At 39.4% G+C, this 129,722-nt stretch overlaps 3 protein-coding genes and 1 long non-coding RNA gene across 4 annotated transcripts; 1 reads left to right on the forward strand and 3 right to left on the reverse strand.

Annotated features, from left to right (window-relative positions):
• Window positions 1-1,043: 1,043 nt before the first annotated feature.
• Window positions 1,044-72,111, reverse strand: LOC131972070 (uncharacterized). The gene is made up of 3 exons (XR_009394429.1): window positions 71,785-72,111; window positions 30,113-30,212; window positions 1,044-1,254 (listed from the first exon to the last, which is right to left on the reverse strand). It is a non-coding gene; the product is annotated as an uncharacterized LOC131972070 (long non-coding RNA).
• Window positions 72,112-102,418: 30,307 nt separating this feature from the next.
• On the forward strand, window positions 102,419-106,625 carry LOC131972071 (transmembrane and death domain protein 1-like). The gene is made up of 5 exons (XM_059333823.1): window positions 102,419-102,539; window positions 102,934-103,125; window positions 104,563-104,682; window positions 105,530-105,682; window positions 106,268-106,625. The coding sequence occupies exons 1-5, from the start codon at window positions 102,470-102,472 to the stop codon at window positions 106,453-106,455; spliced, it is 723 nt and encodes a 240-aa protein (XP_059189806.1). The 5' UTR covers window positions 102,419-102,469; the 3' UTR covers window positions 106,456-106,625.
• Window positions 106,626-115,878: 9,253 nt separating this feature from the next.
• LOC131972027 (solute carrier family 26 member 9-like) lies at window positions 115,879-123,678 on the reverse strand. Its single transcript, XM_059333758.1, has 20 exons — window positions 123,554-123,678; window positions 123,198-123,337; window positions 122,140-122,250; window positions 121,812-121,987; window positions 121,544-121,708; window positions 121,305-121,457; window positions 121,116-121,198; window positions 120,862-121,009; window positions 120,678-120,791; window positions 120,465-120,542; window positions 119,133-119,228; window positions 118,935-119,041; window positions 118,760-118,829; window positions 118,587-118,679; window positions 118,358-118,498; window positions 117,981-118,223; window positions 117,286-117,340; window positions 116,863-116,999; window positions 116,049-116,108; window positions 115,879-115,941 (listed from the first exon to the last, which is right to left on the reverse strand). Exons 1-20 carry the CDS (start codon window positions 123,676-123,678, stop codon window positions 115,930-115,932), a joined length of 2,307 nt encoding a protein of 768 aa, XP_059189741.1. The 3' UTR covers window positions 115,879-115,929.
• Window positions 123,679-124,759: 1,081 nt separating this feature from the next.
• On the reverse strand, window positions 124,760-128,343 carry slc48a1a (solute carrier family 48 member 1a). The gene is made up of 3 exons (XM_059334177.1): window positions 127,683-128,343; window positions 126,500-126,667; window positions 124,760-126,377 (listed from the first exon to the last, which is right to left on the reverse strand). Exons 1-3 carry the CDS (start codon window positions 127,810-127,812, stop codon window positions 126,241-126,243), a joined length of 435 nt encoding a protein of 144 aa, XP_059190160.1. The 5' UTR covers window positions 127,813-128,343; the 3' UTR covers window positions 124,760-126,240.
• Window positions 128,344-129,722: the final 1,379 nt, after the last annotated feature.

Consider the following 129,722-nt stretch of genomic DNA (forward strand, 5'->3'; position numbering starts at 1 on the left):
AAAGAGCAGTTTACACTTACATTTTTTTTGAGTTATTCAAATTGATGCTGTTTAATGCGCACATACTGTTAATCCCATTTTTCCAAGGCTACAGGCTTGTGCCACACCATTACCATATTTCCTGCCAGACAGAGCTTCAATGCAGATCTCATCGCTCTACTATCCAGATACACTTCATGCTATAGCAGGATGAAAAATGTCCACACACAGTCTATTTCACCATAGGCTCAGAGAGAGCGAGAGAGCTAGGAACTGCATAAAGGGAGAGAAGCTGTACTAAACATGCCTTTTTATTTGCCTTAAAAGAGAATTATTAAAGTTCAGCTTTTGGCGAGATTTGGTCCGTCCATTGGTCTGTCAGAACTGTGTTCTCTCTTCTCCCGCATCTCCTGTGGGTTCGGACCCACCTGATGTTTGAATTAGCCGGTTTAAATGACAGGGCCGCCTCAGAGAGACGCCCACAGGCCCTGCTCTCCCAGGGTTTCAAAGGCCCAGCGACCCGGTTGCTGTCGGCTGTCAGGGAGGAGATGGGAACGTGTGGCGGCGAGATAACCTGTACAGGACAGAGCCCAGAGTCGTGTGCCTCTTTGACAGGCTTATTAACGGGAGACCGCCGAGGAAAAAGCCCCTATCGGCTGAGGGATCAGGGGAGAAGAAACCTTCCCTTATCACCAGGACACCAGGGATTAAAGCCTGGCCTGCTCTGATAAATTAATTATTCTCTCTTATCTGTCATGTTTAAAGACTGTCAGACAAACCCACCTAGAGCCACAGCGCTGGACAACCTATGCTGCAATGAGACAGAAAGAAACATGAGGCAATCAGACTATGCTATATGTGCACATCTAGTTCTCTCTAGATACTCCTTTGTCCAGTCTGCGAGCTAAGTGAGAAGAAAAGGCAAAGAAAAGATGCTTTTAACATGCTTTTTAATACGATTTTTTAAGCAAAAAACAGTAAAGATGAAAACTTAAGGAGGCACAAAACATTTGATGGACCTCTTATTCATCAAAATGTCATGTCCATTTGTGTGGTTCAACACACTCCTTTCTTTGAAGATGAATTCATAGATACTGAGGAGCGTCCGGGCTGACCATCAGGAGCAACGGGAGAAATGAATCAAAACAAAAACAACACTCATCACTCAGAACTGTAGCCAGCCCCTCCACCCTCTTCAAACCTGATGGTCAGTGGATCAGCACGCACATACACATCAACCCATGTCCAGTCAGTGCATGCAGTGGCAAGACAAAGCTGTGTGGAGAAAAAATGGACAGAAAAAAAGGTAGAGCTAAAAGGTGCAGCTAAATGTTGCAAAATTAGAATAAGTTCATGAACAAGGCACATGGCTAGTGTTTGAAATAAAACATGCTGGTGTGGCCCTCATCACATCATAATACCACAAATACTCTTCACAAACTGAACCTGTTAATGCATTACCACTGTGTCAAGTTGGAAAGCAGGAGATTCATACGTATAGAAATAATATTGAAAATAAACACTTATATACTCTTTCCTGTCAAGTGGAAGTACATTTATTTATGGTGTGACCTCGAATAGGCAACTATTCATCTATTGGAGCTAAGGAGCCTGATTCACCTGTCAATCTTAGAGCAGAATCATGACAGGGGTGAAAAATGTGGTTATGAAACAATGGATCATTCCATTCAGGTTATATGGGGCAGCTGAATGTCTGATTTGGGATAAAAGTGCTTTGTTTTTCACAAAAAAAAAAAGATGTATATAGTGTATTTATTTCTTTTGGTAAAAAAGAAATTCAGCCTTTTAATTCTAGTGTTAATACAAATTTGAAAATAACTTTCCTTTCCTTTCCTTTTAACTTTTCCTTTCAAACAGTCTCCTTAGTGTGTGTGGATCAATCACCATCATAGACTAAATTGCAATATTAAAATCTGCAGGAGCATCTGAGCCTCAGAAATGCAAAATAACAACAGAATAGGAATTAATTTATTAATTACAATACTCACATAAAACATAGCAAGAAATATAATTTGCTGTAATTTATGAATGATTCTCTGTTAAAATCAGCAGAGTGAGCTGCATAGAAACAGCTAAGAGAAACCATCCACTATCTGTATGTCTATCACTGTGTCAGTACAAAGGACAGCGCCACACACACGCACACACACACGCACACGCACACACACACACACACACACACACACACACACACACACACACACACACACCTCTAACAGGCTGCCCATTCTGCAAAACAAGGATCAGAGGCATTTCAAACAAACCATCAAAGACAAAAATGACTAATTAAAATGAGTCCTCTGAACACAGTTTACCGTAAAACAAAGAGGTCCTGAATGCAGATATATGCACTGCCTATGTCATAACCTGCCCTTCAATGCCCTTGAGGGAGCTGCTTGAAGTCTGTCAGCGGCGCTCACCTCCAGCCTGACTGGGGCAGAGAGGCAGCAGCGTACCTGCAGGGTGATTGACAGGCTGGGCGAGTCAGGGGCTTCACCAGCACCGCTGCAATAATAGCGAAATGTGAATGCCGGGAATATTAATGTCCTTCATATTTTATTAATTCGGAATCTGTGGGATATCAGCTTGGCGCTTTATGAAAAGAAAACATTAATCCTACAGGGGTAATGAGTGCAGGAGCAATTTGGGGGTAAGGGAGGTAGACGGGGAGGAGGAGGGAGTCTGAACCCCTGTAGTTATGTACTGAGGGAGATGGGGAAAACTAATATTTGGTCGTCCGCTGTTGGGTATCGTCCATTAAATGACTGCCGCAGGGAAGGAACACTGCACAGTGGCTATTGCCGAGGTGTCTCATCTAGCTAAATGTGAAAATTTTCGTCGGACACCCCTCCCCTCTCTATTTTTACACATCCTGTGTGTCTGCACATGATTGCGAGACTTGGATTCCTGCTTGCGTGTGTGCGCGTGTGTGCCTTTCTGTATGTGTGTGTGTTTTATTTCCTTGATTGAAGTGTGGGGGCTTTGTTGTTCTCAAAGCTTGTCACATATTTTAAAGCGTCAAATTGACACGACGGCGCACCGACGGCATAAAGAGTGACACGTGGGTTTTTATAAAAGCATGCATATGGAACAGGAGCAAAACGCTGTCAAGGTCAAGACAAATAAAACAGCGATGCAGCCTGTCGGAGAATTAAAAAGTCACAGACGTGTGTCGAGCCATTTCAGACCAGCTGGCTCAAAGATCCAGTAAGTCGGAGCGCAGGTTTGATGAATTACAAAGGACTTGTCATTATTTGTTTGCATTGTAATGGAGCATCACTTATAAGCCGATCCCAAGTGTGATGGATGTGCTGTTGCTTGATTCAAGGGAAACAATGGAGCTCCTCTCTTTACGCTGAAATTATAAAACTTCTCCACCACTAAAAGCCTCTAGTGTTAGTGTGAGCAGGTGGTTGTCTGTGTGTTATTGTTAGAGGACCGGGCAATTGATGTGATTATTTGATGTGAACAGATGGATGAAAGAATAATGACGGCTGCCATCTACCACTACCATTTACTGTCATTTACTTATGTTCAGGATTTCAGAAAGACTTGATTTTACATATGGCGTGCAGGCCCCCCTAATTACATGATAGATGTTTAGTATTCTCCGGGGCAGTACATTGTTCTCAAATGGGTGCAAATAGACAGTTTAATAGTTTCTGGCTAAAGCCTCTGTTGCCATTTCAAGAAGGCCATTATGCCTAATCATAAAACATCTGGAACATATCAGAATCCGTCTCTCTGCCGCAGCCATTAGGGGTCCAATCGCTCCGACTTCCTCTGTGTTTATTTGGATGGCTCGAGGCTGAATAGCAAACCAAATACTTGAGACTAATAAAAGTGATAAATGATTTTTCGGCGATTCAATGAAAGTTTCAGCTCTTTTTTCTCTGCAATAATAAATCATATTCTGAGATGATGCCACTAGCCCATTCACAGTCATCCGCTGTCCCCCACCAATGACATTTCATCCTCTTTCATCCTAATAAAAAAAAACAAAAAACTCCTTATTGGTATTCTCCTTGCATCTGAAATACTTCCACATGTGAGACATTTGAATACATTTTTAAAAAAAGCTCGACTGTCCGTTAGTGGCTCTGACCCTCACCTGCTTTAAGCTCGACTATCAGCTTTGCTGTTATATTTTACAAGCTAACTGACATGGGGCACCTCAGGATAACAGCAGCACAGACACAGTGCTGGAGCCTGGAAATGACGCTGTGATGATTATGGCGCGTCTTAAAAGGTCACTGTGATATAGGGATTTAAGCCCTTGTCTTCTAACTGAAGATTATGACAATGGTGTGTGTAAAGGTGCCATCTGCCCTCTAGTGATGTCATCATGTGACCCTCAAAGAAAGTTTCAGGTATATTAGCAAACTCAAAGGATGCTAATAGTAACTATATGCTTGTTTTTGGAAATGTCAAAACTTTTTAGGGAGTGAATAATATTAAGCCTTAAAGCTAGAGTAAGGATATTGGGTATCATAGACGACCAAAGGGATTCATTGGGACCAATGTCTAGTTTGTCGCAAAGGAGGCTAAATAGTTCAGCTGGCAACAAGATCTCTAACCTAAACAACAGGATAGGCCGTTTGTTAATACCACCCATAACGGCACATATTATCGTTTGTCAAAAGCAACTTGCGGTATAGTGGACTGTTTGTTAAAAAATGTATTTATTATTATATTTCTATAGCACCTTTCAAAACCAGGGTTACAAGGTGCTTTACAAAGTACATTATCACGGAGGCAATACAACAGTTAAAACAAAAATAACAGAATATCATCTGTACAAGTGGGTTTTTAAAAGTTTAAAATAGCACACACATAATTATATATATACATATACAACCATGTAGGGTTCTCGGTTATAAAAAAAAAGCTGCCGTTTCAGTAAATTTATGCTACAAAACCACTGACCTAGGTTCAGGGCAAAAAACTTCCTAGTTAGGTGTTATAAAAACAGTTTAAGCAGTAAATAAATGTACGCGACTACTGGAAGTTACGTAAAAAACGTAAGTTTGCTTGGTATACTAGTTTAAACGTTTATTTTTGTTTTCACCGGGGACATGAACGCCGTTCTCCTGGGTGAAAGTCCACCGTGTGTTCGACCTGTCCACCTCTCCTCCTGCCCCAAATTTTCACGATCGTCATTTAAACTCTGCATCGCCGTCACTCTTTATACTACGTCAGCAAGATGGCGACAGAGGACAGTCTAAAAACATAAATAGGAGTCATATTTTGCTGCCTGTACATACACATTATATTACGTTTTTGGAGGGGAGACCAGTCTGCAGCTGGTGAGGGGAAAACTGACGCGAGTCCCTGGAACTCTCAGCTTAAGATATCTGAATGGTAATGGGTTTATGAGTACCTATAAGTCTCCCCTTTACAGACATGCCCACTTTATGCCAATCCCCTGCAGTTTTTGGTAAAGACAGTTATGGAGTGATTTTCTTAAAAATTCTGTATTTGTATAATTTTTGGCATACTGTGCCATAATTGCATAAGTTTGGTTTGACTCGAAGGCGGAGACTTGTTAGTCGCAGTAGTCATTTATTGTCGTGAGGCCTTTTTTTAAAACCTGACCTCACTGTATTAATCAACCTATTGTGACCTCTAGGATAATCACAGCCTAGTGAAACTTTACAACCACAATCTAGAGACCAGGCATTCAGTAGATGTATGGCTTTTGTAGGTACAGTAGTGTTCAATGTAATAGCAGTCCAATGTGACTGACCAGATGAATCCAGGTTTTTAGTGTATTTTTTATTGCTACATGGCAAACAAGGTACCAGTAGGTGCAGTAGATTCTCAGAAAACCAACAAGACCCATCATTCGTGATATGCACGCTGTTAAGGCTGTGCAATTGGGTAATTAGTTGAGAGGGGCGTGTGTATTGAACACTACTGTATGTTGACAATTGGAGGGTTTCTCAGCAGTTTATGAAACAGGAGTCCAAACACAGAAAAATGTAATTTCTTGCAGTTATCTCCAAATGCTACAGTTTAAACTCTTCTTATAATCTTCACTCTATATGATCTATAAATTATAGTATATAGCACAGCAGTACTTGACAATACATACCTTTAAACTAGTCTCATGATTAACCTAACCTATAAATACAAATATATGTGTGTGTGTGTGTGTGTGTGTGTGTGTGTGTGTAAAAATGCTAGAGCTATGTATTTATTTCACTCTAGGCTATCAATTTACAATAAATCAGTCTACAATAGCACAATATTTCTGTTGTAATTATGTTTATTATTATCAGTATAATAAAAAAGTAAGGAGAATGTCCTTACAATGGAATCAGCCTTTAACTAAAATCGTGTATTCGTACCATTTAACACACCTTGGAGTTAAGCCAGACCCTTATTTCTCCATGATATATATTTATATGGAGGGAGTCATTTGGAGCCAGGGAATGGTTCAAATGGGCTAAACTGCCCGTTGAATAATTTAAGATTCTATTAACATTCAAATTTGACATTGATCTGACACCGTCAGGCCTCTGCTAAGTGACAAGAAATAGCAAGATTGTGGAGGGAAAGAAGCCATGCTGTGTTAATCGTCCAGATGGCTTTTTATGTAATTGTTTATTTAGATTAATAGTTTTTCCTCCAGTTTGTTTTTTTACCTGTAAAGACATTGATACACAAAGTCTGATTTCATGTTTCATCTTCCTGAAATAACCTTTTAGGAGGCCAGTGAGGAGGAAGAGTGAATCAAATCGAGTAGGAGTGTGTGTGTGTGTGTGTGTGTGTGTGTGTGTGTGTGTGTGTGTGTGTGTGTGTGTGTGTGTGTGTGTGTGTGTGTGTGTGTTTGTTTGTGTGTTCATATGAGGAATCACAAATCAATAGCTTGGGTCATCTTCTCCAGACAATCGTAACTTTGCAGATAAAGCAGCACAGGCCAGGCAACCTCATCGCCTTTTAAAGATCTGTTTACACAGAGACAAAGACAGGGAGGAGAGACCTTTTAATAGGACAGACCTGCCACTTGCATTGAGGTCATTGAATTTAGAACTTGCATTTACTGGACAGATGCCCGGTTAGTTCAGGACTGTTCACTTTTTGTACTTCCATGTGAACCAGCTCCGTTGTGTCTGGATATTATAATGAAAAAATGTTTTCTAATCTCACTGCCTCAGTAGATTCTGTATAGGAGCCATGATTAAAACAGATATCCAAAGCTGCAGTCATTAGCATTCAGACACTGGCATTTACCCAGAAAAGATATTTGTTCAGGAGTTTATACAATACTCCAGTTCTGTGTTTTTCTGCAGAATAAAACTTTTTTTTTTTTTTTTTAAAAAGCAGTTTTGGCTTCACGTTTCTAATAACTGGTGTCATTCTCCTCCTGTTTTATTGCTTCAAGTCAGAAGGCCAGTTGGATAATTGTATCAGTGGAGAAAGCCTGCAGTGCTATCACTGGCGAGGGGAAGTTTCATCAAAAGCAGATGAAATAACTTGTTTTTTTTTCTGGGTTATGAACAATGAACTATGTTTATCAGACTTGACCAACAATATGGTCTGTCTGTCAGATAGCTCGGGGACTTGACTTGCAGACTTTTTGGGGGGGAAAGCAAAGAAAAAGAAAACGGTAAAAGCTTCAAAACTGTATCGGAAAATATAAATCAATAAAAAGGCCAGGAGTAAACGTGAATGTTAACAAAGTATCTCTATTCTATACCCCAAAACAGTTATAGCTTGAGATGGGAAGGTATATCATGCTAATTATATATATTTCACAATTTCAACGCTGCTCTTCAAGCACAGCTACACCAGTAGTATGTTTGAATACGGCAATAAAGAACCCAAAAGACTTGATACAATCAGCTATAGACGAGACAAAGCCCTTTTAAACAAAATGATGATATAATTTAAAAGATGTATTGAATAATTCTGGGAGCTCACCCAAGTGTGAAATACATTTCTGCAGTGAAAGTATCTTATATCTCCCCATCTCAATCTCTCCCTCCGTACCTTTAATAAGCTGCTGGCAAAAAGGGTCAAAATTGAAGTCAAACTTTGAGTGTGTGTGGTGGTACGTTTGAGCCGAGCACACTGGGAGCAACGCTGGGGAGAAGTGGGTGCTGCTGCTGCTGCCACTGAAAAACAATGGAACAACCAGTGATGCAGGTTATTGGCTCTTGTTGTGAGTGAGCAGCTTTGAGTTTACATAATGAGATGATGGACCCCTGGTCACAGACATGCACCCCACCACCTCTCCTACAGAGGAGAGAGACTCTGTGGTGGTTTTGGCTCTTTGGTTTTTGGTTTCAATGTCTTTGAGTGTCAAGCAAAGCATCTTTTCGTGTTTTTGTGTCTCTTTGTAGTCTTTCTATGTATCTTTGTAGTCATTTTGCGTCTCTTTTTAGTCATTTTTTGTTTGTTTTTGGCCATGTTGTGTATCTTCATAGTCGATTTGCATCTCTTTGTAGTCTTTCTATGTATCTTTGTAGTCATTTTGCGTCTCTTTGTAGTCATTTTTTGTTTGTTTTTGGCCATGTTGTGTATCTTCATAGTCATTTTGTGTCTCTTTGTAGTCTTTCTTTGTATCTTTGTAGTCATTTTGTGTCTTTATGTAATCACTGTGTGTCTCTTTTTAGCAATTTTGTGGCTCTTTGAAGTTGTTTTGGCCATTCTGTGTATTTGTAGACATTTTGTGTATCTTTTTAGTCATTTTGTGTCTCTTTTTAGTCTTTCTGTGTCTTGCTTTGGCTATTTTGTGTCTCTTTCTAGTCATTTTGTGTCTCTTTGTAGTTGTTTTGTGTTTCTTTGTCGTCATTGTGTCCCGACAGTCTTCTTGTACATGGTACATGTCTCTTTGACTGAAACGTGACAGGCGGCTATGGGGGTCCTTGGGCCTGTGCCCAGTATACCTGTTCAGTCGTGAATTATCCTTTAAGGAAACAAAACATTTAGGTTCAATTTGTATTGTATTATTGAAAAACATCCAAAAAATCAGTTTTGTCTTTATTTAAGTCGTCCACACATAATTGAAGTCAGGGTCAAGTAAATCACGAATCACATTAACTGCCACATTGCATTGCCTCATTCGATAACACTACCCACTAGTGCAAATGTTCTCATCTACTCCATTCCTTTGTTATTATTCTTACCTTACTCTTCTAACATGTTGTAATAAGTCCACTTAAAAGTCATTTGCAGGGGATCATTACCTGTAGTCCTTCAGTGCTTATGGAGAAAAGGGGATGGTAATGAAATGCCATTGACAGTCTTATGTTAGCAGTCTTCTTTTGAACATTACCAAACTTCTAATGGCTAACAGCAGAATCAACGATTAAAACAGTCGTTAGCTGCGGGCCTAGTTACAACCATGGCGCTCTAACGCAGATGGTGCAGACATGTTCCTGTAATTATGCTCAATTCTGCAGTGATATTGTGTCAGGGTGGTGTGGAGAGCCAGCAGAAGATGTCCTCTCTCTCCGAGGACCCAAGTGGCCAGGCTCATTACAGAGACTCACACGTAGTGAAGAAAGAGCAGGCAGAAATACCTTTATCCTGCTAAGGTGGGTCCCTGGTGGGACTCAGCAGCTGTCATTTACCATCAACTCCAGCTGTGTTAATTCCATATAAACCTCTGATTGCAGCAGACTGCAGTGTCTCCTGAGGACCTGGGGTGTGACAATCATCAGTCAGGCCTTAAAATGGGGCATATTACAGATAGGGTTAATCCACCATAGCCCGAGGATGTGCCAAGATCCCTGTTGTCATAGATACTGTGGGGCCTTGCAGCACAATCTCCACACAGTATTGAACTACGTAGTAAAAAAAACTGATTTTAGGCATCCCAATAATCCGGCCTGTTGTGGTAACCCAATCAGTATACAGTGTAGTGGAAATATGTGGCGTATTAAACTTAAATTCAGGTTGAGGAACAGCTTAGCTGGCTTATCCAGGAGTTGTGATTGTGTTATTGCTAAAATCTGATTCTCTCTTCCATGAGCCACAGCAATGTTAAAAGATAAATCAATGACAGTTCACAGAATAGGCTCTAACTTTCTTGCTTATCTCAAAGTCTCTCGGAACAAGTTACAACAGAAGGCATTACAATGAGAGAGTGGAGTGCAAGTTAACGGTTTCACGCGATGACCTCTGTTGCACTGGAGTGATAAAATGTCATGGCTTCTGTGCCTTTAATCCATCAAACAACCCCCCACTTCCTCAAAAAGAAGAAAAACATCAACCATGACGTGACCATAGTGGCTCATCATAATGTGCCCTAAAATGAAGATGACATTATACAAGCAACAGCAGAGGGAACAAGCTGCATATATCCATCAGAACGGAGCTCATTTTTTGGCATCAAACCATAATATGGGCAACATATGTTAACAAGAAAATATAGGCAACGCTGTGAAACTCTACTGTGAATACATTATGAGGTGACGACCAAATAAAATCACAATTTGCCCCCTGTCACTTTTATGAGGTTGCTATGTATATATGCAGTCATCCAGCAGATGAAAGCGATTTTATGCATTCATGTCCAGAAATGACGCTGTCTGCAGGTCTCGACTCAGGGCTAAAAATAGAAAGATATACAGCATCCTGAGAGAAGTGAATGCTGTTATGTGCGTAAGGGGCATAGGAAGCAAATAAAACAGTACATTTCAGTGCACCGTGGTGAGAGAAAAAATACAGTCGCTCCTGAATTAGATTTGTCAATTCACATATTACAATCACTTAGTCAGAGCAGGCAAACTGGGAGAAAATAAAAAAAAAGATGGATGGCCTGACACATTGCATAGATAGTTCTATATCGTAAAAATACCACAGGCCTCATTTAGCATTTCTGTCTAAATGAAGGTTTTATTGTATTCTTTCATGCTGACTAATTCATTATTGGAGTGACTTTTTACAAGGAAAAATGTATAACCATTTTTTATCTCAATATTTCCATACAAATATTCGCTCTGGTTAATATCTGCTGCAAGCAACATGAGCGAGTGCACACACACACACACACACACACAGACACACAGACACACAGGTTTTAAGAATCCAGGGCTGCAGATTCACCTGGGACCCGGCTTCACCTACCAGAGTTGTCTATTAGACAGGTGACAGGGTGTCTGTAATCACCACCTCAGCAAAGTTCAGACAGACTATTACCTACACACACACACACTCACGCCCTCCTATAATCAGTGTGGCTGGCCAGACTTCCCTCATCATTACCCCTGGAGACAGGAGATAGAAAAATCCCACCAATACCATATCTCCCTGCTCCGACGGATGGCTAATGGTGGAAATATGGTGAGTTTTTTTTTTCTTTTTCCCATTTTGCACAAGGTTGGTAACCGATATTGCACTCCATCACTGTTAGTTACCCCCACCGCTCCAAAAACCTGCCCTGGAGGATGAATAATTTTGCATATCAGGTAGTGAAAATGATCAGCGAATGAATCATTGTAAAGCTAATGTCATTTGTCACTGTACAGATAGTGGACAACTGTGTGTGATGGATGAAACAGGGGGTCAAATCTGTGACTAGAAAAGCAGCGGGAGAAGGATGGAAGGGGCAAGGAGGGATGGAGGGGTGGTGAAGGGATGGAAGTCTGTGTTAATGATATGGTCATATGTACACAGTGGAGCTCAGATGTGATTAAGGCAATGATATGATGGGTGGTGTCACTGCCGAGCTTAATGACTAATGCAATGAGATGGAATTGGAAGAGACACTGGTGTCAGGCTGAAGTGGAATAATGCCTGGAGCCTGTGCAGCAGCAGACACATGGAACTGCCACAATGAGCAGCCTCATAAGCACAAATCGTTATGGTAGCTGGAGACTTAGACATGCATAATTAGCCTTACTGCGGAACAATACAAAATTGAAATTCAGTGCTTTTGACATTCTGTCAGGCAAATGATAAATAACCAGAAAAAAATAACGATGATGATTATTTCACTGATTTGTCATGAATCAGTATGCTCTAAATGGATGCACACTGAAAAAAAATAGTAAAATTAAAAAGGGGAAAAAAAGAGAAATGTTTCAACAATAGGACAATGACTCGCTGGAATAATGAGCACCCCAACCATCATGTACACAAGTATTCATAACACTGTGAACCCGAGCATCCTCGGTGTGGAAAACGAGTAGCCTGAAAGATCTTGACACACGGAGATGCATTTCCTGTGTTCAACAGCTCAGGCCACTGGCTGGGACAGATCTCCAACACCAGGACTCATGGTAAAAAAACATATGTTCATCTTGCTTCCTTATAAATTATTACTGTTCTTATACAGTATATATGTTTACTTAAACAAATAGTTTCAACAAAACTACTTGTGACATGTCATATTTGGCTTCAACTTTGACTAGGGCTGCACCATAAATCGTAAAAAAAAACGCAATCTCAATTCGCACATACACGTGATCTCATTTCTACACACATCAATTCTGAAGCATTTTATATCTCAAGCTGCATCAGAAACAAATGCTCCCATTTCCTCACAGATTTTTTCAAGCGCCCCCAAATGCAGCACTGCCGCTGCCTCTGTCTCTGTCTATGTCTCAATTTTTATTTTTGTTAAAATTATTTCTCTTCCAATGATATAACTACTATTATGCCCTTGCCAAAGCACTGTTTTTTGTTTCGTCAAAGTTCGTCAGTGCAATAAACATTTTGTGAAAGAAATCGTGCCAGAGAATCGTGATCTCAATTCTAAGCAAAAAAATTCACATTTTTTCCAGAATCATGCAGCCCTTACTTTGACTGAACATTTTCCGTAACTTTGCTATAAAAATATCGGGATAAATATCGTTTATCGATATTCAGCCTAAATATATAGGGATATAACTTTTGGTCCATATTGACCAACCATAGCACAGTGTATTCTTTAATAGCATTTATTGCTAACAAATAAAGTACCCGACTGAGCGCACATTTAACATATTGTATGACATCCAGGCCACTGTATAAAAAGACCTATTATAATTTGGTCACATTTGGTTTGTCATGTTTTTATTTTGCTTATCATGTACAAATAAGTGTGTTATATATTTTTATGGGGCTGTATTATTGGCTACAAAGATGATCATCCGGATACAGTAGCATGCCTTTGTTTGAACAACTCCTCCACCAATAACACAAAGATACATACAACTTTAATATTTCGATATAGCTGTCACCCAGGAAGTCTACCCGACTAGCTTGTACAAATTAATGAACTCACGATATTATATCCAGAGCCCAACCGATATGGCATTTTTGAGAGCAATGCCGATACTGATTTTAGAGGGGGAGAGTTCATCCAATAACCAATACATTGGCCAATATCGTCATTTTTACAGTAGATTGTGTATAGATTTTTTACCACCCTGCAAATTAACCTAGAGAGCTACTTTATTAAATTTTATTAAAGAAAGAAATGTATTAAAAATAAGAAAAGAAAGAATAAATAGGAAAGAAAAAGAGCTAAATAAACTATTTCTGTTCAGTTGCAAAAAAAAAAGTTTTTATAACGGCACATATCGGACAGCATAAACACTGATACCGATATCGGCCGATAACATCTGTCAACCGATAAAGCTGTCAGGCTCTAATTATATCCTCATGATCGTCTCTGGTGCAAACATTTTCAGCTATCATTTCTCCGTGCCTGGGACCGTAAAGGGCCTGAGCCCGGAGCTCTGCAGCTAGACCACTGTTCCTGTGTTAGCCTAGAATAAAGTGTGTTTTTGTCACCAAAACTCTCCTTCAGCCTGTTAAGTGTAAGAAATGAACAAGATTCACATCACAGTAAAAAAAAAAAAAAAAGGCAGGATAGACTAAAAAAGGTCTAAAAACCATCTCCATCAGGATGACCAGGGACATGGCCTCGTTCCACTTTACTGCTGCTTGGCCTTTCAGGAAAGAGAACTGCTTGGCATTGCACATCTCCAATAATATCTCTCTGCATACATAAAAAGGAGGATGGGGAGGCTCACAGGAAAGCCCGGATTGTTTATGGTTGCAATATAGATTTTATACAGCTCCCAGGAAAAGGGAATTACGTCTTAAATTACAAAGATGTCTCTGTGAGTTGTCAGCAGCAGGAGTTATATGGGCCCGGCGGCTAGTGTGGCTGCCTGGCTGCGGGGGACACTGGGGAGCTGAAGGATCCAGAATGGGGCTCAGCAGAGGCAGCTGACCTACAGTACGCAGAGTCAGCTCAAAATAACAAAGTTACTCAAACCCCCTGATGAAACAATGGCCCAGATGAGGCCAGCGTGTGAAGTACAACAAAGCAGAGGAAGGTAGAAAAACACAACACGATATAGGCACAAGCACACACGCTGCTTTGTTCAAGTGTTGGATGTATAGGAAGCCAAGCGCTAAAGCCACAGCTGTCTTTTAAGCTCTTCCAACTGAGACAAATATATGTGAAAAGCAAGCAGACACATAATGCAAATCATTGATTTAGTTTAGCAAACAACAATAGTAAAGACATCATTAGGATGGCTCTTTACAGGAATTATTGTAGGCACTTTCTATTGTCTTGTCAATTGTACAGGACAAAAACAGGACTTTTTCAAGGCTTTAAAGTGTTTGGAACAACAAATAAAATGTAATAAGAGTTGCTAACAGGATAAGTGCTCTATTAGGTAGGAGCCTTGGGATAGACACAATGCACAATTGGTGAATAGGGCTTAAAAAACAGCAACAAAGGGAATCTCACTGAACAGAAAAGCAAAGCAATTTTTAAAAAGTGATAGTTATTTTCGCAATAAACACTGAATATGTCAAATGTGGATAAATCAAGAGCTTTGAATACATTCTTGAAATAAAACACAGCAAAAAAGTTATTAAAATGTGAAAAACACTAACTGTGCTCAGCAATTCACTAAAAAAGGATGAAGCAAGGAGCGTGGTGTTTACTGTCCGCAGGTTATTCAGTTCTCTTATAGCTTACAGAGCAGATCTGGCAGCAGGGACCGCCTTTATTGATGATCAGCTGATGTCTTTACATCAGTAACTGCCCACTGTGGCTGTTCTGACATGTCAAGGAAAAAAGATTTGCTTACTGAAATAATATAGTTTACAGTGCTGGATTGTCACTCAGCCCCAACAAACAAAACTAATTGACAACAATGCATAGCTAAAACCAAATCAGTCCAATGTAAAAGCCTTAAAATTAGTATAATATGTAGTATAAAAACTGGAAGCAGGAGGAAACAGCAAGTCTGGTTCTGTCTAAGGGGAAGAAATGTGAGTACCAGCACCTCACTCATTAACATCATATGTTTCACTTACTTAATCTATATAAAAAAAACAACAAATTGCATGCAGTTGCATCATGTAAAAAGCATTGATGCAGAGTTAAATATGAAATAATTACAATAGGATACTGGGCTAGCCACTCCTGTCTGTCTACACTATGAACTTGCATGTGATGCATCCAGATTCACAATTTTAGACCCCTGAATGAAATTGTTACATATTGCAATTACTTTATGGTAAACCTTGCAGGCTGTGAGGACTCAGAGGTACATATCCACGAGGGAAAGCAGTGGTAGGAAAGTTTCTCTACTGCTACTGTACAGGACTGTTTCTCTATGTTTAGCCTTATCCCATAGCATTACAGTGCCAGGGTCCTGATCCTCAGACAGGAGAACATTTATCACAGAGGCGGCCCATTTATAAAATGGCATTGCTAACTGTCCCCGCTTCCTACTAGCAGAACCAAACACTGGCTTTACGGAGCACTGCGGCTGCCAGGATCTAAGCTGAAGAGGCAAAAGAAGTGTCAAAAGGTGAAACACATCCTTCCACATCCTCTGGATCCTTTGCTTAAAGGTTACAGAGGAGAACAGTGTACAGTTCCCTGAAACAAAAGGAAAGCTTCTTGAAGAATACTGCTCAATAACAATCCAATCACTTTCACTCCTGATTACTAGGGGTGTAACGATACATGTATTTGTATTAGGGTTGTCAAAAGTATCGATACTCAAAAAAGTATGGATACTAAAAGTTTGTATCCGGATACGATACTCATTTTCAAAAGTATCAAGTATCTGAAGCTTGTTATAGTTGCAGTTTCTTTTTGCACAACTGTTTTTATTATAAATATTTAACCTGTGGTTCTGTTCATTTTTACATGTTGCATTTTTCTTGTTAATAAAAATATTTCTGTAAAATTTTGGGGTCTTTGTTTTTATCCTTGCGGTATCGAAAATGGTATCGAGTATCGAATATTTTCGTATTTTAGTATCGGTATCGAGTTGAAAATTTTAGTATCGTGACAACCCTAATTTGTATTGAACCGTTTCGGTACGGGACGTTCGGTTCGGTACATCGCTGTGCATGGGTGAGTTCCTGAACCCGGAAGTTGCATGTGTTTATGTTCCGCCGGCAACTACACATGCAGCTCGTGTGCGTCATGGCTACCGCTAGCGGTAAGCCGGAGCTTGAGGACCCTCCACTGTCGCTAAAGTCTCCTGCTTGGGAGCACTTTGGCTGCCTGGTGAAGTATTGTGACGGACAAAGACACGTGGATAAAACGAGGGCAGTGCGCCGACATTGTTCAGGAGAGATCGGGTATATTTCTGGAAACACAACGAACATGCTAACGCACCTTAAATGGCACTACCCGAGTGTAAACATCACCACAACAAGAAAAAAACCCACTTTAGTTCAAACGCAGCTGACTTCGGCATTCAGGCAGACTCTCCTTGGGCATTCAGATCGGGCCAAAGCAATTACAACTGCCGTCTGCGTTTTTATCGCAGACTATATTCATATTCAGTGGTTGAAAACGCCGGCTTTAAACATATGCTAAAGGTGATTGAGCCCTGCTATGAAGTACCCTCGCTTCCGCACTTCAGCCAAAAAATAATTCCAGACCTGTATGAGCAAGTTAAATCTATTGTTATCCAAGACTTGTCAAAGGAATGTGCAGTAGCACTCACGACAGAAGGAAAGACATCCAGAGCTAACGAGAGCTACATAACTGTGACTACCCATCACATCACCCCTGAGTGCTGCTGCACTTTACTTGCTCAAATGTTTTGTTAAAAGCTGTTAAGCTGTGAGGAATCTATTTTTTTTATTTTGAGTTTGAGTTTGAGTTTATTTATTTAAAACAGGGACAATACATATTAATGAACATATACATGTAAATATGCAAGATTATAGCCAATAGCTAATTTCCATCTTTAGTCCCTTTGGCAGGTTGATGTCAATACCATAACCATAACAATAAAATCAATAAAACATCGATAACAACAAGTTGGCAGTTGGCCTTCATGGCTGGAATGAGCAGGAGGAGAGAAGACGTGTCCTTGAGCACAATAGAACAGAAAACAAAAAGAGAAGCAAGAACAATGAAAAGTATAGTGGATCATGGAACATACAGGCCAGGGGTCAAAGGTCAGGGGTCAGGGGACCAAACGTAATTCACTAGTGTTAAACGCTATGTTTATTATATCAAAGGGTTGATTAAAGTGCAGAGTGCTGAAGTGTTAAAGTGTTAGGTGCGTAATTATATTGCAGATTGCCCGATTGCACAGTAAATATAAAGTGCTAGCGCTCATGTTTTTTTTAATATCTGACAGTGATGGTACGTTTTTGTTTTTTTATCTAATACTTTCAGAGCTTGTTTAAAAACAGTTTCAATTGGCTTTAGTTTTAGTTTTATAATATTTAATGTATTTTTTGTATATTTGAGAATATTTTATTTATTGGAAAGCTTATTTTATCTATATTTTGTTTACCTGAGAACATTTTATTTAAATTTTTACCAGGCAGAACTTTGCAATTGTGTTTTATTTTTTATTTTATTTTCATATTTGTGTAATGTCACATTAACTTGTTGGTTTGCAAGCAAAATATATTTGTTGTTTGTAATTATTAGCATGCAAATAGATAACATGCATATTTAGGTTTTGCATTTTGTTTCCATACTGTACCGAAAATGAACCGAACCGTGACCTCAAAACCGAGGTACGTATCGAACCGTGATTTTTGTGAATCGTTACACCCTTACTGATTACACAGCATGTCTCTTTGCTGAAGCCTTTACTCAGGATGCTGCATCAAATTCTGATCAAATGCACAGTGTGACATTTACATTGTCATTTACCGAGACAGTGGAATATGCATTATTAATTCAAAGCACGCTGAATTATTAAATATACAGTATGTTATCTGAGATCATAGCGTTGAAAAGTGTTGAGTCAAGTAAATAAATCAGATTTCCTTCCCCTGCTGGAGGGGAGCGCTTAGAATGGCAGCTAAAGTGGAAAAGGGAGGAATATAAATATTATGTTATATTAAATATTTTTATACATTGTAAAGCTTCTCCTGCAGGTTTGCAAAAATAATAGTAGCCAGGCCTCTTAATGCGAGCACTAATTATATCCACACACTCATTACATTCATTTGCACTGGACTTAGTTTAATGGTGTTGAGTGTAATCTGTGTGATGAGAGTCAAAAAGTGTCTCTGAAGATGATAAAACATGTACACGTGTGTTCACGGGGCTGAAGGACTTGCCTTAGACCTCCAAATGCATCAGACAGGACGATCCGGCGTCGTATATCTATTAAGGTTAATAATTCACAGGGCAATTAGGGTGTGTGTGAAATGTTCTCGTTTATAGGAGGGGAATGCAGGACCAGTGTGATGATGAGAAACCCTCCTCTCCCCATCTCCCCTCGGTTCCTCTCCACCCTTCATGTCCTTGATCTCACGGCAGAGATCGACAACGTGACAGTGACATTAACAAGCCTCCGCCGTGGGGGCCAACTTAGTGGCCCTTAACAGCCTCTCGTTAGCCCTATTAAAGGACATATGGTTTAAATCACAGCTCGAGGAGATGGATGTCTGCTTTCTTTTTGCCAGTAGATCTTTGCTGCCCCAAAACAAACAAGGGTTCAAATGTCTCAGCACGATTCATGATCAAACATAAATTAACATACGTCGGACGAGAAATACAAATTCCTAAGATATGAAATACACATTTGAATATGTTGACCTAAGATAACTGACTCAACATGAGGGGTCATTTACTGTTAGCGGCTAGAGACAAAGTGCAAATTTTGCTCAGTATGATCACATTCCGGTTAATTTGTTACAGCTCTGTAATGTAGAAGTTCTCAGGATTTTTACATCTCTATCCTTCCATCTACATCTGAAAGCCAAAAATGTCACCCTCGGGGGTGGACTGACCCACAGACCAACATTATCATCTCACAGCCATGCCGTGAGCAAGCCATGAATATTACTAAGCTATTTCTGGAATTTATTGCTCACTGGAATAAAAGTGGTTGAGCGCCAAATCATTAGCTTTAATATTCAAGCGTCAGTTTAACATTAAAAATTAAAAGAGAAAACTGAAGTTTAACAAAGTCATGGCTCACTGGCAAGTTTCAGGGATATTTAGTCTGACACATTGTTTATTGGAGTTTGCTGGAAACAACTCTTAAAAGCATGATGCAAAACTTTTAACTGAACATACCTGTATGACAAAATAGGAGGTCAGTAACTTCTATTGTTAGAGTTACCTTATTTCTGGTTTCTCACACAGTTTTACTAACAACTAAAGAGAAACCCTAAAAACTGTGAGTCTGTGTGTTTGCATGTAGGACTGGATGATAAATCGATTTTATTGATTAATTCAAATTTGTAGTTAAACACGATTTATTTTTAGTTAAAATCGGTTTCTCTTAACCCATTGAAGCCTGGAAAGCGGATAAGTCGTTTTGTAGTATTTGTATAAGCTCTCAAATACTTTTTGAATTTCATTTCTATTTGCTACAGAGGCTGAAAAATTTATTATTTAGTAGAAGCGTTGACACTTCTGTTGAATTTCCAGAAAAACTTCAGGTTTAAGGGGCTTATTTTAAAATCGCCCAGAGGTTTTACAGGCGTTTTAGGCGTCAATGGGTTAAACTTCCACAACACTGCTGCTCCTTTTGGGCTTCCGTAGGTCAGAGTGCACTGACCCCTCCCCCCGCCTCTCCACAGATACACACCACATGGCAGCAAGCCAGGATGAGCGTCGGACAGCAAATAAACAACAATCCACTGCAAAGTTTGTTTGAAAGCTGTTGTAACAAATGTATTCCAGCACATCAAGCAGAGGCATGCAGCTGAGTGGGAGAAATGTTGCTCTCTGCAACATATACAGGTCCGCAGCCCACAAACACACTAAAACAGTCTACATTAGTGGATTCATTTTCATATTGTGTCCCGTGTGATAAGAAAGGGACGCGGTGGAAAACTATTACTGATGCAGTCGCGTTGCATATTGCTAAAGATATCATTCCCATTTACACAGTGGAAAAGCCAGGGTTTATCCACATGTTGAAAACTTTCGACTCCAGGTATGTGCTACCAAGCCGCAAGTATTTTGCCGGAGTTGCCTTGCCTCACCTGTACAACTGCACACGGGAACGTATCACTAGACAGCTGGAGGAGGTCTGTTTTTTTAACAGACCTATGGTCGAGCCGAACCATGCAGCCTGACAATAAGTGGCCCAACCTCCAATGCTTCGGACAAAGACTGCACAACGCCGTAGGTTAAAGTCTAATGGCCAATGAGGCATTCAAGTGGTGGTAAAAATTGTGGACACAAAAACATAATAAATTCCAAATGATGTAATGAGGGATTACATTATCAGTAAAAAAAATTTTAATTAAATGAATTTATTACATTATCAGGAAATTATTACTATTATTGTGTTTGTGTGTGTGTGTGTGTGTGTGTGTGTGTGTGTGTGTGTGTGTGTGTGTAAAATGTTGAAACGTGTAAAAAGACACATTGTTGTGACACATTGACAAATATGAGTGTGAATAGTTCATGCCGTAAGAATTGTCTTGTTTGTGTTTTCTTTCTTTCTTTCTTTCTTTCTTTATTATACAGAGAACGGTGTGAAGGACCCACGGATCGAACGTGCCATTGGGGTTGTTAAAAGGCTGTTGCTGCCTTTTCCTATAGCTGGAAAAGAAGAAGAGAGATGGGTGAAGTACAGGCTAAGCTTGTTGCACTTGTTCCCTAAGGAGAAATTTTGTTCAAATCACAGAAGATAAAAGCAAAACTTGTTTTGAATAATTTCTTTGTCATTTGTAGTGTGTTTTTTAAGAAGGAAAAAAAATTGTGAATCAGGTTTGCTGTGAAAAAATCTGAGATTTTATTTTTAAGCCATATCGCCCAGCCCTAGTCAAAGTATTGTGACTATTTAAGGCTAAGCAATATGCAGTGTTTGTAATTAAAAAAGTATGCAATTATGCAATAACATTGGGATCTGCAAGAATCTTTGCATGCAATAAACAAATAATTAAAAATCAATAGTGTTTTTGAGAATCAATACAATATAGTATCACAAAACATAATATTGTGATACCCAAGTGTATGTGTAATTTCTTACATCCCTAGTCAGTACTGCTGTGGATGTACTACACAAATGCCATGAAAGACAGGGAGATGAAAAAACTGAACTACAATATTTGCGGACAGACTCCTGTGTCAGTCAGAGAAGAGGTCAAAAGATGTAATGGAGTTCAAGCCTTGTCCACTTCATGCAACACTGAATAGAAGAGACTACTTGACTAATTGGTCCTCTAATTTGTGCATTCCAGACAAAGCTATTTACAGAGACGGGGGGACTTAAGCAGCAAACAGAACACGTTGTACAGCGGAGCAGGCCAGAAAAGCTGAGTCATCACTTAAATGTCCAACTCTTCCAGACGAAATTGTGACATTTTTTAGAAGCTTAGCTCACCTAAGCCCACACATCATATAGCACTGCTCCATACTTAGACAGAGGTGCGGAACACAATCCCACTTTACTCGCAGGGGTTTTAATCTATTTTCACATTAACCCTTTGCTCCAATACTTGACCTGCCAGGTTTCCAACATAACACCACGGTATCAACGGACAAGATTCATGTGTCAGCTGGCATCAGTGAAGCGTAGCGGGGCAATATTGTGCTGTTTGTCGATGTGATGTGACTCCTGTGGCCTGGGGAGATGGGCACAGCCAGGCCATAGGGCTCCAGGCTGGGTAATAAATCACTGGGATGACAGGAATAGTGGCCTTTACATTATGACAGTCACAAAACACAAAGTGCATGTGCAGACAACTCAACAACCAGTCATACACTACATTACACAAACACACAATGTCACCTTGCACTTAACACTTTGCCACCAATGGACACGTGGAGGTTCCTTTATTGAGATCATCATGACTAATGCCTTATCACCATCATTTATCATCTTCATTTTTTAATGTGTATGATATAGTTTCATCTGTTTTGTCAATTAAAAGACAATAGCCTGGTAGTTTATAAGAATCTCATCAGCCCGACATTACTAATGTTGCAATATGTGGTTGGTGTCATGATTGATATCACACACACAACACAAATCAATAAGCCTAAGCATCACATTCCCTAAGATACCCCATCTAATCAAAACTATCAATCTTGCATGTCTCGCCTGGTCTGTAGTCATTACCTGCCTGCAGAGCCCGGGGCTATTAGCGCTGGAGCTACCTAGTGAGCTGAGCAGAGTACCTTGAACATTAGTGTGGTCAAACACCCTCAGCACAGCAGGATGAATGAATGCCAGGGTTGTGGAGCCAGCAAAGCATGATCACACTAATGGGCCATGGTAAATGGACCAGCTATGGGTAGTGTGGGCTGACTGGCCCTGCTCTTTGATCCAGAGCCGTGCCCATTTCACGGTGTCTGCCTGGGACCTGGCTGCACTTACTCACCGAGATGGAGAGCTTCATGTAGGAGCCCAAATTTCGAGAAGGGTTTGTCTGAGGTGGCGGGACAATCATTGGAGACAAAAAGGAAGCTGTCTGTACCTGTTAAGTTATGGGACAACTGACACGGCTTTGTAAGGGGAAATCTGTCTTCACCGAGCCTTGAACACTTTGAGCCATCTCAGCTCGGGCTATAGATAGCTCCACAGCCACCATCCATTTCACCCATTATTCGCCAAATTTCATTACAACAAATGTAAAAAGGATTATTAAATGCAATTGCAATCCATTTGTTTTTAATTGTTTTTGGGAAATAATGAAGTTCTATGGCACAGATTGATAAGCTACTATATCAGAATGGAACTGTTCTGACAATACTGTAGAATAATTGTTGTTTTTTTTAATTCAATTTGTTACTTATAATAAAAAATAAAAAATAATATCCTTATCCTCAATCTTTTTTTGTCATTCTATATTAGTGAATTAATAATCAAACCAGATTTAATGCTGTAATCAGCTAGTGTTATGTCATAAATTATAATCTCAAAAGTAAAATTGTTAAGATTATTTTTGCGTCCATTAATCATTTAATAGACAAATTATTTCATTTGTTTTTTTACTAAAATAAAGTTTACAGTTCTACTACAAGTGTATAAAATGTTGTGTTAACTGCTGCCTCTTCCATCAGAGTCAGATATTCCGTGCAGAAAGAGTTGTTTTTTCTTCCTTCATATCCCACTGAAAATACAAGAAAATAATGGGTGTAAATCAAGCAATGTCTCATTGTTGCCTGAAGCAGTGCCTGTGATCCTAACAAACTCATGACACTAACCACAGCCGACAAGTGCAGAAAGCTGAGCAAGCCTTCTTCTTCTGTTAATGGCCGATAGAAAGACTCAGCTGAAGGAGAGAGAGGTCAGACGTCAGTGGCGGTCGAGTTGATCATGTTGTGAGAGATGCCTCATATTAGAACACAATGCTGCCGATTTAGTTTTCAACTCAGGTTTCTTCTTGGAGATAAGTTCTTTCTCTGGAGTCAAGAATAGATAAACTGGCATGCTGAGAAAAAAAGATTTATCATCCTTTATGTAATGGCACACCAGAGGACAGAATGCTTCATTAATAACTTCCTTGTGTAAATGTCACTGCAAAATAAATTATAACATGGAGGGAAAAAATGATAGAAGTCGTTATTATTAAGTCAGTGACTCACAGTGCGATCATCTCTTCTGATGAACTATTGGACACTTGAATAACAAAATCGCATATTGTGTGATCACTCTTCTTAATGTGCGTTAATATGCGTTACGCCCCATCGTTGATGCTAAGAACAGCTTTCTGCCAGTATGGCAAACAGACCAGACAATTACTCTTAACTGCTCTCATTGTGATAAGTTTGAAGCCTTGCCATCTGGGGCCATGTTCTTAAAGCTTAAAGAGTTGCTCTTAGTGATAAAACACTAAGAAAATTGAGTTTCCCCTCAGAGTTAAGACACCACGGAGAGTATTCTCAAAATACGGTCCCTGATATTCACTTCTTGCTACAGCGAAACACTGCCCACTACCATACCCGGTAATTCAAATCACAACACAGATTACCTAATGTAAAGAGTCAGAGAGTAATGTAGGGAGTAATCAAATCACAAATGGGACTAAGTAACAGCTAACCACGTATAATAACAGCGTCAGCTGTCTCACCAGGATATTTCGAATTACTGCATTTTTATTGCCTGCCTACACAGAATCAAAATACCAGCGCCGATCAAATCAGTTGCTACCAATTTTAGGGGGCAGAAAAACAGAACAAAAGACAACCCATGATGCTGGATGAGTCCTACTGGCTCAAGTGTGTTGTAGTTCTGGGTGGGTTCCCTTTCTCAAAAGATAATAAGCATAACTTGAATGTCTAAGAAATTACTTTTCACACTAAAGTTATGCACCATGACGTATGTATTTTTCCCAGCAGCTTCTTCAACTTAGACGCACATGTGAAAAAGATACAAAGATGTACTATCAATGTCACATTCTCCACTAGAAAACTCTAAACGATCAGGAAGCTGATATGCCCAGCAGGTGCACATACATTGATTGGCCTAAAAATAAAGCAGTTTCTCACTTTCAGAATATGTAGGTATAAACCAAGCCGCATTGCACATCAGTGGCTCACACCATCTCATTAACAACATAGAACTGTGATGCATCTGTTGAGATGACACCAGACCACTTACACCTCCCAGTGAGCCTGAGGGACTGTGAGCCAATCAACTTAGGAAAGAAACAATTCATGTAGGAGGGAAAAGGCCAAACTCCGAACCCTGTAAATGACAAATATCAATGTAGGGAAAATGAATGCACAAGGAAACACTAAGTTATTGTACCGTGAAGTCCATAAATCCATCAGAAAGGTCAGAGGGGCTTTTAGCTGGCATTAATCACATGGAGAGGCAGATAAAAATACAAGGAGCAGCGTGACAGTAAGGAAAGCTTCCTCTTCTCCCTCTGCCCGTCTCCTGACTGAGTCTCTGAAATTGCACACATTTGTCCCTGTTACTCCCAAAAATACTTTTCAGAGGGATGTCTTTCACAGGGGTGTAGCTCTTGCTCACACGGTAAATCAAGGTGTTATTTTTCCATTTACTGTGTGGGAGCTTTGATTACTTTTCCCAGTGGATGTGCTTCTTGTTTGTGGCCAATTTTTGTCTTTTTCCCCCCCATGACATGTCGACCATTAAAGTGAAATTTAACTTGGTTTTGTTTGTCGTCCCTCAAACAAATGTATCCTCATATCTAGTTCCTTAAATAAATCTATTTCATACAGGGTTGTGCTCATATGCTTGTTGTTGGATTTCTCCCATTTCCCCAAATTGTGAACACATACAGAATCAAGGTAATATTGTACCAAATGCTTCTGTGTGTGTTTGATTTAACACTTGCTTCAACAAAGTTCTTACTGTCATAACCCTCTTCACATGATTCTGAATGAGAACACTGTTATATGATTCATAACTCCACACACATCCCCCCTTTCCTATTATTACTATTATTATCGTAACTAACCTTTTCTTAACAGCTCTCATACAAGCTTGGTGGGAGATGGAGCTTGTGTGTTTATCTTTGGTGAAGCCTTGTGTGTGTGGCTCAGATTGGCTCTTAAGGAGGAGTAAAAACCAAGCCAATTACAGCAGCACAAGTGTTGCAAAATGAGAATGGTGAGGGAGACTGGTAGATGCCAAGATTGAACTGAGAATTGGGAGGGACAAAAGAATCATAACAAAATTGGAAACCCAGCTGCACTCGAACAAGTCAGACACTGAATTATAAAGAGCTAAGTTCCCTCTTTATTACAGCATGCTTAAAGCATATCAGAAGTGTATACAGTAAGGTCATAAAACAATTTGTTTTTCTTCAAACATTGGACCATCCCAGAGTTGGCCCTCCTATCATTATTTATTAGTATTGTGCCTATGCCAGAGGAGGAATATGGCAGTATAAGGGCCGAGGGGGCGTCACGCTCAGGTAAAGGCCATGGTCTCCTATCAGAAATGCTATCAACAATTTATCAACCAAACAAATGATGCACCTTGGCTCCCCCATTGTTCTTGTGCCCTTATCTTTTCCTGGCTCCAAGGAGGTGGAACAACAGAGTCTGAACACAAAGCCAGCAGAGACAGAGGCCTAAGCAGACTGGATGATAATGATCCAGCCAATCTATAGAACTGTAGGTTTCTGCATACCAGCCACAAACCTATCTCTCTTACAATTACAATATTCATTACAGAATAAAAAAGCTTTCACAATATAATCAGAGACTCTCCCAAAAATCGACCCCTATGTCATTAATACAGCAGCTTACTACAGCCTGTATTTCCATTTATTGTTAGGCGGCTCTAGTGGTCGTAATAATTATGACAGAAGCAAAGGTGGAAGTGAGGATGAAGAATGAGAAGGTCAGCTTAGAGCAGGTATGGTGGATCGGTGGATTAATAAACACAGCACTTTGATCCAGGAGAGCGGGGTTCATGTCCCCAGTGAAACAAAAAGTCAATGCTGTAATTTCAAGTTACACATGTCATTTAATTTGTGTGTAACTACAATCACATTTTACAGTTCTGCATCATCTACCCTAATTGATCTACCTTGTTAGTTATTTTACGTAAAACTATATTTTATAAAGCCTAACCATGTAGTTTTTATGCCTAAAAATAACCAAAGTGTGACTGTGACAACGTTAAAAAGGACATCAGGTGAGTTTGCGGTAACAGTACATTAGCTTCCTTCTGTCTGATGATACGATTGGCAGGTGTATTTCAGGCCCCGTTTACACGAGGACGCTCGCGGGTAAAAACGACAAAATATTTTATCGGAAGTGCCTTTCGTTTAGACGGTGACGGCGTTTTGGGGGCTTAAAGACGCAAAAATCTGAAACCACCTTCCAAAGTGGAAAAGTTAAATAAGCTCCGCCGTAGCGTGTCCGTCTACACTGACAAGACGCAAAACTCTGCTCAGATCTGCTCACGTCACGTACGTGTTTACATCACATCCATGCTCCAGTACAGGAAAATAAACAAACATGTGGTATTATTTCCATGCGTCGGACCTTCAAGCTGCTCTGACAGCTCTAATAAACTTACAGGAGTCTTTCCACCAAATGTACAGGATCTGTACAGATAGTATGTGAACAAGACCTGGGAGATCTAGTGGATGGTGGATAACTTTGTGGAAGGAGTAGTTGATGAAAATGCGTGGCGTGAAAACTTCTGCATACCCAAAGATGCTCTTATCGCTTTAAGTGATGCCGCCTAGCATGCATACAATGGAATTTCACACACTTTTGCGTCACCGTATGCACGCAGATTTCCTCCCGAAAATGCTAATCTAAACGAGGAATAAAAAGTGAAGACGCGACGCCACTTTTGCGTCTTCTGTTCAGACCGTCCTCGTGTAAACATAGCCTCAGAGAGAAAATAGTTCCTAAATAAAACTGCTCAAGCAAGGTCTTTGGACTATTTGGAAAATGGTAAATGGGATGCACTTGTATGGTATTTGCGACCACTCAACGCACTTTAACACTACAGACAGCAATTCACTCATTCACACATATTCATACTGGTGGCCGAGGCTACCCTACTTGCCGCGTGCCACCATCAGGAATTCCTTTATATACTGGTGAACGCCCAAGGATACTTCGACATGAAGGCTGCCATGGTCAGGGATCGAACCACTGAGCCACAGCCGCCCCCCATTATTTGTCGTGTTATTTGTATTTTTATTTTTTTGGTGCTCTGAGCAACATAAGCCGTGTGCCAGCTTGTATTCAATATACCAGAAAGAAGGCAAACATCTCTTTGGCATAACAAAATAATAGATAAATAGAACAACAGGTAAGAGGAGAAATGTGCATGCATGTATAGGAAACACTCCTGTGGGTCGTATTAGACTGTAGGAACAAATGACATATAGACTTGTTGTAATCAGTATTTCCAATATTTTAGTGAAACCACAAAAGGTTAACTAATAAGTAACAACATGTGATGAATGCTTTTTGTATGTAAAACTGCTGTAGCCACAGGGTTCACCATGTGGTTCACCTCGTGCTTTCTCATGTTTCTGACACAGAAAATCTATTCATCAGGAGGCCGTGATCCATCTTGTGTTCCATTTAGCTTGGAGCAAATCTATATCCCAGCATGCATTTCCTATAATTATATATGGAGGAGTATTCATCTTTTCTTGCTACAGAGACTGGCTCGCCTCATTTGTAAGCCTATGTGATGTACGTGCTCTTTATCCGTGCTTTTTAATATTCCTATCAAGTTGCCGATGTGAATGGAACACCTGTTTTGCTGTCACATCCCTTTAGATTTTTTAATAGATTCTGAATTATTTCATCTTAAAAAAAGAAACAACAGGTTGCCAAAACATGACAGCTAAATTACAGTCTGCACTGTGTTTATAGACATTCACTGAGCTTCTATAATGCAAACCAAACAAAATCTGATATATACAGATGTGACCTTTGGAAAATGTTTTCTCTTTATTATTCATGCACCTCCTTCACAATCCAGTAACGCAGAATAGTGGACAGGGAAGGCTATAACTAGAATCCCACTACTCTGTGTCGAACAGTTATTTGCAATACCATAGCTAAATAAGATAAATAATTTAGCATCCTTGTGTTAGGCCGTGTAATAAAGCTGATGTCTTTATACAGCGGGGATCTGGCTAGCTGTGCAGTTTCTAAGTGAGATGGATGAGGCAAAGCCTAAACTGCTGAGGGGTGAAGTGAATTAGGCTCACATTAGGGCTCACACTTTACCATTACAATCAAAATGGAAGAGAGTGGGCAAACCTTAAAGCCTGCGCCATATAGCGCAGACTCAGCTCAATGAACAGGATTAAAACTCTGAATGAAACTAAGAGCAATTAAACACTCAGATAAGAATGTGAAGGGTTATCTCAAATATATGTTACCTGAAATGTGTGTGCCATTGTGTCGTACATTCTGTGTAATCTGGCATGAAATGTAGAAATAACTAATTATGATATTTAATGTGCTTACTGCACATATTTGACAATTCTGTTATCAACCTTAAAGTAGATTAAGCATTGTGTGAACATGGGAATTCATTTTGGAGCTTGAGGAAAAGGGTATTGTCTCTCCTGGTCTGTATAATTACCTCACAGTCAATTAGATCCATATCTATTAAATCTGTCAAATTAAAACATAAATTTAGAATACAAACAGAAGATGAATCTACATTATTTCTCTTGCGTGTGTATTCTAGTCGTCAAATGAGGTTCTCGTATTAAAACACCCTAAAATGCACTTGCAAATTAATTTTGAATAATCAAACACCAGGGATTATATGATACGTGATGAAGGACGGAGAGTGACAGAGAGTCTTCTCACCTTGGTTAGGAAATGTCAGCGTGTCAAGGCTTTCTATTTGGCACTACGTGTGGAAGCTTAATTTGATACCCAATAAATGTATGACAACATTTCAGCAGAGCAGTCAGGCAAAGGCCTGGGTCGCATTTTAAAAACATCCCCTGACCTTTCCACAGTGGCGGTAATTGCTAATGCCAGACAAGAAGTGAATGTAAGTTTCTCTGGAGACACAGCATTGAGAATAGACCCGGGTGACATTGGCGATGGGGGAGAGCTTTGGAAGGAAAAAGACAGCAAGTCATGATTCATAGGAGGAGGAAATCTACCTGCAGACTTCACCAGGCTTTTTAGTGCAACCTTACCACCTCCACACTCCAAAGATATACCTCAGCTGAAAATGAAACTAAACTCTGCATCATATCCTTTTGAAAAGACACAATACTTTAGGTCTCAGAGGGATCCCATTTTCATTTTCTTTACCTTACTCTCAGTGTCAAGGGGCTGAAAGGTGATGGCGGTGTGACAACAAATCCATTGCTCCCATCTCGCTCCTCCACCGCTTCTGCCCAATGCGCCAATGCTAAGGTAGAGACGGATCAGAAATGAAATTAGAGAGACATAAAGATGACTCAAGGAAAAAAAAATCAAAAAATCGACTTGAACAGACGAAACAGCTTCACTCCGGAGCACAGTCAGGAAACTTCCTCTCCTCCGCCAGTGAGCGTGTCAAGAGGAATTCATCACTGGGAGTAAAAATAAAGCTCCTTTCAAATTGAGTTATTAAGTCTTCCTGCTGCAGTTATTTTTGCTGATAAAATACAGTATCTAGTTCATATTGTATCTAAATAAGTAAAAGTCGAGGGCTCTTTCAAAGATAAATGTGTTTTTGATGTGATTGAAGCTCAGGGTAGAGTCTCATACATTCATAAGTAGCACATTAATTATTTGTAACAAAGAATGATGGCCCTGTTGTTGAACATCTAATTGAACACTATAAATTTCCCCAGCTGGGGTCAGTGAGAGCTAAATCACAGATATATAGTGATGGATGTACATTTAATAAGCAGCACTGTGTGTTATAACGGTGTTTCCTGTTGTGCTGTATGACTCCGCCCATGGACGCCACCAGTCTTGGGTTCTCATCGGCCCCTCTGGTCAACAAAGCAGAAGCATTAATCTCATCACCTGGGTCCATTGTTGATCACACTAATCACAACCGGAGGAGACATTAGATAGATGGAAATATATGTGTTTATGGGGCCTGGAACAGGACTTAGGCAGGTGTTTGGTTTCCGTGCCATCGCCGCCACCAGTGATGACTCACTGCCCATTTGTATTGTAGCCTTCAGCCAAAGAGACAGCTTGCGAGGCGCTGGCCCCTGATCCCAGCACATTAGTTTAATGCCTAGATCTGTGGAACTGTTCCTGACTCCCTCTCCAGCCCTGGCACAGCAGCCAGACAGACAGACAGACACACAGCCTGGCCTCATCATACTGCAGCTCAGAAATGCAAAGTAGCATTTTTAGAAAGCTGCTTGCTTCTACTTTCTGTAGCTTCTAACTGGCATCAAGTATGAACAGCTGTGTCGTGTGGCAGAGACGTAAGCATTCCAGCATGTTGCAAAAGTACAGCGCTAAAATGGCCAAAGAGTGTCTTTGTGTGCACGGACATCTCTTTTTATTTATTTTTCTCCAATACGTGTGCATCTTTGCACAAACAGGATTTATTTATTTGGCTCTTGCCTTTAGCACAGCATGTGCTCATGATTAGAAGTAATTTACCAAAAGTAAACAAGAGCTATGCAAGTGGATCACTGAGTAAATACACAGCAGGTTGTGAGATGACCAATTGTACTTTAAAAATAAGCCCATCCATCCTTGTAGACGCCACAAGAAGGAGACCAAGGGGGCAACTAGCAACCCATCTGTCTATGTGTCAGCACCTATGTGTCAGTGCTAAGGAGACACAATCTGTTCAAGATAACCTGCCAGAGGAAGAGAGCACATAAACATCTGCATGTACTATATTTATACAGTATATCCAGAGCCTCCACCCTAATGAGTGTTAGGCGCACTGGTTGAGGATCTGGATTTGATGCTGAGCCAGCATTAAAGCACATCATCTGCCGAGATGTTCTCGTCTGTCTTTTTCTCGGTTTCACCTGGACTCTGAGACATGGTGACAGCTCCAGAAGCCCCTGGAGTGGAGATCTAGGAGCAAACATATGGGCTGTCAGTAGAATGGGAGCGACCAACTCCTGTCAGAGACTTTCTCATTTTGCCCAACAGTTGGTGGGGATATTTTTTTATTTTTTTGCTGAAGGGGCTGTTTTGACACAAGGATGCATTCAATGAAAATAAGCTAAATGCAAATGTGTAAGACAATACAAATTAGCACTTACAATCCAGAAATGGACATGTTGATGCATATTTGATGGAATATACACAAATAAACTATTTATGTAAGGAAATTAAAACTTATGTCAGAATCCTGCAAGGCACATATCCCTCCCGTCACTGGAAAAATACAAGCTGTAGATATTAATTTATAATTACTCATTAAACACAACAAATAAGACATAATCACAGCAAACATGCTCTACACTTTGACAAGTTGTTTTTTTTCTGTTATCTCCGCACTGATGAAGATCCTCTTCAAAACTGGTGGCTATTTTAAATACAGAGAACAATAAGTCAGGTATATTGTCTTTGTGTCATATATTCAATTGTAAATTGTGCAGAGGATTTGTAAATAAATGCATTGGTTTTATTACATTTTTAATTAAATTTCAGCTCAAGTTTCTTGGTCAAATACTCAATTATACAAGTATAACCAGTAGTGAAATGGTACATGTGCATGGTTCCCCACATAAAACAATACCAGCATATAACACATAAAAACACATAATATAAATATAAATGTAAATGCCCTAATGCCATAAATATACCACATAAACTAATAGTGCTGTTACAAAAACAAAGTGGGAAGTGCAGTGGAACACCTTTTGTAACAGCATATCCAGATAATTTTATGAATCTCAACTTTTTGGGAATCAGGGCTGTAAAACTGAATTATTTCTTTCTTTCTCAGTCATCTCAGAGTTTTCCAGAAATAAGACTCCCTATATTGACTCAATAGACTCTTTCAATTATGTGAAAATAAAAAACACTAAAGACTCTGGCTCGAAGGAGATAGATTTTTGCAGCACATAAACACCCACTTACCCACCCACCAACCCACCCACACACACACACACACACACCTGTCGTCAAAGCTTTGTCAACACTGACCTCCATCACAGCCGCTTCCTGTGATGTCTGATGTGGCAAGAACATCAGCACATGTTTGAACGGCCCATCAATTAGAAGCTGCAAATGTTTGCACAGTTTAACCTTGTGGAGGTGATCGCTGATTGAGGAATAAAGAAACAGAAACATGTTTGCGAGTGTGTGTTAGTGACAGACTGGCTGGTCTCCTGAAATTTGTTGTTGTTACGTTTCTTTTTCTAAACATAAAAAAAAAAAAAACTCATCACAGTCCACGGTTGCCCACACATGGAGGAGATTGTGCGGGATTCCCATGTAAAACCAAGTCAACATTGACTTCATTATAACCCATTATCTTTTACTAAACCAAACCAAACCGCGACCATTCCAAAATGTTTACCATGTTATTTTCTTTCAAAATCACATTTTAAAAACATATTTAAAACTGCACCTGTAATCCGGGAGAAAATATATTTAATTTAAGGAAATGCGAAAAAGGGACGTTTCCACCAACTGGTTCAGCCGAATAAACAAAGCTGCAAACGTACTTTGGTCAGAAGATGGCAGTGTGATGTACTGCTGTAGTAGAGATTGCGCAAGACAGAAAAAATAAGAAAAAAGAGTTCATTGTGCAACTTATAATTGTTTTTTCATGTCAAATCGTCTTGACCTGCAAAGCGGAAACAGCTGACCAGTCATGTGAGTTAAATGAAAAAACATTTCCATCTCCTATTTAGCACGTTAACTGTTTTTCGAGACAAAAGACACCTAGAACAAGCGTAAAAACTTGTATGCCACATTTTCAAGTTCTATCAAATTTTGGTGTTGCCATCAAGCTTTTCTCATGCAAATCTTAGAAACGCGCAAAGAAATATATTGATGTAAACGTTGTTATTGTTGGACAGAAGGACTATGTATACAAGTGCATTTAGACTTTCTTACTTAGTTTGTTCTGACTTTTTCTTGCTGCTAGTGTTCCTATGCATTGCTATGTTAAGTATGTGGCGTAATGACATTAGCACTTAGAAAACTATGTATACTACATATAACACTATGCACCATCTGTTGTTGTGTCAGTTGAGTGATGTGTCTAAACTGTCCTGAAAATTATCCATATGTGAAATGTGTTTTTATTTCACCTGCTCGTGCTTATCAACAGTAAAGTGTTCACTGTACTTTATGAAGAGATGTATCACTACTGTATCACTCAACTGTTTTTCAATACCATCTGGATTTCTATAGCTTAAGCTTAAGACCATATACTTAAGTTTTCTCTAAACAGATTTTATATTTGTGTTCTTTTCATCAGCTCAGTTAGAAATATCTCCCCTGACCCATCACGCCACTCCTGCTTACAGTTGGAAATAAGTTGACAGGGTCTCTAGGCTTTCAGTTTAGTTTGAGAAGTTGCCTTCAGGGTCCTGACAAGGACAGCCGGCTTCACGCACCACCTGCCAATAATGTTAACAAGGACCCACAGCCCCCACGCTGATGTGGCCTGTTCCAACACTGGAGGGATTGCTGGCAGTAATGGCCATATCTTTCCCACATGGTGTCCAGCTCTCAGGAATCCTCCCTGCAGCTTGTAGTGCAGCACGGCCTCTATACAGCCGCAGGAAACGACACACATGTTGTGCATCCACGGCAACTCACCAGAATTACCAAAGCACCTGCAAAGATTCCGGATACGGTCATATCTCTCATGTTAACTGATGCTTTTATATGCTTATATTATTTCCAGAAAACTATCAAATGGGATGATTGTGTTTTTTAATACAATGAAAAAACAAAATCTTTTTTGTACACTTGTATTTACAAGGGTATATCATTAGTGTGTGTATGATTTAAAATTATCTTTTGTAACACTTCAATAATACATGGTAAATTGGTAGTTAATTTAACTTTAGTTAATAATTATTTTACTGTAAAGAAACAATGAAATTAATATTTACCATGTTTACTCATTATGAATAATATTTTAAGCCATCGCCTTTACTGTCTGCTACAGATCGCCAGTGAAAATGAAGACTCGATTTACAATGCAAGACAAATGCATATGAGTTGCATCTCTACTTCTAAAGGTAATAAAATAAAAGCACGGAGACTCCGAGTCTCAGCGAAGACGACACATTGTCAAGAGCAGCGCATTACAGCGCCACTACTTTCATTCTGTTCCTTCACAATGAAAGCTTCAAGCATTTTGTCAAGAAGCAACTCAACAAAATAGCTTTCAACCAAAAAAAAAAAAACCTTGCAACTCAATAAAATATAGCTTACAGAAGCTGTCACCAATTCATACGTTTCTTGCTTTGTTTCGTGCCAAGCAGCATGTTGCTGCTAATTTAGCTAACGCTAAAATGAACCAGGAGCTCCAAGTAAGCCATCTTATATTACCAGTTACAATGTCCTGAGTCCAGACAAATATCTTACACTAAAATGTCCTGGTTGCAAATGCATTCACTCACAAAATGTCCTGGTTTTCAGCACATGTCACTAATGATTTGCAGATCGACATCCAAAGAAAAAGAAAAACACTTCAAAGATGAAACGGCGTAGCTTAGCAGTAGCCTGCAGACTTTTCCAGACAGCATGGCCACTGCTGGATTCAGAGGTGAGAAACAGGAGACTTTATGGTGCATTCAGGTGCACCTTGTAAACTCTACTGGCTCTTTTTGGTTATTGGTTCTTTATGGTTATTTCCAAGTTGACCGGCCATCATTACAAATAGGCAAACTTTATATAATATGTATAGTATTAAAATGTGAGAAACAATAAACTGTAAAATAGCTAATAATGGCAATACATATAATTAGTAAAAATGATTAATAACAATTTCATTGAATAACTTTGTACAGGGGCTACACAGTGGTATAGTGGTTAGCGCTCTCGCCTCACAGCAAGAGGGTGTGCGGCTCTTCTGTGTGGAGTTTGTATGTTCTCCCTGTGTCAGCAAAAGTCCAAAAAACAAGCACTTAGGTTTAATTGGTGGCTCAAAATTGCCCGTATTAGTCTGGCGACCTGTCAAGGGTGTACCCTGCCTCTCGCCCAATATCAAGCCCTAAACGGCCATGCATTCATATATTTTTTTCCCTCCGTTTTCTCATGATAACGAGTTAATTTCATTTGTTTTCTCGAGATAATTATCTCGTTATCTCGTGAAAACGAAGTTTTGTAGACAAGGATATAACATAGCATAACATAGGCCTGCATAAGACAGAGTTCTCACATTAACGTGAGTTAATGTGTTTTTTTTCAGTAACCACGGACAACTCACGTATAACAGAAAATGCGCAGATCATAGCCTACGGCAACCAATTAGTGTGGAAACCAATAAGGACACAACACCGGCCTTTAGACTTTCTGTTGTCTGATGTCAGTGTTTACTGGAACTGTTTAAGGTTGAGCTGCCAGCCGTTGTGAGAAATAAAGCATGACGCGGTCCTAGCCGCAATATAACGAGCACCCGTGTCCGACTGGTCCCTCCTCCGCCCTTCATCATCATAAACAACACAACGCAGAGTTCCAGGGTGTGGAGAGGCTCATCCCACACGGGCCAGGTTACAAATACAATTATACATTTATTTCCTTTCTTACATACATCTTTATATTTTTTTGTAACAAAATATGTTTTATCATGGCTGAGTGGGTCAGTGAGTAAGCAGTGAGTAGGCCCATTACTGGCTACGCGTCTGGACTACAGATCTCGAGAAAATGATCTCGTTATCTCGAGAAAACGGAGGGAAAAATATATATGAATGCATGGCCGTTTAGGGCTTCCGTAACTTTGTCAATTTATTGACAACTATTTATTTATGATCTTTTGAAATAATTGCACCCTGCAAAACCTAAAAAAAAAATATAAAAAACTATGTTAAAAATATAGACTGGCCAAAATTATACAAGATACAAAGACGTTCAGAAGACAATAATATCTTAGAAACCACTGTGTATTCAAAACTGCCTTTACATTTACCATGAGAAAATATTAACTGGAGTCAAATTTTCAATTAGTGTTATCAATGTAAAAATATGTCTAATCAGTATTTTAGCTCACAACAACATTTCCGCCTGATTATTCACATTTAAAGATGTGTGATAGGGAGAAACAAACCATGCAACAAGCTCCAATAGAACATTTGCAAACCAGAACAACTAGCTTGTTGTATCATTTCACGGTGCTCAGGCGACTTAAACACAGTCACTTCTCTTCCCCAACTGTTATGGCATGCATAATAAAGAGGTGGTGAAATCATTTGTCAAGCTTTGATGGAAGCTGTTTACTACCCAGGGGACGGGTTATTTCACTTCCACAGACTGTAATGAGACAAAGGCTGTGTTTGTTCACTCGACTCAAAAGGCCCCAACATTTAATACTCAGAACAAAATTATTATCAAAGCATTTTGTGGACACGGGCTTTCCCCTCACATGAGAGCTAATCAGTTTTAATGGGTATGTGTGCTGTAATCGTGGTGCCAACACAGTCCCTAGGCTCAGGGCCTATTACACTCTCTAAAATATTAATGACTCTCCAGTAAAAAACATTTAAAGCAAGTCCCAGAAGACATAAGAGCCCAAACATCTTCCCCCCTGCTGAGCATGTTTAGACAGCTCAGCTATCTAAACGCGCCTCTCCTCCTCAGCTTTAAACACCGACCTTGGTGAGAGGACTGTTCTTAAAAACACAGGTATTGACAGATAAAAACTGTGAGTGTGTGAAGAAGATGAAGCCTGCAAGAAGTTCGGGAAATGTAATTTTATCAGGAGCCGTGCTGTCAAACTGCTGAATGGAAGTGTGCTTTCAACGTAATAGACTGAATTGCATCATTTGGGAATGAATTGGCTTCCACGTTGTCTTTGTTGTTCTGTTCAGTCTGCGAGCGCTCCAGCCAGCTGTGACGGAGCGTCGGCGTGGGCAGTTGAGAGAATCTGGACGGCTATTCTGGGGCTCGGGCTGGACAGTTAGCTTGGGCTACAGCCCAGACGCCGTGTTAACATCCTCCTTGCCCTTAACCACACAAAGGGAAATGAGTGTGATATCTTTCCACTAGTGCTCATTACACATCATCATGGCACAGCGGCCAATCCATTAGTACATCCAGCGGCTTCTCGGAACTCCTCCATCGTACGAGAAAAATGGCAAAATGACTGAACAAGGAGCAGATATGAGAGTGATAATAACTCAAAGGATGGAAAGATTGAGTCTGGGGGAGATGAGCTGTGGAAACATATTGTCTTGATAATCAAAAGTACACTGTAAAAAAGGTTTGTAGAAATAACAGTAAAACTCTGTCAAATACATCAGAAATAAGGCATAAAATGAAAAATTGTATATCACCGTATTAGACACTTTTAATTACCGTAAATCAAATAATAGCGCAAAACTTTTACTTTTTTTCTGTCATAAACTGGAAGAAACACACAGTTTTGCTGTAAAATATAACATTTTCATGCAAAATTTATGGAGAAATACCATGATGTGTGAATGAATGACACAATTACCCTAAAAATAACAGGATTATTCAGACTAAATTACATTTTTTTCTGATATTTACATTTAAATTTACAGTAGAAAACCCACTCACTGTAATTTTTACGGTGAAGTTCTGGCAACCACAGCTGCCGGTATTTTACCGTAAATTAAACAGATTATTTTTTACAGTGTAGAGCATGACCGATATGGGGTTATGAGACTGATGCCGATACTGATTTTAGAGGGGCATTTTAGAGCATGTACCCTGAGACCTACTTTCTCAAACATGTATTACATAATATTTAACATTGTTACACATTATGCAAATAATGTATAACATTGTCAGACAATTCCAATAAATGATAACTAAGAAAATGAAGAACAAATATAAATGAAATAAATAAATAAGCCTCAGTTACGGTCAATTGCTGACTACGTAAAAAAAAAAGAAAAAAAGAAAAAAATGTTTTCATAACGGCACATGTTGGACAGCATATACATCGATATTCCTTTGATAGGCCAATATCAGCTGATAATATCCGTCAACCGTTATATCTGTCGGTTAATAAAAAGCAACATTTTTTTAGAAATATTTGTTAAAAATGTAAATCCTAAATCAGCATTAATTATAGCGAACATAAATAGAAAAAAACAAACAGGCAGATGATGCTCGTGGTAGCAGATGGTAAGTGGCGCCACAGACACAGCACCTGGACTCCACTTAGATCATAAAGCAGTTTCAATCTCCTTTTATCATTTAGAACACTAGAGGGTAGACAGTTATTGTTCAGACAAGTGTATCTGCACTGTAATGTGCCATAAACATATCATAGGGGCACAATCTTCAATATGGCAGTGGTAATAGCCCATAACATATTTGTAGAAGTAAAAGAGAAAGTGGTAACGGGGCTGTTATCTGAGGAAGAGCATGCTCTCACAGTGTCCTGCACGGCACGGGGATAGAGTGAGAAACATCCTCACACACAGAATTCATGCGTGGATGACTGCAGACAATTAGGCCAAATTCTCTGTACCATCATTCAAGTTGGGACCTGTGAGGGCCTTTAAACCATGTTGTAATTACAAATTATTTTTTCTAATTAATTTTTGGCTTCGTGTTCCATTAGCTTGCGGTTATACGGGTTACAGCTAATTGAAAATGTTATTAAGCTAATAATGTTTACTTTGTCTTGTGTGGGTTGGACCCGGTGCTGCTAAAGTGCATCTCCTCCCTCTCTCCCTTTCATTTCCACGAGCTGTTTGCTTATTGTAATTGAAGATGGGAGAGGTCCCCCCCCTCCTCCAGGGCTACTTCAGTCCCCTAATCCATATTGACATGGCGTCTCCAGGAGATGGGCAGAATGTTAACCTGCAGTGCTGCTGTGTCCCCTCATTACAGAGCGGCGGGGAGCGATGGACACGGCATGGCCAAGTGACCGCCTCGTCCCGCCTGGAACAATCACGTGACCGCTCGTCTTTTCTTTAGGTCACTGTTGAAAGACGCCAAAGGATATAGTCTATCCATGTGTTAAAAACACAATGTGTGCACACATGCATGCAGTGCCTCAAGTTACATTATGACACATTTGTAGGGGATGAGTGATGAGGCCTAACTTTTATGACATAATGTTTTTGTGTAATTGCTTCAATGTTATTATACTTTTTATTAGGTGAAAAACAAATTATGTAATATTTAGTATCAGCAGTGTTTATGATAATGTAATGCATTGAAAGCGTGAGCATTAACCCTCACCCTTCCAACATATTAACATACAAGTATAACCAGCTGCTCCCTGGGGACCCCAGGAATAAACTACTGGAAGAAATAACCATAAAAGCAAAATGTAAACAGTTACTATTATTTGTTTGTTACAAGTTAATTTGCATATCATGTAAAACGAAAAGAGATTTTTTTTTGCATTTTATGTCATGTACAATCCACAACACTTAACATTATTTATGGATTATTTACCATCCTGTAACCATCCTAGTGTTTAGTAACTTAAGCTTAAACTGCATACGCAACCCACTACTTTTTTCCCCTTTTCCACTGTTATTATTTATTTATTTTCCCCTATCCTATATATTCATATGTGTATTTTATTTTTTATATTTTATGTATTAACTAATTATTTTTTGTGTGTCTTTAATTAATTCATTAAAAAAAGATTCTGGCACTTTACAAGGTAAAGCTATTTTTCCTTTTTGTTCCTCTGATAATTTCAGCTGAAATTGTTTGTGTGTTTGTGTTTCGTCTGGGTTGTTGAATGGGTTGTGACTGGGGCATGTTTGTTCCATAGAACAAATTTCCTTTATCTCTGTACTGTTAACTGTTTTATTCATGACTGACAACTAATAGAAAGACCTTGGAAAGAAAACTGCACAGGCAGAATTGGGTACTTTTTACTGGGGTCCCCTAGGGCCACAATACATTGTCATTTTCAAAAAGCAGAAACAAAAAACAATGACATAAAGTAATTAAGAACAAATTAGCTGACACATTCTGGAAGAAATGGAATAATAGAATAAAATAACACCTGTGAGATATGACAAAAAGTAAACCTCTGAGGGTAGCCCTGTCAGAAGGATGAGAGGTAATGTTTCTGCTCGGTGCCATCTTTGTTATCAAATGGAATATAGTATGTCCTCAATCCAATTTTCTGCCAATGTCACTCTGTCTAACTTAATCAGGCTTCAGCCTATCACATGGACAGAATTATTGAGGGTAGCCGTAACAAATAAAACCAACTATTAATACGCCCAGACAATTTTAAATGGTTTACGGACAAGATATTACACTGTGCAATACCTTCATTGATGTTCAGAATTAGGTAGAAACAAAAGAATCATAACATCATCCTTTAAATTAATTTATGTTCCTCTGCTCGGAAAATATAACTTTTGATATACTTGTGTCAGCATTTTTTTTTTTTAAACGTGTTATTGCACATATTATGAGAACAGTATGTCCCCAATGTTGTTGTGAATATCCAAAATAAACGGGAAGCACATGCATGTTTGTTTGCACCAAATTCTCTTGATTCTAAAATACTCAGAAGTGATGGCAAAACTCTTGGGCCATGTCAATTTAATTGGCAAGTCTGAGCTTTATCTGAATAGCATGACAGGATAACATCCAGCAATGCTGAAGTGACAAGAACCAAGAAAAACAACAGCCATAGTGACTAATGTTACCTCATTTTAGTAACATAGCAACGCTGAAAGTCCTTGCCTTTGTTAAAACGATTATTCTCTCCATTCTTCTTGTGAGCAGTGACACATTAATTGTTTGCTTCACTTTGCTTCACTCTCAGACACAGAGTTGTTAGTCTTGAGCACAAGAAACTTTCTTGAAGATGTACTTTTATTATTATTTCTAATTTCAGGGCATTGGCAGTTTGCGAGTGCGCACCAGTTGATTGATACACACCTTCGCTTTAAAATCCTGCGCCAGGCTACTTAACCTCTCGGTGTTCTCACCTTGTTCCTGCCTTTTCAACAGCCTCGCTGTGGAGTGGAGGGAGCCAATTTCCCATCAGTCTGTTAAAGCTAGATTTGCATTAATGAGGCCTGCAGTGTTAAGCCTGAGGGGTGGCTTTTGGTCGAATCACCAGCTGCTGCAAAATAAGCCACAAACTTTTACTGACACAAGCATTTAGCCAGACTGAGCACAGGAGGATCTGAAGCAGAGGACATTTGAAGGAGAGTGTCTTGATGAAAGTCTTGTATTATTTGAGAGAAGGTAACGCCTGCACACTCACAACCTGCCACAAAAGTTTGACGAAGACATTTCTTTACCTTGACCTATGTCAGGTGGAAAATGGATACCACACCTGTATTTAAATATCATCTGTATCCAACATGGTCTCACAGGAATCCGTGAAATAGCCACGGATTTGCTTAACTCTAAATCCGTGGAATAGCCACGGAATCACTCAAATTTCTGTGAAACTGACACGGATTTCGCTACAATGCAAGTTAATGACAGTCATATCACTTGGCTATTCCAACATACAAAGTGATTATGTACATTCACTGAGTGAATATTTAGAAAATAAAACATATATTTCTCGCCAGAAATGTGATCAAAATCCATTTTTATGCAGGAACTAAGTCAAAATATTGATTTTTTCACTAAAAATGAGAGAACTGTCCGCCATGTTTTTTGTTCTGACCGTCGGGACCTTGAAAGTCACGTGACTTGGACACAAACCAATAGGAAAAAATATCCATGGAATAGCCACGGGATATGACTGTCATTAACTTGCATTGTAGCGAAATCCGTGTCAGTTTCACGGAAATTTGAGTTATCCCGTGGCTATTCCACGGATTTTGAGTTAAGCGAATCCGAGGCTATTTCACGGATTCCTGTGAGACCAGGTTCTCTGTATCATTTTTGTTTCTATTATGGGTGAACAACACCTGTCATTATAAAGCTTGTCAGCCTACTGATGTGCATGATGTAAAATATGGGTGTGGTTTCCAATTTTCAAGCAATCTGACAGGACATATCTAAGTAGGATTGAAATGTGTTAATTAAACCTTTGTGGCATGGAGTTAGTGTGCAGGCATTGCCTTGTTTTCTCCATTGATTATAGCCTTGCACATACATAATGTACTGTACCTATAATTACTCTCCTTCAGTCTTGTATTGTGTAAGATGTTCTACAATTACAATGAGGAGAAAAGTGATGATGTGTTTAGGAGCAGACAAAAATCATGTAATGTTCATCTCTTAAATATTATGGATTTTATGCCTAAACCTAACCATTATTACCTTTGGAGTCTTGGGATACTTTTCCTTCTTTTTTTCTTCTCTTTTAGGAAAACCTCACTTATAACCATGGAAAAAAATATTAGACCACCCTTGTTTTCTCCTTACTCACTTGTTCATTTAATGCCTGGTACAACTAAAGCTACATTTGTTTGGACAAATATAATGATAACAAAAATAGCTCATAAGATTTTAATTTAAGATGTGATATCTAGCCATTTTACATGGTTTTCTTGATAATGATTTTGGTTGTTTATTATCATTGTCATTATATTTGTCCAAACAAATGTTAATTTTAATGCCTGGTACAACTAAAGGTACAAGAGATTGAAGAAAACAATGGTCTAATATTTTTTTCCCATGACTGTATATGATCTTACTGGATCAACATTTTGAACCCAAAAGAAACAAACATGAAATCTGATTTTGAAAATGATGTTTTTTTTTAACTTTCAAAGCAAAATCATGCTCAATTAAGAATTGAAATTTAAATGCTGCAAATTATAGGGTTAATCTTGGCTCATTGTTGAAGGATATCTAAAAACTGCTGGGCTGAACTCAACAGACACTGTAGTAAAAATAAATAAGATGTGATTTTAAAAAATCTACATGACCACGTATTTAGTTTTCTTTGAAAGCAGGTCTTTGGCCCCATAACCAGACACCATGGAGAGACCTCGCAGGGGCGCAGATGTTAACAGACTGTATTACTCGTCCTTAATCTATAGCAGACGGCTCCCACCCTGCGTGTGCTATATTGGCCACAGGGAGCTCAGGCTTTATGTTGAAGGCCCAGATAACTCTCAGCAGTAGTTCTCACCTCAAACAAAAAATGATGTTCTCCTGGTGCTTCATAGGCGCAGTGTGAGTAAGCCTTGTGAAAATGCTTTGTGGCTGCTGTCAAGCCGTTTCAAGTTGATGAAAAAACATAATTGATCTGGAACAGTTTTGAATTGGTTATGAATCCTGATTTGTATAAAATCCTTTTGTTGAGGGCTAGCCACACAGATATATGCAGGGCATCATTATTCCTCACCACATGCATTTCCCTTCAGAGCCTTCCAGTGATCAATCCGCAATCATGTTATTATTATGGAGCTATTTCCAACAATGAAAGTGAGATTGAAGCGCCGGTGACTTGTTGAATGAAACCCTAATGGATAGCTGTGGGAAACTGCCACAGAGACTGATTAATTAGACCTTCACCATGAGCTCTAAAGCCTCTCTTTCCATCTCATTAGAACAAAAGCGCTCACATCTTGGCTACAATACTTATTATCCTTTCAGAGTGGTGAAAACTGATATTCTCTGCATGCACAATTGCCGGATGATAAGATTTGAGTGTACTGTGTTGCTGCCACGGATGGAGATGACATTTTGTTTTGCTTCCTGCTGCACATCCCACAACTGTGTTTTCTCTCAACCTCAGACCCCTCTGATTAAAAGTGATCTGATATTCTACCAGTGAGAGCAGGTCTGGAGTCTGACCAGGTGTGACAGGCCAGTGGGTCCCAACAGCAGGAGGTGATAATGATGATGGTCACTCCACACAAATGGAAATGCCACACAAACACAATTTCCACTCACATACACCGATATCACAGAATGACTCTACTGTGCACTATTTAACTTCATGATTGGGACCCATCATTGTTACTGTGCAACTAATCAAAGTGCTGTTATGGTTTGTGCACTCATGCTTTAGTATAAACGGCTCTCTTACAAAATGGGAAAATGCACCACAGCTGATTTTGTTTACAATACAGATTTGAGTATCATTACAGCCTGCTCATCACATGTTTTTAAAGGTCTTTGTATCATTGTAATGGTAGCTTCTTGGGAAGGGAGATGAAAAACTCTCCAAATTTATGATGTATTATAGGGGAAAACTGGTACGGACATTTTTAAAGGGTGCTTCACTTCTCACCTCAAGATATCTGAATAAAAATGGGTTTTATTGGGTACACATGAGTCTCCTTTACAGATAAGCCCACTTTATATTAATTCCATGGAGCTTTTTGATGGGGAAGCATGCATTTTTGGCATGCAGTATAAATGTGTTATTTTAGTCCATTTTATAAATGGCATATTTAAATGTTTCTAAACAATCTTGAAATTGCATTAATTGGGTATAAGTAGGAATCTGCGATGGATTGAATGGGCCCAATTGTATTCACGTGATGTTAGTTCTTATCGTGGTGAGACCCTCATTACTCAACCTCATTGCATAAATGACTCATTACAACGTCATAAAGCTTTACAACTACAAATTAGAGCCATAGAACATACAGAGAATGTATGAGTTAGTACATTGACAGGAGAGTCTCTCATAATAAAAGTGCTGACCATCCAGTTGCGGAAAAATACAATTCTTGCAAAAATCTCCAGATGTCAAAATCTATTTGTGGACCACAGAGAACTCGCTGCTAGCACCTATCTTCCAGCAGGAGCGGAGGAGGGGGTGGGGTGTATGTCTGACGCCCCGAAAACCACATGTGGCCCCAACATGACCCGCCCATCTTAAATGGTCCAGAACCTCCACTGTCCCTGACACGCTCATGCATAAGTTGTACAATACAATCTAACCTAAGGATCAGAAATACATCACCTTCTTCCATTCTGTGTCAACGCACATTTAATGGGATGCAGTCTGGCAGTGTATGGCAGTAAAGTGTGCTGGCAAGCTGGCATGATGCCACACTGGACCAGAAACATCTGTTCACATTATTAATGAATCAATTATATGTCACACATGTGCCAGGCCTGCAGGGGCGGGAGGGGAGGTGCGTTGAGGGGAGGAGGGAGACACGCAGAGTGTGTTAATGCTGAGGGTTTGAACTCCCAAAGGGGACATGGCCTTCAGCCGCTGCCATTGCTCCTGATTCTCTCACAGATGAGTCACATACAACCTGTCAAGATTGCACGTCAGTCAGTATATAAACTGAGAAATAAGAAATCTTAGAAATCAAGAGGATTCAGGGTTGGAATAATTGGGATGAAGAGAAAAGAGTGACATTATAACTAGGGATGGGTACCGAATTCAGTACTTTTATAGGTACCGACCGAATTTCGTCGGTACTACTGAGTACCGATTCATGTAAAATCAAACGGTACAATGTTTCGGTACCTTAACGGCGTTAACTTTAAACTGATCATTGATTTCAACTTGTTTTCATTTAACGATTAACAAGCGTGCTGACGATCGCACTGTTTTTTATTTTTTTATTTACCTCCTCGTCTGGTCCTGTCTGCTCACCGCGGCCACTAGCCACTAGCTGCTGCCCTCTTCCAACCCGGTGCAGAGACGAACAGCCCCGCTCTAGGCCTGCTAGCCGCCAGCTGCTAGCCGCCAGCTGCTATCTCTCCAATGTGTCTAACCTGAGAGCCCTTCTCTGCATTCTTTGATAACACTGCAACCTTCATGTTACAAAATGCACGTTCGCTCAACAATAAAGCACTGCTCATCCTGGATTTTATATTGTTTTGATATATTTTTTAAATTTTATATTTTGAAAAATAAATATGTTGAATTGAAAAAATTTGATTTTATTATTAAACAAATTAACATTTATTACCCCATAAACAAACGCAAAAGTACAGAAAATTGGTACCGTTGCCAGTTACCGGGTATCGGTACCGTATCGGTTCAAATGTGAAAGGTACCCATCCCTAATTATAACACATACCAGCATGCACTAAACCTCATTTTCACCATTGTGCTGATAAGAGAAGCAAGAGCAACATGTCAGCAAGTCTGCTGCAAAAGTTGCCAGTCGCAAACAACATTATGGTATCACTTTCTCGTAGCTGCACTATGAAAAAAATATGATCCGTTACCACATTAGTCTGCACATGTCCGCAGGCGCTCACATACATGTAATTGTACGTCACCAGTGAGACAGGTAATACTTACTGTTTACCCACTCTGTGTGATTCATCATGCAAGCTGTGTGCGGGGATGCTGTCAGCAAGCATTTACATCATTAGAGAAGAGGTGAGGCCACATTCCCCATGCTTAACATGGTGGCCATTGACTCTTAATGGGCTCCAGCATGTTTCATACCCCCCTAGAGAAAGCTGCTTGCCAGGGCAGACAAACTGTACATCCCTGTGCTCTCCAGGGCAGCGGCTGGGGAAGCTTTCCTCTTTTGAGTCACATGGAAAAAATTGTGAGCCAGGAACACGTGTCCCAAATGCCTCCTAATAATTTTCACAAAGGATATTATGTCGGAGGAGTCAAATTTCTTCCAGGAACACGGCTTATCAAACTTGTTTATTTTTCTAGTCCGGATGAGAATTATTTTTCAGTCATTATATATTTTGAGTCGACTGGGGAATTGTTTGTCCGCTCAGAGCAGATGTGCTTCTGGGGCAGCTGTTCAAAACTGTCAGAAGTGTTAAATAAACGCCGATGGGAATAAGCTCACATAAACATTGGCAAGATGTGGAATTCTGCACTCTCGGATTTACATTAACACTGGCAGTAAAGCGTCTGAATCCTGAAACGAGACACTAATTATGGTGAAAAGATTTCATAATGTCTAGGCAATAAAAAAAAATGAGTGCACACTCAAGACAAGCAGGCAGAAGACTGCAATGTCATCAGCACACTAAGAGACAACAAGTCCTTCCTCACCGGTGCCCCTGGATTCACTTCCTATCGTTTTGTTCCTTTGTTGTAAAACGCTGCTTCATAACTGTCAGAAGCAGTGGAGGGCCTGTTTATTTAATAATGGTCTTATCTTCAAGTTTTATACTATGAATGGTATTTGTAGAAATAAAGAAAACCATAATACATTTAAAATTATAGTGTGTTTAAATATTTTAGCTAATTATGTTTATCATTAGCAGTGGTAGTAATAAAAGAAAAGACAGTATTAATATGAAAGGTTTCATTTAATATTCATTTTTACAACATAAAGGAACTATTAAGCACTGGCATGTGGGAGTTTATTGGTAGAATATTTCTTCTTCATTATTATTATTAAACTATTACACAATTTAATGAAGTTCCACATTAGAATAAACATTGGATTAAAATGTATATATGCAAATGTTTTATGAAGTAGTCTTCCATAGGCAGCAGATCAGTTCGAGGAATACCTGTTCCCTCCCTTCTGAAATACCTCTGCCACTGCAGAACAGAAAAGAAATCAAATTGAATAAGATTCCGGTTATTCAAACCCCTTTTACCTCGCCTGGGTTTTGGTTCGCTCAGCGCTTTTTTCACAAAAGAACTGTCCTTTTACATTAAAATGAGTGACCCTCCTCTGTCATACAAAGTTCTACACAGACCTATATTTTTGTTGATGCGGTTAGCGGTGCTTTAGGCAAAATGACAACTTGCTTTTTGACCAGAGCTGATGGCTTTTTTTCCCGTTTTTGCTGAGACACAAGGGGAAAAAAATTACTTCCATTTCAGTGCCCATTTGTTGCCCTTCCAGTGATGTGTGACCCTGTTTTATTTGATTTCATTTGTTCACTTTCATCACTGTTATTCACTTTGATTTACTGGAATGGCCATGCAGGGATGTTAGACATGAATTTGAAATGGCACTGAGAAACCACTGTCAAGTACTTATGTAGTTACTTTTTTTTAAAGATTCAGGAACATTTTTCAGAACAGAGAATAGCATTTTATTGGGTGGATTTTTGGAAAACTTTCAGAGTGAGTGGCCCTCATGATGCTTTTATCTCTTTGTAGAATACATGTCGCATATTTGTGGAGCGAATACATTCTTCTCCTAGTATGATGAATAAATATGTCATTAATTTCGCCTGTAATTCCATTTCCTTTCAAATGAAAATTGCAAGTAGAGTGCTGCCAAGTAATCAGTCTCTGTGACATTGTGATTAACAGCTGAGGTGGTTAGGGGGCAGAGGGCAGGACAGCTGGCATGGTCCACTGACCCTCCAGCTAACAAGCACCAGGCATAATTAGTAATTTAAGTCACCTTATAGGTTCTGTCTGTGCCCTTCACACTACGATCACTCTGAAAACAAGGGGAATTGTAGCTCGTGTTCCCTGACTGCTCATCAAGCAATTACTGACTGGCTCATCACCAAAGGAAAGAGGATTAGACATGGAGGTAAAGTGAACCAAGAGAGAAGTGCAAATATGAAATGAGAATGGAGAAAAAAAAGGACTGAAAATCAGTGTCTTCAGTTTTGCTTTCGAGAAGATATACAGCTTTCATTGTAGTCTGACATTTCATCCCCCAAATGACTCCTGAGAGAGCTGTCATTTAATAATTACTATTTCCAATGATAATTATGATAGCCACACTAATCCCATTAGTTTTAAAATTGGATGGCTTCTTCTACAAAGTGGAAATATTTCACCAATTTCAGGAAATGGTAACTGTCCAAACTAGTCTTTTGGAAATTTGCCCAGACTGGTCTCCTCAACAACATCAATATACGACGTTTGTACAAGCAGCAAAATACACATTTAAGTTTTAGACTGTCCACTGACGCCATCTTGCGGATGTAGTGGTGATGATCAGTGGCGATGTTGAGTTTAAACAGTGGACTTTCACCTGGATGAACAGCATCGACGACAAAAGTATACAACTTTTTACGTAATTTACATCTTTCACGTAACTTTTGTGGCTCAATGTCTTTTTTATGTTCCTTAAGTTGTTTACGTTGTTTGCGTAACTCAATTTGCTCATGGTTTGTGAATCACACATTTTTTTAAATAACATACGTTGTTTACCTAACTTATGTTGTTTTGCATAACTTACGTTGTTTTGCGTAACTTACGTTGTTTTGCGTAACTTACGTTGTTTTACGTAACTTACGTTGTTTTACGTAACTTGTGTTGTTAACGTAACTTGTGTTGTTAACGTAACTTGTGTTGTTTACGTAACTTACGTAACTTCACTGGCTCACGTTTTGTGAATTATGTAACATACGTTTTTTACGCAACCTCCGTAGCTCACGTCACCTGCATAACTACTTCAATCCTGGCATTTACGTACATTTATTTATGTTAAATTACAATAATGCTCATGTGTGTCGTTATGGGTGGTATTGACAAACGGTCGATTCGGTTGTTTAGGTTGGAAATCTTGTTGAATTTTTCACAACAATGCCAAGAGAATGACATTTCAAACTGGACAATAACCTGAAACATACATTAAAAAGATATAGCAGGCCGTGCCAGTCCAGAGAAGAGCATGCAGTGCTGATCCATATGGTTTTACCCATTAGACTCCATTAGACCTTAAACCTACTGAATCACTGTGGACAAAGACAAATCAGGAGACAACAGTCGATGCTCTATGAGACGCCTGTAATAATATAGTTTTCTCAAATCCTGCAAGAACAATCATCGACAACAAAGGTGAACTCTGAAAACTCAAACTCACTTGGTAATTTTACTTTCCGACAGTTTGACTCTAGAAACTTTGTATTGTATTTTATGAGCAAGGATATAATCAGCTCTGAAGTATGACTAGAAATGTATTTATTTTCTTATTATATAAGGGAGAGGAGTTTGTGCGAGAGGACAGTGTATATTCTAACTAACAAATGATTCTGCTCCATTATTTTTTCTTCTCTGCTCTTTCATCTAAAGTGGTTTTAAAAGAGTTTTATTTATGGTTGGATTATTGTACTTTTACAGAAAACAAACACATCTCATCCATTATCTCCAAAAGTAGGCGGCAGAATCTTCCTAGCAGAATGCATCGCTTGCAGAACATTATTTCTGTGTGGGTGAAAAAGCTTGTAGGATCAAAAACCGGCGCATTCAGATGGAACGGTTGATGCAAAATGACCAGTGCAATCACAGCTTGGAATGGTTATCAGAAATATTGGCTAGAAAGAGAAAGAAATGCCTGTCTATTTGTGACTGGTTTAACAAGAAAGAGTCTGTAATTTAGTGGTATGGTATGGGCCTGATGATCGAAGAGAGTAACTCATACAATGCCTGCAAGGAACATTGATATTTAGTCCTTTAAAGTGGGTGAAATTTGCCCTACTTGGAACTTAAACAAGATTTAAAAAAATGTGAAGTATTCATGTTGACTTAGAAAAAAACAGTGACTCTGTGTATTTCCACAATGGTAACACTTTCTATGAAGAGGAATTCATGCAATTATAATGCATTTATAATGCTTCATAAATAGACACAAATAACACACTCAAATTGTTTTCTCATGCACTAATTAAAGAGTCAGAAAACATTATAATTGTGACCTAATGACCTGTAAGGTGAAGTTTCTTCTTGACTAGTAATAAACCAGAGGCTGGCTGATGGGACATATAATAGATTACGATACAATAATACATTATACATTACATTATAACCTATACTCACCTATACACAACTCAAGAATTAATTGTTATAAGGATTCATAGGACACTATAGTAGGCCATGCAATATTATACCAGACAATAAACTGCATTCTGGTAAAGTACTCCAGTACTTACTAGAGACCACTTACCTTTTAAACAGATGCATTATGAAAAGACTAGTGTTTTACAATTATTATAATAATACACTACTCATTTTCGGACATGAAATATTTATTTGGGCTTTATTATTTTGTTTATTGTGATTTTGCTCAATTAAAATGGTATTGTTATTCTTGTTTGTTTGTTTTTACTCTATTTTATTTTTATTTTTTTTATTATTACTATGAATACTTTGTTTGTTTTTAACTTGTTTGAATAAAGAGAGATCAACCAATCAATAAGTCATATGAAAAGCATGTTGTTATAATCCATTATAAATACTAATGAGTGCTTACAACTTTAGTGCTACAAACATAATTGACTGCATTATAAGTACGTTTATAAGGCATTATAGACATGAGCGTCATAGAAAGTGTTGCCTGAAGATCTAATAAATGAGCCCTAACTTGTAAGAGTCTTTATTATGAGGTTGACAAACAAGGTGAAGGATAGAAATCAAAGACTTTTGCAGTAAGTGGACACCTAGAGTTATAAAAATATATATATACACACCAATTTAAGTGACAAGTTAATAGTGATCTGTAGTCGGTAGAGCAATAACAACTGTCATCAATGATTCATCAATTCATTGAACCAGCTGAAGAGCCACAGTGCAAAATAAATACCCCAAAAAGTAAAGCCTTCGCCCCGTTTCTATCAAGCCAAGAAAACACTATCCCCAGTGGATAGACTGTCATCATTGGCAGAGCGGTCTTGTCACTGATGAGGAGGGACACATGACCCCCCACGCCCCCATCTCAGACCACGCTGATCCAACTGTACCAGATGGGAGTGACTTTTCCCCCGCCCCTCTCTCCAGGCCCTGTCAGCGACAGCTGCGGGGACAAAGCAGCAGGGGGGGGGCCGGGCGGGGGCTGGCTGGTCAACCCAAAGGATACACAGATGCGGGGAGATGAGCCACCAGAGAGTGGAGTAAGACTGTGACCCTTACTGTTTATCTCCGTCACCCGCCTCTTCCCTGTTCCTTACTCAATGCTCCGTGAATGATTTGAATGTTTAGGTGCTGGAACTCTGCTGGAGGTGGCGGGGTGTCTGTCCCGCCTCAGGCTGTCCATATAGGTCGCCTCTGCGGCCTTCTACCCCTCGCCAAGGTTGTAGAAGTCACGCTCACACCCTTGGAGACATGTTTGTTCTATTTCACACTCTCTCTTTCGCTCTCATTTCCTCTCTCAACCTCACAGTAGCACATGTACAGTACCAGGCGGTGGATAAGGTCGAACTCCTACTGGCGCTCGAGCAACGGAGTTCATTTGCGGACTTGGAGTTGCCTGTGCCATGAAAAGGCAGCAGAAGTAATTTCAGCTCCGAGTCTAATAACATTCGGGCTCCTCCAAATCATTTTTCATCCACTCCCCCATTCTGATAAATATTAACAAATGAATCAGAGTTAATGCTTTAAATTAAGTGTATGTGACCAGTCATCATTAATATGTTCTATGGGGCTCTTCTCTTGCAAGCTCATTACAGTATTGTTCATAATTTATTACTGTTGACTTCCTAATGGTTTCTTAAAGGACTATTACAGAAAGCCCTGGCTATTTTTTTCTATAATAGCCACAAGTCAATCTACTTAAGAGGCTGGAGTGCCAAATATAAAATATTCTTACAAGTCCATTTAGGACTCAGTTCCTGTAAGGAGAAAGATAAAATACCAGCAAAATCACAATAGCTGGACTATACACAGCACATATGCATGTAGGACAAATGGAACTAGAGGCTGGAGAGAATACGGTATATTGATAGTTTTAATGGGTTTTGAAGATGCTGCCCTTATTGCACCTATTCTATGGTAATCTAGTGGTTGATATTTTTTCTTTCTCTATAATAATATCTAGACGATATAGCTACAGTATTTTGAGGCTCAGTTCAAATTGCAGCAAAAGTTCAGCAAGCCAGCGATCAAAACATGAACTTCACCATGAATGTGCAGCCAAGAAGTAACTCAAATCAGAGTATGAATCTTATTATGTATATAATATATGAATTGAATTATTAAAGCAAGGACCTGCAGTCCTGTTTTCAAGTCCGATTCATCATCCTGGATTTTTCAAAGTGGGATTATAAAGAAATGCTGCAGAGAAAATCCAGTCTGTCCTGCTTCAGCAATCTCTGTCAACCTAAGAGAAAAACTAGATCAAGCAGAGAAGCGAAGGTGAACGTTTGTCCTTGCCTTCGCTGTCAGTGAGAGAGGATGCCTTAGATAATGAGACGGGATAAATGGCTTAGTGGAGCCAACCCCAAACCGAACAAATGACTATTCAGTTTGTTTGCAAAGGGCTTTTTACATAATAAAGCACAGAACGGAGATGGGTTGGGGATTAGATAGTGTCTGAATTTATAATACTCATCTTGTGATATATTTTTTTAAATCTCTAAACCTTTGTTTGTATAGCCTATTTGTACACAGTATATATTGCAGTTAGATGAAAAAATGTGGATTTCTAAATGTCAACTTGCCAAGGTGCTCACAAAAACAACTTACTGATGTTTTGCAGCTCTAATGTTGCCTGTTAGAGCAGCTGGGAGAAGTTAACCTTCAGGACTCTATAAAAAAGACCTTCGGGCAGAAAGATATACTAGTAGTTGTTGTTGTATTGGGAGTAAAAATGCCAAAGTACATGGAGAGAGCAGGCTGTGGTAGATGAATAGTCAAACAAAGGACTTTCACCCAGGAGAGAAGGGTTTATGTCTCTTAAGAAACTGCTGTTTAGACTTTGTTGAGTAAGTTAAGTTTTAGGCAACAGAATTGCTTTGTTAGGTAGAGGATAATATCCTGGTTTGAGTTAGAACTAGGGTTGCAATGGGGTGGAAAATTCACGGTAAATTTCCAGGGAACTTTCCACGGGAACTTAAGCTTGGGAATTTTGGAAATATTCAAAATAAAATAAAAACATGACATTTTAACAGATTTATTTGTAAGTAGATCTTTATCAAGTTTAACTTATTTTATTGAACAATCAATTATTTCATTGAACAACAAAAACAAATGTTGAGTTGAATATTACTCACCCCTCCTGACCCCACCCATTCAAAAAATGAAGTACCTCCCACCTTTCAAAAAGCCCCATAAAAGTCCTATTCAAATTGTTAAATAAAAAAAATGAAAAGAGACCCTCTCCCTCCAAAAAAGTCCTATTCAACATGTAAATGTTGAATTGAACTTCAATTTTGTAAATTCACAGTTCATTCCCATAAATTCCTGTTAATTCCCATGGAAAGTTTTCAACTTTGAAAATGGACAGAATTTTGCAATGCTAGAACTGACCCTTTCATAACAACAACCAAGTCTTTGAAGGACTTTCTGGCTGAATAAAATCCCTAAAAGTACAAACCAAACCCAACCAAAATCTTGGTCAGAAGAACTAATCCTCTAGTGACCACAGATGTTTGTCTAACATTTTCAGAGCAGTCTGGACCAAAGCAGTGGCCCAACCAAGAGACAGACTGACACTGACATCTGGCGAGCCAAGCTGCTTGCGTGGCAAAAAAGAATCTTGGAGATACAGGGTTTCCAACCAACAACAGCAATGTGTATATTAATCCAATATTTATAAGAATCTTCATTTATTGTGATACATTGCAGCATTGGTGAGGCATGTCTGGGTTTGATGAGTGTCTTGTTTTCCATCTATTCAGATATCCAACCCAACACTCAATCAATCATTTTCATGGATCTCTACAGTCGTTGCCAAGAGGCAGGAAAAATGTTTAGGGCAGAGAAAAAACTGCAGCAGTCAGCAGTACCCATAAAATCCCACAACATATTACGTTAAAATACACAATGAAGCAGAAGAAAACTATAGATTACAGTTAGCCAACACAGTTTACATACAGCTGTTTGTCAAAGACCTCACTGTGAAGCCAAAGTGGAGCTCTCATGCATCAGAACCCGGGCATGTCAATACATTATCTGGCAATGCTCGAGGCTGTTGTTATTTATAATTAACCAATTTTGCCCACACCTTTCCATGACTAACTGAGGTAAACAATAATGTGAGTGGAGGCTACAGTGTTATGGACGGGTGCAATACATCTAAGACAGACACAGCTAGCCCCAGAGTGTGACAACATAACTGATGAGCGGCAGGCTTGTGCACACAGACTAGTTTGTCATGAGTGACATCTTCATTTTGCCATCAATTCCTTAAAGAATAACGGTGATGTTCTTAACTAAGACGTTAGAGGCGCTGCTCAAGCATGCCAGCTCATAGCAGATTCCACTCTATCCTGTAGGCTTCAGGCTTAAATTAGAAAAGGACTCCACGTGGTCCTCTCAGGGGACAGGGGCAGATACACAGGTCTGTCTTTGTTTAGGGACTTCCCATCCACGTAATGACTTTACATTATTATTTTCATCTTTCTCACAGCCAGGGAAGAGCCGTGATTGAATCCAAATCAATCTGTCCGATGGCTACGCTAGAAAAGCCAATTGCATTTTACCAACACACAGAGGAGCGCTGCATTCACTCACCACGCAAATCAGAGCCTTGAGGAGATTATAAATTGGAGAGAGCAATTGAGTCTGGAGCGAGATTTCCATTCAATTCCGGTTTAATTAGATCTCCAGCCTCTAATTGACTTTCTAATTTTTCAATTAGCAATCAACTTTTTTTTTTCTTTTTCCTGAGACCACATCACATTCAGACTTGCTAATCTGCTTGAATGAGAGAGCAGACAGCAGTAACTGTAATGAGTGAAAGACGAAAACATTCGGGAATCCTTTAGAAATGTTTCAGTGTGTGATCTTTGGGGTAATTATCAGATGACATGATTTATTAAATGTATGTCTCAGAGAGCGATGGGCCCTCACAGCACTAGCCAACCAGACATTAGTCATGAACTCTCCTCCGGTGCTTGAATGCGTTACTTATTGTGGTGTAAACACTGGCTTGCAATTAGCATCTCAGAAGTCATTAACACATGTTAATTAACTCATGATTATGGAACATAAAGATTTCAATCAACACCAGCTTTACGGCTAAAACTATAAATTTGGGCAATTCTACAACATCTGCTGAAAACCCTTTTGAATTTACAATGCATGGAATCCAACGACCCCAATCAGAGCCTGTTTCCAACATCTAGATTAATGGGGACACTGCTGAGGTAAAGTTAGACCTCATCTGTTCAAAAGGCCTCCACCTGGGCTAGAAAAGCCTCCTCTAGTAAGACCAGCTGGAGCAGGGCACCTCCTATGGGACTGGAGGGCCAATTACACCACATAATAATAATTCATAGCAAGCAGATAATGAAGTCCCCATTCTCATCAACTGCAATTAGAAAGAATGGATATCTGAAAAGGGAAAAATGAAGAGGGAGGGGAAGAGAAACAGAGGAAATGGAAGTGGATAAAGAGTACAAAGATATTTAGGATGATTGTGGAGAGAATTCTCCAACCCCTCTAAGGATGCTCATATGGGTTTTCCCATTATAGACTGTAATTGATGTTTTCTTGAAAGATTAACTTGGGCCGAGGCTGTGAAGGCTAATTTTTTGGTAATGGTGACAAAAAGGAATCATGTAAACTACAGGACGAGCGAGTCAGCACCAGTAAATGTATGTGTAGGTCCAAGCAAAAACATAAGCTGTGTCAAACCAGAAGTATTTCTCTTATTAGCCGTGGGAAGTGTTACTGGTCCAGAGGGTAATGAAGCCACAGTATAATCTGTCATCTGATGGGGTCTCGCTGTCTCTTTGTGGCAAACCACCCACAGTGAGTAACAAATGCTTCACAACCCCCCACATCGTTGATCTGGCGGTAGCGCTGAGGGAAGGACCCTCATTTAAATCAGGCTGAAGAATAATTTTAATTGGATTAGTGAACAGTGGGATGATTTCAGTGCTGTTGACAAGAAAATTACAGACTTTGCGGTTTCCTTGTGCTACATTCAAGGACATACAAATAGATTATGATCTCACTGTGGACAAAAACTATGCTAATACAGGGCAGAAGTGGAGCCGGGATGTATGAGTCAAAAGGAGGGAAGTAGATAAATCCCTCATTAGTCTGTTTGCATTTCGCCTGGCTGTGTTTGGAGAAGGCTTCAGCCCACAGGGGATTGAGGCGTGAGGAGCAGACACAGGTGGTGTGATTTCCTCAGGGAGCAGCAAGTTCTAAAATAACACTATTTAAATATTTTGGCTGGAATAGTAATGTCAATAATTATCCCAAAGTCACCATTAGGCCAGTCTAGCAAATCCTCAGGGACACTGTGCCTAGGCTCACTATGCTTAAAAGCAACTCTCGCTCAAGGTGTCAACATTTTCAAAGATAATATTGAGACTTTCACATCATAATGGCTGAAAAAATGAGTTACCTTCATGTCCTGCAATCCAGTAACCAGAATATCTGTTGGCACTGTTTGTTTCCACTGCAACCCATTCCAATTCCCTACTCCTGACACCTGTTTATTGTTGTGAATTCAAAGAAAATTTTTAGTTTTAGGCATGCAAACTATTTGGTTATGGTAAGAAAAAATATCAGGGTTTGGGTTAAACAAAACAATTCCATACGAAATTAAAGGACCCAACTACCGGATTAATTTACATAATTGATGGAAAGCAACAAGTGGTATGTGTCATATTTATATACACAAGTTATTTACGATTTACCTTAAATTAATAACATTGACTTTAGATTTCATAAGGGGACCAATGGGACGTGGACAGCGACCTCCACAGCGATGAAAGTGCAATGTCTGTTTCTCCCATTCAACAACACTAACCTCATCTCTATGTGGACTGTGGGGCTCAACAAGTCCTACAACCACATAGGAAATTTGTGCCCCCTTATATGAACAACAGGTTTCCCAAATTAGCACCTGTACCACTAGCAGGAGATCAACATGTCTGTTCAAAATAACAACGTTGACTTTTGGTTTTGCACAAGACACAAATACCGGTCTCCTGGGTGAAGGTCCTGAAAATTGTTTGTGGACTTTTTCGTTCTTTATACTCCATTTTCTGACTTCGCTTCTACACTGTAACGCCACTTCCAACGTGATGTCCTTCATGCTGTAATTACTACAGCCACTAGAGTGCGCTGTTCGTTACAACCCTAAATATGGGTCATTTTGAGCTGATGCACAAATGGTCATTCTCTTGGTGATACTATGTCCCCAGCTTAGTGCTACTCATACATGTACAAAAGGGTGCAAAAATGTTTTGTACCAGCGCATCTGTGGTTTGCAGAAAATGCCAGCATTTATTTCTGGTGGCTGGTTGGATTGAGCTAAAACCATGAGAGATGGAACAAAGACTATGTCAATGCCCTTTGATTACACAAACTTTTCCTAACTTTTGGCTTCCTTTTATTTCAGCTTCAGTCAAGCCATTGGTGCATCTAACTTCTCTTATTTCATTTCTTCTTTGTCCACTGTCCTGCTCTTGACCTGGAAATTGATCTGGTCCTCCATCACTATAGACACCTCAATTCTCTTAATGCTGTTCAGAAAAGCAAGTAGCAAGGAGAGAAATGGGAGAAATGAAATAAGATGCACCTGCTATCACTGAAAGTAGTTGGAATGCATGACTTGAATGAAAAATGCAGCATAAAGACACTCTTCTAAAGTGATGAACTGCATACTAAAGGATTAGGCATCAAGGCATCGATTCACTCTAATCTCATTTTGGTTCACAGTGTTTACACTCAACCACTCATACAATGGACTGGGCTGAATTGTTGTCAAGAAGCATATGCACATAGAAACTGAATTTCCATGTAGAAATAATATGAAACTAAGATCAGTTCATCAAATTCTTTCTCAATTTGGAAGACTTAGATTTCCTTCTGGGGCCAATTTAGGGCCTGCTTCGTTTAGAGAGAGATATTGCATAGCATTATTCATATACAGTAATTATATTGGAGCGCTATAACATGACAGTAATATGGTGAGGAGTGATGGTGATGTGTCCCAGTCATATCATTCTCAACAAACATATTCCCAGTTGGTCTAGTTAGATGCAGGAAAATTGCCTTGAAATTGTTACCTCATTGCAAATAACAGTAATAAGGTGGTGGAGATGAATAACTGTAGTGGCACTAAGGGTTCTAACTGTAAACAAAGCCATATATTACATTAATGTTTCTATGTGGGATTGCCACACAAGCAGTGAGAATGCCCAAACGGAGGTTATTAAAGGGTGAAAGCTGTGTCTCTGCTTCTGCAGCTTGGTCATTAGCGTGGAAACAATTATTTGCAACATGTGGTCAACATGGTGTATATTAAATGTAATAGTTTGTTTGTTATTGGTGATGTCTCTATTTAAGGGAAGCTGTTCCACAGCTTGTGCTGGGAAAAGACTTTGTAATGAACACCTGTCTGAAAAAGAAAACCCACCATAATCCCTAATGCTTGTCTAATTGGCTTAATTTTTAAAGGTTTGTCAAGGTTATTGTGTTTGTTTTGTTGTCAGTTTTGTTTTTGTGATCCAATTTTCATTATTATTCTTACAAAGAGATGTTGACATAAAATCTACTCAGTAAGTAATATGACAGATGTTCAAAAGCACATATATGTGTATATTAAGTCACTCTAAGTCACTATAATGAATACAACTTTATATGCATGTTCAGACATACATGCATATGTATTGACATAACATCCAGATACACATAGCTCAACCACAACCTGCACTAATGTTAACACATATTTACTTTTATATTGCACCAATATTGTCAAAGGTACTGACATTAGCAACATTGCTTCAACCCCTAACACAACTCTTAATTAAGCCAGTATTGTAGCAAAGAATGATGTCTACAACAATTAGTAAAATAAACTGCTTATAAAGCCCAAACAGGGAACAGAGAGTTTAGACAGAAAAAGGACCTAAGGGGAAACATGAATTAAATAGATCTGAGACATAAATTAATAAATAGATAAAGACAGATAAAAAGAAAATAAGATAAGGGTGTCTCTTAAAGAGCAACTTTGCCCATGTTGAACCAGCGTTGTGTTCCTCAGTGTGGGCATTGAGCACTATGAACAGCTTCCATCCATGTCACCAGAGCCTGGAGCACCCCGTAACCTGGTAGCAGAAGTCTGCTGCAGACTTTGATGACGCAAAACGGGTCATGCTGAGGATTTCTGCTTCCAAGGGGAGGGGATGCTCCGGGCAATGGTGTCACAGAGGGAACTTAAACATTTCTCATCTGCACACACTAGGGTAACACAGAGCTGGACCAAAATATTTTAAGATCCTCCACTGCTTGGGCCCAAAGTCTTAAAGTTTTCTTTTTTGTGCTACTGTGCACACTTTGAGATAAACAACATACATAAAGTCATGGAAATAATTATAAGACCAACCTTGTTTTCATTACTTTCTTGTTTATTTTAATGCCTGGTACAACTAAAGGTAGATTTGTTTGGGCAAATATAATGATAAAAAAGAACTTACAAGAGTTTAATTTAAGAGCTGACATCTAGCCATTTTCCATGGTTTTCTTGATAATGATTTTGGTTATTATCAATGTACGTTTAGTTGTACCAGGCATTAAAATAAACAAGAAATTAAAGAAAACAATGGTTGTAATCTTTTCCATGACTGTATAAGTAAGCACAGTACAGTAAAATCAGTACAGATTGGTTACAAATGATAAAAGGTACCAATTGTTCTTATATGGCATAGTGCACAATTTTGGTCAGCTTTAAGCTTTACACTGTAAAGTTTACGTGGGGTCATATATGCCTTGTGAATGAAATTTGTTGAGGAATTTATTATGTGATGTTAAACTGTGTTTAGAAAATGCACTGTAAAGATAGGAGAGGAGGCATAAACAAGACGGTGATATAAAAGTAACTACAGTATGCAGCCTTTCTCTTCTTTCCTGTGAAGCAGTTAACTGCGCCATCAAGGAGGCAATAATCTTGACACAGAGAGCTGCATGGTCAATTTGCTGAATTCAGGCTTTCGGTGACTTTTACAGTCACTTTTACTTCAACTGCCACATATGTCTCAAGTGCCTGAAGGAGCTGAGGAGGTGCAATGAACAGAACTAGCTCTCAAGTGTTAGACTGCAGCTGCTCTAATGTGCTGCTTAACCCTTGTCGCCTATAGGAACTGCTGATGCAGTCAACTATTCAAATGCCAAATTATAGTATAGTATAAATTGCAGTATTAAATATTAGCGGTAATGAACATGTCAACACAAAATATCAAGGCGAGAAATGTTATTATAACAGTCGAAATCCTAATCATTTTACAAAATTAGAAAACTTTTTTAGTTTAGTTTTAGGACACATGGCATATGCTGTATTTTTGAATGATAAAAAAAATCATGTAATCACATAATACAGGAATCTAGGCTTCAAGTCCAATATTCACATTACTGCCTTTCAAAAGATTTTTTTATGTCTTATGCTGAAAACAGAAAGTTGGGAAGGGAAGAGTTCTGTAGAGGATTCACCAGGAATCAAATGTGTGGGTTTAAAAAGTTAGTTTGAAAGCTGGGGCGAGGAGTACAGTAAGTGGTTTCTTTGTTCATACAAAATGATGCTGTGAGGTGCGAATCAGCCCTAGAAATTGGACAATTTAAATTTGAATTTCCTCGTGCAGAGCTGCATGATAATGTTCACATTTTGTGCAGAATTAAAATGAAAATCTTATATCACACTTGGTATTATTTCGACTGATATTGCAATTGCAATAGGATTCACGATTCCAAAGGGAATGGTCATTTTGCATCTTTATTCTCATTTCTAGTGAAAAATATGGTGCGATCTGTATTAAACAGAGATTTTTTTTGTAGAATACAATTAGTAGGCGAGACACTTCTGCAGCACCACAACACTGCATGCAATTTCAATCAAATACAGATCATTTGTTTAGCGCCATGTAAATGACAGTCAGGGCATAAAAAACATGATTTGCTGGCCTCAAGACTCCATGGTCTAACAATAGCATAGCCTTCAATGGTGAAAATAAGTCATTTAAAATAAAAAAATATATTCAATCCTATCAAGACCTCAAAATCAAAAGTCAGCTTATAGATTGTTTGGCCACAGATTCATTAGGTAAAACCTGACTGACTGTGTGCTCAAGATGCAGGTGTTGATTAGAACAGTGCAGCCTTTCAATGAGTGGAAAATAGATTTGTCCCATCTGCACACATTGGCAAGTAAAAATGTCCACACAGTTGTTGCTCAGCTGGTGAAATGATAGTGTTGCCATGTTTACCACGCCAACACTTCAGTTCTAAAAAGAATTTTTACCGACTGTGACAACCGCAGGCCACAACAAACCCAACAAGGGCCCGAGCAGCGAAAAGGTTACAGAGGGATGCTGCAGTTCCTGCCCACATCTTCTCCGAATAGATCACACCTCGCTCTCAGCCATCTGACCTTTAAATACTCAGGGAAGTTTCAGGCATGCGACAGAGGTGCCTAAATCGACTTTATGATCTTCAGAAATGTTTCACTTTTTTTTCCAGTGGCCGTGTTGTTGAGGCTTTTATGCGGGCGTGTCTCTTAATTTGAATGCTGAGCAGGAAACATCTGCCTGGAGTCAGGAAGATTCATCTCTCTGTCATTTTCTATCCTGCGCAGCATCCAATCCAGCCCTCTTTGTTGTAAAGTGGGAGGGAGGCGGCAAGAAAAATTAAAAAACAACAAATATTAATGAGGTGTTACACTGAGAAATAACGATGTGTGCACTCCCTGATAGCATCTGTACTTCCTTAATGGCATGCGCAATTATGTGGGCTTCCATTAATATCAAGGCTGGGACTGTCACCGCTAAGGGCTTCACTTCAATCACTGCTGTGCCTGCACTGCATGTCTCTATAAGTGCACGGAGAAGAAATATTTGTTAGGTATAGCTGCAGTGCCTGGCTATTAAGCCACATAAATAGCTGCTGGGGGGGAAAGCATAGCCAACAGTGGCCCCAACAGATATTTGTAATGGAAAAAATAAAAATGATTTAAATATACTGTAATGTTCTGCAACATCCTGGGGCACATCTATTGGGCCTTGGTAATTTCTGCAAAGCCAAAAAAAGACTTTTACAAAAATTCTAGCAATAATGAGGACCTACGGGAGCACATGGTATTAGGTTTTAGATATTGGATATCATTTATAATCTTTTATGGGGATAAAGGATGAAAAAAATACAGATTTAGCAGCAATTTAGACATATCACTAAGTGGAATCAGTCTAAAGGTATACAATTAGTAAAAACAACTATAAAGCCCACATGTGACAGTATAATCACACATCAGTAGGTGGAAAATAAACATTGTTTTTGAAATATGTTAATATATATTCCAGTATATTATAGAATGCTCGAAAGAAAATAACATCTTTTGCAGTTACATATAATCAAGCTGCATTAATTTTAGTCAGGGTGTTTTTATCAGATAATGGTGTCACATTGGATATATGTAAAGACAGCATTATCACGTTATCATGCTATTCATCTATCCACAGTGAGCTGGTTGCATAATTACAGCGCTTACAGTGAATGTATTGCATGTCAGCCATTATACAGTTGTCAAAAATAATTTTTGGGGTGTAAAAAACGAAAAAAAGATTTTCTTTTGTTCCATTTGTTGTCCTTGCTGGTGTACAGCATATAAATATACACAGTCTATAAAGAAAACTGTACATCTTATTGACAAAATGAAGATTAAGCATCCATCTGTCACCATTGTAAGAAGTGTCTGTGTTAATCAATATTTATTGCAGTGCATTCGGTTATAAAACAGCATGTCCAAATGTTTAAAAGGGAACAAATGTGACCCTTAATTGCTGAGTTAAAGTCCAGTATCAGCTGGTGGGATTGGGATAAGCTGAGCGAATGTGCTGGAGGGTGTGATAATGCTGGTGACATATTCAGGTGTCAGCTCCCTGGAGTAACTGTTTGACTGTTCAGCAGGTTTTAGTCTTTTATTTTCAATTACTGACTTGGCACTGAGGGGCACAGAGCGGGACTAAAGTCAGAAGGTAATTTAAAGGACCATACGGATGGTTTTGCATGTACATTCCATTTGCAACAAATCATTTCTACATTACTGGATAACATGTTTCAAAGAAGCAGGCGTTTTTAAAATGTCAAATGCAGGGGTGTGCACAGTCACTCTGAGGGGCATGTTCCATGCAAAATGTATTGCACAATATTTGGCAATAAATTAATAGGGAGAAATCATTTAATAATATTTGAAAATGTAGTCATTCTCAGGGCCTGAAAGTGTTAAAGTCCTCTTATAAAACAGAACAAATATTAACACAGAACTGTCTGAATATTCGCAAATAGACTCCAAGCCTAGGAGGTATTTTCCTTTAATTACATCCAAAAGGTTTCATTTGTATATTTTAAAACATCCATCTACCAGTGCAACCATATTTCTAAGAGTTTATTTTTCAATAAAAACTCAGATGAAGTGATAAGTCAAAAGATTTTTTTACTGACATATCAGATATAGGTGACAGATATATCTTAACTGTATAAAAGATGTGTAAATGTCCTCAAAAACAAACAAAATCTTTTGATAAATGGCGTACTGTGCACGTTGCAGTCAGCCTAAGGACTGCCACTCCACTCAGGCACAATATCTTTATGAGTAGCTAGACAGAACCACATCCCTCACGATGATCTTAATTAACTTCTACTCTCCTGTGAGGACACCAGCTGAATAAATCTCAAGGACAATAGACAGGATTAATTCATTTATTTACCAAGCAACTGCAGCTCATCAAATTCTGATATGAGCATGTCTCCTCCATGCAAATGGCTCTTTACTGGAACCTCACTTCACCGCGTGATAACATGATCCCTCTTTGGCCCCATCGCTACTCAAAAGGACTAATCAACCTGGATAAACGTGAAAGTGATTTACCATTGTTTCAAGCCTGACATGCCCAAACTACATTAGCAGAGTAGATATGAAAAAAAGTTGTTGGAGTAAACAAATCTCATGAAATCCAATTATATTGAATAACCATATAGCATATTCACACACAAACACTTGACCTCGGCTATAAAAGCAGGCATGACTAAAGTAAAGGTTATCTGTCACCAATGAAAAAGGAACTCTGCTGAGTCCAGTCATGAGTCTCACAAGTGTCTAAAACAAAGGTTTATGCGCTATGAAGGGGACGTGGCTATAATATAGAGGTGGAGCTTATACACTGCATTGAAACCAAGTGGCAACCTCCGTGTCTGAACAGTGAGGCAAACCGGGAAGTGCCTTTACGTTCTATTCTACCGAAAATCCCAACAGGGGGTGCTGATGGCAGCTGCAGAAGCATTTGGGTCTATCCCTTTCAATACAAAATGAGAAAACTTCTTACTTGATTTATTACCTCCGAATTTTTTTTTAGGATAACGCTATGGTCGCCATCGCTAGTAAAAAATCTTCTTCAAGACAATATGATGTTAATAGTGTAAATAATGGCCTCAATTAGAAGAAAATAGAAGATAAAGAATTGTATGATTTGGGGCTTGGCAACCATTGATTGACAGGTGGCTAACAAGGCGAGCCGTCATCAGGAGAGAAGCAGAGCAATGCGTATCCACGGCACTGTGTCAATAAAGTTTTTTGTTTTTTTTTAAAAGGGCGTTTACCCGTTTGGTTTCATAACTTTGACCCTTTCACACTGTATTCTCACTTAATGACAGTTTTATTTCAACATTTTGTTCATTTAAAATGTGTTTTTCAGCATTTGGTTGGACTAATAGACACTCCAAGGAGTCGCTGTTCATTTCTCTTAGGTGAGAAACCTACACTTTCTTTTTGTTTTTTTTTGCTAGCCAAAATTAACATCACAGTTAATGCTACAGCTAATGCTAAAATGAATTAGCAGCGACTTCGCTCAGTCAGGTTGAGGTGTAGAGAGGCGTGTAGTCAGTGTCGTCAGATCCCTCTTGTCTTCCACAATCCAAATATGGTCTGCTCCCCATTTCCAAAAACAAGATGGCAACACACCATGGCGAAGAGTGCAACACTGAACTCGATGCCTCAAACGGGCAGTCCACAAACCAATGGGTGACGTCACGGTGACTACATCTATTATTTATACAGTCTTTGATTGAAACAAGAACTCCCACTGTCAACAACACATGGTTCATGAGTTTGACCATACAGCCTTTTGCCAATTGGCATGAACAGCCATAATCAGCTGTCCGTTGATTGTTAAAAATTTGGACATACATTGTAGTCCCAAAGGTTACCCAAGAGTTTCTGAAGAAGCTAACATAAAGCTCAAAGTGGGTGGCTGCAGCCGTCGCCATCTTGGTGGTGCTTGACTCCAGCTAATCCAAATATGGGCAAGAGGTGGGCTAAATGAATGACGGTATCTGCCTGTCACTTAAAGCACCTCAGCCTTAATTATGCAGAAGTTTAAGCCTCAATATAATGTAAAGGTAAACTGGTAAGAAGCCCAGAGGAAGACCCAGAACACGCTGGAGAGATTATATATCTCGCCTGGCCTGGGAACGCCTCAGGGGGTTGGAAAACGTTGCTGGGGAGTGGGATGTCTGTAATACCTTGCATAGACTACTGCCCCCGCAACCCGGCCCGGATAAGCTGAAGAAAAAGGATGAAATGCATGGATAATTTAAAGGCGTGAGATATATAAACTTAAGGTATCTGTCTTATAGTGTTGGCTTAATTTTTCAGCTCCAGTGTTTGCTGCTTGCTCATGATCAAAATTTCCACAAGATCATTAGCAATTCTGGAGCATGAACACAAACACATGCCTTCTCACAAACATATTTGACCACCATGCTATTCTTTAAAATTTCAGCTACATAGGGTGAAAACAATGGGCAGTAGAGGGTGGAAACATTTTTGTGGACAAACCTAATGATCAACCGACAGCGTGACCTATAGAGTTGGTGGTGGCAACCAAAAGAAAAAGCCAAATCTTGCCTTAATATGTAATGCAAGGGCTACATTTAATATTATAAAAATGCTTTTCTCATCTTTCCAAGACCGGAAAATCCCTGCAATAGGGGGGGAAAAACTCTTCACTGCTTCCATAGTGTTGCATATCATCTGTGTACAGTATACACCACTGTGTTGTAATCAAACAACCAGTTAAAAATGCTTATCAAGGACAACCACAAAGTTTTATGTGAACAAATAACTCAGGATATATGAATATGCTAATAAGCCAATCCAAGGATTTGCTGTGGCTATGATTACATACCCCAGGGGTGTAAACCAAATAAAGAGTTTTAAAAAATGTCAGCCTCCTCAGTAATTTAATACACCCCCAATCTGTTCTACCCTCTCTGTAAGCTTCAGCAGAAGTAGAGTCACTGCTGCTCTGTGTGGAGGAACATCAGAGAAATGTGTTATTTTCCTCTACATAGGAAATAGACATGGGCATGATGGAAATTGCCTCCTTCACAGACCCCTGTGAAGAGCATTTTCATATTTTCATGCCTTCATCATTTCTTTTGAAAACCGTGAAGGGAGGGGGGTATGGATCCTGCATGGCACGCAGCGTTTGATGCGTTCACCACTGTGTGTTAAAATGGATCAATGGAACAAGACAAGAAAGCTGTTGGCAGAGCTGTGCTGTACCCCAGAGTGTGATGACAGTTGGGTAGGCCAATGGGACAGGAGGTGGGTGGGGGTTAACAGCAAGAAAGAGTCTGTGGTGGTCCCCTTTATCTCGTCCCTCTCTTCTTCTTCCCCCTCTTTGATTTCTGTTGACCAGAATCGACTTGGGGACATTTGCTCATTGATGGATCTTTTTATTTCCACTCTGCTATAAAGTAAGATATGAGGAGTTGCCTCACAGCTATGGATTAGCTTTGATTATGTGACAGAAGTTATCACTGCACGCAGCTGTCTCCAGGCCAACATATAGGGTCCACACTGCGTATACGGGAACTGTAGATGCATTGCATGGAATACTAATGTTATCAGTACAGTAGCCACTGATTGTACCAAAGAATTTCTTTTTTAAGCACACTTCTTAAAGATCAACTAGAGATGTGTTGAAATTTTGTTAAGGTGTGACTTTTTTTTTTTTCCTTTTTTTGCACACAACCAATGTGAAACAACACTGAATGAATGCCAGAGAACAAAAAAATAAACAAAGTAGGTGACAAAATCTGCCAACTGACCGCGCTGTTTCAGCCCTCAGACGGAGGCAGGGAGGTACGAAGAGGGGCAGAAAGCCTCGAAAGTCTCGGCGGGTGTGAATGTGATTTAGAGATGGTGTGCACTGTTTACACGGCCTGCCTGGAGGGATGCGCTTCGGCAGGAGAACATTGTTAGCATGGGAGGCACGTCGGTCCGACCCCACTTCCCTCTCTGTGTCTCACTCTCCCTCTTTCTCCAGCTGCTCAGGGGCATGCGATGGTCTGGGAAAGATTAATGCATCTTCAACGGCATGCCGTGAAATCAAATTAGTGTACTCTGATCCAAAGACGTGGAGGGCTAAGGCCGGGGCTGCAGCGGGGACAATTCCTCAATAACCTACAGCTTTTCACCACCCCATGAAAGCTACTGTCTGTTGATTATTCAAATAGGTGATTTGTTTTGACTGTGTTTTTTAATCTCAGAAGTACTCAGTTTGCTATTGATTTACAGATTTATCCACATAATTATCATGACCTCATAGACTCTGTCTTTTTTCTTAATCACATTGATTTCTAACTCTGCAATGGGTCATTAAATTACACCAGGAGAGAAATGTGGAAAACAAAGCCACTCATGGCAATGTCACTTTGCATTATCTCAGGCATGCCCACATGTTATTGCAGGTTTCCATCAAATTCAGTCAAGGATGAACACCTATCCAGACACAATATGCTGTTAAAATTGGATTTGCTGGGGGAAATAAGGGGATTATTACTACTTCAGTGTTCTGTTTCTGTACACTGGGTTTTTGTCACTCTTGTATTTGATCATGTAATCAGGCAAGGAATGATGGAGTCATTCACAGAGCTTACAGAGTAATAACCTGAAGATGGGTCCACTAGTGTGGTGAATGTGGAGTGTGTGGATCAGTGGGGAAGTCTGTCCTTGGATATGGAAATTCACAAATATCCCATGTGAGCTGCTAAACCAAGCTAGGTCATGTTGTCCACCTTTAACCCATGCGCTCTGCACTGAATATTTTTCACTGTTCTGCTCACATTGTCTCATCTGTATTGATCATTGCCATTCTGTGTAGCTCCTGCTTACAACTGTATCCAACATTATTAGCCTTGTGATTAGTATTGCGTGACCTGTGCTCTCCCACTGAGAAACAGGTGAAGCGAAGCTATTATTTAGTAAATTTGATTTATTCTTGAGATGCTCAGAAAATTTAATATCTGCCGCTCTTAGGAAGAAATATATGAGAGAAATGTATTTACCTCAGGGCTGATATTGTATAGCGAATGGTCATATATACACTGTGAACTTTTGATCTGGAGAATGGGATTGGATTATGCCTAATTGATTTTACAGCCCAGAGGATAATCAAGACAAGATAAGCAATAATGACTATTGACATCCTGATAAAGCTAACAGCCAGTCAATACAGAGGCGCTTTATGTTTAAACTATGAGGGGCAGCTGGTGTATGATTCATCCGGATGTAATTGTTTAATTTAATGCACAGCCATTTAGAAAAATATATATCAGAGCCTAAGATATTTCCCTGCTGCTGTGTGAAATGTTGTAACTCTCTTTCAGCAGACAGTAAAAAGGCAGGGTTTACATACAGAGAATATGGTTTTAAAATTTTCATTACTTGATTAGTGGTGGGGGAAAAAAAGTTCTTCACTATTTCAAAGAAGCCAAAACAGTAGCATGTTCATTTTGGCCACTAGGAGGCACCAGAAACCAGCTGTAAGCACAAAGCTGACATATCACCTGAAGAGGACGACCCTGTCTGTTTTGGTATTATCATTTTTGGGCTGTCAATCGATTAAAACATTTAATTGTGATTAATCACATGATTGTCTATAGTAATACCGCAACTTAATGACAATCTTTTTTTATCTTTTAAAATCCAGCCTACCTTCAAAAGGTGAAAATTGTGAGATTTGGCCTAATTCAAAGATGTCTTTGTATTGCTTTGCAGAAAATAGCATGTATTGAAAATAGCATGCTTATCAACCAGCAGTGTCAAATCTGGCCTTAGAGATGAGGAAAAAATGTAAACTCAGCTACACTTTTAGCTGTATAGCATTTAGAACTGAGATTAAATCAAAATGTTAAACACAAACTGACAATCCATGTCTAAGAGACTGTTTGACAGCAGATTCCCAGAGTGTTAAGCTTCTTCACAGCGCAGATTACTTGCTCAGCAAAGCGCACAGAGAACAACAGCTGGCAGAGAGGAGTCACAGGCGGTGATTCAAGAGGAAACAGAATTTAGTCAGGCAAGCCATGATCCAGGCTAGGTAAGGAGCGTCTTTCTTACAAAATGCTTCTCTCTCATTAGCAAGCTGGACGATATGACACAGTGGATTATGGACCACAACAGCTGCAGTATGATGAAATCACACCAGGCCAATGGTGGCCGGTGGTTGGCTCTTGAAACGAGTAATCATAACACCCACGTCCCCCTGAAACCCTCTGGAACTCAACTTGAGTTAAACTTGCACATGACTAATAGCAGATGGGTTGTGGGCTGGGTAAAATAATACATCATTAATGAGAAATATGTTCATAATATTCTCTAAAACATGAAACATAGCAGGTTGAAGTGCCAAGCTGCCATCCACAGCTCCACAGGAGACATGGTCCAACTTACACATGAAAAGAAACAGCAGCAAAAGTTCATCGATTATTTCTGACGCTTGAAGTTTAGTCCTCTGTCAACTGGGCAGTTTTTATTTTTGCTGCCTAAATGGCTCACCATATTTTCTGCATTGCCATTATGGCATACAAAAAGATTTATAAGACTCACAGCAGCCTCTCGTAACATTAATGTAGCCTCAATCCTTAAAGAGAACACGCAAACACCAGTAAAATATATGATTTAAACAGCAACACAGCCGACGGGCAGAGCTGGTACTGGTCTCTAAATTGGAAAATAATTAATTCTGATAGATGGTTTATATGTAACTTAACAGCGGATTTGGTTGGCATCAGAGCAGACACATGCATCACTGTTATAAACTGCATTTCTAAATGAAAGATGCTACACAAACCAAGTGCATTGCCTGTTTTTTACCCTCTCACTTATGCTTTAAGTCACACATACCTGTTTCTGACCACAGATCAGTCCAACCAGTTGAGGGCCCATTAAAAAAAAAAAGTAGCCTATTCCAAACCGGGTATCCACACAAACTTCTTTTTTCTATGTCCCATCTGTGCTTCGAACACTTGCTGGATGATTATTTCCACTCTATCAGGCTCCAGGTGTTTCATTCCAAGCTTTTCTTTCAGAGTCATCCTTTGAAAAGGTGTTTCCAGAAGCAATTCAATGCTGTTTACTAGCAAAGATGTCGCAGACGCTATTGAAGAGTCACTACCAGCAACAGGAAGCCGCTCGGCTCTTACCTGTGCAGCTGCTGAATGTTAAGTTTCTATTCACCACAGCACCACCTGCTGTTAGGGTCGCTGATTTACCCGCGACGGAGGCCTGCGCAGGCTCGATCCCCGGGGACCGCCACACAATGCATGCCGGTTAGATTTGTGAGCACGCACACGCGGGCAACGGTAGCTCCACGAGGCGGCCGCAGTCTATTGCGCCAAGCGCCAAAGATGCTCTCCGAAGAGTGCAACATCCGGGGAAAACCGAGGAAAAACTGGCGCTCAGCTGATTGGTTTAGAAGTCTTCCCAACAATAGACGTTTTATAGACGATTTTTTTTTCTTTTAATAACAAATATTTTTGATTTTGATGTTTATTCTGCTAACACTGAATTTCTATGATCCTCATTATTAATATATTGTATATACCGCGTTTTCTGAATAGTTGTATTTTTATTCTATTTTAATTCCATTTGTCATCTATCATCTATCTATCTATCTATCTATCTATCTATCTATCTATCTATCTATCTATCTATCTATCTATCAATGATGTGAACCTGATGGTAATATTTAGTCAAGTCAAAAAGTGCTGTACAAACTGTGTAAAATCAGTCAATACAGTAAAAACACAGGAAATTCACAGTGACAGTCAGAGAATCTAAATACACAGTCTATTGTAAATTAACATTGGACTGTTTTAATTATTGAAGTATTTAGCCACACAAACACTTCTGCACAGGTGTACAGCCCTAAGAGTCTTAATATCTAACTGATAAGAGATGGATGGTCTGTTCAGCTGATTTATATACAGCAGTAAACTTACATAATGCTGATGTATGAGAGATTTCCTTTAATCTTAAAAATAAGTGATGCTACATTAGTTGAACAGTTGCCTGCACATCCTGCCTGCACACAGATACAGAGCGACATAAACAGTCATTTGAAATCATGTTTGTGTCCACCTGATGAACAGAAGTCCAGCATCCACTCACTTTTTGCAGCTGATTCTGCTCTACTGGGAGATCTCTGGCTTTTTAACTGCTAAATGCCCCACTATATTCACCACTAATGTTGTCCGTCTGCCATTTGATGCTGGCCAGTCAGTTGATAATTCACTGTGGGTTTGGATAGTTTGCATGCAAAATGTTATTACTGCAAAGTGGCAGTATACCTACAGCTAAATATTGTTTGCTAATTGTCTGATGTGAAAAAGGCTAGTCTAGTGGAGTAAAATATAAAGTCACATAAAACTGAAATTGTTATAAAGTAACCGCGCTTTATGTGCAGTTCCTGAGTAAATGTACTTGTTAGTCAACCACCTGTGTATTTAACACAAATTATACGAAATCTGCTTTATTGTTTGATTTCAGAATGTTTTATGATGGTAGGGGATTGCACTATACACAAGGGACAGAGTTAAAGTGCCACTTGTGACAATTACAAAGTGCATGCAAAGTGTTATATTAGCTGCAGCTGCACAGGCTGGTGGAGATGGTGGTGATCAGTCTTAGCCAAGGCAGGTGCGATAGGCCGCGCAGCAGGCCTAACAAAGACAGATTGGGACCTGCAGGGCACATAGCAATAACCAGCAGATCCTCTCACACACTCCAGCTTAAAGCTCTGAAATGTGACTGTGCATGGATCACTGCTGACAAGACAGAGATACCCCACACATAACACACAGGGGACATACACAAGGAAATATATATATCTAAAAGGTCAGGAGGATTACACAGCAAGGAGTTACAAGGTTGAAGCAAGTTAATTTTACCGCAGATTGTCATTATCAACCAATTTAACCCTAAGCAGGCACTAATTTATCTCCTCTGTTGGAAATTGTTTAAAGGGACAGTTCAAAAATAAATATGTTGCCTTTTACCTGCAGTGTGATTAATCATGTAGATTGTTTTGGTGTGGAAATTGCTGATGAGTTTATTTTCTGGTGTTTTGAACACCACAAGTAAAGTGCCATCCAGAGTCACTATTTTTCAAGAGAAGGCAGACATCTCAACACCTGACAACTCACACCAAAACAATCCAAACTAATTAAAAGCACTACAGTTAACAGATAAAATGTGTATTTTTGAATTGGGGGTGACCTGTAGCCTGGTTTACGCTAGACTATATAACAAATGAGATATTGTCTGGAGACCACTTTTTTCTACGTCTGTACGTAGCTCTTAGCCAATCATATCAATTATACCAAATGACTTAGGTAGAGCGACAGAAATTTGAGACGACCACAACGACCGGGGCCTCGTTGAACCCCATTAGCTCAGCCACTTACGGGGCTAGTTGGTAGATTAGGCTTTTGCCAAATCCTGTTGGAAGCAAGGCTAGAACATCCTTTTTGGTGGTGATAAAGGGGTGTAAAGCCAAACATCGTTCTTCTTTTGCAAATAAACTTTTGCTCTGAACTATCTAGAACACTGTCTGCTGCTAGATCAAAAGAGAGCTTCGCGTCTGCTGCAGCCATGTTGGATCCGTAAACAAACTACAAGCTTCCGTCTGTCATATAGTACGCATCATCGCCTTGCCGTCCCTCCCTTTTCTGTGATTGGATACCAAAAGCAGGGCTAAGAATCAGCCATGGACACCACTTGCAGTTCGTAACGAAATCGAGCGCGCAAGGCAGCATGGGTATACCCAGGCTAGGTGACCTGTACCTTAAAGTCAAAATAAAAAGCAGAATTTTCAAGCTTCTTCACATTTTCTGTTTGCATGTTTTTCTTAGAAATAGTTGGGTGGTCACTTTCAAGGTTTAGTATTCAGTATGAAATTGAACTGAATTGGGGGGAAATGAAGCCGGACCTTATTTAGGCCAAACAAAACATATGTCAATCCCTCCTTCAATACCCTTCATTTGAGCTGAGCTCCAGTTTAACATTCGGAGCATGTGTGCTTGAACCAGCCTCTGGACAAGTGCACACAACCCTCGCATGAGCTTCTCTTTACCCTATTGACTGAGGATGAGCCTGTCACTGGATCCGGATTAAAGTCTTAAGACTATCTATAAAAGGGGGACGGGCAATGAGGGGGACTTGTCAAAGATCTGTTTGCTGTCAGGGGCTTGTTAGTGCCAGGAGGAGGTATGGCCGCAGAATAGCAAAAGCCTCCATTTCTCTTCCTGCTCCAAAGTCACTTCAAGATCAAACCCCTCTCTTGCCACAGTAATAATGAAAATCAGGCTCTTAATTAATCATTAGCATCCTGTCATTTTATTAACAAGTCAGGAACCTGGTGCCACCAGAGGCTCTATATCAAATCTATAAAACCCATGAGTTCTAATTTAGCCGCCCCCCAGATGCTCGCCAGGCTGCTCCCTGTGCCAGTCTGCTGCTCTGACGCAATTCACAAATTTTCACTGAGGTCAGAGAGCATCTGAAAATCACCAGTACATGGGACAGCTATGCTGTTTGGTAAATGCAGTGTTACTGCATAAGCTCTGTGTGTATATGCACCACACTGATAAGACAAACTCACTGTTTGTCTCCTATTTAAACTCAGATAGGCCTGAGACTTGTGTGTGTGTTGAGTTGTATATGTGAACATAAATGTTTAACAAAGTCTAGTGAAAAACCAAGGATGCCCAGAAGTCATAGAATCTATTTGCCAGTCATTCCCCTCTTTATATAAGGTCTAATCTCCTTTAAAAGCAGTTAGAAATTACCTCTATTCTGTTTACCTTGATAAGAGATCAAACGTTACCTGCGTCTCAGTGCAAACAAAATGCTAATAGAAGGCCACCCATATTGATGCACACTGGGTGAGTAGGCCTGTGGAACCCACATGCAGATTACCTGCCCGTCGACCTGTTCCTAATTATTATTCATGTTTACAAACTTTCATCTCTTGGGACGGGCCGCAGAACCAGCTGCATACGAGATGAGCAAACAGAGGAAGCAGCAGCACACAGGAGTGGACATGAATTTATTCATGGTGAAAAGAGCCCATCCGCGAAAAGGGCCCCGCGTCTCCCCTCTGCCTCCCAAGAGAGCAGACATTTATGAAGACATTCCCTCAAAATCATTATAATAGCATTACCATTCCAAGCAGCCACTACCTGCGTCATGATTGCATTTGTTGCTCTGCCAAGCCTCCGCCCCGACCAAGCAGCCCAGCCCCACCATCACACCACCACCACCCCCATGTCCTATACCCCGCAGATGTAACCAAGCAAGGTGAGAGAGAGTGCAGTGTCTGCATTTCCTTTGGGATATGTGGAGAGGCGTTTAGCAGCAACACGTTTTACACCCGTTCTTCACAGAGTGCCTCCATCCACCAAGCCACTATGGAGGGGGAACAGCCGGCTGACTCGCAGTAACAGAGCTGCAATCTGTAGGGGAAATGAATTGTTAAAAAGAAAAACATATAGTCCCTGTAGCACAAACCCAATGCCCCCCTAAGTCTTAAACCCTGAACCCTCCCAGACTTAACTGACAGCACCTGGTAGTCTGGGAACGAGGGGCTGCAAGGGCTTGAAATGTTATAATTAGGAATATGGAGCATTTTGCACATTACATTGACAACACCAAAACATGTTGTTTACAATTGTGAGCTTCTGACTTTTTATTTAAATTTTTTTACATTTCTTCAGGTACAAAACAATTAAGGGCCTGACTGCCCGATTTGAACATCTACCAGGCTCTTGCTTTACAGCATGGGTCTCAAGCTCGCGGCCCGTGGGCCAATTGCGGGCCTCGTGATGATATTTTGTGGCCACCTTGATATGAAAGTTTAATGTTAGTTTTATATGAATGGCACTTTACCGTGTTGTGTGTGGAAGGTCCCTTTAATTACTTTTTTTGGTGATTTTGTGTCTTTTTTGGTAATTTTGTGTCTTTTTCAAATAATTTTGTGTCTTTTTTTGTAATTTTGTCTTTTTTGGTACGTTAGTGTCTTTTTTGGGATGTTTGTGTCTTTTTTAGTAATTTTGTGTCTTTTTTTGGTCATTTTGATACTGCCTCCAGTGGCCCCCAGTTAATTTGAGTTTGAGACCCCTGCTTTACAGAGTGGATGAGAAGCAATTGCCAGACAATCATTATCCATAAATCTATCCATTAGCCATAACCGCCTATCTAAACTGGTGTCGTGGGGGGTTGAACCAATCCCAGCTGACCTTGGTCGAGAGGTGGGTACACCTTGGTCGGCAGACACATACAGACAGACAACCACTCACACTCTCATTCACTCCTATGGGCAAATTGGAGTCACCATATAAACCTGCATCTTTGGGCTGTGGGAGGAAGCCAGAGAACCCGGAGAGAACCCACGCTGACACGGAGAGAACATGCAAACTCCACACAGAAGAGCTGCAGGCCAGATTTGAACCCACCACCCTCTTGCTGTGAAGCAAAAGTGCAAAATTAAAAGAAATGGTTGTTGAATAAACTAGGTGAGCCTGTGTTTACATTCCTCTGATTTCATTTGTTTTTATCTCATGTTGAAGGCACCATGGTAGTCTATACTAATTATCTATTCAATATAAAAAAGAAAATATTAGCTGACATGATCTCAACAGGTATCGTTTGTATAATTTTCTATAGCGCACCACGCTTGCTTGGTGGTAAATGCAGCCATATTTTCATTCATGAGACAATATAGCGCATACTTCTTTTGGAAAAGATTTTTTTAAATCACAATTATGTTCACGTAAGTATTGCTCATTACAAATGCATTGTTTGTGATAACAGTAATGGTTGTTGGTAATCAGCGACCCCCACAGCTCAGAGCCTTCCTGATGGAGGCTCAGCTCCCACTGGTTGAACCATGAGCACTGCTTCAACTCGTTTACCGCTTCAATCGTAAAACAAAGGAAGTACTCTAGGATCAATTTAGGGCCATTTTCAGATTTCTCTTTGTTTGATAACATTAAAAGTAAAGTTTGGTTTTGCTGTCGGCTTCTTGACTCATTAAAAGAAAAAACTGAGAAAAAAAGAGAGCGAGACAGCTCTGCGGTGCTGTGAGAAAGCCAGTGAATGAGGGAAATCAAACATTATTATTTCAAAGCCATTACATTATAAAGCACAAATAAAGAACCATCAAAGACTCAACAAAAGATCCACTGTGAAGACGGAGGCTCTTAGTTTCATTTTCCTTCTCTGCATTTCATTCGTTAAATCCAATTTGCAGCGTAAATAGTAAATATATGTCTGAAACCTAAGTTTTGTTTTTTTTAAAAGAAACAGGCGAGCACACTGAACTTCAAGCTCCAGAGTGTGTTTATCCCTGAGACCACCAGCAGTCCTCGTCCCATGTCATGTTGCTTTTTTATACATCAGCAGACTAATTTGCCTAATCTTGACAAGACAATAATAGTCTGAATGAACCTTCAGGTTCCTTGAAAAATAGTCACAGGACAAATTACCAGGAACTTCTTGATGGAAACGCATCTCCATTAAACAGTTTTTAGTTTTCATTTTATTTGTACTTTTCATGTGACTTTAACACATCTTTTAAAAAAACATGGCTAAAAATGTTTTTTTCTCTGCACTTTTGTTTGAAACACTTCAGGTGCCTCTGACTCGACTCAGCCCAATAAACATGTAGACAATGTCGGTGGCTTCATAACTGATGGCAGCTGTATGTGCTGTCAGCTTTGTGTCAGTCAGCTCTATCCAAACAAGAAGCTCGGTCCACAATTACAGCTTGCTGTCAGTGGTTGATGAGGCATTAAGACAACAGAACAAGTTGTCAGATTGAAGCTCACGCTGTTCAGATATTGTCTACATGACATGAAATACATGACGCCTGCTTCTGCTGCTTCCCCCGTAAAGCGCCATGCAGACCACACATCTTCATATAAAAAAAAAATCATAAATAAAAGAAGAGAACATTTTGCGTGACAACTTAATCAGCAATTAAGTTGCCAGTTCTTAAATAATAGCTGTTGCTATACTTTGTGAACCAGTTATTCAAAAGTTGAGAGGTGGTTTCAGCACTAGTCTTACACACCAAGGGCAAATGATTTTTGTTTGTAGCAGCTATTAAATACAGAGAGTTATTCCCATTAGCTAAATGGGTGATTAATGCACTAATGAATCATTAGGAGAGATCATTCTGGGTTAGAGTATGCCATCTCATGAACTAATTGAGCTCAATTAAGCCGATCTCTGAAGGGCTTGCCTTGTTCTGCCTACGTCTGACCACTGTCTGTCTGACCTCCAGCCAGCAGCCCAATTCATCCCATCAGGGCAGCACCAGAGGGTCAGTGAGAGAGAGAGAGAGAGAGAGAGAGAGAGAGAGGAGGGAAACAAAGGAAAGATGCAGAATCACCGTCTCCAAAATAATCTTATACTCCCAAAACAAATTGGCACTCGTCTCCAGTCTAAGTGCTGCAAGGATGCACCGAGGGGAAAATAATCAATTCCACCTGACCTTCCTACTTAATCACCACTCGCTCCACTGCAGCTCAGCTCAGACCTCGAGCTCTGTGAGATGATGCAGAGGGCAAGGCCTGCAGTGGGCCCAAAGACACTGAAGAAAGCAACAGTAAGCATTTTTTATTCATTTAAGAGCCATTTGTCCAAGCCAACAAGTCCCCAAACACATTTCTACCTTTTTATAGCGGTTAGAACACAACAAAAGAGCTAACTAAAGTTTTTTGTTTTCCTCATAATTTGTTTTTTAATCAAAAATGCATTTTTAATTTATACTAAAACTTGTATACAGTTGTGTCCCACTGTTTTACTGATATTTTAATAATTTCTCAATGTTTCGTTTGTACATTTTATGTTTTAAACATTTAACAAAATATTTTAAAATGTGATGTCACAATAAAGTGTGTTTTTTTGTAATGTGTTGCAAATATGCAACCTTTACTTGTCATAGATTCCTATGCTCTTCATTGCATAGGAAGAAAATACTTTATGTGAAATAGTCATGTATAAATATACAAATGAAGTGTTACAGTCAGACATTGTGAAAGCATGGACATGGGACGGCTGTGGCTCAGTTGGTAGAGCGATCACCCACTGCTCGGAGGGTTGGTGGTTCGATCCCTGACCACGGCAGCCTACATGTCGAAGTATCTTTGAGCAAGATACTGAACCCCAAATTGCTCCTGATGCTGCATTCATTGGTGAATGAATTCCCAGTGGTGGCAGGTGGCACCGTTTAGGGTAGCCTCTGCCATTACCATGTACATAGAAAATAATGGTGATGCAAAGAACACTTATGATGGTCCTTAATCAGGTCCTTTTTTTACACTGTTAAAGCTCTTCATATTCACAAATTCACCATATCTGAGCAGTAAAGTTCCTGAACTTTTTGAATCAATCAATAACACAAAAAGACACAGAATGCATACAATGAGGGCAAAATTATGATTAAAAATTAGCAAAACGGGGCGTCCCGGTGGCTCACACTGGTAGAGTGCACACATTAAGGCTGGGTCCTTGCTGTGGCGGACCCGGGTTCGAATCCGGCCTGAGGTCCCTTTGCCGCACGTCCTCCCCTCTGTCTGCCAAAAAATAATCTTAAAAAAAAAAGAGAAAAAAAAGAGCAAAACAGCCACATACAAAAAATGACTACGATAAGATCAACTCCAACTCTAAGGACTCTTACAGGAGAGACGGTGGGGCCATGCCCGCAGATGGCCCTAGGGACAGGTGGGATATATGATATCCAGTGGCTGTTCCGAGCTCCAAGTTCAGACTTTCAGTGTGAATGAAATGAGGAGAGATGTTTTTGGGTCCTTCATTGAGTCAGCTTCAAGTCAGAAAATTAGTTTGGCTGCATTGGAAATATGTGCAAACTTATTTTTATTTATGTAAATATGTTGGTTGTTGCTTACACTACAGTTAATTTAAAATTTGTTTAAATAAAACAAATTTTGGTGAAGGCATGGAGTGGAAAAATTACTCATTGAGTGGAAATCATTTGCTGACAGCTTTGTCTCCCCCCCAAAAAATCCAAATCTGCGCCCCTTGGTGGGGCCATTTGCCTGACTGTGTCCAGGAGCCTTTTGTCAATTAGGGGCCAATTATTTCTATTGGAAATTATAACATTTCTCACCCTTGAGCAGGAGCAGAAGCTAGCACTTAATTAGCATATAATTAAAACAACGAGATCCGAAGCATACCTTGGTTCAGTGTTGAGTTTGTTCATTATTAGCATGAATAGACACTAATTCACTGTCCGTAATAATTTCGTAAATAATTTGCATAGTTATGGCCAGGAGGCGCAGCTTTTAACAATCCATATTAATATATTTTGTTAGGCAGTGACCTCTAGTGGCCGGAGTGATCATGACAGGAGATGAGGTGACGCAGTATAAAGACATAGGAAAGTCCGCTCGTGTTTGCGTCTCATTTGAAAGTTCAAGTCAAGGTTGTTATTTTAAGATTACCTCTAAATTACATGTCTATGTAGATACGTCTAATATATGTAACTGTGTCCTGAAGTTAAATACGGAAGTAGTTATTTCACCCCAAACCTTGATCTTTTCTCCTAACTTAACAAAGGACTTTTGTTGTCTAAACCAAACCATGTAGTTCAGTTTCATAATGTCAACATGTTCAAAACTGCAATCGTGTCAACTAAAATTACTATATTTCATAAGGTATCATACAAACTGTTGGTTTTCCTAAGATGTAATACAAACCCACTCAGGAGAATAAATTGAAAATTTATTCTGTTTAGTTTCTTGATCATTTTGCATATTCATGTATTGTAATTTCTTCCTTCTTTCCATGGCCACATGTACTTTATTGTGCATCCTACCTGTGCTCAAGCCTCTCCAGGTGCCCTTCATCGAAGGATAGTAGAAAATAGTTTCTCTCTTTCCGCCTGCTGATAAGCACACCCAGGCACAGGCGGGCCTCCTGAGACCACACTGCTTTTCTCCACAGCACACGAGCGGTAGTCTGCCCTGCAGAAGGTCAATGAGAGAGAAATCTGCCTCTGCCTGCCTGGGGACCAGGATGTAGAGGAGACTCAACGACCTGACACCACAGGCCAATAGGCTGCTCGAGTGCAATGAGTTAAAGAAGTAAATTATATATGATCTAGTTTGCAGACAGCAAATGTATCCTTGTTTGTCTTCGTACACTTGAGAACATAAGGTGTATAATGAAAGGAGAGTGCACTGGTTAAGTCAAACATATGACAGAAGAAATTGAAGTAATGCTGCAGATTGCCTCAGGAGTTTGCAGGCACTATGGCTCCCCACTACATTTCACAGGTCAATATTTGCTAGATGTATTGGCTTCAGTAAACACTGCAGTCCACACACAGTGCTCATTCCAGCAGAGAATAGAGTTCTCAACCAGCTGTACAGTATGAAATTTGTTTTGTCCCAGTAATGACACAACACAAAGCCAGCCAGGTGGTAATAAAGATCCTCTTCTGCAGAGATACCCTCACTCTCCCTCACCCCTAATTTATTCCCTGAGGTGCTATGAGTGATTTTGTCTGTTCTTCCCTTATATTAAACATCGCACACTATTAGCTCTCAATAATCATTTGCTGCAGCCCAGGACACAATGATTTCCCATGACACATAAAACTGCAATAACGTCAACTCGGTTTCAGAAATAATATTGCCAACATTCTTTTTTATGTGTCTCCCCCGGCAGGAGAAAATACCTCCGTGTGACTCGCCCACTCTCATATGGAGAAAAGAGATTGCACAAACCATTTGTAACTTTCAGAAGTTACAAGAATCTAGTTTCTACACATTTCTCCAAAATCCATATCTGAGTTCTAAAGGCAAAAGAAACATTTCAAGAGTGAAAATAGGCTCCACACTGAGGGAGACAGATAGTGAAATAGTCTCATCTGTGGTTCAGAAAATATATGAATATACTCTGCAGAGTATTCAACAGTTCCCTGACCTTAAATAATTACTGCAAACACCAATGTCTCTCTACGAATTAATGTATACAATAATAAATATTTCATATTGTCATATTGACTGTGTTTGGGTTGATGCGTTGTTGTTTCTTCAAGACATTTTCTCTGAATGGAGAAAGCAAAGACTGTAATCTCTCTTGTTTGATGACAATAACGAGGATCCTCTGTCAGGCTCTGCTGTGAAATCACAGGGCTGGTTCACACTGTGTTCACACTCTGTGTCAAGTCTGTATTAGGGTGAGTTAAAGAGCAAAATTAAATTAGCTGTCAAAAAAAGGAAGAAATAGTTGGAACCTATTAAATTTGGGCAGGGTAGGCTGCTCATTTCACATTTCTCCAGGCACACACTGTGAACACACCATGAATTTCTATGGTAATCAAATGAAAGTTCTAGTGAGGCCTCAGACAGTTCGAGGTAAGAAAAGTCCAAGAAAGATTCTCACATTAAATCACAGAGTATGGCGGCAAATTCCTCAAAATGTCAAGTTTCTACAATATATTATTATATATAAGTTATTCCAGTGACCGAAGTAACTGAGTTCATTTACTCAAACACTATGCTTAAGTACAACTTTGACATAGATTTTTTTTGGTTCAGATGTCTACAAGTTGTTTTGCACTTCTGCCATGGAGACATTTCTCTTCTAAACTTTTCAAGTGGTTTTACAACATTGTTCAAGATGTTAAGCTATGTGCCAATTTTTCCACGCAAAAAACAGCAAAACTTAGAGAACAATTGCAAAAAGTATGACAGATTAGTGCAGTAGAACCTATTCTTACTAGTAACCTCTTCAACTCCTTGAGCATCCTTGGCTTGACATTTTTATCTTTTAGAGGCTGTAGCAGACTCGGTTTTAATGCCACAGTTTGACCTCTTACCTCAAAATATCTGAAAGAAAATGTTTCTATGGTACCCACAAGTCTCTTTACAGACATGCCCACTATGCTAACCCCATGCAGTTTGGCCAAAAACCATGCAGTATAAATTTTATTTTTGATGATTGTATTTAAATATTTCTGCATACTGGGGTCCCTAAACAGTCTTGGAGTTGCACAAATTGTCGATGACTAGAAAGCCGAGACTCTTGTGGATTCAATGACACCAGTTTTATTCATGTGTGATGATGCTTTTTCCCATAGTAGCCACATAATTGTAGTGAGACAATTTTTGAAACTTGAACTCACTGTATAAAATGAGCTGCTGTGACTTCTAGGATAATCACAGCCTCATGAAACTTTATTACCATTATCAAGAGACCTAGAGCATTCAGAGGATGTATGTCCTCTGTATAGGGAAAATAACAGGGTTTCTCAGCAGTATATCAAACAAAAGTCCTCACCATCCAATTGCTGAAAATACAGACAAAATGTCTCTATTTTATACTCATTCTTTCTGCAGAATGAGTGCTTTTACTTTTGATACTTTAAGTAGATTTTGCTAATAATATTTTCTTACTTCTTCTACCATCACAGTTACTTATCAACAAACTGTCTTGCCTGAAAAACAGAACTCAGGGACATTGAACCACACAGAATGTTTCTTGTATTTTACATGTATCTGACTCTGCCGGTTCCCTGGAACACAGCGGCCCCTTGTGTATTTAAGCTTTTCCCACTGATACTTCCCTCTCAGTTTCAGTAGATGGCGCACACGTGTATTTTCACTCTCTCATTTGGCCTGTGGAAAACAAATACTTGATGATCCTCCTGCAGGTCATCAGGGTAGTTCTACTGCTGAGATCATTATTGCCCTTTTGTAAGTTACTCTGTTTCATTTTCTAGAGGAATAAATTGGGTAACTCCCGGGTGACTCTTCACTAAGTATTTTTCTTATTAAAGGACATTGCGGTCATGTTTGCCTAATTCGAGAATCTCTCCTAATCTGTATCAGCATCGAGGCAGATAATGGTCAAGCGTTGCTGGTGTTACGGCTTAACTACCCTGCCAAAATGAGGTTTCAAATTGTACACCATTATCGGGGACTCAGATCCCATTACCTCCATGGAGATGTGTTCCACTGATGCATTTTGATGGTACTCCCACATAATAGAGAGAGTCAAGAAGCACCAAACTGTTATCTACGCTTGAGGCAGGCAAACTGTATTGCCTTTCCATTTCAAAGAAAATCTCACTACTGGATCAGGTTTCACAGGCAGGCAGGTCCAGTGACTTAACCAGAACGGATCACAGAGGACGAGAAGCTTTACAAAGCTGCAGCTCATGTTGCCCCATGTCGGCATCATTCGGGAGAAAATAAAGGCATCCTCCTCTCTGTCAAATTCCTGCAGTAACCTCAGTAGGATACTTCAGCGTGTGAGGAATGAAGGTGGAAGAGGAGGTGAAAGCAAAACAATCATTTGTGAGTCAGCCTAAAGCATATGTAGAGCTTTGTCTGATTTTTTCGGCAAAACCTCAGTCTGCAACTTCTTTTTCCTCTTTCGCTGCAGCATGAAGCCTGTCTGTAACTTGTCCTCAGAAATATTTCAGAGGATTAAGGTAACCAATCAGCACTGCAGCTGCTGAAGTTTCAATACAATAAATTCTCAGTACTTTTCTTCCCTTTCTTTGTATTTATGCACACCTGTCCTGCCTTTATTATTGCATTAAATGTCGCAATGACATTATAAACGGTCATAACCAAGGCATATATACCGATAATGTGCTTAAAAACAACAATAGTTAGCCTCCCGCCACAAACTATGACAAAATGTTTGCTCTAATATACAACTTGAGTGAACTTTCAAGTTGTCTCTTTATGTCTGAGCAAGTTTGCACAGAGGACGTATATCGTGCAGAGAGTGCGAGAAACAGAGACATGCTCCATCCTGTCAGCATTCCAGTTTCTGCAGAAACTCTTCTGGAAAATTCCTACCTGAGACATGGCAGGAAAGAAAATGGGTGGGGGTGGAGAACCGTAAGAAAGAGCCTTCCTTTAAAAGTCTGACTAACTGTAAAATAAATCTTTCATTGCTGGATAATTCTTCACAACCAACATCAGCTTTATACGGAGAAAATCTGCATGTCGCTGCAGGTCAAAATGCATGAAACCCTCCCCGACTGCGAAGGCTCTTCCACACAGGAGACATCCAAATGTCATGAATCTGCAGCACATCTTGCAGCTGACCAGATAAATTCCCATTAATTCTGGGCTCCACAACAACTGAATAAAAAAGGCCAAGGGATGAATATTTATCACAGATTCAGTGCTTTCGATCAAATCCCAGGCCCACAACACTCTCCCTATCCACATGTAAAGTAGGAAGTATTTATTCTGCCTCTGCGTACTTCAGCAGGATAAATAGGCACTTGCTGAGCTATACATCTGCCATCCTCGTTGCCCTCTCCTCATCTAGAGAGCGTGGCCTATGAAGAGGAATCAGCATTAGATGTTGATACATAATTTAGTTTCCCAGCTGCGTTATCCAACCTTTGCTACCAAATAAATATGTAAAGCCGGTGGCTGCCGCTATTATTTTCAAAAGTCAGAAACTCATTCTGCTTCTCATGTTCTATTCAAATAATCAAAAGGTAGAAAATAACCAACGCCAGATTACAAACTCTCAATTTAGTGCCAATGACTTCTAGAAATAGAATGATGTAGAAATCGTCTCTCGGATAAATGCCAACCACCTTCTGACTGTATGCAAGGTTGTTTGCAACATCATCACTGAACTGAATGACAAATTTGTCATTGAGGACGGTGTTGATGTTGAACATTTTTTATTTTTTTCCTAAGTGTGGTGGAGATTCAATTTCTTTAAAGTAGTCAGAAAAGTCACTTTGTAACTTCCCTGTTGTGTTCTTTTCAAAGTTTGAAGGTATTCACATCCATAAAATGAATGAGCACCACCTTGAACGCAATGTTGTACCACTTAAGAAACATATAAACCAGCATGCAGTGGTGGAAGAAGCATTTACTCAGAGATGTAATGTAACTAAGTACATTTACTCAAGTACTGTACTTAACTACAATTTTGAGGTACTTGTAACTTTATACCTCTGCTCCACTATATTTAGAGGCAAATATTTTACTTTTTACTCCACTACATTTAGCTGACAGTTTTAGTTACTTTTCAGGTCAAGATTCAACATGAAAAACGTTGACAAATGTAATGGTTAATGTATATACAAATGTATATAAATTAACCCACATAAATGTATATTAAGTAGTTAAAATGAGCCCCACCTTGAAAAACAATGCTGCTTACATTAATGCATCAATAATAATAATCCAACAATATATGTGGAACTTTTTTAACAATCTGGGTTGATCCATTCTGCATAACGAGTACTTTTACTTTTGATACTTTAAATACATTTCAATGCTGATACATTTGTACGCTCACTTAAATAAGTTTTGAATGCAGGACTTTTACTTGTAGTGGAGTAATTTCACAGTGTGGTATTAGTAGTTTTACTGAAGTAAGGGATCTGAATACTTCTTCCACCACTGCATTTATTTAAGCAAAAGTAGCAACACGACAGTGTAAAAATGCTCTGTTACAAGTAAAAGTCCTGCGTTAAAATCCAACTAAAGTACATAAGTGTAAACATCAAAATATACCTGAATAAAAAGTACTCATTATATATGAGTTATTTCAGAAAAAATACATGTGATATCATTGGATTATAAATAGAATAAAGTACCTCAAACCACAGTGCTTGAGTCATTGTACTTAGTTGTACTTTACTGCCAGCATGCACACACACACACACACACACACACACACACACACACACATGTAATGTGTCCCTCTTTCCCTCTGATGAACCAAACATTTCCAGCAATATATTCTGAACAAAAATCTCTGTTACACATCCACAACAACTCACACCAACACCCCATGGAAGCCAGACACTACACATATTAGTAAAGGGAACAACCACATTATTATCACCTGATTAGGTCTTATCAGGCTTATTCATGTCTTTCTGAGGTATTACAACAATGAGCGACCAACAGAAAGTGTACAAAGGTTGGGACTGTGACCTTGGCGAGGATAAGAATATCAAAGTTGAAGAAGTACTGATAGAGGAATCAAAATATGAATCTTAAACCTGCATTTAAAGGCATTTTTCACAGCAGACATTTTCACTTGTTATAATTAGAAAAGCACAACACATCACATTAACAATCGCTCATTTATTTTCAGGTGACCTTGCAGGCCGTGACAGTGAGCCAGCATGCACATGTGTAATTGTATTTTTTTTTTTTTTACTTGGGCCATTTGAAGCCATATCAAGCTGTAAAAACAATGTGACATAATATCTCCATAACTGCCAAATATGATATGGTGAGTGGATAAGCCAACATTACTTAGACATCAAGCCGACACACATAGCATTAATTTTGAGTTACTTTTGTGTCCAACTTTTAAATAGAAGTTAATATTTATTCTCATTTCAGCAGCATCCAAAGTGTCTTTTTAACATTTAAATGCCTCACTACGTTTACCAGGTAGTCTCTAACTTTCTATATAGCCTTTAACTCTTGGGTTTTCTACAGAAAACAGCTGACAGACAGCTAAAAAACACTGACGAGAGCAGAAAGAGTGAAGTTACGGGCCGTAAAACCAAAACAAAAAGCTAAAAAAAAAAAGGCTAAAAGGCTCCAAAACAAATAACATTTTCAGAATTCTGTTTTTGTTTTTTATCCCTTTCACAACACACCTTAATGATGGATTATATCAACCTTAAACATGCACGTACACATTTAAATCAGTATCAGTCCTGGCTTGTTTTTGTTTCCATGACATCACTGCCGTGTTTGCTCAAAGAGCCTCTGCCAGCGAAAAGGAAATAAACCCAGTCTGAACTAAGGGCGGCTCCTCACGAAGAGGATCTTCCTGAAAGATGACAGCACCTTCCTACACACACCAGCCTCGGCTCTGCCTCGGCAACAGCTCCACTCGTCAGGAGCAAAGAGAAAGTTGAAGATGGCAGTTCTGCAACCCAAGACATGTGAAACCAACATCATGTGCCACAAATATAACAAGTTCATTTGCAAAGCGTGCGTCAAATCTATCACATACTGCCACTCATGTCCACACACACACTTTTATGTTTATGTTAGACTAAAACCATTCTCAAGCTTCATGATATTATAATAGGAGGAATGGAAACATAGAAGTTTTGACCAGAAAAAAAAGACAGATTACATTAAAATTTGTAGAACGTATTGTGAAGAGGTAAGACATTTTTAATTGCTTACAAAAACATTATAATGAATTATTCTTCTTTTATCAGGGTGGACAGGAACAAAGACTGAACACGATGAACACAATAATTTTTAATTATACTCAAAGTTGCTTAACATGAAATGGATGAAAAACAGAATTGAGAGTTTATGACAGTTCAGGTTTGAGGAGCCAGTTGGAGTCAGGTATTTTAGGCTTTTCTTAAATTGAAACAATACAGATGATTTAATTACTAAAAGGTGGAAAATCCAATAGAGAGCAGAGATAAATCTAACAAAGTAAAGAAATGTTGCCAATTTTCTGCGGTAGTTACATCTAAAGCGTACCCATGTTCTATTCCCGTCCTAATCTGCTCACCACCAGAAATGTGGTGTCACCACTAATGTCTTCTTTCTGGCTTAGCTCGGATAATCCTGTAAATCTATATAGAACTGAAATGTGGAGACTTTGAGGAAAACAGCTCCATGAGGGTTAGCTTCAGCTTCGACATCCTAAAACCTACCCAGGTCCACCACCAATCCTTTTAGAGATTATGAGCTTCAGAGTGATAGCCGGGATGTTTCGTTACAAGCAGCTGCTGACCTTTGCCAAAACGTCTTTCTCAGGTTTTCAACACCTATTAGTTAAACTCAAAATTGCTGTTTTCAGATGTTTTGTTTCTTTGTGTTTTGTGGTGTGATGAGCACCAAAAGCAGAGTGTTGTTTAGTTTGATTTTGAGAGAAAGCAAAGCTGATATCTCCAACACTCAGCAATTAGATTGATATATTTATCAATCGAATTAGATTAATCTAATTAGCAATTAGATTGATATATTTATCAATCTAATTGCTAATTGCACTACAGGTAAGAGGAATATACACTACTGTGCAAACGTCTTCGGCAAGTGTGGAAAAAAAGCTGTAAAATATGAAGGCTTTCAAAAATAGAAATGTTAATAGCTTATTTTTTATCAATTAACAACACAGTACTGTATATGTTGTTGTCTTTTAATTGGGGCGAATAGTTCCACCATGCAGCGGCTGGTTGTTGTTGAGGATCATAGAATATCAAGCATATTGTAATCTGTGCAGAATACTACAAGCGTTATTGTCATTTTGTTATTTTCACGCCTATATGCCTATATAATCAGCCCACAATAACACGTTCTCACATGATGTTTTTCCCGCTGCTTTATAAGGCAGCTTTAATTGCCTACAGGTGAGATTGTACTGTGTGTTGGGGAACAGTCTGGCACTATTTCCTGTCTCTGCTTCTGTTCTGTCAGGCCAGTTATGAAAAAAGAATCTTGCTGCTGAATTGTTGCTTTGTGCGGCTTCACAATCACACCGCCTACACGTTTCACACAAATGGTGAGTGTTGATTCAATTAGGAAATTAATAGCTACCACTGCATCTATTACTTATCATTATGTCTCCTTAAAAAAGTGTGGAAATCTATTTCACTGACATTCTGCACTTCGGAACCAGGCAACAGGATTAAAGGAGTGGACACATCGTCAACATTGTGCAAATAGTTTGTGTAACAGCAGGGTGATGGGCAGTTTCTTTCTCTTCGTCCCAATCTTGCTAAGACAGTAAATTACCATTTTTCCCAATGTCTATTCTATAAGCTGTATATAAAGATGGGTGACGTGACAGTCGCATTGGATCTTCTTGTCACCTTTGGAAGGATCTGGCAAAGTTTGTAAGAAGTTTTGAATTTGTTTTGTATTTGCATCTACCAGGATTAAACCTACATGAGACCTTGTGTATTTATAAGTCTACCCTAACCCTAAAGTTACCATCTCCCCTTTAGACGTTAGTTAGTAGTTTTGCTAACTAACCAACAGATCAACAACCATTTTCCTACCAATCCACACTAAACTGAACAAAATGTGAGTTTCTCTGTCGCATGGCAGGGAGCCGGGATTGACAGCCCCATGACTTCCAACCTGAGTTAAGCAGCCAGTTGGGAAAACATCCCCTCCATATACTTTTTAACATTAATATTAAGCCAGAGGGAAGGGGGAAGGACATAAACCATGGCCCTGACTGATCATAGCGCCACAGGGCAGTCTTGTTTTGAACTGCAGTGGGATCCATAATAACACAAACAGATGGGACATGGGCCAAAGTTAAAACAAAACAAAAAAAACTGTACAAATCAAATCTTTGTTTGTTTATTGTCACTTGAAAGAGTTTTTATAATGTGAATGTATGTTCGATTGCTCATTTTTGTAATGAGTTTGGTTATAATTAGTTATTTGATCCTGGGTGTAGAAGCTGTGAATGACTTGGGCTGTGGGGTAGGAGGGGACCCTGACACTGCGGCTACACTAGCTGATCACTACACAGGCCACGTTCAGACTGTCAGCCAAAATCCGATTTTTAGCCCATCCAGATTGGAACTGGATGGCTCTTTAGAAGTCTGAACAGTCACAAATCACATGAAATTCGATTTTTGCAGACCGGATCGAAACCACCTTTGGGAGGTAGTTTCAGATCGCATTTGGACAGATGCGTCTCAGTCTGAACCTCCAAACACTCAGATCGGTTCTGACTTTCCATGACGTCACTCAATGTGGCACGCGTAGCGCCGGCAGCGCGGAGACGAGGTGTCCATCGGCAGCCGCGAGATGTTCTGCACCTCTACTGGACAGTGATAAGGCCAATATACTGAGGTGACCTGCCTCCACGTTTGTTGTTGTTGTTCTTGGCGCCGTCGCAATTATATGACGTCAGACGCTCTGACGCCTGGATTCCACTGGATGCGTAACGGCTGCAGATCCGTCGTCGGAGCCGTTACGCACCCATTATAATCAATGTGTGAGATTCCACCAACTGCAGATCCGCTGCGTAATGAGTCCGACAACGCAGGGCCATCCGACAGCCCTCGCAACACTTGCGCAGAGCTTCTATTTTTGTCGGACGACGGAGTACTACGCATAAATTCAGCACAGAGGAGATCGTTCGGGACAGGAAGTCTTGCACAGACACAAAATAAAACCCCGGTATATTTTCAAAATAAAATACCTAGGGTTCGCTAACGAGGTCGGCCGGCTCGTTAACAAGCCGGCCGACCTCGTTAGCGCTCGTTAAGACGGAGTCGCTGGATTTGTCTCCAGTCATTAACGAGGAGATGTTGATTATCTTCCAGTTATATCAATTGATTAGGCGTGAATTCGCGAGATCTCGTGCGTCCTCGGGACTCTGCTGTCCGCAACAGCTCCGACACAGACGGATCCGGTGGGTGTTGACGGACTGCGTAGATACGCAGCCGTTGCGGACAGACCCCTGTCGGAGTCGTTACGCATCCAGTGGAATCCAGGCGTGACACTGTTACTATAGCAACCTGTCAGATCAGTCAATATTGTGGCCCAGTCTGAACAGAGCCATATCCGATTTGGACACTTGCTAAAAATAGTGTGGACAGTCAGCCCTAAAAATCGGATTTGAGTAGGAATCAGATTTGAATCAGATTCGCCTGCAGTCTGAACGCGGCCTAAATGACCTCTGCAGCAGTTTCTAGGATATTTGGGTTTCATTTAAGTAAAGCGGGAGTAACTAGAACTGGTGGTCTGTGCTCTACTCCTTTAAGTTGTTTTACTATCTGTCAATGGCAATTATTCTGAATCTGATTTAGCATTGGTCCTTTGCTTAAAGATCAGCTTACTATCCTTTTGAGACACAGGATGCAGTATTCAGCAAGAAAGGGCCTCTGACATATTCTCTACCTGCACAATTTGACCAAATAACCTTTACAAAGAGACAAACCGGTGCAGTGAGCACCCCGTCACACCTTGCTCACTTTTTCAGCTGCTTGTTTTGTCTCCGGATTAACATTTCACTATAGAGGCTAAAGAATCTAAATTGGCTCTCAGTGACCCCTTTCAGTCCCCTCAGACAATTTATTGACTTTCTGCATCAAGGTACCCGAACCCTGTGCTCTCAGGTTAGCAGGGGGAAAAAAACAATCAATCCATGTGTGAATCTGTGGATTTTGAAAACAAGGATTCAGGAAATACACCTTGAATAACCTTCGCTTTATTATAAGGGCTGGGAATTAAGGTCTCGAGGCAGCTGCATTGAAGAGTAAAGCTGATGATGAGTGTTGGATATAAGTTATTTCCATAACAGCCAAATTGCACAGTTCAGTTTTTGAAAAACAACATATTCATGGCACACACACACAGGCACACACACAGAAGCCAGAATCCACACCCTAATCACCACCAGACCTTTTGAAGGACAAAATTCCAGCAGTGCGATATTTGACCCAAGAGCTCCATGTCTGGTCTGTTGTGTGACCAGGTTAACTAATGGACTAGCTAATCAAAGGGTGTTGGTCATGTCTCTCTCACCTTTGTCAATGAGTGTTGACCTCTCAACAGCTCCTGCCCCCATTCCCCTCCCACACCTCAGACACAGAAACCCCATACACTCTCATTCAAAACAAACCAGGTCTAATCAGCACCCCCAGCCAGCTGGAATGTCCCCTGTTTCTATAGAAGTGTAGGCTCAGTGAAAGAGCACACAGGTATTCGGAACAGCAAACAAGCCCAGACTCATTCAATGATGAGGCTGCAGGCACCATTATAAAAAAGAAAAAACACGGGAGTGTTTTGGGAGCCTTTGTATTTACAGTCTCACTAAAAGAACACAGTCTTGGCAGAGAAAATGTTGCAAATTCTGCAAAATGTGACTATTAATGCAGCCATAATAAAACAATGCCTCTTATTATAACTTGATGTGTGTAGTCCCCATGGCAACAGAGGGGAGTGATGTGTTTTCTTAATGGTTTGGACACAAGAAAAGGACTTATCTGGTGTGTGTGGTGTGGCGCTCTGCAGTGATGGCACTGACTAGCCACTCACGCTCCAGTAATATTCAGATAAGGCCCAATGTTGCAGCAAAACGAAGCATTTTCAATGATTCCCGCTGCGATGCCATCCCTCCACTGTTATTACTGCACGTTCCATTACACCATGTCAGTGAGAGAAGTACATAAACACAGGGTACTGACAGACCCCCTGTCTCACACATGAATGGGAGAATTATCCAGCTCCCTCCTGCCCCAACACATTCAGTCTGAGAAGCAACTTTTGACATCTTGCACGCACACACACGTTTCTACGCTTTAAAAACTAGTTTTCCAGTATTTTAAAGCATTTACGGTCATAAGTGGCCACTGGAAGATACTGGAGGGCCTTTGACCTCTATCTATAGACTGTATAAAAGAAGTGGACATAAGCTGTGACGTCAAGCTGTTCTCATGAACGGTTTGAATGATTTCTTATGAGAAGTGATGCACTGAAATTGGGTGACGTAGTATAAAAGCCACGTATAGGGCAGGCAGAAGGGATGGTGGACAGATTATTCAACCCGGAGACCTCATGTCCAAACTCATGTCCTGTTATTTACGGTTTTTAATAACCCTCTCCCTGTTCTTTTATATTCTTTTTTTTGTACCAAGCAGTTTTGGTGCCCAAGCCTAACTAATTAGTTCAGTTTGACAAGGGTTAACAACTGTATTAAAACAGCAACCGGTCATATATTGTAGTATATCTTACAAATTCCAGTACAGTACTTCTCATAGGAAATCTAACAAACATGGTCATAACACCTTCCTACAAACACAGTTAAAGCGTACATAGTAATGTAACATAGTGGAGCATTTAGAAGCTTAAAAAGACAGATATTTCTCTCAGGAGCTGGTGAAGACCAAAACAGAGCTAAAAGGAAATGAAAAATAACTCTAAATAAATGCAAATATTGTTCCATAAAGTATCAAAAGTAAGTAAATACTCATTGGGCAGCAGACTAGCCGCATCAGTATTTTATGATTCAAATTTTATTGCTGATGCATTAATGTGTAAACACCAATTTATGTGATTGAGGTGAAGCTTTTGTTGGTATATACAATTTTGATTTTTATAATAACTTAACGATTGCTGTCAAATAACTGTAATGAAGAGAACATGGCCAGTACATAAATAGTTCAGTGAAACTACCTTCAAAACTGCTAACTTTGGAGGTTCTATTTATTCATATGGCGGTTTAATCCATTTTGATGAAGATTGAATGTGAAAAGAATAATTTAAAAAGTGAATTTAAAAAAATGCTGAAATGTTGGACATTCGGGTAATTGCATCTCCTGGCTGCTGCCAATAGTTGAAAATGTGGGATTTGATTTTGATTCAGACTGTATTATTTATTATTTTGTTTTTTTTTTGTTTTTTTTTACAGTGACAGTGATTCTCAATAAGGCCTAATCACATTGCAACACATTTGTCTCGAGCTCACACAAATCATATTCACACAGGGCCTCTGTTATTTTCCGTGAGAGAGACAGCCCATTTGTATTCTGGGTGTGACATCTCGAATCTGCATCCAAATGGGGAATGAAATATTTATGCTGCAAAATGATGGCACTCTTCATTGTCAATTTGCTTGAACATAAAAGTGCATTAGAAGGTAGGTGCATTCCTGCCCAGGCAAGTCAGAACAGAATCAGCCAATGAGGCGTTAGAGAGAAGGAGAAAGAGAGAAAGAGATGAGGGGAGTATCAAGGTAGAAAGACAACCTCTGGGCGGCCTCGGGCTATAGAGCCTGCAGACAAGGCCGACACCCAGGAATCTCACACAAAAACATCCAAATTGCAATAAATGTCAAAGCCTATGAAGCAAATGCTGCCATTTCAAAATGAAAAGCACTTTTATTCCATTATTCAAAGGTGGTAGCAGTTTTTACTTCTGTTCTGAGATACATCTAAACTGCACTGAAGCATGGCTGAACAAGATGCACAACATAAATATTAAGCATAAGATAGCACATACATTAATGTATGCTCATAGTGCAGCATGTTTCATGTTATACATGAATAAACAATAAGCTTATGTAACAGCTGTGATATGTTTATGTACCTGTGTCATTAGAGAACAGATTTCTAAATGAGTGTTATCGCACAACATACTGTAATTTGCATTTTAATGTAGGTGCAGATTGATGCAAATATCTATCGTGATGGAACATTCCTACAACATACAGCAGTTATGCTTTGCATCTTAGAGATTACATTTTCATTAGAAAGATCAGTTATATTTAAAAAGTGTTTTTTTTGCAACCCAGTCGCCAAATAATAGTTGGAATTGTACGTTTTTGCAAACCGCAGATCCATTAAATCTCAAAGTTTCTGAACCGCTGCAACCTGTTCTCATTTCCTACAGTGCTGGTAATTACGCTTTGGGAAAACAAAATAAAAAATTTACCGACATGTTATATCACAGTTTAAAACATGTGGTAAATGTATTTTTTTTTTAAAACGACTAGGTTAAGATTGGGAAAAACTAGTAAAAACTTTCATATGTTCCTACTGGACGCAGTAATGGAGGTTATTTAGAGCATGATTTCAGAATGTGACACAGAAGTTAATAAACAGGTTTACTTAAACCTCCAGAAATATTCACATTGGACCTAAACACTGGCCTTCTGAGTGAAAGTTTGGTGTCTGTCTGACCCATCCAACCACCCTGACCTTCTTCCATTGTGGACTGTGACACTTAGTATACTGCGTCACCAGGCTCAAGCTAAAGGGTGCTAAAACCGTTTCATATCAATGTATGTAAGGTTTACAGAAATGTATGTAGGCCTATGCCACCATTTTTTTCTGGTGATTGGGCTGCTTCCTTTTCTATTACCTGAATGGAACAAGCACAAAGTAGTAGAGACTACCAGGGTCAGCACCTAACACCATAATCCTAACCCAAAACAACTTTGTAGCTCTTTTATTTTGAAATTTAGCTATGGACATTTTAAACCTCAAAGCTGTTAAAGTAATCATTGTTCAGGTATGAATTGAATACAGTCTTGTTACTGTCATGCTTTATGTCAAATAGATTACTGTTTTACCACATTATCACCATTTTTCTTTTATCACAGATCTATAATAATGATATAATAATGGACTTTTTCAGCCATCTGTGGAGGATTACAGTGATGACACTTCCACACTAACTTGTGATTCTACAAATGTGAATTCTGCACTGAAGCTCACATTCCTCACATGTGTGACGTGTTTGAACGAAGCCTGCACTGTGTGTTGCCTTCAGGGAGTGTAGTGCTGAAACGCGGCACCTCTTCATTCAACAAATCTCTCTGTCTGAGGGTCAGCGCTCACCCCAAAACATCTCTGAATTGCTGTGTTTCTTAACCAGTAAAATTGCTTGTTCACTCCAGCAAAAGATAGAGGTGCAGGTGTTTAGAAACATAAGGAACGACTTCACTGCTGACCAACCTGTCATCTTTGACGTATGTCTCCCTCTGAGACAAAATACATGTTTCAGCTTAACAGAACAACCATTTAAAGTCACTTTATTCCAGCTAACAGACCAATCTGGGCTCACCAAAACATCAAGCAAACAGAGAGACATGGAAGATATTATTTTACCGAAGCCTTGGTGAATATAAAACATGTAAAACTGCAATTATGCAAACCAGATCTGATCTGAAGTCATAAACCAGCAGAAATTAAAGCTACTCAGCAAAGCTTGTTAAACACGCAAACACACTTTGTGACCTGCTTGTTGTCATTCCGTGCTTGATGTTCACATTTTTTGCAATACTGTTTTAGCAATATCAATAAAAAAATGTTGTAAACACAAAGCTTTTGGAGGGTAGGAGCTGCTGTTTAACACCAGGGCTTTTGATCTTATCTGAGGCAGCTCCCCAAAAAAACAGCACACACCTTTTGTCAGAGACTTCAAGGAGACATCAGTTGATGCATTTGAAGCACACCGATACATGCTGCCGGAAAGGAAAAATCGAGCTGTAAAATAAAGGAAATTATTTTATGTTTATTTGCATATAAACTAAGCAACAGCATTGGTTGAGGCAGTTCACAGTGTAAAGCAGCATGGCCAGTATAAAAAATGCCCTGCAAAGTCTTCCTCAGCGTGGTTAGTGAGCCAGAAGCAGGGCTGCCTTGGAGCAGAGTGTTTTTAGAGGCTCGTTTTTCAGCTGTCACCTTCCAGAGGTCCAAAAGATTACCTCGAACAAGTCACACTGTCCAGAGCTATCTGGCCCACACAGAACACAGAGGTAAAGCACTGTCTGTCTCCAGAGAACAACAGCTCATAACTCAAAGATATTGGTGTCCTTGTCAGTAAAATCACATATAAAGAAGATTGGGCTCAAATGAATGTGCTCTCGAGAGAAATATCTTGTCAGGTGAGGCTTGGTGCAGCTCTCTATACCTCAGGAATGTGTGGGCGCTGTTCCTCCTCGCCCACCCCCTCCCCCTAACTCTGCCATTGTGAGGGGAAGGAATGCTTTTCAAAAAGTCTGTCCTTTCACATTGAGGGATGTCGGGTGTCGCCCCATTTTTCATTTAAAGCTGAGAGGAGGATATATACCTGCAGCGAGAGAACAAAGCTGCACCGCTCCTTGTTAATAAAATGTATTTATGTAAGTTTGGGGGTTTAAAACAAAGTATCGTACAGATGGCAGTTTAGTTAACTGCACTGTTATTTGGAGTTATTCTGATGATTTATTTCAATGTGGATTAAAGTTATTTCAGAATAATGTTCAGGAGGCTATTTGACTAACTGCAAATGTACCCTTTTTTCATCACAACTGCAAATTATCATTCAAATATTTTTATGAAAATTGGTTGGAAGGGCTTCTGGAATGCTTCGGAGTTGCTGTGGTCTAATGAATAATGTGGTTTACTCTAGAGAGGGAGACAAAAATGAGCAAATTACAGCAGAGACTCATCAAATAATGAACATGAGGCCCTTATTAGATGAATATTACATGAAACGCCTTTATTTCATTTGTAAGTTTATGCCTTCCTTGGAGTCTTCTTTCAAAGCCTTTGAAGTGGGTAAGATGTTGTGTCTGTTATGTTAATAAGATATTTTAGGGGGGAAAATGATGATTTTACTAAAACTGTTATATGATCACAATACTTTTGGGAATACTACCTTTGCTTTGATTTCAGTTTCTGTGTTTATTAGTTCTTTTTCTTCATTCTTGGCAATAAAACCCCGCCACATGGCAGGGTGTGGCGGCTCTAAAATGGGTGGTCCTCCTACTCAGGTGCTTGCATCTGATTGGTCGACACCGTCCTCTGAAATACCAATACCTGACTCAGGTAGAGAAAAAAGTCAGTGAGAAGACAGATCGCACGTTGTCAGCTGTGTCTTCACTCCCTGGTGAAGACTGCTCTGAGAAATTTTGTTGTTGATTTGCATTCACAGACTCACTGGGGAACTAAAGGAGCAAATAAGGTGAGTAATGCATTTTAAGCGAGGTAAGGCATTCATCTATGCACAGAAAGAAGCTTAAAGTCTAATCTTGCAAATACTTGAGACAGTGGATGTGTTTAGAGCTATAACTTATGCCCCCTGTTCGAAAAAAGTACCAGTGGTGAATTTATAAAAAGGATAAAATCACCTGGAGAAATCACATGCTTGGAAGCAGCATTCATATTAAGATTCTGCAGGACCAACAAAGATTTTGGGGCATTGGAGGGGAGCAGTTATGTGTGCATAAAAGAGGAGGACTATCAGAAAGCTTCAGGTGTGTTGAGTTGGTGTTGTCTTTCCCCAGGAGCAGGACTCTGAGGCAGACAGATAGTGAGGCTGGCCCTGGTGTCTGGTGGGCTCCAGGAGGGCTGTGGCAGGCTTGCATCACTGATGACTAAACAGTCATTCAGCTCAGGCCTGTGATAACGTGCCAGAGCTCAGGATTTCAACAGCAGCCTGAAACCCTGGAGCCACAGAGCAGGGCAGGCCTGGTCTCGCTCAGGCTCAAACTTAAACTCAAAAAAAGGGAGAGGCTAACATCCAGCTCCTGCACCGCCACCCCCCTCAAGCTCGGAGGCTTCCTCATAAATCTTACAGTCCCAGTCACCTGCTCTGCACCAGGTTGCAGGGTTCGACCTCCATCCGGCCTCTAGCTCAACATTAAAAATCATCACTTTGGGAAAACTGTATGTAAATGAATCACAATAAAATCAGACGGGAAAGGTTGTTATGTGTTATTCGGGAGATTTGTTTCTTTTATTTTCAGACTCTTTCTGCAAGAATATTCCATGTGTTCTATCCTTCATTCCACCGGAGTCTGTATCTGTATTAAACCAGATTTCAGTGGTGTGAAGTGTAAGAGACATGGGGATACTGCTTCACAAGCTAACACAATACCAGAAGGCACCCAATTGAAAAGTCAAAGAAGTAACTCAATTTGTTCCATTTTTCTTCTTTATTTTTTGTTCCAACCACCTTTTTTTCACAGGATGATATATGGTACTGTATGTTTGACTTTATAATTCCTGCAACATATGGTCCAAAATATATATGTGCATGTATTTTGATCAATAACTGTAATGAGCAACTCACTAATATGAATAAACATCCTGACCTTGTGCCCAGTTTTTCTTTCTTTCAACATCTCAAATCCTTACAGAGCCATTATACCACCCACACCCAACTTACTGTGGTTGTCAGCCCCAGAGCATGGGTTTTTTTTTTTTTCATTAGCCAGCATGGAGAATTTGAGACTCAGCCCACACAAACAACCTTTACTGTTTGGCAAATGAAGCTTATTAACAATTTAAAACATGCCCTCGCTGAAGCCCACACAATAATGTCATTAAACATGTTTCTCCCTGCTAGAGAGATGCATCTTAAGCACTCAAAGCACACGTCTCTCCAGTAGTGCACATCAGGGTTGGACGGATATAATAGTCTTTACTTTTCCATACCTCCATTTCATGTTAAACTCCACAATACATGCATCACATACTTTGCATTGCAAGTGATACAGAGTGCACATAGGCTTTGTAGGTTTTGTAATACTAACTGCAGGGTTTTTTTTTTCTTGATAAAGCCTAAAAGTTCAATCGAATTTTAAACAAGACAAAGCATTGCAAAGTCTGGATGTTTGTGAACTTCACTGCCGGGATCTGTCTTGTTTTTTATTTCCTGACAATCAATCTCCTGCAGACTTTTTAAGATGTGAAATAATAATATTAACACCACAGAGCAAAGCAAGATGTTTTTGGCCTTTGGTTAAGCATGTGAATACACTCACATAAATATAAAAGCACCCTCCCGTTCTCAATGGCATGGAATGGATTTCTCCCCCCCAGTGGCCTCTAAATGTATTTTCGTTACTTAATAATGTCAGGCTTTTAAGTGCATGGCTACAAGCAATGTTAGTCTCTCAGACAAAACACAAACAGTAGAGACAATGTGCACGCTGAGATACAAGAAGATGAGCTCATACAGTACGTTGTGTGGTCTGGTTAACTTAACTCAGTGGTAAAACAACTGTCACCTACAACCAAACCAAAAAAGCTGAGATCCTGTGTAAAAGATACATATAAATGTACGTATATTGATAAAACAAAAGATGATCAGTTCAAACAGAAAATATACTGTCTGTGTAAAGTTTTCTATTGAATATATGTCTCAAAAGATTAGCAAATTATCACATTCTGGGGTTTTTTATGTTTTAGATAACTTCCTAACTGTTTTGTAATTGGATTTGCGGAATAATTAGCAAAATATATCACATACATAAAGTACATTCTATTTCATAATTATCTCACAATATTGACATTTTTGACGTTTTCTATAGTTGTAAATTGAATATACATAAGCAGTTTGAAACATTGTTCTTTTGCTCTTGCACATTACTAGTTCTTACAGGATTTTTTTTAAATTGTTGACATTTTATAGAAGGGTGTCGAGATATAGCACTATAGATGACAACCGTGATATTAAAAAAATGAAATATGGATATAATGTTAATAATACACATATGATTCTTTTGTTAAAATAATCAAGCACCTCATAAATATTTTTTGTTTTCACTTTGTCTCCCTCTCCCAGTTATGTTTACAGACTCTTTGTCCACCAATAGAGACAAAATGCACAAAATCTAAGTTAAAGATAAATTTGATCAATGATGTATGACAATAATGATATACATTATTGTCATTTCTTTCCTTTAAGAAACCCCAAAACAAATATCAATGGATGTTACAATTATATTTTCACTGTTAATAATTTTTGCCACAATAATCTATCTTTGGCCACTTTACTAATCAAAATATTGTTGAAATAATTAGTAAGGAAAATTGCTATTGATAATTGTTGTAACCCTCCAGTAAATTATCTGATAATTTAATGTATCTATAAACACATTCTCAGTAGTATTAATATATTTAGCATGGTGTTTCACTGTTCCAAAAAAGGACATAGAATGCTACTCATACTGTTTACAATTCAACACATTCTAGATCATTTGCGAGTTTTGAAAGTAAACTTATTATCACATTGTTAGCTGCACATTTTCACTCTCTACTACTTCAGCTGCCATGGAAGTCTGGAAATTGTATCCCTGCTTCATCTTTCTCTTCCTGAGTTCAACACTGGGAGAGGACACAGGTGAGAGCTAATGTTCCTACTGCAGGTGCGGTTACATCAGCAGACAGCACGTTATAAAGATTCAACTGAAGATTCTCACAGTGAGACTGAAATTGCTGATTGCTCTGTTCTCTGTTAGTGAAATGTTGATTATTCAGTTTCTATTTTGAGCAGCTGAGGAGGGTAATATGACAGTTTCATGCCACACAGGCACGACTTGCTAATTGGAAGCACGAGCGTACTGCAGAAATGTTGTGAAGTGTCAGCATTATGCTTCATTAACTGGAATTTACACTGTTCTGTATGGTCATGCCTTCATGTGACGGTTGAGTACAAGCTGTAGTCCTATTGCCTGTTGGCTAAACTGGTGTTCCTACATGACTTATTGTAATTAATGTGTCCTGTGGCTGTTTAGTGGCAGAAGACATCGGTGTCCATCAGCTGGAGCGTTTAGTGGACTTGCTGACGTCTACGGAGTGTGAGGACCTTTTGTTCGCCCTCTCTCACCCAGAGGAAAACATCTTCCAGCACCTCGAGCGCCTCTCACCAGAAAGAAATAAACTAGATCTTAAGCCTCGAGCCAAGAGAGACACCTCTTCTGCTGCAGGTCAGTACTCCTCATCATCTGAAACACACCTTTTGGTACTTTAAACCACAGAATCACAGATCTGTAATGTGTTCATTATAAACAGGGATGGAAAGAGTACTAAAATACTCTCAGGAATAACGCGATATGTGCAATAATAATAATAATGTGCAGCCATGTATGTATTTTGTTTTATTTTCAGATCTTTGTAACTTCCCCGTCTGAATCTTAACCTGCTGTGGCGACTGAATTTCCCTTCTATGGAATAAATAAAGTCTTATCTTACTACTTCTAATAGAATATTTTGTTATGCAGTACTGTTACTTCAGAGACTTTTAACTCTAGTAGCCCCAAATTAAAATCACTTGTCTAAAAATGAATAAATTAAGAAATTTGCTTACTTCTGTAGGAGTAAACGATACTGTATGAAGCCACATTTTAAATTGTACATATATATATATATATATACATACACATATAAGGTGATAGGACCGTAGAAATAAGAGTAGAAGAGACAATCCCTTTCAAATCAACATAGCAGGATGGTCAAAGAAGCCATTTTTTATGTCTACCATTGCCACTACAACCTGTGATCTCCCTCATTTCCCTGTAAACTTTCCTAAAGCTCATAAGCTAGCTAACTAGCTGGTCAACTGCTAGTTAGTTAGCTAGCTACCTAGCTTGCTTGCTAATTCCACCATGATAGCGGGCTGGTTTCCTCCAACTCACTCCTCACTGGGAAGAGAACAGACGGCAGCGCAAGCCAGCGAAGACTAACTCTACAGCCCATAATAACTAGCAACAATCACAACTTTGTTATCTACCAGCCAAATAAATAAAGCTATTTCTATGATTAAATCAGTGATTAAAATAGATGCAACTTCTTCTTTAACCACTGTACTGTACTGTATTGTACTGCCAAACCATAACTAGGGAAGAAAAAGTAGCTAATAGAAAATTATATTAAACAAAAGTTATTTTAAAGGCATTTTAGTTCAGTAAAATAACTTGTGTAAAAGTAGGTCAGTTAAAATGTACTTTTGAAATATTACATTTTAGTACAAAACTTATTTTTGAGAGGCAATATTTTACTATAAAGATAATTACTAAAGACCGACTGTTTTTGTCTAACTGACGCCTCATATTCGCTTCAGCTGAACTCTGGAAGAGGAATGTGGATTCTGACACCATCACTTACACTGAGATTTAGATTTCTACAAGGGCCAGTATAATAGCTAATAGAAAAGAATTACATTGATAAAATAAATCTGTAAATCTTACATATGCACAAGTATTGTTTTAAGAGTTACATGCTACACGCTGTAATAAGGAAGAAATGAAGCCCACCCTGAGACCTGTCTGTTTCTCACACGTCCAGCTGAGCTTGGGGAGTTTCTGGCAGCAATCTGACAGTCAGAGACCTGCCTGTCTGAGGGCCATATGTTTTGTGTTTACTAGATAGTGAGGCGCAGTGCCGGACAGCCCTGACAGACTGGCTGCTGAGGTACGGTGAGCAGACATACTACGACAGGCTTTCACGTGCCTTGCAGCACATCGGCAGGACAGACATTGCCATCGGTGAGAAACAAATACAAACAGAAAGAACACTGAACACATTTCTTTCTTCTTCTTTGTTAATATAATAATATTTCTGTGTGGTGCCACTATGGTAATGGGTTTCAAATTAGAATAGTTCACTTTTCATGTACAGTGTTGTCTCAGCATGTCCCTTGACAAATAGAAATTGGAACAAAACCTCATTCGGGTACGTGGCGGTGTATTTTCAAAAATGGTTTTATTTTGGTCAAGAAGGCCTCCTCAGGACTATAACAACAGTGTGTAATTGCTTCATTACTTTGAGATTTGTTTTAATTGGAACTTCAAAAGTGGCATATTTTGCACACTGCCAGTCTCTGGCATGTGTTGCAGTCCAGTGTGCACACAACTCCACAGCCGAGTGGCGTTGGATAGAAGGAGGTGTAAATGATCTGACAGAGGACTCAGTGGAGCTGACACCAGCCACAGAACAAACCATCTGCTCCTTTCATCAGTAGCTTTGCAGTAAAAAAAAAAAAAAAGAAGACAAGGAGAGGATAGGAAGAGATGTGTTATAAGACATGGGCGGGGGTAGTGGTGGCTTTGATGAAAAAGACTATGTAGATGCAGAATGCAGCAATTATTGTACACTTGATTGCAGTTCTGAAGGGATCTTGTCATACGTACAAACTTGAGTGGTTCATTTTGTCTTACTCTGAACCTAAGGACAACAGTTGTTCCCCTGCCAGAACTAATTATGTTCAGGCCGAGAAAACAACAATCAAATTCAAATGTACAGTCTTTTATAGGAAGAATAACATATATTTTTAGCATCTGAAGTGACAGAGGGATGATTTTATGTTGGTGTTTTTTTTGTTTTTTTTTACAGAAGTGGGGAAGAACATCAACCAGGACAAAGCGTTGAGTCTGAAACGCTACGTTGAAGACTATCACAAATATGTCAAGTCTTTAAACTTCCCACAGGTACAATCAGACTCAAAGGGACAACAGCATGAAAAACAGAGGGTCAGGAAGAGAAGAGGTAATTTTTCATAGAGTGTGGAAGAGTAACATCAGTTTGGCGCACTATAAAATAGAATGAGTGGTGGAGAACCAAGTCATATTTTTTCTCGTGTTATCAAGATTTCTAGATGGCACTCAAAAGCAATGTCTCTTTCAACAAATCATGACCCGGTCACTCAAGATAATCCACAGACCTTGTTGTCAGAAAGAAAATGGTTACGACATGAATTTGCTCATAACAAAGTTGGTGGCAGATATCTCTGTGACTGATATCTCACTCAGCTATTGATGTCAAGAGGAGAATTTTAGGTTATCCCTCTGGAGACTGTGTGCTGAACCCTGAATCTATTAGGGAGTTTCGATGAGATGCTGGATTAGATTTTGTGGCCGTGGGCACGCTTCCAACTCATTACTCCTCAACATCAACACTCTCACTATATGAGAATTTCCCAGGACACCTAAAAATTCAAAAATGTAATTATCACCTGTCTGTTTTTTTTCTATTCTCCCAGGTACTTAATTCAAGTTCAAACTTGACTAAATGCTCCCACAGTCCTTTGAGATGGTTAGTGTATCTGTCCTGTTTGTTCTGTGTGTGTGTCAGTAAGGGATCTGACATGGTCTGACCTGGACCTGATCGTGGTGCGGTCTCCTGTTCCTCCATACCAGAGGGGGCCTCTGGATGTAGCTCTGCCGCTTTTGTATGGCATCCTGCTGGGCTTCGGAGGAACCTTGCTGGCAGGCGTCTCTATACTTCTTATCATCATACACATCTCTCGTAGAAACCAGTAGAGTTGCCACCCTGGAGTCACCAGCATGGAGATGTAACGTTGGAAGAGTCACCTTCTGCAAAACAGGCAACTTGGGGGTTAAAACTGTCTAAAGAAGAATTAAAAATCAAGTTTGGATCACGTTTAATATTTAGAATGTACAACTGGTATCCATATATAAATAAAGACAAAAAAATACCTTCTGTTTGTTTTTCAGATGCTCTTTTATGGAAGATTTAAAATGCCAAAATCGTCCAATCTTTTTGTCCACAATAATCAGCAGAGCCAGCACAGAAACTCAATATCGATTCCACCACACCACAACTAATTATGACAAATATGACAAGAATAACGCCGTTTCAGATAAAGTAATTATCCATGCTGTGTATTGCGAGACTGGTAAGCATTATTGTCTTGCCAGTGGGTAGATGACTAGTGGTGTGACAGATGCGCTGGAACCCAGCCCTCACACCAAAGGTTGTTCCGGTGTTACTGTGATACTGATGCCACTTTCCATTTCCCCTCCCAGTGACGGCAACGTGCCCGTCTGGCATCGAAGAACAACTAATTATCCAGCCTGGCGCCTGCTTCCCTCGGAGCCTGCCGATACCTCCACAGGCAATCCAAAAGACTAATAACAATGACAATGCTAGCAGACAATGGAGCACTCTTGGTTGTGATGGCAGCTTCTGGCGGGTGACAGAAGCCAAATAGAAAACACAGAGATATATTTTTTCTGAACGTGTGAAGTAGCGAGGATTGTTAGCAAGCTGCAATAATTTGATATGCGAGATGCTGCAGCGAAGTAGGCTCATAAAACTGGCACCAAAAACCAAAGAGAATTAAAAATATCAAATTATAAGATTCAAATTAACTTTATTAACATGTCCGGGCTTTAATTAAGAAAACCATTTGCTCACAACGAGGTTATTTCCACATACTCTGCAGAGGATGTTTCATAATAGCAAGACAGAAAACATGCGTGTGGCTCTGGGGTGCTTTCTAGCTTCTTGTTCCCAGTTTCTTACGCTATCCCTACTTTCTTCTTCGTAATTGAACTAATTACTTCATTATACAAATCTGGCCTAATGTGCTTCAGGAGGCAGACAGCTTAGATTAACAGTGGCGCTAAGCAGCAATTACAGACAATTAGTTCATAAATCAACATTTAAACAAATTATAGTGCCAAGCTGAACTGTATGAGCAACGCTCGAAAAGGCCAAAAGGGCATTCGAGTTTTGACTTATTTCCTAAATAATGACCTTAATTAACTGACACAAACTGCAAGTTCTTCTTCTATATTCATGCTCTATTTAATTAATATGCATAAACAAATGCAAACGACTAGATATTTGGCATGTATAGCAAAGCCCGTAACATACAACGATAACATTTCTAATGAGAGTTTGTCTTTCTCACCATGTGTCTTTAGGACAACATGTTTCACCTTCATTACTAAGCTTCCCAGGTGGCACGGCAGAACTCTTCACAACAAAACTTCCTCTGTCCTTCAGTTTTCCCCTGCTGGCTGTTAGGATCCCACAGGTGCTGACTATGACAGGTTCACCTGCTGTGGGCTCACCTGTATTTCTGTAACCAGTGGAGAGGAAAGCCAGAGTACTCTATGCCTGAATGACTCACAGAAACAACATGCCACATGGGGCCTGCATCATGGTTGTGACACTCCTTAGCATAGCCAAGGTCCCACTGGGGAAGCTGCTGTTATAGTGGATAAAGAAAACTATAAAACACCTCAAGCCTGCACTGCATAACTTTAGAAATGTACAGTACAGCGCGCAATTTCATATTCTGTAGAGTGGAGCCTGATGTGATTGTCTCTCTACCCGGCCCTTTAAGATGCATTTCATTTACAGGGCACTGAAAATGAGCGCTGGAATAGGCCAACTGTTCATTTCAAGCCATTCTCATGCAAAGGGATGAAGCAATCACAGACGTCATGGATGAATAGAGAAAGAATCTGACATGAAATTGACATTTACAGCCAAGGCGAAGCCGACGTGTGAGGGTACGGTTTCCAGGCATATCCATTCTCATGTAAAATAGGGCCCTTTCTTTTTTTATTCTGGTGGTTTCTTTAGGTTATTTAATAGTTTGTGGAGCAGCAGCTTATCAAACTGGATTGTCTGAGGGGGGCACATCTGTCTCTTGTCATTGGCACAGCTCAGCATAAGGAGTCAAGTGTTTGTCTGGATGAAAATGTAGATGGACGGGATGTGATGCGTGCCAAGGGGACGCTCAGACAGAGAGGCTGTGTCCTTGATGTGCTGAGGCTGAGCGTTCTGCACCAGAGCCTCTGGGGTGTGCTTAGTGTCACTGAAGGCTTTAACTTCCCCCTCCCTCCATTTGCATCTTCATTCATCTACAGGGCCACTGAGGTGCTGCAGTCCCCGCTCAACCATCACTCTCCCTTTGCTCAATATATATGGATCACAGGAAACAAGATCACAACACCAGCTCTTTTACAGTCATACTTTTTTTTAAATCGCCTCGGCTGCAGCTCTCACAACTTTGTCTCTCATGGTTTCCTTGGGGGAATCTGAGACTTCTTCAAAGTTTTTAGTGCTGATCAGAGGAGAGCGGCTCTCTGGGTTTACAGATAAAGCCACAGTGCCATCCTGTGGTCACGATAGTTCATTACAGCAGACAATCAATATATGTTTAATAACTTGACTTGAGAGCAGTTTAAGACGTCTGTAATAAATCTGGAATCTGCAATGGTAGAAATAATGTGAATAGTAATCTAATGAGCAGTAAAAGTCATTCTGGATTATATATATTTAGTGATTTTTACTTTAACATAAATAACTACAAATATTTTTCAACCTGACATATAGCCAACTGTATATTGCTTGTTTTGTTTTTTTATTGCTTTGCCTCTAAGAGCAGCTGTGGAGAAGCAGTTACAGCATGAAGAAGTGTAGTGGTTAAACGCAAGAGAGAAGTGAGTGGATGGTCATAATGTGGCGCAGTTAGACAGCTGTTTCTGAAGTGCAAGGCACACTGAATCGCTAAGCAGTGCGGTTGTCACAATAAGGGGAAAATGCTTCATCAGCCTAAACATGTTGAAAGGCCAAAGCTGTGCGTGTAATGTCTCGGGTACTTGTGTGCATGTAGATGTGCAACAAAAAGACATTTAAATTGCAAATTTCCTTCTTCCAAAGTAAAAAAACAAAACAATGCATGTTTCTACTGCATGCCATATCGTATATGGATATATCATGTTTGCTAATATCTGCTGCATGTAAGAATTTAAATTGTGTAAGAATTGTTTAATTTACTCATTGCATGGATGACACTGTTTAAATTAACGCTACAGTTGCACACAATAAACCTGAAATGTTCTCAGTCGTATTTTTGAAAGTGTTGCTGAATAGTTTTAAAACCTACACCTGAACTGAGATTTTGTGTTCAAGGGACTGCTGCAGTGGACAGGTCCCCGGGGGGCATACAGCTCCATCCCAGGAGAGAGGCCTCGCTCAGCAGAGGGCAAGGAGACCAGGATAGCTCAGGAGAAGAGGTGGCACTAGCAGAAAGTGACATGCCATCCTTGACATATCCAAAACAGAAGCAAAGAGGTCCTGCGTCAGTATCACACACCAAAGGCTGTGACAAAGCGTCAATATCTGATGACCTGGGGTGAGAATGTGTCCATTGCAACAGTCTCTTAAACAGTCAAACACTTAAACAGTCTCTTTTTTTCAGTGTAAATCTGCCAATGGTGTTGCAGCATCTACTCCTGCATTGTTGTATTACAAGACAAGACGGGCTGGTGCTAGCTGCTTAGCACGCTCATTTCAGTAGATATCTCTGCAAAACATTACATACAAGTCTTGTGAGATAATGTCAGAACTGTTAATTCTTCACATTCTGTTAATGTTTTTTATGTTTTAAATTAGAAATCTGGTCATATCTTACACACTGCACCTTTAAAGGAGTTAATAAATCACCCCCACAGCTGAATCCCCCAGATGAAAGGTGAGCTATGATAGAGAGGTAAACAAAAGCAGTAAAGGGCTTTAGATAATGGCTGCCTGGTTTGTCTGTTTATCGAGATAAAAGCAGAGATTTCTCCTCTGAGCTTCAGACAGGTGTGTTTCTTCTGCAGACAGAGGTACCCATGGGACTCCAGACAACGAGAGAGCAAATCAAACTGGTCTGAACCGCAATTTTAGTGGAAAAACACTGCGATTCAAACCCACCAATTTTCTCTTTTCCATTTCCTCCCTTATTTTCACTTTCTAGACTTTGTGCTTTGAAATGAATGAGTATCATATGGAGAACTGTATGGGGCACTTTCATGTCGAGCTCACCGGAAAGCTAATTTGCAAATGTTTGTGTTAATGATTCTGATATATTTAAGCAGTTAAAGCACAAGGCAATTCCGCTAATGCTTGTGTGGTTAATGGTCTCAGCCTGCTCTGTCTGACAGACATCTGTAGACACTCGCACGTGGCTTTTCTTTGTCTCTAAAGTCTGATTCAAGTGTCTGCTGAGCCATACTCATGACGCTTCATTTCTTCAAGAATGACTTTTATAGCATGCCAAGATGTGAAGTGAAACTGATGGTTCTTGAGACTTTGTCTTTTACTCTTACTGTGCATGAGTCTAATCCATAAACTGTATATAAATAATGGATGTAGTCACTGTGACGTCACCCTAGGTTTGTGGACTGCCCGTTTCAAGCATCGAGTTCCGCGTTACAGCTGTCGCCATCTTGCTTTATGCGTGTTGCCTTCTTTTGAAACCGAGAGAGACCATATTTGGACAGGGGAGGCGTGAGGACTAGTGTATCTAAAAATAAACTGCTAACACTGACACAAAACGTATGTTAATTACCCAAAAAAATTGAACGACCGACTCCTTGGAGTGTTTTTTAGTACAACCAAAGGCGTAACCAGACATTTTTAAACAATCAAAATGTTCAAATAAACTCTCTTGAACTGAAAATACACAGTGAAAGGGTCAAAGTTCTGAGATGTAAAGACAGACAACAACAGACAAGTTCACGGCTATTTGGATGTACACAGTGCCATGGATCCACATTGTTTTGCCACGCACCAAATCAAAAGCTTCTTTATCATCTATTTTCCTCTAAATGGGACCATTATTCTCACAATTAACATTATATTGTCCTGAAGAGGACTTGAAACTAGACATTGAGACTATAATAAGACTAGTGTTGCCACAAGATTTTTTTTCTGGGGTAATAAATCAAGTGAGAAGTAGTCTCATTTTTATATTGAGATAGATAGGACCGGAGATCTTTTGCAACTGACATTTGTGAAACTGTTGGAATTTTGAAAGAATGAAGGCTTAAGGCACTTCTGGGTTGGCTTCACTGCTCTGAGCGGGAGGTTGCTACCTGGTGTAATCATGTGTTCAAACAACACTGTGTCTCACTAAAACATGTCTACGGACTGGGTTGCTGTAGTTATAACCAAGCTGTATATTCATAGCTTTATTGACATCGTTTCAGGGTCGATGGAGATCCTATCAAATGGATTAAAGACTTTGAGAAAAACCCAAAGCAACATGAAAAGCCAATACCTCCTGAAATGATTTTTCACACACATCTACAACAGCAAGAATCATGAGCTCTCACCATATTGCATCAAAGCTTTTCCTCCTTTGTGTCCTTCTTGGCCCATCATGCAAGATTCTCAAAATTAATGAAGTAATTGTGCACAAGCTATCAAATTATGATTGTGTAATAACACTCACAACACCCCTGATGACATGTTGCAAAGCATCATGTGGCTTCCTCCCATGCTGCAGTGTTCTAATGAGTTCCCTTAGCGTTGCCCCACACTGCGTTGTTTTGCATTGTCTTGTCTAATTTCCCCGCTGATACTGAACGGCTCAGTAAGGTGCAAGTATCTGTAGTCATCACACTGCGGTTTTATCTAATAAGAAGACAGGAGAGCAAACAGTACCTGCCGCTCGGTTTAATGAGTTGATGGGATGATAAAACACCTCGCTGATGACACTCACTTGCATATCTGTCCAACACGATAGCTGCAAATCTATCTTTGTCTTGATGGCATGTTCAGAGGGGAAGGTCAAATTTGTTTATCTTTCTAAAGCTTATCTTCTTGTGCCAGCTTCGGGTTGTGATACTGTTTATGAAATTTCAAATTAATTCCTTCCTTCCTTTCCCGCACATAAAAAATACACCTCGGGGCTTTTCTGCAGCTTTAATTTCAAACTTTATCATTCCATAAAAGGTCAGTGGTTTTTTTTTTTTTATAATTAATACATGTGATTACTTTGAATGCAATAATACTACCGTGAAATGAAAGAACTCATTACACTAGGAAGCTGCAAAATAGAAAAACAGAAATGGCAAGCAGGTTGAGCAGTATTTTCATCAGACATGGGGTTGTGGCTTAATTTAACTATAAATGATTAACCATCCTACATTCAGGCAGACTCAATAATTTTACGCCTTAATTAATCACCAGAGAATGTTCCATTGTTGCTGCATTTAATTGCTGGTGAACTACTGGAATGAGACAATGCACAACAATAATTAATTTCAGCTATCAGTGGTCAGATTTGCCCTCAGCAGCTTTGTAAACAAACCCTGTCCAAAGACAATTTGCTGACATTGCACAATCAAGATTTATGATTCCCTGGCTGCAAACTGGTTTGTTAATTAAACGAAATAGATCCCGAAACATAGGTCTACTAAATGTGTATGCAAAGCATCAACTGCTATCGCTTGATTAATGTCAAACAGCAATTATTTAAATTTCCAGAAATGGTTTTGGTTGTTCTGTCACCATGTCTCTTTCAAGCCCACAGCCCATTTAAGTAGCTGTCTTCTAATAAAATTTTGCTTCCTGGCTCTTTATTAATGCGCTCCAAATTTAAATCTTGATTCAGAAAGGTCAAAGCTGAATATTTTCTCAGGGCCAGCTCTTCATGAAAGCAGGAGAGCACTAAATGACAAGATCCCATGACTCAACGAGGAGATACCCTCTGACACCATGCAATTAGTCTTAATACTATGAAACCACTGGGCGTGTAAACAAATTTAATACATAAATCTCTCCGTCCCAAATATCTAAAAGGGACCTTGTTAATTAAACCATCATGGTCAATGAATGTGCAAGAAGTGTAAAATTAATTTTTATGTGAACTTGCAATTACAGGGATTGAGAAGTTAGTCCATTGTAACAATATCTCATTTGAAAAAGGATTTGGCTAGAAGCATTTCATAATTCAGTGTAATCATCATTTGACCTCCAGGAGAGGAGTTCTACCTATAGCTTTACTGATAAGAGGTAATTAATATGGCACAGTATCAAGAAGGTCAAATTAAATATATTGAATTTAGATAAATTAAATAGAATAATAGCAATACACCACAACTTCAAAAATAACGAGGGCAGGGGGAGATCAAAAGGCAGAGCAGTAACAAAAGGTGATAGGTGGAGGCATTCAAGGCGCAAATAAATGGTGTAACTGAGGTTAAATCAATCCCTGAAAAGTGCCTGTGAGCAAGGCACTGCAAAACTACAACTACAACAGTAGTTTACCCTGACTGACTAACTTCCATACAACTTACTCATACAACCTGCATCGATGTGTGCAGGAACCTGAATCAGAGACAAACATAAGGTACATGGTACACTGAATACAACATTTTCAGAGATGAATTTGCATGCACATATAAAATAACCAATAATCAATTGCAGATAAAGTGTTAAATGCTAATTATTTATTTTTGTGAAACGAACAAAAAGCATTTGTTTTTACAACAGAAACCTAACTATGCCCTTGGTTTTTTCGTAAAACACTTGATATGATGTTTAAAAGACGTCTTTGAGGGGGTTGGGACTTTTTGATTGGTTGATTGACTCAGTTCACACGTATTCTTCTGAAGAACTTTAAAAGCAATTCCTTTATTGCACTCAATAATAATAAGGTTGAAGCACACATAAAGGTGTCATCTGCATAAAGTTTTGGGTTAATAACATCACTACCAAATTATTCCTATAAATTGAGAATAAATTAGAATCCAATATGGACCCTTGTTGGACATCATTTTGTATAATTAAAAAGCCAGAAATAAAACATCAACTTGGACGATTTATTTTCTAGCTTTTGTTTTTCAAAATTATTCTATTATATAACACATTTTATAGCTGTGGGCAACTCCTCTATTTCTTCTGATCATTGCATTGCCGGACTATAATGTACTTTAGCAATTCTCTCAAAAATCATGCATTTTATTATCCATAGTGACCGTTTTGTATACTTAATTTTGTCATTCTTCCAGTATAAACAAACTTAGTATTAAGTTTAAAACTGGGACAGCTGTGTTTATGAATGACTGGGAAGTGAAAAACAGTCATATTCTCTTTTTGTATACATACAAATTTTTAAAGACAAGAAAGGCAGGACGGAGTGGCAGAGTGGCTCACAACTATTAGACAAACATTGGTCAAATGAATTATTTCAATTTGAATATTTTTGTAAAACAAATAAAATCAAGCCCAAGCAGCAAATGGCCTCTAAAGACAGTCTCAAAACATTGAGGGAGAAAAGACAGAATCATGAGCTGCAGTTGATGATATTTAACACACGTACACACATGTGATGAGAGACTTTTTTCCCAGAGCTCCAAATTAGAGCTGATGGCCAAAGAAACCTTGTAATCACTTGTGGTGCCAATTTGCTGCAGAGAGGAAGGGGAGCAGAGGAGCAGATGTGTGCCAGAATACCTTAGGATAATTTCTTAATAGCTTCATAAATCCATTCATGCATCACAAGAATACCAACACCGCTGTCAGCCTGCTGCGAGGCCAGACACCACACGCCTTTAAGCACCTGCTACACAAACACAAGTTAGTCAGCCCACATATTTCTCTTTGTTACAGTCACTCTACTGATGCTACTGGCGACAATTTGAAGTTATTTTGGTTGTTGTGGCTTTATTCTGCCTGATGGAATATTATGGAAGTCGTGGTCCTTAATTTGCAAGACAACAGAGACACAAAAGTGCTGATGCTATGTATTCCTCCTTTCATTTGTGTTTAGCCTTTCTCAGTGTCTTGTCTCCACAGGGACTTAGCCAGACTGCTCAGCTGGCTATACCACACAGCTGTGGCCATGCACACTCTCAGTTAATTACAGGACCAGTTCTGTATGACTGCGCAGTCAGCAGGTTCACTCCACAGTTACAGTGAGAGGTTGGCAAACTGAGCCTCAGAGTTCCCCTCATTATCTGCTTAGCGTTACTTGTTACTGGGGTCTGTTGTGCTGGTATGTACCACCCCCTGTCAGTGGAGTCAAGTACTGATTACTGTGACAAAGTAAAACATTTTATTTTGATAATTAATAGTCAGCAAAGTGATACAAGACCAAGTACAGAAAGTTTGGCAACAATACATTTCCATAAATCACAGTGACATGCAGATTACTGTCAGCATCTTCAGCATGTTTCTTCTGCTCATCTTCACTGCAGCGATCAAAACATTTCCTGTAAAAGTAAAACTACTCTTAGATGTAGAGTTATGGTTTCATGATCAGTAAAAGAAGGTGAGATTGTCACTTTGTATCAGCCTGTATGGGTTAAACAATGCATACCTGCTCCAGATCCTTCTCCTCATTAACGCTAAAGGAGAGTTCCTGTCTCGCTGTCTCTGCCTGCAACCAACAATGTAAATGCACATGTTCAAAGTCAAACAGGCATCGAGGTAAACACTGAAATTGCTTTGCACCCATTGCGATAATGACACATATTTATATTTGAGGCAAGCTTTAGGTAAAACAACTCTAAAGTGATCTTTGAAGTAATCACAGACTGGATGGTTAAATTACTGTTTACAATCTGTAGTGAACTGTGCACTTTTAAATTATTCAGATTATCCACCAGTTTGTAAAAAGAGATGCTTCATTTCAAAGGGTTTTTGACAGTTAAGACTGGCAGCACATAAGTCCCTTATATTCCCCTCTTCAGTATGTAAGAATGCCATTTTGTTTAACATGGTTCTCCCACATAAAAATGAAAAAAAAGAGAGATAGCCTTCCAGCTGAAGATGATACATGTCCTGTCAGATGCTTAAAGAGTTGCTCTTCCTCATCAGGCAGGAAGAAAAGACACAAATCAGGCACAGAGTATATAAAATGCAGCATGACCTTGGTGTAACTTATAACTTTGTTTGCTGTGCCACTCACAAAAACCTCTGTGATATTTCTGTTTGCCCTCCCTGAACCAGATAAGGTGACAAAAGCCGTGCTAAAAGAGGAATTTCAAACTTAGAAAATAAATCTTGCTTCTCTACTCCTCTTAATCTCCCTATATCCCTCACCTTAGAACCTTTGAACAGCAGGTGTTTGTATGTGATGTTATGAAAAGGACTTGTATGATAAGGGTTTTTTATACAGTCGGGGGGCCTACCTTAGGGGAGGCATGCCTCTCTCCAGAGGTCTGCTGAGCAAACACAATGGCATCGTGGACGGAGAGGAAGAGATTACTGCGGGCAATATTGCCGTCCTCAAAAGCTCCGCCAACCTCCAGTTCTTCATACACCTGGGCTGCGGGCGGCAAGACAAAAAATACCACACAAGGTCTTCAAAAGAGCGAAACAAGTGAGTTTGCCCTGACGTTCATGTGGCACTTAAAGAGAAATAAAAAGCGATATATTTATCATACTGGGAAAAACATGGGAAGTGGAGACTTTTTCTCGCTTACTATTCATTCAGTGTCCTTCACAAAATGTATGGACATAATGTTGCATGAATGACTAGCTTTCTGTTTCCATGCCAACTGTTCAGTAGAGCCAACAAGTGTGAAATGCATTCAAGTCATTTAAGGTTTTACCTTGAACATTAGCCAAGAAGAGTTTAATGCCCAGCATTGTGTAGCTTGAGTTCATCTGTGTGGGAGATAGAGGACAAGAAACTGAACAGCATGAACTTGTTGGAATAACTATCATTGCATACACTCATATAATACATCCCCTCATAAAATGGTTCAGCGAGGAACGCTACAGTTCAGTGTCACTAATCAAAGAACTTTTTCTTACAGAAATTTCCAATATAAGATGTTAACAAAAAATAGGATCTCCAATCTAAATGGCAGAATAGGTCGTTGTCAATACCGTATCGACCCATATGAGTGGTTCATGTTTCACGGTACAACACACACATCATTATACATACACTTCAAGTTCGCTGTTGTAAAAATGGCTGCAGTTTTGTTGAATTAAGGCTACAAAACCACTGATCTAGGTTCAGGGCAAAAAAACTTCCCGGTAAGGTGATATAAAAGACAATTTAAAAAGTAAATAAATGTACGTAAATGCCAGAAGTAAAGTAGTGACGTACAAAATGTGAGTTCAGCGATGTTTAAATCACATTGTTTACTTTTGTTTTCACATGGGGCACGATCCCCGTTTTCTTGGGCAAAAGTATTTTTTTGAGGGGAGATTTATCTAATTTTTTATGTTCCAGGGATCTCAGAATTACATACTGCACCTTTCAGAATGAACCTAGTGTCGTAAACAAGCTTCTAACCTTCATCAATACTTTGATTCCCATCAGGTCTATGAAGCAGACCCCTGCCAAGTCGAGGATGAGGGTGTGGAAGGGCATGGGCTGGGACTCCAGTTTGGGACTGGGCGGCTCTTGGTCAGGCGCCTGCTCACCCGGCTCAATGTCACTACAGTGGAAGTTGACATAGCTGGTGGGAGGTTCGGGTTTGTTGGCACTGCCATCGTTCATATCAAAGTCATTTTGCAGTTCAAGCTGAGATATGGTCTAGATTCAGAGGAAATAAATAGAGAAAGGTGCACAGGAAAGGTCATTGGTTGTATTTTTAGAAAATCTTTCTAATTTTTAACTCAATGGGAGCAGCAAGATCAAACATGGATTAAATATATACTTGATCCCACCTGAGACTTCATGTTAACCAACGAGCTGGGTTTCCTCCTTCGTGTCTCCTTGTCCTTCTTCTCCTCTTTCACTTTTTCCTTCTGCTCTTTCTCTAAGAACTTCCGTCTGGCCAGGATAAGTTTGCCAGGGTCCAGCCCGGTCTAGACACAAACATGTGTACGTAAACACCCACATGCCACATTATTCTAACCTTGAATGACAGAGGAAGAGGTCATTTATTCACTGTACCTTTCTGATGACCCTCTGGCGAAATATTTCAGCATTTGCAAAATAGAGTGGTGAGCAATAGTTGACTATTTTCACACCTGTTACTGATATGACCTGTGGAGTTATTAGAAAAATGAGATGTAATTACTCTTACATTATGTTTTACAACAAAAATACACATTTAGCTTTCATACCTTACTGTACACCTTGGGGTTTTTGTAGATATCTGTATCCTTAATCTGAACCATTGCCGAACCATTACGGCTACGAGAAACACAGTAAAATCATTAATACATACTGTGTGCTGTGCTACATCATCTTTTTTTAATCTTGTTTTAAAGTAGCTTGAATTTCTAGGAGTTTACTCACAACTGTGTCTTGAATATCACTACCAGGATGGAAAACCCCACACCGATAGCAACTCCATAAGGCAAGCTGAGAAAGAATGTGGCCAGAAATGACACAACCCACACACACTGCAAGAGAAATAACAATAGCATAAGATAAAATATGGAAAAACAATACATCATATTGTGCTGCAATATTGCATCCAAGGCTTTGACTTACACAGTCCAATTTACTCTTCTTCCATAAGTAGTAGGGATCAGAGAGCTGCAGGAGTGTATTCTTCAGGTTTACTGCAATCAAGGCTCCAAGGACTGACTGAGAAAAAACAAGATTACATTAATGCCTAGATCTTACCTCTTCTTAAACAGGGACAGTGGATTTATTGAAGTGGGGGATTTATGAGGTACTTGTCCACAGTCTGTGTATTACCCACAGGAGAGGGAGGTCAGCACACCCAAAGTTTGGAGAAGCAGGGAGCAATACATGCAGATGTTAAGCTAAACACCATAAGGATTGGGTTAGCTATTATTTTAGGTACATAAAAAAATCCTTATCACTTTAAGTGTTTGCTACAGGTGCATCTCAATACATTAAAATATCATGGAAAAGTCAATTTCCAGTAGTTCAAGTCAAACAGACTTTTCAGAGGCCAACATCTCCATATTAAACATACTTTTTAAAATTGGTCTTTTGTAATAATAAACTTTTTTTGAGACACTTAATTTTGGGTCTTGATTAAGCCATAATCATTATAATTAGAAGAAATTAAATAAATTAAGACATGAAATGTTTCATTCTGTGTGTAATGGATCTATGTAATGTGTTATTTTCACTTTTTGAATTGAATTACTAACATAAATAAATTTTTCTATGATATTCTAATTTATTGAGATGCACCTGTATTTATAGAATATTTTACAGCTTTACCTTGCCGTTAGACCACCCTGTTCAAGTTACTGAAGCCTTCCTGTGCTCTAGTCAAAGCCACCAGACTCCATTGACAAAAACAATAATTTTACCTCTAAAAACACAGAGTCGCTGGTCCACCATTTCCCTGATCATTTCGTTTATTTGAGTTGTTGTGTGACTTGGCGGATTTACTATAGTCACACATTAACACAAAGAAACTTCATGAGCGTTAGACCAGCAACTCCCATATTCTGCAAGGTAAAATAACTGTTTTTCTGAATGAGGTCTGTCTTTACAAGAGCATAGAATGGCTTCAGTTTCCATTGTGTCAACTTGCCTGACAGCAAGGTAAAGTTGGGAAAATATTCTAAATATAGCTTACACTTAAATGGACTCAGATATTTTTTAGGTGGGCCAATGTCGGTGTCTAAAATAAGTTTTGCTGCTGCCCCCATCCACTGTGGTAAATTACTTAGCTTCGGTGTCTGTACCCCTGCATGCTTCTCTATCCCCTGCAGGTAAAACACTGACTATAGACAAATACCTCATGCAACGCCACTTCAATAAATCTGAACTATACCTTTATATATTTTGTGTTATTTTAAAGTGCTTGTATCATGCTCCTATTGTATGTCCACCTACTTTTGGAAGAGGTTCCAGGAAGGCTCCCAGTGCAAGCATGGTGACCATTACAACCAGCATCACACATAGGCTGGCAAACTGTGAGAGGACAGATGTGCAGTAGTTAGCAATTCGGTGTATTATTTTCTTGTTATCCATGCTATTCAGGATGAAATTGCACTTACAGACAAAACTTCACACAATTGCAGTACGGAAGGGTAACACAGGACTTACTTGTGATGTTCCACCAGCGTTGTCCACAGCCAGAGTTACAGACAGAGCACAGCAGATTACATGGATCTTAAAGAAGGACCCGAGAAAATTGCTGCAGCCAAGAGCCAACATTTCCTGCACAAGAACACGCATAAAGAACATGCAAAAAATTGAGCTAGTAAAATATATACAGTTTTTTTTTTACCTGGTTGGGATCCACATCGTAGCCATGCTTGGCGGCCAGTGTTCTGCCCATAGCCAGGTTGATGACGTACCCGACGATAGCCAGGGAGAAAGCTGTGCTCAACATGTCTTCCCACTGACTCACTGTTGGTAGGATTGGTGCTGGGAATCTGAAAAACAGGGACAAGTAATACATCTAAATTGAAGAGTAAATGTTAATTAATCAAGTTAATTAATGAAGCAACCATTGATGCCAAGTATGCTAATATGCTCTACCCCAAAGGAATTTCTCCCACTATGTCCATGTGGTAGATCTCAGGAAGATGCAGAGGGCCTGAGATGGCTGTGGCCGCCACCACCTGGAATAGGAATCACCATTATCATTCTTATTCTGAATATTTCTCCTAGATCTAAATGCAGTGAAACAAAAATGGAAAAAATTAACTGTTGTGTCCTCAGACTTACAATTATGATCTCCATAGGGATGGGGAAGGGCAGCTTGTGGCGGTAGCGTGCACTCAGCTCCTTCACCACACACAGAACGATGCTGCTGACCAGAGCAAATACTAAAGATGCTATGTTGGTATCATGAAGGCCACGTATAATATCTACGAGAGTCTGTGACAAAGAATTGAAATGACATATCTTATTGGCAAACTATACTACCAAAGTCTTCTTTGACTACAATTTGATCAGTCACTTACATATACAACAGCCAGCGGACCACTATAAGGTGGCACTTTGATGCCAAAGATGTACTTGAGCACTGAGATGAGGATCTGCAATCCTGCAGCCGTCATGAAGCCTCTGACGAAGGACTCTGACAGATAGATGGCTACAAACCCAAACTGCATGAAGCCAAGGCCAATCTACACGGACATAAGAAGATCTCAATGTGTCACTTTTACATTAAACTATATCACACATGTCATTTCTCTCTACTTCAAAGGCTGAGCTTGTAGTCCTGAGTACCTGTATGATTGCAGTGAGACAGGCCAGGGTTCCAGATATTCCCAGGCGAACATCATTCATCAGGGCTGTGTCCACTACTGTAGCATTAATAGTGGCATTGAAGTGACTGAAGTCTGACTCGGGGGCCAGCTGAAGACACACAATGCCCACCATAATGCTGAGGACAGCAAACGTACCTAGACATAGAAAGTAGTGCGTCACATCTATTTTCTTTGTTAAACTGCAAACTAGGCAGTCAGACTGAGCGCAGCTGATCTGCACTGTGCAGCTCTGGCAACTTATCACTGTCATCATGTGAAATCGCAGTAGATAAATCACTCTGATTTACCTGGGACCATCTGGTGGGCAGTTCCCATGAAGAAATACGGGATGAGGGGGAAGAAAGAGGAATAGAGACCATTGACAGGAGGGAGGTTTGCCAGTAGGGCAAATGCCATGCCTGGAAAGAACAGAAACCTTTTCATAATGGTCACATAAATTATGACAACACATATAAATACAGTTACGGCCTTCCCTTTATGCCTCCGTAAACCAGCCAAGTTGCAGTTTACATCCATATCTGTCCAGACTCATATACAGCCGTGACAGCAGGTAATGCTTCAAATACGGAGGTTGCTGCAAAGAAGCTACAAATTCTATCAATAGGTTTCTTCACAAACATCTTCAATCCAGCAGCACAGAAGAACTTTACAATCAGCAGTTTCAAGGTGGGCACCCCGTATTAGTGTCACTTATTTAGTATTCAATCAAGTGTGAAAAAAGGTCACAATCTTCCCTTCTGCTCCTGAGTTATTATGCCATTAAATAATGGCATAATAACTGACCTTTGGGCTTTAAATGGTCATCACTTCATCATTTTATCCTGTTGGACATCTGTGTGAAAGTTTATCATAATTATCTTATGAAGTCTTGTAATGGCAAAAAGTGTTATTTTGTGAGGTCAGAGTGACCTTGATCTTTGATCTCCAAATTGTGCCAAATTTGAATTTCTAAAAAATCCCATAATGCTTTCTTGAGACATTACAATCATGACAATGGGACAGACATGAAATCACAGTGATCTTTAGTAGAGTTTATACAGTAGAAGTCATTCATGAGTTGGAGGGGATGTATATCCGAAACTAATTCCCTCCCGGTGTTAATAAGAAATTGCGTCCGGAGAGAGAATGCAATGCACATCTGGATGAACAAAAAAGGTGCAAGAATGTGTTCCCAAAAGTTATGCACCTGAAAAGTAACCCCAGTAATTTACCTGGAACTATGTGTGGAAAAAAAGCTTTATATTATATACTGTAGCCAATGCTGCTGCAACTATAGCTTCAGTCAATGTGTATTATACAGAGGTGGTTATTATCCAGAGGCATCAGAGAGAGAGTATTGACTGACCTTGGGGAACCTGAATGGTGCCGGCGCTGACCCCGCTGATGACATCACACAGCAGGTTCTCTTTCACTTTGTACTTGGGCAGCCAGCTCAGCACAGGCAGATGTCTGAATAACAAGCGCTTCAGTCTCAGCGCAGAGCATCTGACGGAAACAAACAAGGGAACCTCTTTGAAGAACTCTGGTTTTCTGGTTGTTACTTTGAAAAAGTCCATAACACATGTCTAAACTTTATATTGAGTCATGGTTACAGGGCTCTCCATTGTTTGATCACAACACAAAGCTTGTCAGAGGTAGAGTCTGTGTGATGGGCAGACATGTAGTTCATGTTGACTGTGCAACGAGATTGCAATTCTGTACCTGAAGAGTTTCTTCACTTTCTCTCCAACAGGGAATTGTCGACTCTTCTTGTCAAACTCTCTGTCAAAGTCTGGGAGGTTATATGCCGGCCTGTCAATCACATAACGTGGGCGATCCTGGTGCATGGCTGCAGCCCAGTGAGACACATTAAGACCATAGAGAGTTCTCCTTTGTGTGTGTGTGTGTGTGTGTGTGTGTGTGTGTGTGTGTGTGTGTGTGAAGGTTCAATTTAAGGAATTATATATTCCTAAAGTTAGTCAGGGTAGCATAATCAACATTTTACTTCAACAGCAAGTGTACTTAGTCGATTTTTCACCCTTAAACAAATACAAAATTGAAGGTTTATATTCATACATTTACATTCAGGTGTGGACACAAAAGGCTCTTTAGGATTACACTTCTGTTATTTTACATTTAGGTGGCTCATTTCAAGTGCAAGGCCTTAATCTAACCTTGAGAGATGAAGGATCAGCCAACAAGGAGGTGGACTGCTACAATATTTACTCTACACCAGGTAAATAAAAGCACACGCACAAGATCACTCTCTGCGTCTGAACAGTCTGCTGAATGAATTAAGACAGTATGTGTGAGAAGAAAATCTATATTGATATTTTACAATATGGAGTGAACTTGTGATCAAACAGATGCCATTTCTGGAAAATGCCTAACTTAAAACAAAAAGAATAGTTAATTTAAGGCAAAAGTGCACTTTACTTTGTAAAAAGGTAATGCAGGGTTAAAGCAAAATAATAATAATAATAATAATAATAATAATAATAATAATTACAAAGACAACACCTGTTGAGAATATAGTCCAAATTTTGCACTTGGCAAAATTTTTTGAAATAAATAAAATACATCAGCAAATTATGAGCTGTCCTTTTAGAATTTAACATTTATTTTAACGTCAGTATCTGTGTTAACTAATAGATATTCTGTTTTAGAATACAAGTGTAAAAAATGAAGACAGCGTTGTACCTTATTGTTGAAGAACAGCGTCTGCAGGCATTTGGCTCAGATGTGTGTAACGTCCACTTGTTTGATTACTTATCAAGCTACGCTAAAGACCCTCTCCACCTTCAGGGTGGAGCTTAGAAAGCCTCCACCTTGCAGCTGAATCATTTATTGATTCAGCTGCATTGATTCAGTATTGTTGACTTGTGACAATGCTGCTGTGTCAGTTTAGTATAGAGCAAGGAGACATGATGCAATTAACAACAAATGCAACTTTAATGGGTTCAGTTTTTGTATGCATGTAGCATCCTCACATTCATTCTCTCAATAAAACATGTTATATGGTAAAAGGAAGACAGGAGCAGCTGAAGCTAAACCACTTGACTTACACAAATCATACTAACTGCAAAACAAATGATACATAAATATTTTCAACATTTAAAAGGGTGAGACACTACAGAAGCGTATTGCATTCACTTTAGAAAAAAATGTTGCCCTTTTTGCAAATTATTATGGTACTCATTCAGAAAAATGAAATAAAGGAGAAGAATTTAATTAGAGAAGAGAAGAATTTTTTAATTAATTGCAAAATGATGTCATTAATTGATGAGGATCAAAACTTTCTTCCATAAAACCTTTTTGCAGATTTCTAAATGATCTCATTAATTCAGAAAAAACAGGGCAAATGTTTGTTTCTCAAGTGAATGCATTATGCTTCCGTAAGACAGAGATGACCATGTGTAAAACATGAGTTTTTTCCCCCTCATTGTGTCTGGATTTATGTGCAAAATGGCATCAATATCAAGACTAAAGTGCAATTATTTATCAAATGCATTTGTGTTTTCTCTTCAGAGGAATGTCATAATTTTCCAGTGGACAGAAAAATGTCTCCCCCTGGTGGGACAAAAGATGAAAAGCACAATTTCCACAGGAATGCCTTTTCTTGAGTTCTTTTTCTTTTTAGAAGCAGGGCATCAAGAGAGAAATGAAGAACGCCAACTATCATCTAAAAAAAAGCTGTAAAAGACAATTAAACTATCAGTGATTACATTGAGAAAAAAAATGTTTTCTCAAATTGCTTCACTGACGATGGAGCCACGAGGGAGCCAAGAGACTGACTTGGTGGACACTAAGACATCGACGGTCTACTGATCTGAGCGGTTTAAAAACTGCAACTATGACAAGATCATTTAGGTACAAACATTCAAGCACTCCAACAAACACCAAGCTATTAGCAGAGTGGCTTCAGGTAGGCGGTTTTAGTTTTGGTTCTGAGGATGATTTCAGCTTTGAGAGTACTTTCATTTTCATTTTAACAGCTTATGATTGGATTAAAAGCCTGTTACGGTGGGGATTTCCTTGTATGCATTAGCTGTTTTAAGATTAAAGAATCCCAAGATAAAAATCTGTCTTAAAAACCACAGCAGTTCCCTCCAGAAATGGCCTCAAGCAATTCATTCAAAAGCAGTTCCAGTCTTAAGAAGTTTAGACTTATGACTTCTTACAGGAATATAATATCTGGGTCATTAAAAGTAGGAGAACAGGTTAACAATACAAATACAGAGCTTGTTAAGCAAGAGCAACAAGTGCAACTGCATGTGGTAGAAGTCAGATGACTTCTTAATCTAGCCATGTCTGCTTTCCTCCGCTTTGTTACAAAAGCTTTCTGACCAGCTCCTGCTGGCAGCGTAAAACCCCTCAAAGTCCATCACAGACTATAAAATCAGTAATGACTAGAAATCACTGAGGATGCTGATGTCTGCAAACTCCTGGCGGTATCTGTAGGAGTATAAGGCCAAGAGAAAGGACCATTTGAGAGTCAGGAAGCTCCACACACAGGACAGATAGAGGCTCCTCGGGTCAGTAGGAGCTGCACGACAGAAAAAGCAGATAAATCAGACTTATTATCAATCAATTAGTTAGTTTTCTTCTAATTTTGTATGATACTGAACATTATTCATTATAAACTAGGAACATGAGCGAGAGGATTACATTGCTTCTGTGTGATGGCGAGAGTTAGGAAGGTGACGAAGGCGCCCACTGCCAAAGCTGAGAAGAGAACACCAACAGCAATGAAGAACTTGAGGCCTTTGAGCCAGGTGCGCCAGAAGTCCTGCAGGTACATGATGTGTGTGACCAGACACCAGAGCGCCAAAACTCCTGTTGAAAGAAAGAAACACACACACACACACTTAAAAACAAGGCCTACACATCAAAGAGTCTATAACCAAATAACTGAAGCATCATATAAAAAAATCCAACATATACTGCAATTATCTTAATGCATTTATATCAATACTAGTTGATTTGTGATCTTGTTAGAAATTCCTATTTAGATTAAAGCTTTTAGATCCCCCCCAAGATCTCCAAATGTCAGTTCCTCCTCAAAATCCAATATCAGTCAGGCTACAATGCAGGTGGAGGTCCACAAGCTCCAATTTGTGGCACTCATTGTTTTTGGGTGAAGGACTGAAAGCTTAGGAGATGCTGAAGAAAGGGATCAGCTACAAATCTGGTCATATGCACAAGTGTGACCCACATTAGAGGATTTAGCTGGCTAACAAAAATCAATTCAAACAAACACTAGCAGCAAATAAAGTGTTAAGATTTCAGTGATAAGAGTGACAGAATATAGAAACGTCCTTTTAACCCTCTGGGACTTCTTCATGACGTCATGAGGTATAAATGAAGCAGCATGGTGCCCTGCTGTCAGCTTTCTCCTAAAGTTTTGGCTTTTCCACAAGTTTCCATGTCCAATTTAACTCTTTTTCAGCGAGGGCAAAAAAAAATCACCATGACCAAGTGTAACATGATTTTACTTTTTTTTGCAGAGATCTTTCCAGAGATCACATTTTTAATGCAATCTTTTGTGTTTACTGGGTTTTTTTTTTGTGTGTGTTTATTGTGTGGTTTTTTCTGTTTCTAAATGTTGATCCAGTAAGTCTGACAAAAATAATAATGAGGTGAGGTTGAGCTGAAATTATTCAAGTTGCATATACAGGCAGAATAAATAAAAAAAAGATCAACAAAATAGCCCCAAACTCCAAAGGGTTAAAGTGGGATGATGTGTGATTGTGCAGGCATCGTACACGGATTAGACAGTTAAATGATATGAGAAGAGACAATCACAGCGAGATTTACCATCATAGTTTAAGCTAAAAGAGTGTAAACATACCTGACAGGCCTCCCATGGCCGCCGTCCATGGCTGTTTGTATGCTATATTCCAGGCGAGGAAAGCAGAAAGTCCCACCACAGTGCCAAAGGTAGCATATCCTATGCTAATGTAAATCCTGCTGACTCCCATTGTAAAATACAGCTGCTGCCACCCAGATGTTTAGAACTAGCGTAAGAATTATAGGCGTATTTTCCTCTAAAAACAGCCCTGCGTTAAGCTACATCAACAGCTTACCGCCACATTATGTAATATCATAGACACTAACGGTAGGGAAACGACTACAATCACCCGTCACTGTTAGCTAAATTAGCTTAAGAAAAAGGCTAAATAAAAGCAAGTTCGCGTGCCTGGTACGACAAGGAAACTCCGAGGACACAATTCAAGATTTAAAGCTAACAGGGAGTAACAAAATACCAACACAAGTGTTTATCGGATGTGCACCACAAAGATGACACGCTATGACCGAGAAAACAACACCACAGTCGATCCCCTCTTCATCCGATGCCGTAAAATGTCGATTAGGAATACATTTTTCGGTTTAAATGGTTTGTACATGTACACTTCAGTGCTGTAGAGCACTCTATGCACTCTAACTGGCGTTTCCGTTTTGAAAAAACATTCTGTTCGGGTGTGTTTTTAACGATTTGAAGCAAAGTTATCCATCACATCTACAGTAGAATATCTTTGCACCGAGGAAACCCCCGGCTCACCGACACAGCGCCCCTAGTGGAGCAAAGAGAAACAGCTATTATTTTCTTCTTCTTCTTCTTCTTTAAACAGCTATTTTCTGGTGCTCAAACTATTACAATATTAATTCTCTGGAGTCACCAAAAGCGCCAAAGCATGATTTCTTCATCACACCCAGACGTGAAAACAAAGCAGCGTGGAGCCCTACTGTAAATTTACCTCTAAAGTTCTGGCTGTAAACTCCATGAGGCCAGTTTCAGTTTGATGATGATATACCAAGTAAAACTGGAGACAAGGTCAAATATATTTTGTATAAAATTATAGAACTGGATGTAACCCTCTTATATGTTATCTTTGCAACCTTTGTTCACACATGATAATGTTTTGAAAGTAAAAAAATATATTCAAAATCACATTTTATGTTGGACTAAAGGACCAAAAAAGACACAAAATGACCACAAAAAACCCCACACAGAAGACACAAAATGAATAAAAAAGACATAAAATAACTAAAAAAGACACAACAAAAGACACAAAATGATCAAAAAAAGTCACAAAAAGACACAACACGACTTACAAAGACACAAAATGACTAAAAAATACACAAAATGACCAAAATTGTTATGCTAAACACACAAGACACAAATAAAATAGAGTCACACTAAAATAAAAACCAGAGTTGATGACAGGATCACACACAATCACAAGATCGCATTTATGTTGGTTTTTCTTTGTTTCTTTTTGGTTTAAAATGTTGATCCAGTAAGTCAGAATAAAAAATCAATTGTTATTAGGTCATATAGGTGAGGTTGTACTGAAAAAACCCCAACAACATTTCATTTAATCATTTTAAGTGATCTATACAGGCAGGATGAAATGGATTAAAAAATGGACAAAATAGCCCCAGACTCCATAGAGTTAAGATATTGCCTAAATTAAGTAACAGTTAACATGTTTTTGGTAACATCTACGCAATTGGCAGCTGTCAAGGTATTTGTAGTTTTGTTTAGTTTGATACATCACAAATAAATAAATGTATTGCATACTGAAGAAACTGCACTGATGTAGTGCACATTTAAACAGGATCCAGGATGCTGTTCCAACAATTTATTGATGACAAATACAGTTCAAATGGTCAACAGTTGTATGGATGATTGATGGATGCTTTTTGTTCAATACAAAGAAATGTGAAAATAAAATATTACTGTTTTTAATTATATCAAACAAATGATAATAAATTAGGTTACTCTTTTAATGCATCCGTAGGAATACAGAAGAATACACAGAATAGGAGTAATAGAAGTAGTATAGATTAACCAAATTAAGTATTATAACTTAAAAAGCAGTCCAAA

Source organism: Centropristis striata, chromosome 5 (genome assembly GCF_030273125.1).
Source record: "Centropristis striata isolate RG_2023a ecotype Rhode Island chromosome 5, C.striata_1.0, whole genome shotgun sequence".
Lineage (NCBI taxonomy): Eukaryota > Metazoa > Chordata > Actinopteri > Perciformes > Serranidae > Centropristis > Centropristis striata.

Bases quoted from the DNA above. Each gene is read 5' to 3' on its own strand.
- slc48a1a (XM_059334177.1), bottom strand. From the start codon at position 127,812: ATGGGAGTCAGCAGGATTTACATTAGCATAGGATATGCTACCTTTGGC. The intron at 126,668-127,682 runs GTATGTTTACAC...TTCTTTCAACAG, and splicing joins GGCCATGGGAGGCCTGTCAG to GAGTTTTGGCGCTCTGGTGT. The intron at 126,378-126,499 runs GTAATCCTCTCG...TCTGTCGTGCAG, and splicing joins CGCCATCACACAGAAGCAAT to CTCCTACTGACCCGAGGAGC.
- LOC131972027 (XM_059333758.1), bottom strand. From the start codon at position 123,678: ATGCACCAGGATCGCCCACGTTATGTGATTGACAGGCCGGCATATAAC. The intron at 121,458-121,543 runs GTAAGTGACTGA...TCTTTGTCACAG, and splicing joins GTCCGCTGGCTGTTGTATAT to ACTCTCGTAGATATTATACG. The intron at 120,543-120,677 runs GTAAGTCCTGTG...GTCCTCTCACAG, and splicing joins ACGCTGGTGGAACATCACAA to TTTGCCAGCCTATGTGTGAT.
- LOC131972071 (XM_059333823.1), top strand. From the start codon at position 102,470: ATGGAAGTCTGGAAATTGTATCCCTGCTTCATCTTTCTCTTCCTGAGT. The intron at 104,683-105,529 runs GTGAGAAACAAA...TTTTTTTTACAG, and splicing joins CAGGACAGACATTGCCATCG to AAGTGGGGAAGAACATCAAC. The intron at 105,683-106,267 runs GTAATTTTTCAT...TGTGTGTGTCAG, and splicing joins GAGGGTCAGGAAGAGAAGAG to TAAGGGATCTGACATGGTCT.